Source organism: Sciurus carolinensis (genome assembly GCF_902686445.1).
Source record: "Sciurus carolinensis chromosome 14 unlocalized genomic scaffold, mSciCar1.2 SUPER_6_x, whole genome shotgun sequence".
NCBI classification, from domain to species: Eukaryota; Metazoa; Chordata; class Mammalia; order Rodentia; family Sciuridae; genus Sciurus; species Sciurus carolinensis.
In genome coordinates this window covers 7,583,198-7,727,376 of record NW_025920104.1, presented here as the reverse complement: position 1 = coordinate 7,727,376, position 144,179 = coordinate 7,583,198, and the positions used below count along the sequence as shown (strand labels likewise).

General features: G+C 39.7%; 1 protein-coding gene and 1 non-coding gene across 2 annotated transcripts; both read left to right on the top strand.

The window, feature by feature from the left end:
* Positions 1-50,317: 50,317 nt before the first annotated feature.
* Positions 50,318-101,259, top strand: LOC124973111 (mothers against decapentaplegic homolog 1-like). Its single transcript, XM_047537267.1, is given in 7 exon segments — positions 50,318-50,491; positions 50,493-50,721; positions 83,459-83,713; positions 87,348-87,449; positions 89,656-89,877; positions 98,727-98,983; positions 101,089-101,259. Coding segments are annotated over 7 exon segments (1,410 nt in total).
* Positions 86,664-86,793, top strand: LOC124973177 (small nucleolar RNA SNORA33). The gene has a single exon (XR_007106628.1). It is a non-coding gene; the product is annotated as a small nucleolar RNA SNORA33 (small nucleolar RNA).
* Positions 101,260-144,179: the final 42,920 nt, after the last annotated feature.

Below are 144,179 nucleotides of genomic sequence, written 5' to 3'. Positions count from 1 at the left end.
TGCTTGGAGACACAGAATCACAAAGTGCTCTTTCCATCCATGATATGCTGCTTATCCATCAAATTTCATGGTCCTATAGCAATAGTCTGAGGAAAGGGCACCCACATAAGCTGCTACTCAGACCAGCATGGTTGGTGTGTCCTGCAGACACCATGGAAGCCATGGCCTCCTAGGCATTGCTAGCATTGTGTAGATCAGAGCCATATCTTAGAGAAATACTCTAGTGTTTTTGGTAGAGCTTTGTTTGTGGTTCCATGTTTAGGAAATGTTTACTCATCTAATATTTCTTGACCGCTTTCTAAATTTTAGGAGATTTCTGAAGTATCTTGTTCTTACTTTGCCTGGAAGCATATTTTTTCCTTGATTTTATATTAGCACTATATTTACAAAAAGTTCTGCACATTATCATGATTTAAACAAGATTTAAATTCTTCTGACATTACTCAATAAAATATCTTTAAATAGAACAATTTATGATTAGCTAGAACATCAAAAATAACTTCACATGGATATATTAGTAATGACTATTTAAATGAAATTACATAACCAGCAAATTAGGTTTCTTAATAAAGCAATTTAAAAATTGTTATTTGTAATTTCATGGGAACTGTGCAAAGTTAACCTAGGAAAAAGTAAGTGTTGCAAATACAATTTGAAGAGAGGAGCTAATTACAAAATGATTCCAAATTAAACTAACTGAAGTTAAACAACAAGAAACAGGATGAGGGAAAAATCAAAGATGCTTTTGTGTACATTGTTAATCTAGATGTCTACCAAACCCACTTTGTCCAACATTTAATCATTAGAGTGTCGCGTCCCTCGCCCGCAAGAAAGCACGACACAGGAAACTTCCTTCAGCAGTTTAATCAGGACCTTATTATTAGATAACCATGGTTTCTCTTTTCTCTACCTCTACTAAGAAGTCACGGTCATATTTATATGAATTATAAGCCAATCAGGTTACAGAATATGCGGGGAGAGCAAGATTACAATATAATACAATCAGAGCAACTAAAGGGTGTGTGCAAGCACGAGTCACTTTTGTCCAATCAAAGCAGTTCCTTCTGGCCCTGGCTCAATGCCGGGGCCACTTTATCAGCTGCTGGCTTAGTGCCGGGGCCAGTTCTTTCGGCAGCGTCAGCCATATGTTGCAAACCAGGTTGCCCCGGCTTTGTGCCAGTCCTTGATGTTGCAGTCTATGTTGCCCCGGCTTAGTGCCAGGGTACAGTCTTTTCAGCCTTCAAGCCGGAGTGGGGTCCGCGGCCCCCGACAGCTCCCCCTTTCTTTTAATATAATAGAAAGCATACTTTAGCAATAACCGATCTACTCCTGTCACTTGGCCCATGCTCATAGGTGCTTTTACGTATGACAGTTGGCATAACCAGATATGGGCTTGTTTATTAAAAAAGTGCTTCAGACCCTAGCGGAAACCAGCGCCATCTTGTCATGGCGGCGTGGCGGCTTGCCACAGCGCTCCCCCTTTATTATATTAAAAACACAGGTGAAGGTAGAGGCCCTATCCTACTGTGCAAAAGTGGCAGATAGTGAACGTCAGTCCCAAAGTGGCGCCTTCTCTAGGCCTGACATCACCCAAGCCGATGCCTTTTTTCGTAGGGTGGGACGTGGACATCAAACCCACATGCAATAGAGCATGCCTTCCTTGAGGTTTAAAAATAAAACTCTCAAGTGCAGTGCTTTGCCTCGCATCCTGTGTCTATGAAGTCATAGCGGTATGGAAAACCATACTTGGGGGAGCTTATCCAGCTTGTGCAACCGCAAGGGCCTGAAATAGGAAAATCGCCCTACTTGCCAATGCCGTACAATACAGGGGCACCATAATGAACACAAGATACACAGTAACAGTTCATCTCCTCCAATATCATTGTTACAGTTCAAGATTAAGGGTGAAAGTTACAAGGCAATTAAAGCTTTAGTTACTGCAAGGAATCTGTAGTATGTAAATACACAATCCCCAAAGAAAAGTATAAAGTAATAACAGCAGTACCTTGCAGACACCTAGCGTAAATGACAATTCCAGCTTTAACAGAGATATACTAAAAATGCCACTTATTTTCGTGTCAGATTAGCCAACCACACAGAAGGTGACACCCCTTGCTCAATGGCCAACACAGTCTGAATTAACATTGCTTTTTCACGTGCTTGGCGTACTCTTAACTTGTAAATAAACCAAAAGCAAAGGCAGATGCCTGCAAAACAAATACAACCAAAGATTCCCACACCAACCCATTCTTTAAAATAACTAAAAGCAGAGGTAAGCCAGCTAGAGAACTGACTCAAAGTAACAGGTTTAACACGGGTGTCATTTAAAATCGCAATCTGCAATAATTGTTGATTCATCAACTTTTCAGCTTCTAAGGACCAATTGCCTGCAAGAAAGGTGGAAATCAAGTGGCTTTGATTCTTTGCTTCTTCATATCTTACTGGAGTTATACACATGTGTTTATGATTCCCGATGCAATCCAACTTGTGCAATGTTGAAAAGTTCATCCAACTGTACTTGTAGTAAATCTATCCTTTGATTCGGCCACCAAGATCCCTGATAGGATATGTCTGTTGACGCGGTCCTGGGATTCCTAGCACCTGTGCAGTTTGCTTGTATGACTTGATTAATGGTTTGCTGCTGTTTGAACTTGATTGGTCATGGCTAGAGCAGCGGTAGTGGCTGCAGCAGGCAGAGACAGCAATAGCAGTTATTATGGCTGCGGTAATGCCAAAGTCTCTCTTTTCCCTGAAGAGGTGCACCAACTGGAAAATTATCTGGATTGACCTCCACTGGGACAGGTACAAAGGTGGGTACCTTTACAATCACAGCAACAGATTCACTACCGTTCCAACACTCTGAAAGCAGGCAGGTAATATTATCATTAGAACAATTTAAAATCACTTCTGAACTGTTTGATAATAGAAATAGAAAAGGGGGGGCAGGCGGCGAACAATGTCTGTCAGCCGCAGAATTATCATGTGCATCCAAAGTTAAAAAATTAATGGTAAAAAGAGCCAAAGACAAACGCTCTTTAGGAGTACAGCTTGCTCCTATTCCCCCTTTTTGTCTTTGTAAAAGTTCTTTAACCGTTCTATGAGCTCTCTCCATGATTTCCTGATCTAGAGGGTTGTAAGGTAAGCCATGAGTCAGTTGCACTCCCATAGTGGAGCAGAAAGAGGTGAATTGTTGACCAGTGTACGCTGGCCCATTATCTGTCTTCAAGGAGCATGGAAGGCCCCAGGCGGCCCAAGCCTCTAGGCAATGGGAGATGACATGATGGCCTTTTTCTCCTGCCAAAGCAGAGGCATGCATAACTCCAGAAAAAGTATCTACTGAGACATGAACATATTTTAGGAAACCAAACTCTGTAATATGAGTTACATCCATTTGCCAAATCGTAAGAGGTCACAAGCCTCGGGGGTTAACATCAAAAGAAGGGAGATGATGAAATGGAACACGATGAGAACAATCTAAGACAATCTGTCTCGCTTTTGCTCGAGGAATAGAGAAGCGCTTATGAAGTGTTTGGGAGTTAACACGAAACTTATTATGAAAGTCTTGAGCACTGTTAAGAGAAGAAAGAAAACAAATTGTATGGGTAGCAGCATCTGCCCTTGTATTTCCTTTAACAATAGGTCCAGGGAGAGCCGTGTGAGCTCTTATATGTACAGGATAAAAGGGTGTAGAACGGTTTAAGATCAAATTTTGTAACTGAATAAATAAAGATGAAACCTTGTTGTTAGGATTGACGGCATCTACAGTTTCCAACACCTTAAGTGCTCCTTAGAGAAGTCCTCCTATTCCCTGGGTTCAGGCTGACTGACGGCAAAAGATCCAAATACTGGTGTATCTTGCCTTCTGTACTCCAATCTCTAAGTTTGATCTTAATCATCCAGCAAGTCAGTCTCACTAGTCATAAAGTAAGAGTACTGGGCTTTAACTTTAATGTCCATAACTTTACAGTTATTTACCCTTTTATCTAACTGGAGTCTGTATTAGTTTTGGAAGTTACCACTATTTGTTAGGTGATGGCTTATTATCACAAGTTACCTAGGTTGTGTGTTCTGGAAGCAGCTACTTCTGCAAAACATTAATAGGTAACAGTTTTATAAAATGAAATAAGTAAGAGTAAAAATATATTTTGCTTGTATAATAGCTATTTTGAATTTTGACTGAGAACCACATTATATTTCCTATTGGAGATCATAGTAATTTTACAACAAAAAAAAACCAATCTTTTGATTATAACTTTAAATAAGCTGAAGTCTGACTTATTTTGGAGCCACTTTAACATGTAGTAAGGTGGGAGGCAGAGCCTTATCTCAGGTAAGGCGTGGCTCTTTACAAATCTTAAGTGTTCTAATTTTGATGTTGATCTTTGTTCTTCTTAAATATCATTAAGTAGTCTACATATACTATTTCCTGAGTCTATATAAACTTTATAATTAACACAATTTAACATTGTATCTAAAACATGAATTAAAGAAAGGCTGAGAGAGTTTTTAACTCTCCTTTTGTGTGATAAAGTGGCAAAATACCTTTATGTTTCACAAAATTAACCTTTAAACAAGTCAGGCTCTAACTTTTATAAATACATTTATATTTGAAGTTCTTTATCTCAATGTAAAAAGTAACAAATTTTACACGTACCCCATTGATAGCAGGTCCTATAATAGAACATTAAATGATAGAAATAAATCCCTAATTAAAATTTACTCTTTATAAGTTTAAGATTACCATTACAGACAAGTTTAATCTGGAGAATAGCAGAGCTTAATAAATTCCTTGTTTTAAAACTTGTGTACCTGAAAAATATGAACACATCTCATATACAACTAGGAACCATTTACATAATTACCTTGACACTTTTTTATCTTACCAAATTCAGTTTCTTAAGAAAAATGTAGACTCTGTAACATAGTACAATACTCTAACAGTTGTTTAACCATAATTGTATACACCCCAATTTTTAAGACTAATTGTTCTAAAGAATAAAACTTAATAGACACAAAGTTAAGAGTAAATTAGTGTTTCTAAGAAATCCTTGCCATTTTACCATGTCATTTTACCATGTAGATTAAACTTTGGTGTATATCAGAACATTAGTATTTCACCTTAGGAAAAACCTTTAATAGCTTTAGCTGTCTCACATACACACAACCAACTCAGTTTCACACAAACATGTTGAAACTTGCCCTTTACTTACATAGACTTTCTTAGCACTTACTTAGACCCTCATGTATTTCATCACACAAGCACTTTCTTACCCAGAAACATTTTTTTTCCCTTTTACTAAATATATTTTCATACCCAGACCCTTTTATTTTCTCTTTCCTATCTGTTGACCCCTTTTTGTTCACATTCTGAAACAACTCTTATGAAATTTCTGAATTTAGATAAATTGCTCTATTTTAATAAGATTAAATATTTTGTTGTTTATAGTACTCTAATTGAAACACAGTTGAAACCTTTAGAACCCTTTGTATATAGAATTGTACTTGTTAAGACATAACTGTTAGTAACCTTGTTTCTAGTTTAGCGATGACACAAAGCAAGTTTAAACCCTTTTTATTTACCAACCTATGAAAACACCAATAATGTTTAAGTATGATACTCCATGGAATTAAAGAGTTAAGAGTACTTGATGTTATTTAACAATGAGCATTTTAATTTTGTAAATTAATCAGATGTCTCTACAAACACATTTAAGTAATCCCATATATGTTAACTCTAATTTACTTATTCTGTAAAAACCAAGAAAGCAGGCAGGTGTCCTGAACAGTATTTGCTGTCTCTTTCCTGTTGAAGAAAAGCCCTAGAAACAATTGATATTAGACATTGTTTAACATCAACATTTTATTAGTTTGACCACCTAGAGACTTGCAAGTTATGTTTAAAGACATTTCACTTTTATTAGTTTACTCAATTAAATTGAACCTTTTTTAAATCACGTGAATAAAAGTATTTGGATCCATTTTTAAATTTTAATTTTAGGAGCGCTCAGTTTTGATGTAGACAAGACATGACACCAGACAGCACGACATACAAATAACACAAAATCAAAGGCCTTGTAACTTTATAGGTGAATCTCCATTGTAATGTAACAGATGTTCAAAAACTTTAGTTGAATAAAAAATAGAACTGATCAAAAAGAGAAAAAAAAATCATTAACCTAGGTATGCAAGATCAAAATTATGAGCTCAAAAATACAGCATTAAAGAAAAACAAAACAAAACAAGAATCCTGGAAAATGAGTTAATTCTGTGTAGCAGTCCAGAAGTTTAAAACAGACACCCTTTTGTTTTCTTTTTTTATCTTCAGGTTACCCCCCTTTCCCGCTGAGACTGTTGCAGTTTACATTCCAATGCAGGCTTCAGCAAGGCCAGGCAGGGGGGAGGGAGGATCACCCAGGACTTTTTAACCCTTTTTCTTCCTGGTTGAGAAATCAGGTTAGGTTTGAATGTAGAAAATCACAAAACATTATTTCTTACTACTTTTGAGGAATGGAGCTGCTGAGATCTCTGCCTAGGGGGAGGACTGCTTCAAGGACATGGGTGTTCCCTCCCTAGGTGGCCATGGAGCTGCGTGGAAGGGATCAGGAGGGGGGCCTTTTTCTGTCTCTTGTGATAGTTTCTCTTGATCCAACAAGCCCTTATCTAAAAACCAAGGGGCTTTGTCTTCTACAGCTTTTAAAAACTTCCTCGCTGAGGAAACCTCTAAAGGTGCTCCATTAGCCTTTAATAAAGCCTTTAATAGCCCTTCCATGCGAAGGAAGGCAGCGGCTAAGCCTGCATTTGTTAATGGGCCACCTATTTCTCTACAAGCTTTCATCCATGCCTCTATGTCTTTGCTTTTAAATGGATTAATAGCATTTCTGCATTCTCTTGTACATTGTTTATATACTAATTGTTTAATTAAAGGCATAGCTACATTAGCATCCCCGAAGATCTTCCCTGCTGTATCTACCATTCTAGCCACGAAATCTGAAAATGCTTCTGTGGGGCCTTGGACAATTTTTGTTAAGTTACCTCGCACCTCTCCTTTATTAGGGAGTGCTTTCCAGGCAGCAATGCAGATCTTATTAATTTGTTCATAAACCTCTAATGGAAAGCCTGTTTGCTGATTGGCAAATCTACCCTGCCCCAGAAGCATATCCACATCCCAGGCAGGTTTGCCCATAGCTTGGTTGTGTGCAGCCTGTTCATTGGCCCCCTCTAACATGAAGGCTCTCCAGTCTAAATATTTACCTGGGGAAACACAAGCTTTCACTAAACTGGCCCACTCCGAGGGGGTCATGCAGAATCTATTGAGCCCCTCTATTTGGGCGATAGTAAAAGCAGCATCCACACCATAAGTGCGGACAGATTCTGCTATATTCTTTATCATTTTAAATTCTATGGGTTCCTGATGTCTTCCCCCATCATTGTCATGGAATACAGGACAGGCAAACCCCAGCTCTACATGGGCAGCCCTCCAAGCTGCAGAGTTAAAAGTTCTACCCGTGCTCGGAACCCCTCCCACATACGGGGGAGGATCATAGGCTAGAGCTGGCTTCTGTTCTTCCTCATAGTCCTTTTGTCTAAAATCTTTTTGCCTCTTAGTTCCCCCTTCTTTTATCTTTACCTTCCGTAAGTGCTGCGTTAGCTCTTTCACTTTCTCATCACCGTCTGATTCTGACTCCCCTGTATCTTCTGGTGTTCTAAGGGCTTTTAAATCTGGGTATAGTCTCCTCTTTGGAATAGCTCCATAAACCTGCTCTCCTGCACTATGTTTCACTCCTTTCTCCAATTGTCCCTGCTCCTGAAGGAAATCCAAATCTTTTCCCAACTTATCCCAGCTAGTAGGAATCAAGCTTCCGGAGACAGCAAACCATGGGGCTGCTTTATCAATTCTTACAAGGAATGTTTCTAAAGTACTGCGTTTAACCTTGAGCTCTTTAGAGCGCAACAAAAAATCTAAAGGCTGTACTAATGAACTAGATGGAGAATTGCCCATAATAAAAGCAGTGTTCAGAGCCAGCAGAATGAAAGCGAAAGCAAAATTATGTAAAGTAAATCCCTGCTCTCTCTTTGTCTACAGAGGAGCGTCAATCCCCGCTCTCTCTATGGAGCGTCCCACTTACCTGTGGGATTAATCCCCGCTCTCTCTATGTCTACAGAGGAGCGTCCCACTATATGTGGACCCCACTTACCTGTGGGGCTTACCGGTGCACCCCCTGACCGCTGAAGGTTCTGAATTCCCAGGTTTCGGCACCACTTGTCGCGTCCCTCGCCCGCAAGAAAGCACGACACAGGAAACTTCCTTCAGCAGTTTAATCAGGACCTTATTATTAGATAACCATGGTTTCTCTTTTCTCTACCTCTACTAAGAAGTCACGGTCATATTTATATGAATTATAAGCCAATCAGGTTACAGAATATGCGGGGAGAGCAAGATTACAATATAATACAATCAGAGCAACTAAAGGGCGTGTGCAAGCACGAGTCACTTTTGTCCAATCAAAGCAGTTCCTTCTGGCCCTGGCTCAATGCCGGGGCCACTTTATCAGCTGCTGGCTTAGTGCCGGGGCCAGTTCTTTCGGCAGCGTCAGCCATATGTTGCAAACCAGGTTGCCCCGGCTTTGTGCCAGTCCTTGATGTTGCAGTCTATGTTGCCCCGGCTTAGTGCCAGGGTACAGTCTTTTCAGCCTTCAAGCCGGAGTGGGGTCCGCGGCCCCCGACATTAGAGCATCAAGCAGATAATCTTATTATATGCAAATAATACTAATGCTGATTTAATAATGGATTCTGTTTCAAGACTGCCTTTGTAATCTCCATTTCTTCCTCTTTTTGTTTCATGAACTTATAAGTTGTTTCTATTGCACTGTTGGTGCTTAAATGCTATAACTTAAGTTCTTAAACCATAGAAATCTGGAAAGTACCTAGGATTTGTAAAACAATATTAGGTGAAATGCACAGAATCTGTTTTGAAAGTTAGCATTAGGAACTGAGGTATAGCTCAGTGTTAGATCACCTAGCATGCACGCAGACCTGGGTCCAATCCACATCACAAAAACATGTAAAATGATGAATCATGCAATGCAAATGCTACTAGCATGGCACTTGGCATAAAACTTGCCAAAGTCAGTAACATGGTCCTAAAAGGCAAAGACTAGTTTCAACATTATTTTCTGTAATTTCCTGTTTCAAATTTATTTTCCCCTCAGAATTTGTAAAACTTAATAGTAAAATTTTTAATCTTTGTAAGATTTGCATTATTTTCATAAAATTTGGGTGATGTTAGATTTTTGAATTTTTTGTTCAAATAAAATATTGCTCATTTTTAAAAGGCAAAATCTTCAAAATTATAGTATGTTTCACAAACCCTCAGATAAGCAAGTTTTATATTAAACATTAATAATTTCTTAAGCATGCAAATCAGTTATAAACATCAAGGATATATCACTGACCAGTAATTATATTTAAATTAATAAAATTTTACTTTAGATCCCAAAGTCACTGTTAAATGAAGAGACTTCCACAAGTCAAACAAAGTGATTTATTGTACAAGTTAAAAAAAAAGGATGATTCACAATCCAGGAACACAAGAGCACAAAATTAGGGACACAGGATCAGGCAGCACATAGTGACAGAACCCAGATGTTTCTGGCTGAATGTTACCTACCCCCAAAAAAACTGCCAGTCTTGACCAGTTGCAATAACTTTGTGGGTATGCAGAAGACCAGTCCCTAGGAAGGGATGGGCTGGGTCCACCTGACTACATCACACACCTCAGCTGCAAACAGATTGTCTGGTTGCTCAGATGTCTCAAGAGCTACAACCTTGGTACTCAGCTCCAGCACTGGGATGTGAGGGAAGTCAGCACCACTTTCTTTATTATAGGTCACCCTCCTCCTTTTGCTGAGTTTAAATGTTTAGATATTTATGTCTCTCAGGGGTTGAGGTTGCAGCTGGTCCTCCATATATGCCAATTCCACATACTCATATTCAAACAATCTTAGCTGCAAAACAGTTAGAAACAATTTCATCTGTACTATATAAATAGGTACATTTTCCTTGTTATTACTGCCTAACTTTTTATATAGTGTTTATGTTCTACTGGGTATTCTGTGGAATGTCCTGATGGTTTAGAACATGCAGGAGGGTGTGCATGCATTATATGCAAATGCTGTACCATTTGCTATGAATGACTTAAGCATCCCTGGGTTTTGATATCTATGGGGTTTCTGGAACCCATCCAGGCCAGAAGTTAAAAATTTCTGTTGATTTTGCCTGTGCAAAATTTAGGTGATCTCTGTCTGGCATTGTGTTGTCTCCAGCCACACACTGGATATGTAAGAAAGTCAGTCAAGGGAGCAGACATGGAATCCTCCCAATGTGCCTTGGAAAGCTAGGCATGGAGATGAGTGGGTGATGTTGTCAATGAGATTTATGCAAATGAGATATCCAGGGGTGTAAACTACTTTTGGGGGAAATATGGATGAATGAGAAAATGGGTGTAACTAGGGAAATATTTAGGGCCAGGAGTGGCTCTATTTATGTGTCTCTATATGTTTATGAATATTCATGTGTTTGTATTTTGAGAAATGAAGATATTGGCGCATATTCATTATTTGGTTGACAAAACTAATTCTAGTTAGGATCACAGGAAACCAAAAGTTACTGCTGCTGGGGAAATTCTTCAATTCTTTGTTTTTGAAGATACCTGGAATTTTTAAGAGCAGCATTGAGAAATATAAATATGAGAAAAGCATGTTTTAAAATACATATTTTCTGAAATTCATGGGACCTCAGTACTATAGGAAGGGGACCACACTTCCCTTGGCCTGTCCTCTTGAAGCTCATGGTCAAAGAAGCAGGCTTTCTTCTTTGTTCCATTCTCTCACTACCAACCCTGTCCAAACCACCATCTTCTCTTGTGACCACTGCAGTCACCTTCTTCCTGGTTCACCTGCTTTCCCTCTAAATCCTCCTCTAGCTCCCACTTTTCTAATGAGAAGCCAGGGAAAGTCATCCCACATCTGAACTTTGCCCCACTTGGATCCATAGTATGATTTTCTACTGCAATCAGAATAAAATGTGAAGTACTGGGGAAAGTAACAAATGGGATTTAACTCCTCAGCCTCTTTCCTATTGTCCTCATCTCAAAGGTCTCCTCAGAGATGCTTTCTGTAGCCATCTGGTCTAAAATAGATGCCCAGTTCCTACCATCCCTGTCACCTTACTCTGTCTTCACAGCTTCAAGAATCACATCTTATCTTGTTCCCCTGTGCTGTCTCCCCAATGAAAATATAATTTTCAATCTAATATGAAAGGTCCTATTTGCTACAATCATCTAGGTACCAAGAACTGTGCCCAGCACACTGTAGGTGCTCAATAAATACTGGCTAAATTAATATCCTTTCACTTGTCAATACCTTCTCTAGCTAGTGTTCCATGTTCTCAGTCCTATGGTTTTACAAGAAGTGCTCCCATTTAATAACCATGGTTTGTGGTGTACGGTGTCAACATAACTGCAGCAAATTTGAAATGGATAAAAATAGGTTTCTGCCAGGCATTCACAACATGCAAACTTAAGGGGAGTTTTATTAAGCAATGTGGAGCATCCCTTTGTTAACTGGGTAAGCAAACCTGATCACCTTGTCTCCAATGGACAAGTACAACATTAACTTTGCTTCTGAAAGACGAGCTAACTTAGAGGACACAGTGATGCAGAGTGGAAGAATCCTTCAGGAAAGCAGAAAGACATTCCCTTGAGTGTGATATGTCCTTTATGTTTTTTTTTTCTTTTTTTGTATGAGGAATTGAACCAAGGATTCTCTTGTATTTATTATGTCTTCCTTGCAAAGGGTATGGCTTTTCATTGGTTTTCTTTGCCATCATATCCCCTGAAACTAACAAGGCTTAATTGGTTCATTCATTCACTCCATTCCTTCATTCATCCAGCAAGGGTTTAATGAGGTTCTGTTAGATGCCAAGCAGTTTCATGCACTGAGGCTATAGCAATGAACATAACAGGCCATAAACTGAGCTTTCTTTGGGAGGTAGTTAGGTCATGCTAGAGTTTGAATTTGGAATATTCCCCAAAGACCTCAATGACTTAGCCCTATTGGGAGGTATAGGAAATTTTAAGAGGTGGGTTGTAGTGGGAGGCTTTATGTTGCTGCCCGCAGCAACAATCCCATGGAAATTTATCAGAGGTGGACTGGGAATGAACTACTTCTATTTCAGGGCTGCTTACTTGCTTGCTTTTAGAGGAAGAGAGGCTTTGCTTAAAGGAAGAGAGACTTTGCTTAATTTTAGAGATGCTACACTTTCAGAGAGGCTATGCTTTCAGAGGTCTACTGCTTCTTAGAGGTGGGTCACTTCTTGGAGGTGTGGGGTGAAGCATGCCTCATGCAACCTGTGTCCTGGTCCTGTGACCTGCAACCTGTGACCCAGAGGTGTGTTCTTAGTCCTGCATTCTGCAATCTACTCCCAGGTGAAGAGAATGTCTTATATACACTAAGGCAGCCAATCAGCTTAGGATTAAGTAGCACGATTGGAGCATGCACCATGGTATCAATCAAGAAAGAATGAGGAACATGTGTCAAACACTAGTGCAGAAGAGACATTAAACAATCAGGCAAAAGGTCATAAGAGATCACACCGTGTTAACACGAATTATGAGCAACCTCTTGGCCCAATGCCAGTTGCCATCTTAGAGCTGCTTAAACTTGTCTCTACATCTCCCCCTTTTTAGTTTTAAAAGAAAACTTTAATGGATGTGTGATAGCTATCACTACATCTGGATCGACTGTGCCTGTCTTAGGCGTCCACATGTCCTACTGACATTCTTACCCATCATCGGATAACCAAAAATCTTGATATTATCGTCTTGGCTCCTGTCTTAGGTTGATATATCAGCCACATGAGACTTTCTCATCTCTGACTACTAGTCGTCCATTTGAGACAACCAAGCCTGGGGAGAAGTTCCACTTTCTAATGTGACAAGTGCATTTTTTACAATAACCTTATCCCTTTGTTGGCGTAGGCACATCTTACACATGCAATAAAATGCCAGCACAAACAGACACATGAATAAATCTAAGTTTCCCAAAACTGGGGCCATGTGTAATGTCCATTTGTCATAAATGACCAGGCAAAAAGCCTTTTACCAACAAGAGGGACTAGAGAATGAGTTACACAGGTTGAAAACAAGCAGCTTGCTTTACTGAAGAAAAAATGAAAACTGAGTGGCCAAATCAGTTTTATGATTACCCTCATGTAAAGGATCAGGTAAGTTGGTATAAGCACTAATATGTCCAACAAACAAGGGCTCCCCACACTCCCACAAAAGCCCCTGCACCTGCGAAAACAATTTGAATGCTGGAGTATGAGGGGCCACAAGTCCAGCCAACTCCAATCTGGGAGTTGCCTGAGTGATGCAATCACTATCAGCAAAAAGATTCATCTGTTGCTCCTTAAACTCTACAAGGGCTATAACAGCTGCTTCCATTTCCACCAATTGAGCCAATTTTTGAGATGTATGATAGTATCTTGGTGAATAACTATTGCAGCAGTACCATTAGAAGAATCACTCAGGGCCTTAGGAATAGGTTGTTTTTTATGAGCAGAAAGGATTATAACGAGGAACCATCTGAATTTGTGATTCAACATTGTTCCCTTCTAAAGTTCCATACATTTATGGGCCCAATGATTTTGTAACATCTTGCCCTCAACATCAGTAACTAATCTGCACTTGTTAGCCCAGTGTTTTCTTTTTCTGCACTTTGGGCAAAGACCTGGGGCACGAGGTGTAACAGATTTTACTTTAGTCATCTCTTGTCTTTTGTTAGGGCATTGTCTCTTTGCCGCTGTATATATCTGTGCATACACTCCAGGATCATATTGATTTTGAATATCTATTGAAGTGTATTGGCCTTCTTCTATTAGCATACCAACATTTCTACCAGGAAACCTTGCTACTGCGTTTCTGCAAGCAGTTTCAACAGCTATTTCCTGCCACTGAGCTCTCCGATTCAGATATTGTCCTCCAGATAACACTGCTCTACATAGTTGTTTCCAATCAGTCATAACTGCCTCTTTAAAGTTTTTCTAATGGTTGATGGTATCTCGATTTTGGTCCTCAAATATGGGCAGGTTCCATGACTTTTGGGGTTCTTTATTAGATGTAGCTCTCCCCTACCTTTTTCCCTTGTTCTTAAGTTTTCTGAGTAATTGTTTTCTATTCCTCACTTTGTTCTCTTTCCCATTGTGGCACCTTGAGCAGCCTTTCCTCTATAAACCCTAGGCTTATTTCTGCTAGAGTTTGAATATATGATTGTGCAGTGATTTCCTTCACTGTCGTGTCTTTTGTGACCTTTAGTCATTTGGGTCTTTGAACAACCCTTTCTTCCTACTATCCCTTGCCCTTAAACCACTCTGGCCAGAGACTCCCATGAGGTTCCTACTTTCCCTCACCCTATTCCTGTGAGGTTCCTCAGTTTACCTGCTGTGCCAATTCCCGGAGGTGGACTTGGAATTTTCCCTCACTCTACTCCTGCGAGGTTTCTCAGTTTCCCCACTGTGCTGATTTCCCCGTACAGGCCACCATTTGTTGCCACCCACAGCAACAATCCCACAGGAATTTATCAGAGGTGGACTGGGCATGAACTACTTCTATTTCTGGGCTGCTTACTTGCTTGCTTTTAGAGGAAGAGAGGCTTTGCTTAGAGAAAGAGAGGCTTTGCTTAAAGAAAGAGAGACTTTGCTTAATTTTAGAAGTGTTACGCTTTCAGAGAGGCTATGCTTTCAGAGGTCTACCGCTTCTTAGAGGTGGGTCACTTCTTGGAGGTGCGGGTGCAGCATGCCTCATGCAGCCTGCATCCTGCATCCTGTGACCTGCAACCTGCAACCCAGAGGTGTGTTCTTAGTCCTGTGTTCTGTGATCTCCTCCCAAGTGACGAGAATGTCTTATATACACTAAGGCAACCAATCAGCTTAGGATTAAGTAGCATGATTGGAGCATGCGCCACAGTACCAATGAAGAAAGAATGAGGAACATGTGTCAAACACTAGTGCAGAAAAGACATTAACCAATCAGGCAAAAGGTGATAAGAGACCACGCCATGTTTACACTAATTATGCGCCACCTCTTGGCCCAATACCAGCCGCCATCTTAGAGCTGCTTAAACATGTCTCTATAGTTTTAGGTTATTGGTGGCATGCTTTCAAGGACATTGTGGGTTTTTAGTCTCTCTCTCTCTCTCTCTCTCTCTCTCTCTCTCTTTCTCTCTCTCTCTCTCCTCCCCTCCCCTACCTTCCTCACTTTCAACTCTCATGGAGTGAGCAGCTTTCTCCACCAGTGACTTTCTGCCATGATTTCTGCCTCACCAACAGGTTAAAAATGATAGGTCCAACTGACCATGGACAGAAACCTCTGAATCCATGAACCAAAATGAGTTTTTTCTTCATAAGGTGCTTGTCTCAGGTATTTGTTACTGTAATGGAAAACTAATCAGTACAGGTACTGGTACAAGAAACATATAACAAAATAGGAAGAGAGGATATAAAGTTCATGTGTAGGAGAAACCTTAGATGGTGGCCTTGCTGAGATTCCTATTAAAGACATGGAGGAGGAATGGAGTTAGTCATGTGAACCTCCTTCCAGGGAGGGAACAGTTAGTGAATAAGAATGGAGGTGGGAGTGTACCCATATTGCTACACAAGAATAAGGAGACCAGGATGACTCGAGGCAGGGAGAAAGAGGGAAAGTAGGAGACTAGGTTGGAGTGGTAAAGGAGGTTAGGGAGGGATGATCATGTAGAATCTCTACACATTGGGAGAACTTTATTATGAATAAAATGGGGAGCCAAAGAAGAATCTTTTATTACTTTAACATATAGTCCACATTCAGGTTTTTATAACTGTCTCAATAATGTCATTTTTAAAAGAATATCCAAATTTTTATTGTCACTTAAGGCAATAGCTTCCACAAGGGGTTAAATCAAATTTCACAGTGTGTATTATATAATAATTACCACTTGAGGCTACTAGGACTGCACTAAGAAAGACTATGTATAGATTTTAAAATTTTAACAGAGTTTTCAAGATGGCGGGCTAGAGGGCGGCTGCATTTCATGTTGCTCCAGGACTCAGGATTCAAAAGAGGAGATAGTGAGTGACTTGGGACCAAGTCAAAGCCGCCAGGTGTGTCTCTCCCATTGCGGAGGTGTCCCAGATGGGGCGGTAGCCCCAGAACACAGGGAACTTTGTGAAGTAGAGTTGCCCGGTGAGACACCCCTCCCCTCGCTGGAGCGGTAAACACAGACCGCTGGGAACTTTGCAGAGGAGGCTGCGCAGCACAACGCTTGGTTTCGGAGCAACCTGCCAGGGCTCCGGCGGCTGCCAGAGGAAGAGCTGGGCGGCGAGCTGTTTGGACTCAGCAACCTCCTGAACAACGGGGGGGGAGCTGTCCTGAGGAGGTGGAGGTGCGCAGTGAGTTGCTTGGTCTCCAAGCACCCACACAGAACACCAGGTGGCTGCCTGGAGGAAGAGGCAAGTGGCGGGTCACTGGGGCTCAGAATATATGAACAAGGCTCCAGGTGGCTGCTCAGAGGAGGGGTCACATAGCCAGGTGATTAGGTGCAAAGCACGGTCCGGTCCGGGGACCTAGGCGCCTTTTGTTGAAAGAGCTACACAGAGACAAGCTGAAGGGCAGAGTGAAGGTTCCAGGACTGCGGGAAGCTTCTCTGAGGAGGGGCAACCTAAGGAGACTCGTCTGCGAAGGGTGAGGCTCCCAGACCCAGGAGGTAGGTCCGGGACCCTGGGAATGTTGCCTGGGAAGGCTGCCCTGCCCAGGCAGTAGTTGTGGACTGAGGGGAACCTCTAGGAGGGGAACTGACCAGCGAGAACTCCCCACCGGGTGAGTATTCCCCGCTGGGTGAAGTTTTTCCACAAGGACTGTAAAACCAGAGACACAGGCCCAAACAGGCCTTACCTCAGCCCGCAGTCTAGTTCCCCTTTGGATGACCATTGGTCAACAAGTAGAGGCACCTCTGTCCACTAGCAGGGAATATACCCCACCTGAAGACCACCACCCCTAGAGAGGCAGCTTCCTTGGGGAGCACCACAGTGTCAACTTCCTCTAAGACTTCAGGCTACTGAAGGATAAGAGGGGATATGCCAGCAATCTTCAGGGACATTATAGGTCTATAGAGGAAATATGCCACATTTCAGCAGTCCACTGATACCTGAACAACATGAGAAAACAAGGGAAGAAAATGCCTCAAACAAATCTGGATGTTACATCAATAAAATCCAATGACAGCATGGCAGAAGAAATGTCAGAAAGGGAGTTCAGAATGTACATAATTAACATGATAAGGGAAGCAAACGATGAAATGAAAGAGCAAATGCAGGCATTGAATGAACACACAAATCGACAGTTAAAACAGCAAATACAGGAAGCAAAGACCATTTCAATAAAGAGTTAGAGATATTGAAAAAAAAACAAACAGAAATCCTTGAAATGAAGAAAACAATAAACCAAATTAAGAACTCCATAGAAAGCACAACCAATAGGATAGAACACCTGGAGGACAGAACTTCAGATATTGAAGACAAAATATTTACTCTTGAAAACAAAGTCAAACAAACAGAGAAGATGGTAAGAAATCATGAACAGAATCTCCAAGAACTATGGGATATCATGAAAAGGCCAAATTTGAGAATTATTGGGATTGAGGAAGGCTTAGAGAAACAAACCAAAGGAATGAACAATCTATTCAATGAGATAATTTCAGAAAATTTCCCAAATCTGAAGAATGAAATGGAAAATCAAGTCCAAGAGGCTTATAGGACACCAAATACACAAAATTACAACAGACCCACACCAAGGCACATTATTATGAAAATACCTAACATACAAAATAAAGACAGAATTTTAAAGGCTGTGAGAGAAAAGAACCAAATTACATTCAGGGGGAAACCAATACGGATATCAGCAGATTTTTCAATCCAGACCCTAAAAGCTAGAAGGGCCTGGAATAACATTTTTCAAGCCCTAAAGGAAAATGAATGCCAACCAAGAATCTTATACCCAGCAAAACTTACCTTCAGATTTGACGATGAAATAAAATCATTCCATGATAAACAAAAGCTAAAAGAATATACAAAAAGAAAGCCAGCATTACAGAACATTCTCAGCAAAATATTCCATGAGGAAGAGATGAAAAAAAAGAAGCAAATCAGCAAAGGGAGGAGCTATCCTAAAGGAATTCTCAAATAAAGAGGAACCAAGTCGTGTCAAAAATAAACAAATAAATGAATAAAATGAGTCAAATGACTGGGAATACAAATCATATCTCAATAATAACCCTGAATATTAATGGCCTGAATTCATTGATCAAAAGACATAGACTGGCAGATTGGATAAAAAAAAAAAGATCCAACAATATGTTGCCTGCAAGAGACTCATCTCATAGAAAGAGATAACCATAGACTAAAGGTGAAAGGATGGGAAAAAACATACCATGCACATGGACCCAGCAAAAAAGCTGGGGTATCCATCCTCATTTCAGAAGGGATAAAGTCAGAAGGGATAAAGAAGGACATTTCACACTGCTTAAGGGAAACATAAATCAGCAAGACATGACAATCATAAATATCTAAGCCCCAAACAGTGGCTCACCCATATATGTCAAAAAAATCCTTCTCAATCTCAGAAACCAAATAGACGATAATACAATAATACTAGGTGATTTTAACACGCCTCTCTCACCACTGGACAGATCTTCCAAACAAAAATTGAACAAAGAAACCATAGAACTCAATAACACAATCAATAATTTAGACTTAACAGACATTTATAGAATATACCATCCAACCAAGAGTGAATACACTTTCTTCTCAGCAGCACATGAATCCTTCTCTAAAATAGGCCATATATTATGCCACAAAGCTAATGTTAGCAAATACAAGAAGATAGAGACACTTTCTTGTATTTTATCAGATAATAATGGATTGAAATTAGAAATAAATGAAAGAGTAAAAAACAGAAATTACTCCAACACCTGGAGATTAAACAATATGCTATTATATGATGAAAGAATAACAGAAGATATTAGGAAGGAAATTAAAAAATTCTTAGAGGTAAACGAGAACAAAGAAACATCATATCAAAATCTCTGGGACATTATGAAAGCAGTACTTAGAGGAAAATTTATTTCATGGAGCGCATTCAATAAAAGAAGTAAAACTCAAAAAATAAATGACCTAACACTACAGCTCAAAGCCCTAGAAAAAGAAGAACAGACCAACACCAAAAGTAGTAGAAGACAGGAAATAGTTAAACTGAGAGCTGAAATCAATGAAATTGAAACAAAAGAAACAATACAAAAAATTGACAAAATAAATAGTTGGTTCTTCAAAAAAATAAACAAAATTGATAAACCTTTCAGCCACACTAACAAAGAGAAAATGAGAGAAAACCCAAATCACTAATTTTCGGAATGAACAAGGAAATATCACAACAGACATGACTGAAATACAAAACATACTTAGAAACTATTTTGAAAATCTATATTCCAACAAAATAGAAAATTTCGAAGACATCAACAGGTTTCTAGAGACATATGAATTGCCTAAACTGAACGAGGAGGACATACACAATTTAAATAGACCAATTTCAAGTAATGAAATAGAAGAAGTCATTAAAAGCCTAACAACAAAGAAAAGTCCAGGACCTGATGGGTTCTCAGTCGAGTTCTACAAAACCTTTAAAGAAGAGCTCATTCCAATACTTTTCAAAGTATTCCATGAAATAGAAGAGGAGGGAACTCTCCCAAACTCATTCTATGAAGCCAATATCACCCTGATACCGAAACCAGACAGAGACACATCGAGGAAAGAAAATTTTAGACCAATATCCTTAATAAACATTGACGCAAAAATTCTAAACAAAATTTTAGCAAATCGCATACAAAAACATATTAAAAAGATAGTGCACCATGATCAAGTGGGTTTCATCCCAGGGATGCAAGGTTGGTTCAACATCAGGAAATCAATACATGTAATTCACCATATTAACAGACTTAAAGTCAAGAATCACATGATTATTTCAATAAATGCAGAAAAAGCATTTGATAAAATACAGCACCCCTTCATGCTCAAAACACTAGAAAAAATAGGGATAGTGGGAACATTCCTTAACATTGTAAAGGCCATCTATGCTAAGCCCATGGCTAACATCATTCTAAATGGTGAAAAACTGAAAGCACTCCCCCTAAAACCTGGAACAAGGCAGGGATACCCTCTTTCACCACTTCTATTCAATATCGTCCTTGAAACTCTAGCCAGAGCAATTAGACAGACCAAAGAAATTAAAGGGATACGAATAGGAAAAGAAGAACTCAAACTATCCCTATTTGCTGATGATATGATTATATACTTAGAGGAACCAGGAAATTCCACCAGAAAAGTCTTAGAACTCATAAGTGAATTTAGTAAAGTAGTGGGATATAAGATCAATGCTCATAAATCTAATGCATTTTTATACATAAGCGATGAATCTTCAGAAAGAGAAGTTAGGAAAACTACCCCATTCACAATAGCCTCGAAAAAAATAAAATATTTGGGAATCAATCTCACAAAAGAGGTGAAAGACCTCTACAATGAGAACTACATAACACTAAAGAAAGAAATTAAAGAACACCTTAGAAGATGGAAAGATCTCCCATGTTCTTGGATAGGAAGAATTAATATTGTCAAAATGGCCATACTACCAAAAGTGCTATACAGATTCAATGCAATTCCAATTAAAATCCCAATGATGTACCTTACAGAAATAGAACAAGCAATCATGAAATTCATCTGGAAGAATAAGAAACCCAGAATTGCTAAAGCAATCCTTCGCAGGAAAAATGAAGCAGGGGGTATTGCAATACCAGAACTTCAACTCTACTACAAAGCAATAGTAACAAAAATGGCATGGTATTGGTACCAAAATAGACAGGTAGATCAATGGTACAGAATAGAGGACACAGAAACAAACCCAAATAAATATAATTTTCTCATACTAGACAAAGGGGCCAACAATATGCAATGGAGAAAAGATATCCTCTTCAACAAATGGTGCTGGAAAAATTGGAAATCCATATGCAACAGAATGAAACTAAACCCATATCTCTCACCGTGCACGAAACTAAACTCAAAATGGATTAAAGACCTCGGAATCAGACCAGAGACCCTGCATCTTATAGAAGAAAAAGTAGGTCCAGAGCTTCAACATGTTGGCTTAGGACCAGACTTCCTCAACAGGACTCCCATAGCACAAGAAATAAAAGCAAGAATCAACAACTGGGGTAGATTCAAACTAAAAAGCTTTTTCTCAGCAAAGGAAACTATCAGCAATGCGAATAATGAGCCTACAGAGTGGGAGAAAATCTTTGCCAATCATACTTCAGTTAGAGCATTAATCTCCAGAATCTATAAAGAACTCAAAAAACTCAACACCAAGACTACAAATAACCTAATCGAAATATGGTCTAAGGAAATGAACAGACACTTCACAGAAGAAGACCTACAAACAATCAACAAACATATGGAAAAATGTTCAACATGTCTAGTAATAAGAGAAATGCAAATCAAAACCACCCTAAGATTCCATCTCACCCCAATTAGAATGGCGATTATCAAGAATACAAGCAACAACAGGTGTTGGCGAGGATGTGGGGAGAAAGGTACACTCATACATTGCTGGTGGGGCTGCAAATTAGTGCAGCCACTCTGGAAAGCAGTGTGGAGACTCCTTAGAAAACTTGGAATGGAAACACCATTTGACCCAGCTATCCCACTCCTTGGCCTATACCCAAAGGACTTAAAATCAGCATATTACAGAGATACAGCCACATCAATGTTCATTGCTGCTCAATTCACCATAGCCAGATTGTGGAACCAACCTAGATGCCCTTCAGTTGATGAATGGATAAAGAAACTGTGGCATATATATACAATGGAATATTACTCAGCCATAAAGAATGATAAAATTATGGCATTTGTAGGCAAATGGATGAAATTGGAGAATATCATGCTAAGTGAGATAAGCCAATCTCAAAAAACCAAAGGAAGAATGATCTCGCTGATAAGTGGATGGTGATACATAATGGGGCATGGGAGGGGTTAGTTTTAGGGATAGAGTTAGGGTTAGGGAGGGGGCAAGTATGGGGGAAGGAAGGACTGTAAAGAGGGAAAAGAGGGATGGGAAGGGTGGGGGGAAGGGAAAAAATAACAATGAATCAACCAACATTACCCTATGTAAATTTATGATTACACAAATGGTATACCTTTACTCTATGTACAAACAGAGAAACAACATGTATCCCATTTGTTTACAATAAAAAAATAAAATAAAATAAAATAAAAAATAAAAATTTAACAGCTTTATAATGCCAATATATACCTTTACTCTCATCAGGATCCAATCAAGGATCATATACTGCATTTAGTTATATCTTCCTTTTTTCCTTTAACAGCTTTGTTGAGATAAAATTCTCATGCCATATAATCCACTCATTCCAGGCATAAAATTCAATAGGTATACATGCAAAGTTTTGCAACCACTACTGGAAACTGATTTTAGAATAATTTTGTCATCCTATAACCTTTGGCTATCACCCCCAGGTTGCTCAATTCCCAATTACTTTCTATTTCTGTAGATTTGTCTCCTCTAGATATTTTGAAAAATGAAGCATACAAAATATGGTCTTTTATGTCTACTTTCTTTCACTTGCAATAATTTAAAAGGTCATCCAAGTAACAATGTCAGTCCTTTGCTCCTTTTTCTGACAAAATAATGTTCCCTTGACTAGGTATATCTCTTTTTATTTACCAAAGGAGGGTTCTGAACAGGAGAGTGACCTAATCTCAGTGGCATTCTACAAGGCTAACTCCAGCTCTTTCTCTAAGAAGCAGAAAATGAGCAACTTTGATAAATGCTACTTTTAGAAAAAATAAGATGAGATCCAAGAATTGACCTGTAAGTGCTCAAATAGTTTAATAAATAAGGGATTTGAAATTTACTTAGCAGACATATTCTGATATATACCTTATAAATGACATTTTATGGGTTTTTTAAGATTTGTTGTTGCTTTGAATAATTAAATATGAAATATATAATAATTGATTAATAAGCAATAATTTTAGGTTGAATGCTTGATGCACACGGGTACAGGAATAATTGCAGAAACATTCATTTACCATGGTTTTTGATGTTAATGTTCCTGAAAATTATTCTTTTGGTTGATATGAAATGTACTCCTCAGAATAATCCTTCTCTAAACACAACTCAACATTATGGTAATTATTGAAGATTTCATTCTGGCTTTCAGAAACTAGCCATAAAAAAGTTGATTCTTGGACAAACATCTTTTCAATGTCTGCAAATTAGGTAGACATAAGTTTACTTTTGTTCTGAAGGCGTTTGTGACATCTAAAAGGTCGTAAAAATTGGACCAAACAACTAGAGTATGAAGAGTTACCTCCCTGTGTCTTCTGTCATTATTTGAAGCAACAGGGTCCTATTCAAACCATTGAATCCTGAGTTGGAAATGCATCTATGGACTCGGGGTTTGCAATAGTTAATAGTCTATCCAATTCTGGACACAAGCAACTTTTGGGGCTGCAAATCTTTGTGGGAAGAATGAGGGGAAATGAAAACTAGACATAAAAGGGGAGAGAGAAAATGTGATCTGCATTCAAAGAAGATCAGTGCTCAAGGTGGATGTGATGTATTAAGGACCATGTGAGAAATAAACACACAGCACAGCAAGCCTGATTTGCACATACTGCACCAAACCTGCTTCACCACGACCAGAGTCTCAGCTGGGAAAGCCAGAAAGCCAGTGTGCTTTTGCTACCCCTTGGAAGGAGCTGGCCTTGAGCATGGACCTGGGGACCGCCGCTCCCCTGCGCTGTCTGCCCATCGGACTGGGAATTTGGAGAGAATCCCTGGTCCCGCGACATGCACGCATGCGCGAGTGCGCACGTGTAGGAGCAGTGGGCAGCTCCGACCCCTAGGCTCCAGTGCTACCAGATCAATACAGGCTCTGGACCAGTGGGAGAAGGAAAGACTCAGCGGCTGACCCTGGGCCCAGGCGAGGGGAGGGACCCCACTCGCTTGACCACTCCTGTGTCTGCACCGGGCTCGCCGCCATGCTGGTAAAAGCAAAAGGACCTGAACCCTGCTTTCCCCTGCGTGCGACCCCACCCTCTGCTCTGTGGCGCCGTCTCTCCTCTGGCGGAGGCAGGCTGCATGGGAGGGGCGCTTCCCTATGAAGAGGCCTCCATGCTGCTCCAGGTACAGACCTGCCAGCTCGCCCTCCCTGTGCCCCGACTACGGCTCCCCACGCCACTTTGTCGGGTTGCAGCTCTCTGGTTCCAAGTCTCTCTTTCCCTTTCTGCAGCCCCACGGAGGCCCTTGCGCTCTCTGTTGCCCATTGGGTCCCACGCTGGTCCCTCGACCCTCGCGAGGGTGGGAGGACCTCCGCGGGCACTGCCCTTTCCGCTCCCGACAAGCGGTGCACCCAGGAGGGGGACACCTAGTGCCCTGGTCCCAGGCATCCTACAAGGGTTCCCTTCCGTGCCTACCGGCCTCTTTGGGGTCCATGTCGGGGAAAACTCGCACCGAAATTCTCTTTTGATTTATCCAAAGCGTTGACAGCGGCGTCTAATTCCCCCCTCTTCCGCTGACAACCCCCGGTGTCTCCTAGTCCTCTATTCCCTTCCCCTTTACCAGATTCCTTGGCCTCACTGCACCTGTGTACACGAGTTTCTTTACTCTTCACCCATCTTAGTTAGTGTTTCTTGTGTTCTTTCTGGAGGAAGGTGGGGCGGTGGGTGTGAGAGAACAATGGGGACCTGCTTTTCTGGTTGCTGAATGCCTGTGAGGCTTAAAGGGAGCACGTTTCCTTGATGTTCTTCAGGGAGGCAGCAGGAACAGATGCCAGCCAGATCTCAAAACTACTGTAGTGGAGGCCTTTCTTTTGAGACACGTGCAATTTTGTAAAATACTCCCTGAAGATAACCAGTGAGATGCCATCTCTGTAGAAAGCATCCTTTTAGTGAGTACTGACAGCCTGCCCTTTCTCTTTCCGTGGTTCCCCCCAAAGTATGGAATGATAGAAAAGGTGCATGATTCTTGTTCTGTTTTCCTGTTGCTGAAACTCTCAGTGACTGAATCACAGAATGCCCTTTTTTCTGAAAGAATATCTTTCGCTCAAATTGCCTGTGTTGGATAATGTACCCACACTTCAGGAACACTGGGAGAAAACTTTCTGGCCCAGGTTGATTTTACCTGTTGTTTATAACTGCAACCTAACATTGTATTGGTGGCAGGTGAGCTGTATTGGAACGAGTGTTTTTTAAAAAGAATCAAGGCAGATCCTGAGTTCACTGCCCAGCATTTTCAATGGGTGTAAATGTTTTTGCATCAGCGTTTCTCTGATGTAGGTGCCAGGCCTAAATATGATGTATTGATCAAAGAGTTTGTCCTCCACTCTCCTTCCCTCATTACCATTTACAGTTATTTGGTATTTGTGTGCAGGTGGTGTACCATTCAGTATAATATTGCAGTTCTTGAAAGTATAATATTGCAGGATCTTGAAAGGTGATTTTCTGGAGATGGTAATGCCAAAGTATCCAGAGGACCTAGACAGGATCAGATTTCTTCTGAGGTAGGGATTTGTCCTTGATTAGTTTTGACCCCTAGTACCATAGGTATGTAACCAAATACATTTTTCCTTTTGCATTTTCCTTTCCTTGCATAGCTGATGATCTTTGCGTTTTACAGAAATGACAGTTTTTAAGCAATTAACAATGTTAACCTCTTAGACCTCTTGAGACTTTAAGTAATTTTTTTCCTGCTAAGTTCAATAAAGAATTACAGGAAGTCTCATTTTTCAAGCAACATTTACTACATTTTTAGTTAAAAATAAAAATTCAGTTTGTAATTTTTATTTTTAACAATTCTGGGTTCAAGATAAAATTTAATAACTTGGTAGATTGGAAAAAGAATAAATGAATGTAATAGGAGGAGCATATTTAAGCTGCAGTAATCTACATAATTAAGGCCAAGTTGTGTGTAAAAGAACTCATTTGTGTAGTCTTACAAGGCTAATGGAGGCATCACTGAAGCTTTCTAAATAATGTAAGTTGTGTGTAATGTAGAGTCTACAGAGATGGCAGAGAAAGCATCATTACCAGTCTTTTCAATTTGCTTGAGATCTTAACTGATTTACAGCACTGAAATGGTACAAAGTGATATATCAGGATGACATAGGGTCAGCCTGTGAAGCTGTATGATGTCAGCCTATTAGTTCAGTCATCATAATTAAACCATATTAGAGGGGCAGCTAAGCAGGAGTCTGGCATTATCCTTCAAACATGGGTGCTACATTTATTTTGTTCATAATGGAAAGGCCAAGATAGCTAAGAACAGTAGTGTTTCTAAAGAAGGGAAAGTCTTACAGAACTATGAATTTCTGAGGGAAAAATTGAAGATAAATGCAGAGATGTTCAGTGTGCATTGATCAAGTAGCTTTTCACTTGATGGAATAGAAACAAGTGCTTTGGTGCTGACTCTTTGCAGATCTGGTCTGTGTATTGAATCATGCTTTACATGAGCTTGAATTTAACTTGACCTTAGGGACCTTCTATAATAACAAAGGACCAGATACTTCTTTATCTCTGATCCTTTCATTAGCACTGAGTTTGCACTGTATTGGTGCATGAGTTGACATGTTATTTCTCTAACTCATCAGTGACCAGATTTCCATTAAACACAAAGATATTTGCATTGAACATATGAGCAATTTAGGAAAAGAAGATCCTTGCTTTTGCTCAGATTTCTTAGGTTCCTTTTTTAATTTATGGATCATCTTTGGCCATGTAGTCTAGTAAAGTAGCCCCATGTCACATATGGTTATTTGTTTAAATGATTTAAAATTAAATTTAAATTTTTTCTCAGCACTGCCTATATTTTAAGGGCTCAGTAGCCACATGTGATGTGTGGATTCCATATTGAGCAGTGTGTATATAGGATATCTCCATCATTGTAGAAAGGTCTAGACAGTGCTTCCCAAGGACCTTCCCCTCTCTTCTCACTTGTATCTTCTACTAGTGAATTTGGGAGGTTGAAGGAGACAGACATATATTGGTTAATTTAAGTGCTCTAGTTAGAACACAGTTTGGAAGTGACATTTGAAGCTAGTGTATAAAATGATTTCTGTAGATCTTATTTGTCATTAATGTCATGGAGTCTAATTTGATTTATAGCATGGTGTAAGAGAAATAATTGCACATTTTTTACAGAAATTTTGCCATGTGCCATGCCAGGCATTATTTTTAATAGTTTTAAGCCTCAAAACTTCCCCTAAGAACTATTGTCACATTTTACAGATAAACTGAGGCCAGAGCAGTTGGTTGTCTTCCCTCAGGCTCATAACTAGTGAGTGATTATGATGTATCATCTTATCTGGGATCCAGATAAGGCAACATGACTCCAGACCCACAGCCTTAGCTGTGCTTTTGATTTGCATCTAGAGCACCCAGTTAGGCATTGTGTGGCGGTGCTTTACTATGTCAGTGTAGATATGACTTGTCTTTTTTTTACTTTTTAGGCCTCTAGACATATATTCCCTCTTGTTCTTTTTTGGGGCTGTCTTCTATTGTCCCCTTCTAAATGTTTAAAAGGGAAAAGTAATTTTAATATTTATCTAAGGAACACATAATTTGAAGAAAATCTGACATAGAAGTAACACATTTCAAAGCCTAGTTTTTTATTTCACCTTTTCTGTATAATTCCTGCTGCTTTTCTTGAGTTTTATTGTATAATCACAAGGTAATGGGTACTTATGAAGAGCGTTTTAGTAGTTCAGTTTATCTCATTGACATTACCCTGTTTTTCCTGAGAGGTTAAACATGCATCTTGAGGTAAGACTAGTTCATTGCAAATTCCTTGGGGATTTTTAGGGTAAATGTTTGCATATTCTTTTGTTTAATGTCTTACATTTCACTTGTTCTCAGCTTTTTGAATGGAGTAGTGGACCATTTAAGAAGCTGACAAAACCAAGAGTCCTGAATCTTCTCTTCCATCCTCCCATCCAAAAATGTCCATGTTCTGGTGAGTTTGTGTATATACTTAAGCAACCCCAGTGCATGATCCTTCAGGTGAAGTACATCCATGGGATTGTCTTGCCAGGCACTTTCATAAACACTGATGTTTGATGTTTAAAGTTGCTATAAAGGCTTTCTAATCCAGATGGCTCATGTTGAGATGAGCAGTGTGAGGCTGAGAGAAAATGACCTGCTTGTATAAAGTTACCCACGTGGTGTTTGCAAGCAGGAAAGCCAACCCCGGATCCTCCTACTGTTGTTGAGCATTATTATTATTATAATTATTATTATTTTCATGATAGTAGAGTATCTTTTGAAATATTGTACATATATAGAATAACTTGTTCCAGTTAGGATTCCATAATTGCAGTTGTGCATGATTTTGATTTGCATCTAAAACACCCAGACAGGCATTGTGTGGTTACCTTGGTGGTATGTTTATATATGAGGACAGGGTGTTCCTCTTGTTTGTTTTTTTCCTTCCACACTCCCTACATTTCTGAGGCTTCAGACTGAGCATGTCCAGTAGAGCTTGGGCAAAGGGAGGGGAAATGAGTTTTTATTTGGCATGATACTGAGAGTTTATACCTACTCTTTGAGCTAAATAGAAATAAAGTCTGACAGAGAGATATTTGTTTCTCTATGTTGAAATTGATATTTTTCTTTCATTCTAGAAATGGAAAAGAAAAACCCTATGTCTAATTTAATCAATGGGACCTTATTAGAAAATGGGTGTTCCAAGGTTGTACAAACTTCAGATTAAACCAGACAGTTCTGACATAGGGAGACATGGAACTCCTGCAGACTCCCCAAAGAAGATCACATTCTCCACCAAAAACTGAAGTTTGGGATCTTTAGAGAAGGGCTAGGGGGCACTAGGGAGAGAGTTGGAAATGTGTGAGAAGAAAAAAGATAATTTAATTGTAAAATGGTAGAGAAAATTGGTATGAAGTCATAAAGCAACTGTGAGGTAGAAGTGCTCTGGTACTTCTCTGTATGTGGCTTTAATTGTTGGTACAGTGATGGCTGGTTGTTCTTTGGAAACAGGGGCATTGCCTCTGGGTCTCAAACTGAAAGCTCTTGACTTTGTATCTGCCTTTTCTGCTGTTATCTGGTAGACAAATAGTCTGATGAGGTGATCTCTTATTTGATTTGAGGGATAAATACTTAAAGTCTTTTTAACACTTAAAACTTATAGCATCCTTTTAAAAGAAAATAAAGATAGTGCCAAATAGCATGTACTACTTCCCATCTAAGTTAAATTCTTCATTGATGTATGCATTAAGGTAATGTCAGTTTTATAGTAGTTAGTTTTACAGGCAAAAAAGTAACATTTACTTCTGTTGCTCACTGACTTGCAGAAATCAGCAGGCTCTAGAATATTCAATTGCATAAGAGACTTATATCTTTTGGATAGAAAGAGCAAAAGCTTTAGTAAATGGTACCTCAGAAGTCACTGGAAGTGCAGTATTGGAATAATTGAGCATCTCCGCCAGTTTTGTCATCAACCAAAAACTTCAGAGAAGAGTCTCTTGAAAATAAAACTTCCTACCCTCTTAAGGTCTGAGGAGTCTACCTGGTGTGATTCTCCCAAATCTCTTCTGCTTGATTGTTGGTGTTTGAAAAAGGAGTTTTATCATTTTAAAGAACCCAGGTCTGTGGTATAGTGGATTGGTTTCTTAACTTTTTTTTGGACAAGAGACCTGAATTTAAAGAAAGAGTACATATACATACAAGTATAAATTATGCATATGTGTGTTTTTGAGCTCAAGATGTAAATATTCAGTCATATTTGAGAAGTGGGATATAAGAGTCTGCCTATTGATTTGAAAATATATTTTATTTATGTATGTTTATATATATTTACATATTTATAAATATAAATATATTATTATATATTTTGAAAATATATTTTATACAAAAATTTTAAAGCTATATTTATAGTTTCTCCTAATTTTAGGGCTAGTTTATTATTGATACTTTTTTCTTACAATCTCAGATTTTTAGGATATATTTACTCATACTATTCATTCATTTTCCTGTCCTGGTCTATCTTTTGTGGTTTCTTTGTGATAAACTTATTTAAAGTTGAAGTATTTCAGTGCTTGTTTAGCTTTTGCCTTTCAATTTCAAACACCACAAATAAAGAACTAACTCTCTTTGAACTATTATAATTGGGCATTAAATTATTCATTTAGCTAAATGCAAAATCATTTGTTTAGAGCAAAGGAAAACATCATTTTTAATGAAGGAGGAATATTAAGTACACACATATTTGGTAATTTTGGTATGGTATTGTAATAAGTACATGTTCTTAATTTATTCAATGAATATTCATTCATTCTTAGAGGCACAATAATTTAAGACACAATAAATTTAAATGCAATAACATTTAAGAATTATAACAAGGTAATGTAGGAGTGAGCTGTGCTGCAGCTCATGAGAAGATTGCTGTGGTATGGAGGGACACATGGTCTTGCACAGGTAGGATGGAGACACTGCTTAGCACAGAGTGCTTGGGAGATCAACACGGGTGCTGAATAGGCTGGAGCAGCACTCTCTGATAGAAGCAGATGTTCTGTGTCTGTGCTAATAAAATATCTATGGCTACAGGTGGCTACCAAGCACTTAGAAAGTGGCCAGGACAACAGGGAGCTGTATTTTTTTGTCCTAACTTACTTCTGCTTCAGTAGCCATGATGTCTGTCATGGAGCAGCCCAGGTATGGTGACTGGTGAGCATCTCCACCTGACCTCTCTGGTTTTCCCAGTGGAACCCAGCAGGGTAAGGCAGAGGAGATGTTCAGAATGGATGGGTTGGGATGACAGTTTGAAGGCCTTGATGTGTTAGAATAGGAAGCACTTCGAAGTCACTGAAAGTGTTGGGCTTGCAGTTGGGATTAGAGCAGGTAGAACTTTGATACCAGGAGATTTATAAGAAAGCTATTGAATTATTTGTGTGGTATTAAATTTCTGGTGAAAGTAGAAGTGGAAAAATGCAGAGTTTTGCAGGAAAAATGGTAGAGACTGGTGATTGGCTATAGAATAACAAGAGAAGGTGGATCTTAAATTTCCAACCTTAGCAGGGGAGATATGGTTCTGTACGGAGAAAGACTTGTATAAATGATAAGTTGGGGTTGACTAGACATGTTGAACTTAAGGTGGGGTGACTGAGTGTTCTTCAGGTACATTGCAGGGGCATATCTGATTTTAGGGAAAAGTTCTGAGTTTTGTGTGGGTTCCCTTGGCAGCTGCCTCCTTCTTATTCTGAGGGGCCCATGAGTAAAGAAACAACCAGTGCTTTGACTGCTTTGGAGCCCAAAGAAGTTAGGAGAAGGAAGAGGCATGTGTGAAATAGACAAAAAAGAAAGAACTGTTAAGGTAGAGAGTCCAGAGAGAGGTGAAACCAGGAAGCTGTGGGAAGAAACTCCAGAGTAGGTCTAGAGAGGGAAGTTTGAGATTCAGCGTGAAGGAGTGAAGGTCACATGACCAAATGAATGCATTGACAAGTCTGCAAAAGCAGCAGAATGGGGGTCCAGGTTAGAGGAATTCACACTGCAGGGCTCATGCCAGCTACCACTGTCCCAGGAGGCAAGTAAGTTACTGTGTCAGGGTGGAGAGGTGAGGGAATCAGCAAACAGCAGTGGAGTTTAAGAATCTGGAGAAGTTCTGGAAGAACTGTTGTAGATAGTATTTCAGAGAGTTGAGAGAGGATTCAAGTTCTAAATAGGTGGATGAAAAGCCTGGGGTGAACAGAGGTAATCACTGCCTTCTAGTGTCACTCTGGCATGGTGGACCTGGGGATAGCAAACAGGCTCAGAGGTGGGACCCTAGAGTCAGTTTGCCAGGGCTTAAATCCAGACCCAGCACTTGCATTTGCAAAGATATAATTAGCTTTTGCTTCTCCCTTATCAGAAAGAAGAGAGATAATAATATCAGTCTCAGAATTGCTACAGAGATGAAATTATTCTTCCATGTTTCATCTAATTTGAAGTTGTGCTAATTGTGAGATATTATTTCCTATACCACTGAGAGGAAAAACTGTCAGTAAACACAAATGTATCACAAATTATAAATTTTCATGGCTTCAGTGGTGTTAAAATGTTAGAGGTGCAGCTCACAATCAGTGAAACTAAGAATATGTGAAAGACTAAGCATAGGTCTTGGCATATAATAAACATTCATATATGTTAACTATTTATAAAAATCACTGTTTTTTAGAGTCTAGAATTAAAATGTTAATGAGGGCAATATTGAGTTCATCTAGATAAGGTAGCCTAATGGATTAAGTGAATCACGGGAAGTTATGAAGTGGGTGTCCTGGTAATGAAATTGTGAGATATCAAGTTTGGGAATTTGTAGATAGAGCATTGTCCTGATAGTTCTAGATAAAGGTCTTAAAGAAAAGTATAGTAATTGAATCAAGAGAAGAAGCCCTTTAATGATTTAAAGAAGCTATTTAAAAATAATGGCTTTTTAAATAACTAAAATAAGTATTTTAATTTTTTATTGATTTTCTTACTGCATCCATTAGTGTTAATTTTTTCTTTATTACAGCAATACATGCTTAGTGAAGGAAAATTCTGGCATGAATTCTTACCATAGTGGGAGATGGAAATAGAGAGGTTGATTTCCATCAGTTTGGGGGCATTATTAGTAGCCAACTACAGAGTACTTCTCCCTGTGCTCCAAGGGAAGAAACCGTAAAGGAAAATTTTTATAGATTTGACAGCTTTCATATGACCAATCTCACAAACACGGCCTGAAATAGCAGATTGAAACCAGTTATTTTTCTTTGTAAGAAACTTTTAAAAATAATAGGAAATATTACTCTAATAGAAAAATATAGGAAAGGGATATGAACAAGTAATTTAAAAATAAATAAAATACAAATTAATAAACATTAAATGTTCTGTTGGGTTCTGCATAAGACTACTCACTGGCATTGGAATGATATCTTCTCTTTTATTTTGTTTTTCTGTATGGACTAGAAAGTGTCAATATGGGAATGCTAGACTTCCCTCATTGAAGAAAAGGTGAATCCTAAGACACTCTGGAATTACAAGGAGGGACAGGATGTATCTATATCTATACATATCTAACCATGTGTTTGTATCCATATGTATTCATACACACACACATTGTGTATGTAGTGTGTGCATGTATACACATTGGACTTACATAACTTCTGTAAAGCAGGCCTTTTCCATCCCATTTCTGTGATATTACCCTGCTTTCCTCATGACATGATTTTGGGCTTGGAATGTCCTTATTAGAATGTGAGGTATTTCTAACCCTTTCTGGGCTGTCAGTTATATGCATATTTTTCAATCAACTGGCATGATTGATGAGCATCAAAGACATTAGTCCTCCCTAGAGCATTTTAAAACAGGCCTCTTTCCCATCTACCTATATTGCAATATGAGATTTTTGTAGTGGCATTTACTGATTCATGTGAAGCACAGTGATATCTTGGAATATGGTTTGATTATTGAGATGGATTGGTTTATGAGGTACTAAAGTAAAGGGAAAAATTCTCCCATGTAGTAAAATCTCTTATAAAGTATGTTAGGCATCAGCATTTGATTTTCCAGATTTTTCCCTTATGGGTAACAGTTAGTGGTAATGGGTCTAAATGTCTTTTCACATGCTGCCCCTAAGGAAGAAGTCTGCTGGTGACTAGTAGGGTCCTTATTTACTGTCATATTGTCTTACTTCAGCATTAAGTGGGCTCTTAGCTCACTACTAGACAGAATCAGAATTTTTCTGCATCTTCAGCCTCACCACATCACCTTTCTTTTAATTAGTTGCAAATATTTCAAAGTTGTGGGGGGGGTGGATGGGAAGCTTGAAAAATCTCACCTACAGGTTCATCATTGACCAGCCACCCAACCATAAGTGTGTTCGGAATGATGAGTGACTGGGAGTGCAGGCCCTGAACTGGTGTGCACTGGTCCAACCTGTCACTCAAACTCTCTAAGCCAAGTTGGAGAGGGAGGGTAAATGCCAGGATCTTAATTTTATTATAGACAGTAGCTTTGTATGAAAGGGAGTAACAGTGCAGTAAATGTTGCAATAGGAATTTTACATTAAGCCCTTTTGAAACTCATGACAGCTGATGGTATATAGCTCACCATGTCCTTGGTTATAACTTAATGTTTTGCTTTTTGCCCATTACTGGCTTTGCAGTCTGGCATAATTAATAACAACCTCTTTATTTCCCCTGTAATCAAGTTTATGTACTCAGGACATTAGTTAGTTCAAGCATGAAGGAACATTTGATTGATTTTTTTTTCTGTTAACTGTACAGAATCAATTATCATTTAAATGATTGTCACAAAAAATGGTATAGCATTTATTTGCATTTAAATAGTGAAAAGTAGTCAAATGGTGTGGCCCAGATATTGCTCTGTATTCTAGGAAAATATTTAAAAAGAGCACATCCTGAGTGTGGGGTTTTGCTTTTGAAGCTAGCAATAACAATTCATCAAGTACTTCACATGTTAGTACCATCCATCATGGGGCCATGGTTGGAGGGGAGATGACAGTGCAATACTAATCTCTACTTTAAAGAAGCAATTTAACTGTGAAGAGATGAGAGCAATATAAAAAAGTTAAATGACAAGCCTTTGTTGTGATGTTACGTGGTCTTAGATTGAAGGTATTTCACTTCTAGGTGGGATGGGGCTCCCGATCAAGGGATTGGGAAAGAAGTTTGATGTAATTGGTAGAAATTTCTCTTCCTGCCTGCTTTTCTTACTTAGTTCATTCTCAGCAAGTTTTTCAGTGTCTGTATGTTTATACTTGTATTCATAGTGTATGGCATATACAGCTTGATAAAGTTGAGATACAGAGTGTAAATGTAGGATCTTGTGACTGAGGAACAGTACAAACCTGCTTGTCTAGTCTGGCTTCTGTTGGGACACCTTGATTCCAGCTATTGCTGTAACTCTGGACCGAGTCCCTTAGGGTATGGGCAGAGTCTTCTGATCCCAGTGTTGGTACCATGTGGAGCACAGTGCTGCCCACATCTGCATGCCAGAGCCTCGTGAACAGTTCCCCACCCTGAGGGGTCCCTCTTCCAGGGTTATATTGGGAAGCTTTTAAAAAGTCCCCCTGGGACTACACTACAGTAGTTGCTCATGGCTTGCATGTTTCCATTTTGATGTTTTTAAAAACATGCCCAGAAATGTACTCTGGTGCCTGAGAGTGCTGTGGGTATGAGCCATTCAGGTCTTCTTCTCACAGGAGCACTTGAGAGACAGAGGAGCCTGTCCTATGTGCTCAGTCATGCTGTTTAAGAGCCAGGCTGACTTTTGCTCCCTCTTTTCCTTTGAGAAGAGAGAACAGCTCTGTGTCTTTGACATGTTCCCCTTTTCCCCTGAAGCAGCCAGCACTTCTTTGATTCTGAGTCTAGAAGTGCAGCTACAAAAAGCTGCTGAGGTTACAGAGAGAAGAGAGGGAGAGTGTGGAATAGAGCCATTTGTCCAGCAAAGCTGAGGAAAGGTTCTGTCATACTGGGGGTGAGTGGGTAGGAGGAGGGGCCTCACTGCTGGCATCTGGTAGGTAGGAGCCTGTGAGGTTAGCTGGTCTCCTCATGATGCTGAAACCAACAGAGCTGGAGTGGAGGGTGGAGAAGGGGTTGGGAGGCAGGTGGATAGCTGACCGTGTGGTTGCCATAGCTTACATGTTCACTTTCTCTACCTGTGCTCCTTACTCCTTAACCCCGGTCCTCCCGAGTCCCAGGAACACTACAACTTACAACTCTACACCAGGCATCACAGTGGATACTGCAGTGTTTTACTTTATTGAAATGGGATATTTGATAAGTATTACCTGAAGGGAAAAATGAACCACTAATTTTTTGTATTATTTTGTTTGTTTTCCATAGAGGATCTTATAAATAATCCATGAGAATGTAAAGAAATTGAATTCCTTAAAAAGAGCTTAATTTCAACATTCCACAGACTCATCATAAGGAAAGGATATTAAGAGTTCAGCACAGGCATGAGCTGTTGATGTGAAGCCGAGGTCCAATTTCCTCTAGACGAATTACAACTTAAGTTTATTTTAAGCTCTTTAGATGGAAATAAATTTAATTTTGTCATTTCTGCCCTGGTAACATTCTTGGTTTTTACATGTTCTAGGAAAGTGGGAAGGTGTCATGAAGGAAAATGACAAAACAAAACAAAGACAAAAATGATTTGGGACATGAAGGAATAGAGGGATGAAAACAAAACTAGAAGTGAATCTTTGCTTGTGGGTCCTTCAGCTTTATCATCAGGAAAAGAGGTGGTTGCTAGGAAGGAGGGGTGGTGGGAGGGCCTAGGCACAATCCTTAGCATATCTGACCCTCACTTTTGTCATCTCTAAAGTAGTTCTCACAGGAGCCTCATCAGGATGGAGAAAGGTGATACAGGTCAAGTACCTGCATGGTGGTGATGGTGGAGAGGATGTGGGGATTTTCATTCTTTTTGAAGACTTTAGCTGTGTTCAAGATTGATAGGAACTGGCACTTACCCTGGTGATGTTTCCCATAGATTGATCGGCAAAATACTCTTTCCTTTCAAAATTAGTGGCAAGAGTGACAAAAGTGATTTCTCAAGCCAGAATTTTTCAGATACTCTCTAAAAAGGCCTATTTCTTGCTGATACTGTAAATTCCAAGAGGAGGATAGAGTGAATCACATGTTAAAGCTTTCATAATATGAGAAAACTCTCAGGGTTAGCTGTCATCCACTTACATGTTTAACAGAAGTTTTGAATCTCCAACAGGCAGTTCTGTCATATTTACTATCTTCTGTCTACATAGTAGCTTTATTATCATTCTAAGACAAATAGAAGTAGTTAAGAGATTTCTCAGTTAAATCATATTGCATTCCAAACAGCAATTGATTTTTGCTGAGGTTTCTTGGGAATATTCATTCCATTTTTCATATCCCATAGTGTGACTAGTTGACAGTTAATTGAACTCATTTAGATTTCCATTGCAAGGTGAGAAACATGAAGCTGGGGATGCATGGGATGCAATGGTAGCAAAGGAAATGGCCCAGGCTGTTGGCCATCATGCCTGAACATGTGTTCCTCCATAGATGAGCAGCCCAGTCATACTGCTGTGATCTTACAGGGCACCCTATTAGATGCTTCCCCATGCACCTCACACACACATTATTTCGGTGAGCATGGTAGTGGTAGGAACTGTATCATTCTTCTCTTCATTCTATACATCTTTATGTTGGTAGTAAACATTTAGATAATATTTTCAGTTATAGTTGGTGTCTTAGATGTCGAAGCCATACAAGAGGATAACTTGGATTCTCAGGACTTTGTAGAGCAGTGCATTGTTGTTTCAGTTCTGATTTGTAAGTCTGTCACTGTAGGGAAGTTATGGGATAGGAGTGGACTGAACTTGACATCGAAGGCACTAAAGGCCTAGATTTATGGTACAGGTCCACCTGGTTCTGTGGACAGTGCTTATCTATATCTGAAGGGTTAGTTCTCTAAAAGCAGAGGAGAACTTAACTTATTTTAGCTCTTAGCTCGAGGGAGCTCTTACTACTCAAGAAGAGGGCTGCTTTGGAGGTGTTCAAGTGAACAATTGTTAGTTCACTCCAATTTTTGGCAGGTTGGAAACCAGGTGTCACTGATTGTCACATAGGGTGATGTCTGGCTGATCTTAATGTCCCCTTCCTCCAGTGGTTATATAAATGTTGATTTCTAGACATTTTATTTTTCCAAGTGCTGATTTGTATATTAGAAAAGAATCATGATCAAATTACTCTTGAGGATATTTGAATAAAACAGAATGTTTTTTCTTAGAAATTTATGCATTAAGAATTTCAATGGACATTTGAATTTTTAACAGAAAGGGGGCCTGAATGGGGGAAACTTTCTTTTTTCTCTTTTGTTAAATGAAGTTTTTGATCATGTAGCTGAACTGCTTAATGAAAGAATACACTCCCATCCATTATCCCATGCACCCAGAATTGGGTCACATGTTCCACTGCTGGGTACAGGATGCAGTCCTGTGAGAATCCCAATTCTAGTCTATTATTCTATGACTGTGTGGTTTCTGTGAGTGTCAGGAATTTTAGGATGTCTCTGGAAAAAATCTTGGGAATCCTAATCTGTTTTGAGGATTTAGCTTTTGTTAGAATTACACAGCTGACTCAGTACCTAAGTGAAATCAAGCAGTAATGGAAGTTGCATTACAGGTCCCTTGGTATGTTTCCCTTTGACCCTTTTTGATGTTTTAATTTAAGTATCTTAGGAGGCAGGAATTAACTTCATCAGTCCTTGAACCCTGTCTACAATTGGATGCTAGTCTAGATCACATATACCTTTCCTCAGTGCTAATTAATATCACCATTGATCACTTTATGCGACTTACCTCCTACCTCTGAGGTGTTTTACATCTCTATGGCATCTAGTGAAGGCAGAAAGACTTTATGTTGTAAAAACACTGAACTACAATATTCAATAGTTGGCTCATTAGTACTGTGAAACCCCCTTGTTCATCTGCTGTAGGAGCTCAGTTCTTGCTTTGTATAGGTAGTTCTAAGATCATTCTATCTGTTTAAGAAGGTAGCTCCCTGAAATAAGCCTGGGCATATGTGTTTAATTGGTTTATTGAGTTAGTATGAAGTTGTCTTTTTTTCTTGAATAACTTATCCAGCTGTTAAACAGTTTCAAAGCAAATTAATTGGTAACATGTATTTTTGTGTCTTAATTCTTTTGATCTTTATGCCATGATATTTTACCCTTATTTAAGTCAGAGTAGTGAACCAAAGAACAAGTGAGGGGAAACGTGAGTCCCTTGCTTCAGTGACTGTAGGCCACTTATCTTTGGTCAGTTGCCTTTTTTTATAAGGTAGGAGTCTGGTTTTTGTTCTCTAGTCATATTTCAGATCCATGTTTTCTCTTACTGAATAATTATATCCTCAGTATTTAATGAACTCACTCATCCTGTCTAGTTGCCTGGTTTCCATACCAGTGCAAGAATCATAAAACAGCCTCTTGCTGAAGCTGATAGAGTGTTGGCAATTTTTTGCCTTCCTCTCCTCTCATCTTTATCTTAAAACTTCAACTGTCCCCTGTTATCTGTGGGTGGTTGGATCCAGGATTCCCAAGGATACCAAAATATGCATGCCTGAGTCGCTACATAAAATGGCCTAGAATTTGCATGTAACCCATGCTCCTATTTCCCTATGCTTTAAATCATCTCTGTAATACCTCAGTGAAAGTGCTATGCAAATAATTGTATTATTAGGGAACATATATATGTTGAACACATGTACAGATTTTCTTTCTTTTCTATCTTCTGTTGGTTGAATCCACAAGTACAAATCCCATAGGCATTGAGGGCCAACTGTACCTTCAGACACAAGCTACAATAATTGTCCTTTAAAACTTTCTGTGGGAAGCTGGGATCTGTAAGGTGTGGAGTGGCAGAGAGTGTATTGTTGTCACTCACACAGTTGGATAATTACATGCTTCTTTATTTGATGAGGCCATGGTGGAGAGAATGCCATGGCTAATTAGGTGTTCTTTAAATATGAAGCTGGGTACACAGCTCTTCGACGTATTTAAAAATTCCTTGTTTTTTTTTCTTCTTTTTAACAATAAGGAATACCATATCTAAGAAGGAGCAATATAAGAACATCTTCTAGGTATTAAAAGGATGTCTTCTAGCAGGCCTAATAGAAATCTTCCTCTTGGGTGAGACTGCATGGGAAAGGCTTCTGAATTAGAACCCAGCCTTAAGCTGCATCATTACTACTTCCAGAACTGGAGCACAGGGTAAGTCAACCTGACTTCTGAGTAGAGTGTATATGTGGCTTTAGTTCATGAATTGCTTTGTGTGTGTGTTTTATAATTACCAAATGTTGGCATAGAAGGACTTAAAAAAAGAATTATAATTTTTCACTAAATACTTGGTAAAGTTTAGAAAAATAGAATTGATCTTCCAGACTCAGCAGCCACTGTTATTTCAGTATATTTACATAGTTGTTCATGTCATTTATTCCATTTATATTTTGCTTATAGTTTTTTCTGAGTTATTTATTTTAATTTTTTGGTACTGGGTGTTGAACTCCATGGTTGCTTTACCACTGAGCTATACACCTAGTCCTTTTATTTTTGTTTATTTTTAGAGGGAGGGAAAGGTCTCACTTGATTGCTGAGGCTGACTTCAAACTTGTGATTCTTCTACCTCAGCCTCCAGTGTTGTGGAGGTTACAGGTGTGCACTCCCAAGCTTGACTACAAAGGACTTTTTTTGTTGTTTGTGTATGTATGGTTCTAGGGATGGAGGCCAGGGTCTCATACATGCCAGGCAAGCACTTCACCACTGAGTTATACCCCAAACCCTTTTCAAAATTATTATGTAGTTTTTGTGAACATAATTTTAAGGGCTCCATAGTATTCCATTGAGTGGATTCACATAGTTGACAGCTATTTTCTGATTGTTATAATTTCTCTTTTCTTCTGTTGTAAATCATTCTCTCATGAAAATCATTGTGAGAAACATTCTTCCCTTTTCACTTTATAATATTTCCTTAGAGTAAATTTCTTCTGGAACAAAGTTCCTTATATTTTTCAGGGCTGTGGGGGTTGGGAGCTGGTGGTTCTTTTCTGGATGGGTGCTTTCTTTTCCATCCATGTAAAGTGTTTGTATTGGACAAGAGGGAAGAAAATCTCTGTTTGCTTACTCATGTATTTATTTGGCACTTTAGACTGATATGGACACTTCACTCTTGACATAAACTAAGGCAGGAAGTATAAAAAGGGACAGAAAGTATTGGCTATCCTACCAAGGCCATAGTATCATGGACTCATTTGAGTCCATTATGCAAGGTAGGTTACATGTTTGATTTGTTTATAAAACATGCTTAAATCAAATAGGTCAAAAATCAGTCATCAGTCTATATTTTCTTTTGTCTAAGCCCATTTATATACAGGTTTATATGCAGGTTTGTGATCTTTTCACTTTAAATTTTGCAAATGGCATTCAGTTATTTACTGTCCAGTTGGTACCTCCAGTTTTGTGAGGTGAAAATTTTAATTTTTTTTATTTTCCTCCTTCTGTGGAGAAGTCTCCCTGTATTGAAGAATTACCTTACATGTCTTCCTGAAACAGATTGAATCACACTGGTACACTGATTTAAGACCTCAATTTGCCACAGGAGAGTTGCATCACAGACCCTTTCTGGTCATGTCTCTGTCCTGCATATTAGCTTTGTATCATCTCCACCCAGATTAAGCCTGTCATTATTATTACCAGTTTGCTGGAAGGTAGTGGGTTAGAAAGGGTGTTTAAAACCCCAGGTTCTAGAGTCAGGCAAAACGGATTCAGATATTGACTCTGCCACTTACAACTCTGTATGTAACTTTGAACCAGATATTTAACTTTTTAATATTTCACTTTATTTACCTATGAAATAGGGACAATAGCAACCTTTACTTCAGAGTTTATTGGTGAGGCCAAAGTAGTCAGTAGATGTGAGGTATGAAACCATGTGCATAGTGGAATGGGTGCTCACACTGTGAGTTCTGTAGTTTTTGCAAAATTCTGCTCATCCCTTAAGGCCTACCTGATATTTTCTCTTTGGAAAAACTTCCTAGAATTAATTGTTCTTTTCTGCACTGTAGTAGATTTGCCTTAGTCCATTTGGGCTGCTGTAACAAAATGCTGTAGACTGGGTGGCTCACAAACAACAGAACTTTACTTCTTTCAGTTCTTGAGGTGGAAATCTAATATCAAGGCTCTGGCAGAGTGGGTGTCTGGTGAGGAACCCTTCCTTCCTTTTAGGCAGAGGGCCTCTTCCCATTGCAACCTCACCATGTGGAAGAGCAGAGACATCTCTCTGGGGTCTTTTGTAAGGTCAGTCATCCCATCTAAGAGGACCCTTCTTTCATAACCTCAGCCCTCCTAGAGACCCCACCTCCAAGACTATCACCTCGGGAGTTAGAATTTCAGCATAGACATCATGGGGATGGGGGCACAAACACTCAGACCTCATTATTGTTTGTACTTTTTTACAGTGTTTATCACACTGTATCATGATGAGCAGCATACAAATGCACAGTACATGGACTTTTTGTTGTTGTTGTTGTTTCTGTGCCTGCAGTTGACCTTAGTACTAACAAGGTCTTCTGACCAATGGCCTAGAGATGGCTTGATAAAACATTTCAGTACAGTGCTTTGGAGCCAGCAGGCAAGTTAGCAGTTTGCTTTGTAGGAGTCAGCTGTTCACACACTGACTCTTCCACTGATTCATTAGTTAGCTCCTTTAGGATGTTGGATCTCTTTGTTTCTGTGTCTGGCAGGCACTTAACACAACTTTGTGATTCTCAATTAGAATACTTAAAACAGCAGACCTTATTGTAAACCTGTTTGTTTTACTGAAGATAATATTTGAACTCATTCTGTTTATTATGACAATATTGTTATTGTCCTCATAGCGGCTATTTGGTCTAGGATTGCATAGTGTCTGAATTGGGCACTGCTAATATTGATCTCCTCTTAAAGAAAGGGTTTTGGAAACCTATAGGGCCACTATAAGCCTATAGGGGGAAATCTGCAATACCCCAGATCTGCACTGCTAGAGGGGAAGATATATGAACATCATGAAAAAAACAAGGGAAGAAAATGATCCAAACAAATCTAGATTCTATAGTAATAGAATCCAATGACAGTATGTTAGAAGAAATGTCAGAAAAGGACTTCAGATTATATATGATTAAGATGATTCATGAAGCAAAGAATGAGCTAAGAGAGCAAATGCAGGCAATGAATGATAATACCAATAAGCTGGAAGAGCACCTGCAGGAAGCAAAAAATCATTTCAACAAAGAGATAGAGATTCTCAAAGAAAAAAAAATGGAAATCCTTGAAATGAAGGAGACAATAATCCAAATAAAAAACTCAATGGAAAGCATCACCAAAAGACTAGACCACTTGGAAGACAGAACCTCAGACAATGAAGACAAAATATTTAATCTTGAAAATAAAGTTGCCCAAACAAAGAAGATGATAAGAAATCATGAACAAAATCTCCAAGAACTCTGGGACATCAAGAAAAGACCAAATTTAAGAATTATTTGGATTGAGGAAGGCACAGAGATACAAACCAAAGGAATGAACAACCTATTCAATGAAATAATATCAGAAAATTTCCCAAACCTGAAGAATGAAATGGAAAATCAAATACAAGAGGCTTACAGAACACCAAATGCACAGAATCACAACAGATCCACACCAAGGCATGTTACAATGAAAATGCCTAACATTCAAAATAGAATACTTAAAACAAGGGACTGAAATAGTGGTTCTTATTACATCACCCCCAATATACTCCCCTCGTATAATAACAAACTACCAGAATTGGACATTGCCCTAATTTTGATAATTCACCCCCTCTATTTGAAAATCATTGGTTAAAAAGTAGCTTGGGGAGTAAATGATGAGGTACAGTACAGGAAGAAATATAGTTCCTCTATGAATTGTTACTGGTGTCTGAAGAGAAGTTGTCTTTCTGTTTTTTGTGCAAAACCAATCTATAGTAAAAAGTAAATTACCATACCAGTAGGTACACTCTGACCAAGTGTGACTTTTGATAGTAGCCTGATTTTTTCTCTTTCCTGTTAAAAGCAACAATACCAGACTCAGAATAATTCATAAATTTGGTAAAACTCTTTTCTTTAAAATAGAAAACTTGCCTCCTGTAACCTACCAAATAAAGTTGAGCCTTCACACTTTGCTTTCTTAGTTCTTTAGAGAGCTAATAGTTCATCAGACATTTATTGAGGTATACTTCCAAACTTCAAAGAAAGGGGAATTGTAAGAGTCCCTCAGTCACCTTTTGCAGTGAGGAAGGGATGTATAGATTGTCACCCTGTAACAGACACAGGGTTGCAAACCTACACAATTATGCAATTTACAGTTGTTCACAATCATCTTGTTAAATGTGGGACTCAGTAATGATTTCTGTCATTTCATTCCTGTTATTGGTAATCTGTGCCTCCTCTTTTATTGATTAGTCTTGCTAAGGATTTATCCAATTTTATTAGTGTTTTCAAAGGATGAACTTTGATTTTAACAGGGTTTTTTTTGTAGTCTACTTTAGAAGAATAGTTTCTGTTCTAATTTACTTGTTCTTTCTTTAGGGTTGATTTAGTATTCCTTCCCCCCCCCCTTGTGGAAGATACATAGAGTACTGAAATTTTTTCCCCTAATGTATGCACTTAGGCTGTAATTTCCCTCTAATAACAGCTCAATTCACATCCTACAATTTTTGATGTGTCATTTTTATACTCATTCTGTTAAAAATATTTTGTCTCCACTGTAATTTCTTCCTTGAATCATAGGTTAAAAAGTGTGGTTTTCAATGATAATATTTTTGTTGATTTCTTAAATTAAGATTAAAGGAGCCTGGTGTGGTGGTGCACACCTGTAATCCCAGTAATTTGGGAGCCTGAGGCAGGAGTTTTGTGAGTTCAAGACAAGCCTCAGCAACTTAGGGAGCCCCTAAGCATCTTAGTAAGACTCTGTCTATAAATAATATATTAAAAAGGATAGGGATGTTCCTCAGTGGTTAAGTGCCCCTGGGTTCAATTCCTGATACCAAAAAAAAAAGAAAAAATTAAAGAATCTTAGTAATTAAATGATTTTACTTCTTTGATGCATGTTGAGATTTGCTTGATATGTGGTCAACTTGGGTAAGTATTCCATGTGTATTTGAAAATATTTTGTATTCTACAATTGTGGGGTACAGTGATTGTTTTAGTCAACTTTATTATCACTGTGACCAAAAGACTTGACAAAAACAGTTTTAGAAGAGGAAAAGCTTATTTGGGGCTCAGGGTTTCAGAGACCTCAGTTCATAGATGGCTAATTCTATTGCTTTGGGCCCAAGGTGATGCAGAGCATCATGGTGGAAAGGTGTGAAGAAGGAAAGCAGCTCAGAACATGACATCCAGGAGGCAGAGAGGGATGACCTTGCTCACCAAGGACAGAATATACCTCAGAGGCACACCCCCAGTGACCCACCTTCCTCCAGCCTCAACCTCCCTACCAACACTTAACCACCAAATTAATGTCCATCAGTAGATTAATGCACTAATTGGGTCAAAGCTCTCATTACCCAGTCATTTCACCTCTAAACTTTCTTGCATTGTCTCACACATCAGTTTTTGTGGGGGACATCTGATATCTAAACCCTAACAGTGATCTGTGTACATGAAGTTGATCAAGTTTTCAATCTTGTATCTCTTCTATATGTATCAATTTTTGTTTGCTTGTTTTCTCAGTTAATATTTTAATCTCCCTCCTGGATTGTGGATTTGTTTGTCATTTTGAATCTTTCAGGTTTTGCTTTATGTTTATGGAGGCCATTATCACTTGCATATAAACTGGAGTTTGTATTGACTACATGGTTGGTCAACCCTTTACATATGAAATGTCATACCCTCCCCCTTTCAATCTTGGGTCAGAGGCCTTAAAGTTTTATTTTCTCTGAATGGATAACTGACTGCCAGCTTTTTGGTTAGAATATACATTGTGTAGCTTTTCCCGTCCTTTGGCTTTTAATCTTCCTATGTCCTTATGTTTAATCTCTGTATCTTGTAAGCACAGCACTGTGAAGTGGTGTTCCCCACCCAGCTCCACCTTTTAGTTGCTGTAGTTTAGTCTGTTTTGTAATTAAGTAATTATTGATACTTTGGGAATTGGACCTAAATCATATTATTTTCTATTTGTCATCTATTATTTTTTCCCTTTTTCTCTTACATGCTTGGATTATTATTATTGTTATTTATTTTGTTTTGGTACTGGGTATTTAACCCAGAGACACTTTGCCATTGAACCGTATCCTTAGCTCCCTCATTTTTATATATTTTTATTTTTTTAAATTTTTTCCTGGTTGATGGACCTTTATTTTGTTCATTTATTTATATGCAGCACTGAGAATTGAACCTAGTGCCTTTCACATTAGGCAAGTGCTCAACCACTGAGCCACAACTCCAGCCCTCTGTTCTTTTATTGTTTTTTTAGTTACACATGACAGTAGAATCCATTTTGACATAATTATACAAGCATGGAATGTATCTTATTCTAATTAGGGCACCATTCTTTTGGATGTAAACAGTGGTGAGATCCACTGTGGTGTATTCATATATGTACATAGTAAAGTTAGGTCAGATGCAGTCCACTGTCTTTCCTTCTCTATCCTCCCTCCCATTCCTTCATTCTCCCCTGCTTAAACTGTTCTGTTTTCTCCCCTCCTTGTTTTACATTAGCTTCTACGAATCAGCAAAAATACCGGGCCTTTGCTTTTTGGGACTGGCTTATTTGACTTAGCATGACAGTCTTTTGCACAGGGTCTGCAACAATGGAGGGGACCCACAGCTGATGCTTAGCAACTAAGGGGGACTCAATCAATGACTCACATGCCAAGATCTGAGGAGAAGCTTTATTTGGGAGAGGTGGAACACTTGTCACATAGGAAGCTGCTCTGTCTTTACTGCATATAACACTGTGTTTTATATGTTTGCAATTAAGTGAGCCACATTTCTTAAAGACTAAGCCTTGCATAAGCAGTTACTAGTCTATTTTGGGGCAGATTATATATTGGTAACAGAAGGTAAAACACAGCCATGTGAACGCAGAAGGTGACAGTTTCTCAGACCACAGAAGAGCTGTCTTACAGTCCATTTTGTTCAGAACACAGGAAAAGGATGATGGGACCCAAGTCCCCGAGTGGCCTGAAAGGTGCATGCCATGTTGGCCTCCTTCCAGGGGCAGGGCGGAACCCTAGTCCCCAAGTGGCCTGTTTGGCATGTCTGTCTCCTGAGAGAATGCCACATAGGCCTCCTTCCAGAAGGGGCCCACAATTTCTCCCAGATCCATTATCTGACAAGCATCATAAAGTCATTCTTCTTAATGACTGAGTTATACTCCATTGTGTGTGTGTGTGTGTGTGTGTGTGTATACAACAGATATACATATATCACATTTTCTTTATTCATCCATCTATTGTAGGGCACCTGGGTTGTCTCCATAGCTTACCTGTTATGAATTGAGCTGCTATAAAAATGAATATGGCTGCATCACTGTAGCATCCTGGCCTTTCTTATTTTTTATTTTGAGGTAGGGTCTAAGTTGCTTAGGGTCATGTTCAGTTCCTGAGACTGGCCTCTAATCTGTGATTCTCCCTCAGCCTCATGAGTTGCTGGAATTACAGGTTTGCACCAGCATATCCAGCAATCACAGTATTTTTAAAAATTCTGCTTTTGTTTCCACTGTTACCTTGTGTTTTAGTTTATTCTTTTAGTTGTTATATTATGAATGAATTCATAACTTTTAGTGGCAATAATAAATAATGCTTTACCATGGTATAGCTAATACAAGAAACTTATAGCACTGACTTTACTTAACATGCTTTGCTAATTCTACATATATTTAAATAAGACAAAATATTTATATTATTGTTGTGTGAAATCAGTATTCCTTTTAGACTTCACCTTTATTTACCCTTCTGGAGATTCTCATTATTTTCAGTAGTTCCTTACTTCTTTCTGAATTATTTTCCCTTCTGCCCAAAGAACTTCTGTGTTTCTTTTAGATGTAGTCTGCTGGAAGCCAGTTTTAAGTCACATACTATTTATTTACATTTGCCATGCTAAAGATGCCATTTCATTGTCTTGTTTCCATTGTTTCTGTTGAAATGATAGCTGTCAACCTTATTTGAAATATAATGTCTTTTTAAAGAGTTTTATCTTAGATTTTTAGGTATTTTACTGTGAGATGACACATTGAAACATATAGACTTGTATTTTTGTTTCATGCATCTATGACTGGAGTCTACTATCAATTTTGGAAAACCCTTTGAGTGCTAAAACCTTTTTAATGCATCTATTATGTCTCTTTATTTTCTTATTTTCCCTCTTAAACTCAAGACTTTTTTTTAATGATCTCTCAGATTACTAACTCTTTTTGTTTTTGGTAATTAACCTTAAGTCTTCCTGTTTAAAGTCTTCACTACTTATTTTTCAGTTCTAGAATTTTTAATTGATTTGTTTTTTAAGAATTGGAGTTTTCTGTTAAAATTCTCACTCTTCTTTTCCCTTGGCATATCAGTCAATAATTTTTGACATTTTCAAGTCTGTATTTGGAAGTTTCACTGTGAAATTTATTGGCCTTTCAGGTCAGTTTCTTTTCTGTTTTGTTTTGGTCATTCGTTCCTGCCTCCTGGATGCCTGGATAGCTTTTTGTTGATGCTGTACATTGTGAATAAAACCTTGTAGAGGCTGAGGATTATGTCTTCTCCCTCAGGATGGTGTATTGCATTTCTTTGTCTAGCTGTTAGAGGATGACATTCATCACCTTGACCCAATCAGGGATTAGGATCATTCTTGGCTTCTGATGATGTGCAGACTGCTCCTGTTCTGTTTTGGCTTTGCACTGAGCATTCACCTTCAGGAGACTCTGATAGAAGCCAGAGTATTCACCAAGACTCCTCTTTCTTGGTGGACACTCACCCACAGGTTTTTCTAATCTCAACATTACTGGGCTATTGGGGGCCCTGCTTAGTGTCTTAGCTTCTTTTTAGCTGCTTTCTGCTTCCCTGCTAGCTCTCTAACAGGCTTTGGCAAATGCCTGGAGAGGAAAAGAAGAGAAGATATTCAGTTCACTTCTTTGCTTATTCCTTCTCTCTAGGATCTTAGCTCTTTAAATTTTTTTTTTAATTTCTTAACTCTTTTAAAAATTTTCTTAGTTGCTCTGTGGTGCCTTTAAAAAGCTGGACATTATGTTTTCTGATTTGGTGATGTTTAGGAAAATGGTGAGTCTGGTACTAGCTGCTACCCTATCTTAGCCAAAGTGAGTCTCTTAACCTACCTCAACTCTTCTGTCTTCATCTGGAGCAGCTTAGATGGAAAGTTCAGTTCAATTTGACTGAAGACTTTGGCATAGCATGTCAGTGTGTGCTTCATTCTTTTTCATGGCAGTGCCGTTTCATGTCAATGTGAAAACAAGGATTAATTTCCTACATCACTTGCCCTATTGCCTGTAGACAGAGACTTGTTTACTGAAAACAGCCTAACAAGCTAAGTGTATGTAGCTTAAGAAATAAATCAGAGGTTTTAAGATTGATGTATTTTTACTGCTTTCTATTGAGTTCAGTTTTTACTGATTGAGGTATGTATATTTTTAGGAGTTACAAATGAATCTCAATAGAGGCATCACAGTATCAGTTGAAAATTTGGATTTATTTACACTAAGGTGTTATTTGTTTCTATCCCAATGCTTACATAAAAAAATGACATACTACTTTTAAATTGCCTTAGTTTACTCATCTGTAAAATGGAAGTGGTTCCATCACCTATGTCAAAGGATTGTTAAAAGGGTTAAATATTGATATAGTTCTGTGCTGGTATCTATACCTTAAACTGGGTGGTTTAAAATTTTTATTTTCTCTCATTTCTGGAGGCTGCAAAGTCCAGGATGGAGGGTCTGGACAGTCTTCTGGTGAGGGCTGTCTACCTGGCTTACAGATGGTTGCCTTCTTGCTCTTTGCTAACAAAGCCCTTCTGCAGTTCTTGGGCACAGGTGTTGGGGATCTCCTTCTTCCTCTTATAAGACCATCAATCCTGTTGGAGTACAGTGGCCAGCCTTATGACTTTATTTGACCCTAAATACTTCCTTAGAGACCCACATCCAGAGTTCCACCAGGGACTGGGGCTTTAGTATGTGAATTTCAGGGGAATGCCATTCAGTCCTTGGCAAACTGGGACAGATGCTCCATGACTTAGGGCAGGGCTCCATTCCAGTAAAACCATTGTGTAGTAGAAAAGTGGTGAAGTTGAATCACTGTAAGCCAGGAACCTTCTGTACATAAAAGTACTTAAAATAGTAACCTGTTACATAGTAATTAAATGAATTATGGTTGCATGACTCTAAACATCTCCCCCTAATTTTCTTTTCTAGTTACTGACTTTGGATTACATTTTAGAACAGCAGGAATAGTGATTTCTACCCATCAGGACTGCTAACTAAGAAGCTACAGAGAATCCTATGTAAATAAACTGTGATCTCCTTTGCTGCCCCTTTACATGGGGAGACCCCTATATTTCACTGCATCCAGGAGTGTATATCCAGCACCATCATTATGAGTGTGATGAGTTTGTTTTCCTTCACAAGTCCATCTGTGAAGAGACTTCTCGGGTGGAAACAGTGTGATGAAGAAGAAAAATGGCCAGAAAAGGCTGTTGCTGCATTGGTGAAAAAACTGAAGAAGAAGAAGAAGGAAGCCATGGAGGAGTTGGAGAAGGCCCTGAGCTGCCCCCGGGCAGCCCAGTCACTGTGTCACCATCCCCCACCCGCTGGATGGTAGACTGCAGGTCTACAACCGTAAGGCACTGCCTCACGTCATATACTGCCACGTGTGGTACTGGCCAGATCTTCAGAGCCACCATGAGCTGAAGCCCCTGGAGTGCTGCAAGTTTTCTTTTGGCTTCAAGCAGAAGGAAATCTGCATCAATCCCTACCATTATAAGTGCATAGAAAGCCCTGGTGAGTGTGTCTTTCTGTATTGATCACTTTATGTGCCAAGCAGCAGATACATGATCTTTGAAACAACAGAATTTCTGTCTTTGGTTGTAATTCCAAAGTGTCAGGCCAACTTGTGTGTGTGTGTTCGTGTGAGAGAAAGACAACATGAGCCCGTGTGTTAGTTCGCTGGCTCTCTCACTGTAACAAACACCTGAGATAATCAACTCATAAGGAGAGAAGGTCTGTTGGGCCACAATTTGAGGGTTTTCAGTTCATGATCATTTGGATCCTTGCTTTTCGGTCTGTGGCAAAGCAGCGCATAATGGCATGGCATGTGTGGCAGATCAAAGCTCCTCTCCAGTATGGAAGCTGGGGTTCCACTCTGCCCCTCAAGGCCATGCCCTCAAGGACTGGAAGACCTTCAGTAGGTCCACCTTATAAAGGTCTTTCCACCTGCCTATAATGCCACTCTGGGGAACAGCCTTTAACACGTGGCTTTGGGGTACATTCCCAATCCAAACCATAGCAGCCCATGACTGTTCCATACATTTTAACAGCTTAGAACTCCTTAATCAGCTCTGTTGGAAACAGGCTGTGGAAATCGTCACTGCAGTACCAGTACCACTAATTTTTAGTAAATGTTACATTTCTGGATTTATTTTTTGTTTCACTTTGTTTCTATACATTTCTGTAGATAAATCCAGCTTAAATATATCACAAGAGGAGAAAATTAGGAAGTAACATGCTGTTGCTTGGCATCGATGTACACGAGGGAAGTACATCATGGTGGCAGTTGGGACTTACTACTTTGTGAGAACAGCACTTATCATCTCTAGTGGTGGATATGAAGGAATTAGGCTATGACATCATTTGTTACTATTATAAGATATTCCTAGCTTTTATGTATATGTCCCTTATTGGAGGTAAAGAATATCCACTGATCTTCCATACCTGTGGATTCTGTATTCTTATGTAGAACCAGCTGATGATTGAAAATATTCAGAAAAAATACATCTCTCCTGAACACGTATAGATAATTTTATTTCCATTATTCTCTAAACAATAGAGTATAAGAACTGTCTACATAGCACTTGCATTGTATTAGGTTTTGTAAGTAATAAGAGATGATTTACAGTGTGTGGGAGGATCTATGTAAGTCATATGCAAATCCTACACCATTTTATATAAGGGATTTGAGCATCTACAGATTATAGAATCTGAGGCAAGCCCTGGCACCAGCCTCCCATGGATAGATGACTATGGTTTTTGTTTTTATTTTTTTTAATTTTTCAAATTTTACAGACCATATTTTTATTATTTGTACACAAATGGGGTACAAATTTTAATTTCTCTGGTTGTACACAATATAGGTTCACACCATTCAGGTAATCATACATATACAGAGGGTAACACTGTCTGTGTCTTTATACTATCTTTCCTTCTCCCACCCCCTACCCTACTCTCATTTTCCTCTACACAATCCAGTTTCTCCATTCTTCTCTTACCCCACATCCTACCCCAAACCCCATTATATATCATCATCCACTTATCAGAGAAAATATTTGGCCTTTGGTTTTGGGGGATTAGCTTATATAATTTAGCATGATATTCTCCAACTCCATCCATTTACCAGCAAATGCCATAATTTTATTCTTCTTTATGTCTGAGTAAAATTCCATTGTGTATATATACCACAGTTTCTTTTTTTTTAATTTATTTATATTGTAAACAAATGGGATACATCTTGTTTCTCTGTACATGAAGTAGAGGCATACCATTTGTGTAATCATACATTTGCCTAGGGTAATAGTTTTTGATTAATTCTGTTATTTTTCCTTTCCCCCCTCCCACCCCTCTTTTCCCTCTATACAGTCCCTCCTTCCTCCATTCTTGTCCCCCTCCCACCCCCCATTATGTGTCATAATCCGCTTATCAGCAAGATCATTCATCCTTTGGTTTTTTTGAGATTGGCTTATCTCACTTAGCATGATATTCTCCAATATCATCCATTTGCCTGCAAATGCCATAATTTTATTTTTCTTTATGACTAAGTAATATTCCATTATATATATATATATATATATATATATATATATATATATATATCAGTTTCTTTATCCATTCATCAATTGAAGGACATCTAGGTTGGTTTCACAATCTGGCTATTGTGAATTGAGCAGCTATGAACATTGATTTGGTTGTATCTCTGTAGTATGCTGATTTTAAGTCTTTGATACCAGTTTCTTTATCCATTCATCCACTGAAGGACATCTAGATTGGTTCCATGATCTAGCTATTGTGAATTGAGCTCCTATAAACATTGATGTGGCTGCATTACTGTAGTATGCTTATTTTTAGTACTGGATAACTGGGTCAAATGGTGGGTCCATTCCAGTTTTTCTGAGAAATTTCCATACTGCTTTCCAGAGTAGCTGCACCCATTCACAACTCCATGAGCATGGATGAGTGTGCCTTTTTCCTCACATCCACACAACACCTATCATTGCTTGTGTTCTTGGTAATAGCCATTCTAATTGGATTGAGATGAACTATTAGGGTGTTTTTGATTTGCATTTATCTAATTACTAGAGACTTTGGACACTTTTTCATATATTTGTTGCTCACTTGTATATCTTCTTCTGTCAAGTGTCTGCCCAGGTCTTTAGTCCATTTACTGATTGGGTTCTTTGTATTTTTGGTATAACACTTTCTAAGTTCTTTATAAATTTTTGAGATTAGCACCCTGTCTGAAGTGTATGTGGAAAAAGATTTCCTCTATTCACATTATTAATTGTTTCCTCTGCTTAGAAAAACTTTTTAGTTTGAATCCATCCCATTTATTGATTCTTGCTTTCATTTCTTGTGCTCTGGGGTTCTTGTTAAGGAAGTCTGTACCTAAGAAAACATGAAGATGATTTGGACCTACTTTTTCTTCTATTTGGTAAAGGGTCTCCAGTCTAATACCCAAGTCCTTGATCCATTTTGAGTTTAATCTTGTGCAGGGTGAGAGATGGGGTTTAATTTTCATTTTACTGCACAGGAATTTCTGCACTATTTGTTGAAGAGTTTATATTTTATTCATTGTAAGTTTTTGGCACCTTTATCTAGTATGAGATAATTGTATTTATGTTGGTTTGTCTCTGTGTCTTCTGTTCTGTATCACTGATCTGCTCATTTTTTTTGGTACCAATACCATGCTGTTTTTGTTACTATTGGTCTATAGTACATTTTAAGCTCAGGTATTGTGATACCTCCTGCATCACTCTTCCTGCTAAGGATTACTTTGCTTACTCCAGGTCTCTTATTTTTCCAGATGAATTTCATGATTGCTTTTTCTATTTCTATGAGGTATGTCATTGTGATTTTAATTGGAATTGCAATGAATCTGCATAGCACCTTTGGTAGTATGGCCATTTTGACAACATTAATTCTGCCTATTCAATAACATGGGAGATCTTTCCATCCTTTAAGGGTTTCTTTAATTTCTTTCTTTAGTGTTCTGTAATTTTTATTATAGAGTTCTCTCACCTCTTTTGTTAGATTGATTCCAAATTATTTCATTTTATTTAAGGCTATTGTGAATGGAGTAGTTTTCCTAATTTCTCTTTCAGAGGATTCATCACTTTTGAATAAAAATGCATTAGATTTATGCATGTCAATTTTATATCCTGTGACTTTGCTGAATTCATTAGTTCTAGAAGTTTCCTGGTGGGGTGTTTTTGATCCTCTAAATATAGAATCACATCATTGGCAAATAGTGATAGCTTGAGTTCTTCTTTTCCTATTTATATCCTTTTAATTTCTTTGGTCTGTCTCATTGCTCTGGCTAGTGCTTCAAGGACAATGTTGAATAGAAATGGTGAAACAGGACATCCCTGTTGTGTTCCAGTTTTTAGAGGGAATGCTTTCAGTTTTTCTCCATTTAGAATGATGTTGGCCATGGGCTTATCATACATAACCTTCACAATGTTGAGGTATATTCCTACTATCCTAATTTTTTCTAGTATTTTGTTCATGAATGAGTGCTGTATTCTGCTAAACACTTTTTTTGCAACTATTGAAATAATCATACAATTCTTAAATTTAATTCTACTGATGTAATGAATTACATTTATTGATTTCTGGTTGTTGATCCAACCTTGCATCCCTGAATGAATCATACTTGGTCATGGTGCATTATCTTCTTAGTATGTTTTCCTATGAGATTTGCCAGAATTTTGTTAAGGGTTTTTGCATCTATGTTCATCAGGGATATTGTTCTGAAGTTTTCTTTCCTTGATGGGTCTTTGTCTGGTTTTGGTATCAGGGAGATTCTAGCTTCATAGAATGAATTTGTAACAGTTCCCTTCTTTTCTATTCCATGGAATACTTTGAGGAATATTGATATTATTTCTTCTTTGAAGTTCTTGTAAAAATCAGCTGAGATTCCCTCTGGCCTCAGGCTTTTCTTGGTTCATAGGTTTTTGGTGACTGCTTCTATTGCATTACTTGAAATTGATCCATTTAAATTGTGTATCTCCTCCTGTTAGAATTTGGGAGGATCATTTGCCTCTAGAAATTTGTTGATGTCTTTGAGATTTTCTATTTTGTTGGAGTACAGATTTTCAAAATAGCTTCTAATTCTGTGACGCATTTCAGTGGTGTCTGTCATATTTCCTTTTTCATCTTGAATTTTAATAATTTGAGTTTTCTTTCCTCATTAGTTTGGCTAAGGATTTATATCAATTTTGTTTACTTTTTCAAAGAACTTACTTTTGGTTTTGCCAATTTTTTAAATTGTTTCTTTGTTTCAGTTTCATTGATTTCAGTTCTGATTTTAATTATTTCCTGTCTTGTACTACTTTTGGTGGTGGTGTTTTATTTTTCTAGGACTTTGAGATGTAATGTTAGGTCATTTATTGAATTTTATTCTTTTATTGAATGTGCTCCATGCAGTGAATATTCTGCTTAGTACTGGTTTCATAGTGTCCCAGAGTTTTTGATATGTTGTATGTTGTTCTTGTTTACCTCTAAGAATTTTTTTATCTCCTCCCTGATGTCTTCTGTTATCCATGCTTCATTCAGTAGCTCATTATTTAGTCTCCGGTTGTTTCATTTTATCACTGATTTCTAATTTCTTTCCATTATGATTTGATAGAATACAAGGTAGTATCTCCATTATTTTGCATTTAGTAAGGGCTGCTTTGTAGCATAATATATGGTCTGTTTTAGAGAAGGATCCATGTGCTGCTGAGAAGAAAGTGTTTTTGCTCATTGATGGATGGAATATTCTATATGTCTGCTAAGTCTAAATTATTGATTGTGTTATTGAGTTCTATGGTTTCTTTGTCCAGTCTTTGTTTGGAAGATATATCCAGTGGTGAGACCGATGTGTTAAAGTCACCTAGTATTATTGTGCTGTGATCTTTTTGGTTCCTGGAATTGAGAAGGATTTGTTTAGCATACACTGATATTCCATTGCTTGGGGCATAAATGTTTATGATTGTTATGTCTTGTAGGTTCATAGTTCCCTTAAACAGTAAGAAATGTCCTTCTTTATCCCTCTGACTAACTTTGGCTTGAAGTCTACCTTATCTAATACAAGGATAGACACCTTCACTTTTTTACTGATTCCATGTGCATGGTATGTTTTTCCCCATCCTTTTTCACCTTTTGTCTGCAGATGTCTTTTCCTCTGAGGTGAGTCTCTTGAAGGTGGCATATTATCAAGTCTTTTTTTTTCTCTAATCCAATCTGCCAGTCTATGTATTTTGATCATTCAGTTTAGGCCATTAATATGTAGGGTTATTATTGAGATATGATTTGTATTCCTGGTCATTTTGACTTATTTTTGGTTTTCAACTCAACTTGGTTTCTCCTTTGATTAGCTTTTCCTTTAGGGTAGTTACTCCTTTTGCTGACTGACATTGTTGTTCTTCATTTCCTCCTCTTAGAATATTTTGCTGAGAATGTTCTGAATGCAGGCTTTGTATTTGTAAATTCTTTTAACTTTTGTTTATCATGGAAGGATTTTATTTTTTCATCAAATCTGAAGTTTAGTTTTGCTGGGTAAAAGATACTTGGTTGGCATCCATGTTCTTTCAGACCTTGAGATATGTTGTTTCTGGGCCCTTCTAGCTTTTAGGGTCTTGACTGAACAATCTGCTGATATCTGTATTGGGTTTCCCCTCTACATAAACTGGTGCATTTCTCTTGCAGCCTTTAAAATTCTATCTTTATTTTGGATGTTAGGCATTTTTATTATAATGTGCCTTAGTGTGGATCTGTTGTAATTTTGTATATTTAGTGTTCTGTAAGCCTCTTGTATATGATTTTTCCTTTCATTCTTCAGGTTTGTTAAATGTTCTGATATTATTTCATTGAATAGGTTGCTAATTCCTTTGGTTTTTATTTTGTGCCTTCCTCAATTCCAAAAAATTGTTAAATTTGGAGTTTTCATGATATTCCATACTCCTTGGAGGTTTCGTTCATGATTTCTTTCCATTGTCTCTGTTTGGTCAACTTTATTTTCAAGATTAAATATTTTGTCTTCATTGTCTGAGGTTCTTTCTTCCAAGTGATCTAGTCTGTTGGTGTTGCTTTCTATTTTTTAATTTGGTTTATTGTTTCCTTCATTTCAAGTTTTTTTTTTTCAGAATACGTATCTCTTTGTTGAAATGATCTTTTGCTTTCTGCATTTGCATTTTTATCTGTTTATTGGAGCCTGCATTTGCTCTCTTACCATCGCACTTTCTTCATGTTTTTCATGTACCTTCCCCTCTAGCAGTTTGGGTCTTAGGTATTGCAGTTTCCCCCCTATAGGCTTACAGTGACCCTGCAATTTTCAATAACTCACCTGACAGTGAGCTTGTAGTTTCCAGCAGGTGTCTCAGGATGGGAGCTTTCCCACCTAAAGATGGTGGCTTATGCTTTGGGGATAATCCAAGGTGGTTGTCCCAGCTTCTGAATGCATTGGTAGATGGACGCAGAGTCTGTGTGTGGTGTGGGTGGGCCAGGGTCGTGAAGAAGTTCTGACTATCTTTTTAAATTATAGTTTTGCCCTCAAGTTAGAATCCTTGTTTTGGACAATTGGGTCAATTGAAAGAGATTTGATATTGAAGCATTTAAGTATCTCATTGTCAGATTGGGGCCAGTTTTGCTTATGGAATGGCTGTGAATAGCTAATGGTCAGGAAGGTTTCCTAATGGTGAATGTGTAGTAGAATCACAGGGTTCCCCTTCTAGAATTCCTGACCGTGGGATAGCTGGTAATCTGTTTTAACAAGTACTTCAGGTATTGCTGGCATAGTCATTGGATTGGTGTTTGGAAACTACTGAGCCAAATCATGTAATAACATGGTTTTCAAGTAAAAAGTATTCCAAAATATTGTTTTTATAAAAGGTATATAAAGAGTATTTAAAGACTAGGGAATAGCTTAGAAACTCCTTTGTATTCACCACCCTGTTTGATGACAGACTACACACAACTGAAACCCTTGTCCTTGTTCTCTGACCACTACTCTGAATTTGATATTTATCATTCTTGTGCATATTTTGTACTGTTATGATATATATATATAAATCCATGACAACATATACTATTATGTTGTATGCTTTAGAATGCTATATAATATTAGCATTTCCTTTTGCAACAACTTATTACATTCATTCAACATTATATTTTTGTGATTCTAAATGATCCATTTTAGGATTATCTTGTCTAATTCTATGAAGAACCCTCTGAGTATTTATTGAAATTTCATTGATACCATCTGGGGAGGATTGACATAACTATGCTCTGGAGCATATTATTTAATATTCTTTAAGTTTTCTTCACATCTTCTCATAGATGTATTTCTAGGTGGCCATTTTTATCATATCTTTGGAAATTGCATTGTTACAGTTGTTCCATACTAAGAAAGTAGTTGCTTTTTTCCAAACAACCTTGCCAAATTCTCCCTATTAGTTCAAATGTAGACATTCTTTACTGCTCATTATGCCAGATATGCTGGAATTTTTTTTTTAAATCACAAAGATTAACATATAATCACATGGTCATCTTTAGTTAGGAGTTAAAATGGAGCTATGAGTTTGAAAGAATAAAAAGCAGGGTCTAAGTAAGATGTGCAAATATTTAGGGCAGTGGTGCTTTGATTCCTACAGTGACTTTCCAGGCTACAGAGGGAAGATTTTAGACATGAAATTGCAAGGAAACTGAGACTCTCATAGATTAAGTGACCTGTGTGTCAGACATGTGGAAAGGAGAGCTGTTTTGACCTGAAAAGTATTCTGAAGACAGGATCCACTACTGCAAAGCACTGGGTGTGTGCCCTACCCACTATCTGGTCCCAGCCTCTAGCTTCCAGTGAGCACTATAGGAGGTGGTTGCCTCCCTCCTGCTGGTCACCCTTAGGTTCCCGTGCTGTAGGATACTCCCCCGTCTTGCTGAACCTCTGCACAGTGTGTCCTGCCTTCCCTCCCAGCTTCATTTCTTGCTCATCATGTCTGTGTACCATGTGCTCTGTGGGGACACCTGGTGCTCTTTCCTCTGCCTTCATACCTCCCTCCTCCCTTTCCATTCAGCTCACTCTGTCCTTGGCATCTCACCTTAATGGATGTCTGTTTCTTGGGCAGCCTCTTAATACCTTCTCTGCAGCCCAAATAGGTCATGCCTGTGTCACAGCAGCCTGAGTTTCCTCCTAGTGCTCTGCACTTTGCACTGGGATCACCCTTGGCTTCTCTGTAAGACAGTGATTAAAGCCTCATGAGGGCAGAGGCCATGAGTACATCTCCATTTTCAGTGACTTGCATTGTTCAATAGATGTTTTCTGTAAAATGAAAATGCTGGTTCTGACTTGTGTTTATGGTCATTTGCCCATCTTTCTAGAGATGAATTTACAGTTCCTCCTCTATATTGTCTTACCATCCACTGCTCTTCTTTGGTCATTTCAGTGCTGATGAAGATTAAAAGTAAAACTGATACTGAGATGATTTTGTTACTCTTAGTAATTTACATAGTATAATAAAAGGTCTGATAAGGAGGAGGTGGGAAACTTACTAAAATAGGCATTTTGTGACTCCGTAAAAGTCATTTCAGTTTCTCTTTACCTAAAAGTTTTGGGAGTCATGCATAAAACAGTTCTAGAAAACTTTTTGAGACTGAGACTTAGAGCTATTTAATTTGAACATATCAAGATTTTACTTTGTCATATTAGTCCCTGGTATGAAACTTGGAACAGATGGCTTTTTTCCCAGAGGCTGCTGTAAAGTAGCCTCTGTACCTTGTTAGAAGCCAGACTAGATCTACCCCTTCCTCTCATGGAGCAACCCTGGGTATTTTTTTTTTAAACAGGAAAAAGGGAGTATGGCATTCTAAGCTGCAAATGCACTACTGTACAATGAAATTACTTGAAAACCTATTTTGAACAGGAGTATAGCAGTTTAAGCATAATATACTTAGCTTATTAGTCTCTCAAACTTGTTTTCTGGAGAGTTCCCAGCAGCTCTTCAGAAAAACCCAACAGAAATCTTGAGTATCTAGAAGGTTTAGAGTAGTAATTCTCAAATTGTGGTCTGCTTACTGATGGCAGTAGCTTCATCTCAGAATGTGTTAAAAATGCAAATTTTTAAATCAATAAATAATAATTATATACCTTTTTATACAATGTGATGTTTCCACACATGTGTACATTGTGGAAAAATCAAGCCCTAATTAACATTTCCATCACTTCTCATCATTGTCACTTTTTGTAGTGAGATTTAAAATCTACTTTATTATTGATTTTGAAATATACAATATTAACTGTGGTTTCTATGCTGTACAGGAGATCACAGAACTGTTCTTTCTGTCTGAGGGAAACTGTCTTCTTCATCTGTCCCCTCTTCAGCCTCTGGTACCCTCTGCTGCTTTCTCTTACTTTCAACTTTCTGAAATTCCACAGGTGGATCATGCAGTACAGTCATGCTTCGCTGTGACTATGATGTCTCCTGCCTGAGTGTCAGATCCAGCTGCCTGGGTGAGGTTGTCGAGTACTGAAAAGAGATACTATAGGATTGGTCATGCAGCATTTTGAATTTTGTGTGTTTGGAGACAAATATAAAATTGACTTATTCTTTCCAGATTTTTTCTTCTGCCAGTATTCATTAAGATTAGTGTGCTGATGATATAAGGCATCTTCATGTGGGTAGGAAAGTAGGGGAGAAAGACAAACATGGTTTTTTAATTTGTCTCAAATGCAAGTTTTTCCATTGTTCTTTTGGGTATCTTTTGCCCTCAGTTTCTTTGACCAAAAATTATTTTATTGATTTAAGCAATTGTAGTTTTTCCTCAACTTATGCTATTTATTTTGTTACAAATAAAATAGTGTAAAATAATCATGTGGGGAAACTGAGTTATGGAAACACTTTGAATAGATTCATGGCTATTAGTAACAATGGTGGAGCGTGAGGAGTGGGGTGCTGGAAAAGTGCCTCTTTGACCATCACTGACAAATACATCTTTGGAAAAGTAGAAAATGTTAGGCATTTTGTTTATTGTGTGTGTGGACACTTGGAGGACACAGTATACTCCAGGAGCATCTGAAGACCCTGACCCTGCTGTGGTGTGGCAGGTGGATATTCTCCTGGGCTTTAACTAGCTTTGGGAACCAAAGCTACTTATTAGTGGTTGAATTAAATGGAGGTTTTCTTTTTCTTTAAAAAAGTAAATATCAGTGGTGGTTAAGTCAGTCATCTGACTGTTGTATTGAAAAGATCATTCTTTTGCTATCTGCTGCTACTAAAGTGCCTTAATGCAGACCTCCTAGCATTGGCCTTTTTTAATGTTTTCCACATGGTTCTTGACCATTGTCATTTGTACTTTGAACTTAATCAACTCAAAACACTGTGCTAAACTTGAGATTAACATTCTGTGATTTCAGTTTCCATCTTTACTGTAACACCCTGGAGTTGGCTTGCAGGTGCCTTTCTTTTTAACATGATAGCTGCCAGCTGTTTAAATTTATGATACACATGAGAGCCTCCTCACCTGTTGACTGAAAGCAGGTTTTGATTTTGAATACTTCAGTCACCCTGTAATTCATGACTTAGTAAATTTAATCTTGAAGACAAAGTCTTAAAATTATAGAAATGGAGAGCAGATTGGTTGTTGCTGTGGTAGGAGAAGGAAATGGGTGTGACTGAAAGGGATGGGCTGAGGGAGGTCTTCTTTATTTCAGTGACACTATTCATATTGTAGTGTAAAGGTGAGCTGAGTTTCTCCCTTCTCATGACTGCATGTGAGTCTGGTCATCTCAATTTTAAAAAATGGCATTACATGAAAAGGCAGCTAGTTCAACTCACAGCTCAGCCACCTGGGCTTTTCCTTTGACAGGTTGTACCTTTATGTTGGTGCAATGGCAGAACACATTTAGCAAAACTACTTCTAATTTTTGATTTTGATATTTTCCTTTGCTGGTGATGTGCAGTAGGATACACTCCTGGTGCTGAGCAGAGCATTGAGCCTCAGCTCCCAGTCGGCCACATGGTCATGGGGGAGACACTCTAACACTCTGCAGGGTCTGTGTTGCTCAGCTAGGATGTTAGGTTAGGTTAGGATATAAAATGCATTTCCACACCCATGGGTTGATGGGATCAGTGTGCATTTGGAGGGTAGAGAAAATGTTGACTTTTACATAAAGCTTGAGTGCTGGCTGCTCAGGGTCTGATGATTGATATTATAAATGAGATTGCAACCTGTGTTCATTAAAAGTATTTTGAAAATTTGTGATTAATTAGCACCATTAACTGTAAAAATTAAAATGAGGTATGTGTTTACATATATCACAATTTCTCTTTATTCAGACATTCATACCACACAGATGACTCCTCAGGAACTGTGCCTGCTTAAGGAAGCCTGGCATGTGTCTCTAGCAGTGTGCTTAGTTGAATAACAGAGGTTTGGACAAAGGTGCACCTCACTTACAAGCCTAAGGGCACCAACAAAACTCTATTCTCACACAGTTGGACTTATGTGTTCCAGCCTATATGGTGGTGTTCATGTGCATATATTTTGCTGTACCAAGGATTTAAATCAGTTTATATGTAGAGATAGAAGGTAGGAAAGTGTTATTAATAAAGTAGATCAAGGAAAACAAACAAAAATAAAAATATTAACTAAGGAAAATGGGAAGATTTTGGCTCCTTACAGTTTCCGGGCTATTGATAGATTCCTATGTGCAGTTGACCCTCTGCATTGACTGCTGATTGAAAAAAAAATTTAAAACAATAGCTGTGTCTGCCCTGACTGTACACTATGGTTGGGATGCTGACTGACCCTAAAGACCCATGTGTTAAAGACTGGGTCCCCATGTCACTCTTCTTGAGAGGTGCTAGCGCTTTTAAGAGGTGGGCCTAGTGGGATGAGTTCAGGTCATTCAGGACATTCCCCTTCCATGCCATTGAAGGAGATCTGGTATGGCTCTCTCCTCACTCACTCTGACCCCTGGCTCCTCATGTGGGCTCTTTCCTTCCCTGCACTTCTGCCTCAACAAAGATCTGATGGGCCTACCAACCAGGGACTGTAACTCCAGAGGAAATCCACAGCCCAAAATAAACCTTTCCTTTTGTAAGTTAATTGTCTCCCATATTTTGTTCATAGGTGCTTGTAGGGCTGAACACACCAGCCAGCTAACAACAATTAAAGATTAAAAATATGACTGAGGAAAAAGCTATTTTGAAAATCATAGAAAAATATTCTTTGGAATACATGAAAGAAGTTGTGTGTATACTGATTGCAATTATATGAAAATAGTTTTTTCTTTCAATAAGTAACCTGGCTTGGAGCTGTGACCCACGCCTGTAATCCCAGGTACTTAGGAGGCAGAAGTCAGAGGATCAAAAGTTCAATACCAGCCTAGGCAGCTTAACAAGATGCTATCTGAAAACAAAGGCCGGGTTTACCCCACTGGTGGGGCAGCCCTGGTTCAACCCCAATACCAATCATCACCACCAACACCACCACCACCATCATCATCACCTAGCTAACTTATCCATGACTGGGTTTGGGAGAAATAGTATTTGGGACTTTTTAAGTTATGTGTTTTGGCTTATTAACCTCACATGTGAATTTCAATAGTGATTTATTCAATTTGATTTATTTGCAGGTTTGGGGAGGTTTTATGTGTGGCTGGGGGATGCAGAGAGGTCACAGGTGACTTGCCTCATGTGGGTAGTGTCCTGTTCCCCCTTATTCTTTAAATAAAGAAAAGATGACTTGGGACCATGCCTGTCTTAGGTTGTCCATGGCAAATTAAATCCTTACCCATCATTGGAATTCTGACCTCCAGGCGTCAGAACCCTGTCTTAGGTTGGTATGCATTTCCATGGATCTTACCTGTCTTTGACTACTGGTCCAGCATGCTTAGCCATACTTGGGGGGATGTGCCTGTCTCAATGGCTGTCAAAGTCTGTACTATAGCCTGTTGATGACATCGGGCATCTTGGTGAGCTCTGATTTGGCTGTGTATAACATAGGCTATCCCTAAGCAGATAATAACCAGAACAGCCACTGTTCCAGCCCACTGTTTTGTCAATCCCAGGGCTTTAGATAACAAAGAGAACATTTTGGATACCGATGCAACTTGAACCCTGGTGGCATTGACTAAGCATTTCAGCTCGTAGTTGACTGGTTAAATTATCAAACGCAGATGACCAATTACCAGTAAGGTAGACAGAGAGAATTTTTAGATAACATAGCCACAGAGCTAAGGTTACTATAAGCAATAGGGGTGACACCCACTGCTCTTAAAGGATAAACACATCCCAGTCCCAAAAGTTCTTGCAAGATATCCACGTGTTCTTGTAGTAAGTCCACTCTTTGATTTACAAGGAGTATGCCTGCTGTTAGATGTTGGTTTAGGGTCTCTTTAGTCTGTAAGGCTGCAGCTGTATTTTCGGCCAAGTGATTTTTGTTGCTGTCTGTATGGTTGTGTCAATGCTGCGGTTGCAATGGCAGTGATCACAGCTGCTGTGATGCCAAAATCTCTTCTGTTTCTTGATAATAGCACTGGCAGTACTGTATCTGTAACAAAGACTGGGACTGGTAGGAAGGTAGGAATACGCATTAAGACTGCCAGCGGGAACCTAGAAGCATTCCAACATTGAGAGAGATAGCATAAATCTGAAGTACAATTGAGAGAAGCGGTTGTTTCGTTAGTTCAGAAACATAAAAGGGGGAAACACACAAACTGGGGTAGGTGGAAAGGTACATAATTGAACTGTTCCTCCTAAGAGACTGAAAAGAGGTTGTAAGTTAGTTCATGGGGGGAAAGGCTACAAGCATCATGGTCATCAGGAGTATGTTCAGCATCTTCATTTTGTTGGTCTGAGTTACTTGTTGGTAGCATTGGCACTGGTCGAGTTAGTCACTCAGGAACCCAGATAGGCAATGTTTTGTCCTGAGGAAACACACAAACCGAGCCACGGCTCCAGTAAAGCACCGGGTCCGGGCCGTTCCATTGTCCTGTAAGAACATCCTTCCATTTTAACATCACTCTATCATGTTGTTTATGATTGCCATGTCTCTCAGCAGCAGAGCGACCCTCATTATCCAGAGTTAAAAAATTTAAATTAAAGAGGCAAAGAGAAAGTTTATCTTTAGGGGAACTGAAGGTCTCCCCCATTCCCCCTTTTTGTTTATAAAGAGTCCTTGTGGGTTATAAGGTATACCTGTGGTTAGAGTTATTTCAAATTTAGTGAGAAATTGGTTCTTACCAAATTTAGTTTTTAAAGAAAAATTTAGACTTTATAACGTAGTACAATACTCTAACAGTTGCTTAACCATAATTGTATAAACCCCTATTTTTAAGACTAATTGTTCTAAAGAATAAAACTTAATACACACAAGTTAAGAGTAAATTAGTGTTTCTAAGAAATCCTTGTTATTTTACCATGTCATTTTACCATATAGATTAAACTTTGATTTATATTAGAACATTAGTATTTCACCTTAGGAAAAACCTTAAATAGCTTTAAATGTTTCACATACATACAATCAATTTAGTTACATGCAAACTTGTTGAAACTTGCCCTTTACTTACATAGACTTTCTTAGCACTTACTTAGACCCTCATTTATTTCATCACACAAGCACTTTCTTACCCAGAAACATTTCCTTTTCCCTTTATTAAATATATTTCCATACCCAGAACCTTTATTTCCTCTTTCCTATTTGTTGACCCCTTTTTGTTCACATTCTGAAACAACTCTTATGAAATTTCTGAATTTAGATAAATTACTCTATTTTAACAAGATTAAATATTTTGTTATTTATAGTACTCTAATTGAAACACAGTTGAAACTTTTAGAACCCTTTGTGTATAGAATTGTACCTGTTAGGACATAACTCTTAGTATCCTTGTTTTTAGTTTAGTGATGACACAAAACAATTTTCTGTACAAACACATTTGAGTAATCCCATGCATGTCAATTCTAATTCACTTATTTTCTTAAAAAAAAACAAGATATTAGACAAGTGTCCTGAACAGTATTTGCCAGCTTTTTCTTGTTGGAGGAAAGTCCTAGAAAAATTGATGTTAGACATTTTATAAACATCAACATTATATTAGTTTGACCACCTAGAGACTTGCAAGTTATTTTCAAGACATTTTACTTCTATTAGTTTACCCAATTTAAGTCGAACCTTTTTAAATCATGTGAATTAAAAGTATTTGGATCCATTTTTAAATTTTAATTTTAGGAGCACTCAGTTTTGATACAGACAAAACATGACATCAGACAGCACAACATACACATAACACAAAATCAAAGGCCTTGAAACTTTATAGGTGAATCTCCAAAGCAATGTAACAGAAGTTCAAAAACTCTAGTTGAGTAAAAAAAAAATAGAACTGATTAAAAAAGTCATGAGCTCAAAAAAAAAAGTAGAATTCAAAAAAAACAAGAGTCCTTGAAAAATGAAGCGGCCGTTAAGTACTTTAGTAAAGCACCATAAAATTTACTTTTGCTGGAGTTCAGGTAAGACTTTTGCTCTCTCTCTTTATTTATTTATTTTATTTATTTATTTATTTTTATCCTTGGGTTTGAGACCGGTCTCCTACTGAGCCTTCAGGCTTTCTCTATTTACATTTCAATGTAAGCCTTGACTGAGATTTGGATCTGAAAGGGGTAAAATGTTCCAGCAGAAACTTGATGCCTAGGGCATTTTAATCCTTAATCCTGGTTAGTAATCAATTCAGGTTTGGATGCAGAAAATTGTGAAACAATTATCTCCCAATATTTGTGGGGACTGGGGCTACTCTATTATACTCCTTACTAGGACATGCCACTGATGGTTGGGCTGGTTTGTTTACTATGTGGCTAAATCAGCTTATGAGGGGCTATGGGTCCAACCAATTCCAATTTGGGAATTGCCCGAGTGATGCAATCAATATAAGCAAAAAGATCTGTTACTCCTTAAACTCTACAAGGGCTATGACAGCTGCTTCCATTTTGTGAGCTTTGAGTTGAAGAGTTCTGTGCCCTGTTTCTTAAATGATTTGATAACATCTTTCCCTCAACAGTAACCAATTTGCACTCGTTAGCCCAATGTTTTTCTTTTCTGCGCCTTGGGCAAAGACCTGAGGCATGAGGTGTAACAGATTTTACTATAGTTATCTCTTATCTTTTGTTAGGGCATTATCTCTTTGCTGCTGATTTTGTGCATCTATTGAAGCGTATTGGCCTTCTCCTATTAACATCTCAACATTTCTATCAGGAAACCTTGCTACTATGTTTCTGCAAGCAGTTTCAACAGCTATTTCTTTGCCACTGAGCTCTCCAATTAGACATTGTCCTCCAGATAACACTGCTCTGCATAGCTGTTTCCAATCAGTCTTAACTGTCTCTTTAAAGTTTTTCTAATGGTTGATGGTATCTCTATTTTGGTCCTCAAATACAGGCAGGTTCTACAAATTTTGAAGCTCTTTATATTAGGTTTAGCTTTATACTACCTTTTCCCCTAGTTCTTAAGTTTTCACTACCACTTGGTTATTTCTTTGGGGGTTCTTTGTATTAGATTTAGCTCTCCTTTTCCCCTTGTTCTCAAACTTTCCGAGCAATTGTTTCCTAGGTCACTACCACTCAATCCTTCCTCATTTTGTTCTCCTTAAGAGCTCTTTTCTGTTGCTATTAGATCCTCTCCAAGATGTTCCCACTGTGGAATATTTAATAATCATCTAAAAACCAAGGAGCTACCTTCTCTATTGTATCTAAGAATGTTCTAGCAGTTTTGGTTTTAAAGGTGTGCCATTGGCCTTAAGCAGTTCCCATAAGGGTTGTTGCATACGAACTTTTGATATTTCAGACCCCATCTTGTACAATGTAAGCCGCGTTCCGCGTGCTTATCTAGTCCTTGAACTGCCTTTCGCTTAGTCCAGGGTGTAGCCGCCTTTCGCGTGCTACCAAGGCTGCCTTTCACTTGTTTATTTTTGACCTTTTTATAACCGGTTTAACTTGTTAAAATTTTAGAATATTTTACCTTGTTTTCTTACTTATCCTTGTAAAATTTTCATTCCCGGGTTTCGGCACCACTTGTGATCGCCCACCGCCCGAGGGGACAATCACAACACATACGCTCTTGAGCATAGGAACCAAAAAGTCCAAAAAGCCTTTTATTCCACAAGTCTCAGACTTATATTGAGAACATCAGCCTATCAGAGAGTAGACTACCAGGAAAGTCAACCTATCAAGGAACAGCCTCCAGGCAGATACCAGGATTGCCTCGTGTACAACAGCCAATCAGAGTTACTTCCTAAAACTTGTTTACGAGGGCAGCTATGTTTGGCAAGCTGCCAGGTGCCATCTTAGAGATCAGGCCACAGTGCGGCTCTGGGACCCTCAGAGCCTGCCCCTGACACTTTCCTCCCCATCTCAAATACTCCTGAATTCACTAGTATAATCAACTCTTCACTTTCAAATATTCTGTACTAATATATTTAGCAAAGAGCATATACCTAACATCATTCTGACAGCAGTATGGTCAGCATACAATTTTAGAAATCAGACCAAATTTAGAGATCAGGCCACAGTGCAGCTCTGGGGCCCTCAGAGCCCACCCCTGACATCCTGTGTCTTTGATGGACCCTTGTCAAAGGGAAAGGCATAGATGGGATATTGTCTTATGTAATGATCTCAGGACGCTTGTCTTGGTTTTATTTTCAGCCTCCTTGGTACTGGGTTTTGAAAGTCTCGGAGAAAAGACTGGAGATTTCTTTCCCCAAAATGTATGTTCTACCCTATTGACATTTTTCACTTTAGAATAAAAATATTCCCTTCAAAGAGTCAGAATCATGACTAATAATCATAAATTAGCCAGATCAGCAGAACTTTGCCCAGATTTGGGGAAAAATGAAATTTGTTTGGGAAAGAGATGGGGAAGTAAAAAGAAGATATTCATTTTTAAAAGCACAACTGGGGGACTTGAACTGTTATGAGAGATCCCATGAGCACTTTGTTAAACATCTAGGTGAATTTAAAGAATCCCCAGTTTGGTGATTTGCCAGCCAGGCTGGGATTTAGTACAGTTGTTAGATCCTGGTATCAACTAGTTTGAAAATCCACAGGCTTGCCTTCTCTCACTTGGCGTGATCCAGAGTCCATGGCTTGGAAGCTCTTCCCTGTATTTGGAAGGTAGACTGAGAACCCTGGCTGCTTGCCCATTTCTCCCTCATAATCTTGGTTGACCTCCTGGGATCCTTAGCCTGAAGCCAGACTGCAAAGCTCCAGTGCAGTTATGAGGTCATCAAACTGCTATGGGCCAGAAGTAACCATATCTTCATCCATAAAAGAGTCTGGAAATGTGTTCCCTGGACTAAATAAAAAGATTTAGGTCAAAGAAGGACTGGCAGGTTTTCCTCCAGTTTTTAAATGGTTCATTTATGCTCTGGAATCTGAGCAAAGTTACTGGATGAAAGCTCACATTTATTTTCTGCCCACAGCAGTGCCTCAGGCTAGGGCAGCTCTGCAGGAGATGCTACAATTCTTAGTTCACTCTCAAGGGAACCCACCCATGTCTTAGGAGGTTACAGCCTGGTGCCTGTAGTCAATAATACCTTCACTGATTACTGTCTGCCCACCTCTCTGGAGATGCACTTGGAATAAGGCAAAAGAAGAGTACATCTTTATGAGGGGTGTTTGGGCAACTTCTTGCAAATTAAAAATAAATGTACATGGATGTATGTGTATACATACATATGTACATGTAGGTGTGTGTGTGGATGGTATAGTGGGTATATATATATGTGTGTATATATATTCATATATATGTGTGGGTATAAACACACACATACACCCACACACACAGTGAAACTGGCCTTGTATAGTTTTTTCTCTATATTTCTCTATCAACATAAAGGATATATGTCCTGTCTCTCTCACTCCATATTTATATCATGTATATATGTGCGTGCCTGTATATACACACACATATATATGCAGACATACATCCATAAACACATGTCCTGTTTCAATCTCATCATTGATACGTGTGTGTGTGGGTGTGTGTATACTAATTCCTTCTTGAAACACCAAGTGACTGAAACAGGTCATATATGTAGACAGCCAGTTGTAGCAGTCAGTGATGTTTTTTTTATGTGAGCACCTGGAATTTTCCCCAGTGGATGGTGGTATACTGGAGAGATTTTTAATTTAAGATAGTCAAGTTAGAAAATGGCTGGGGATAAATGCTTTTGGATTGTCAACCCTGTGGCTATGAACTAGGAAAAAGGACAGCTAATTTTAAAATGTATTAAGAGGCAGATGATGGGTGTGTCCTAGAGGCCAGCTTGAAGGAGAGGTCCCTGGCCAAATCTGTGATGGTTTGATCAGCAGAATAATTAAGGACAGAGTAGATCACTAGTAGTAACTGGAACAGGAATCCAAGGACCCTGATGATGTAAATCAGTGGGGGAGCTTGTGTGTGGTAGAGGGCTGATTACCAACTGTGAATGTGGAATAAAGTTCTTGAAGAAATTCAGGACATATGAGGATAGTAAAAGGAGATATTTATTTCCCTGTAGAAGTAGGGTGTTTCAACTCTCCAATCGTTTTTTTTTCTTTTTTTTTTATTATTGTAAACAAACGGGATACATGTTGTTTCTCTGTCTGTACATGGCGTAAAGGCATACCATTTGTGTAATCATAAATGTACATAGGGCAATGTTGTTTGATTCATTCTGCCATATTATCCCTTCCCCCCCACCCTTCTGACCCCTCCCCTCCCTCTATACAGTCCTTCCTTCCTCCATTCCTGCCCCCCTCCCTAAACCCAACTCCAACCCCAACACTAACGCATCCCACCCCCCATCATCTGTCATCATTCACTTATTAGTGATATCATTCTTCCTTTGGTTTTTTGAGATTGGCTTATATCACTTAGCATGATATTCTCCAGTTTCATCCATTTGCCTGCAAATGCCATAATTTTATCATTCTTTATCGCTGAGTAATATTTCATTGTATATATATATATATACCACAGTTTCTTTATCCATTCATCAATTGAAGGACATCTAGGTTGGTTCCACAATCTGGCTATTGTGAACTGAGCAGCTATGAACATTGATGTGGCTGTATCTCTGTAATATGCTGATTTTAAGTCCTTTGGGTATAGGCCAAGGAGTGTGATAGCTGGGTCAAATGGTGGTTCCATTCCAAGTTTTCTAAGGAATCTCCACACTGCTTTCCAGAGTGGCTGCACTAATTTGCAGCCCCACCAGCAATGTAAGAGTGTACCTTTCTCCCCACATCCTCGCCAACACCTGATGTTGCTTGTTTTCTTGATAATCACCATTCTAATTGGGGTGAGATGGAATCTTAGGGTGGTTTTGATTTGCATTTCTCTTATTACTAGAGATGTTGAACATTTTTCCATATGTTTGTTGATTGCTTGTAGATCTTCTTTTGTGAAGTGTCTATTCATTTCCTTAGCCCATTTGTCGATTGGATTATTTGCATCCTTGGTGTAGAGTTTTTTGAGTTCTTTATAGATTTTGGAGATTAGTGCTCTATCTGAAGTATGATTGGCAAAGATTTTCTCCCACTCTGTAGGCTCCTTCTTTGCATTGCTGATAGTTTCCTTTGCTGAGAGAAAACTTTTTAGTTTGAATCTATCCCAGTTATTAATTCTTGCTTTTATTTCTTGTGCTATGGGAGTCCTGTTGAGGAAGTCTGGCCCTAAGCCGACATGTTGAAGCTCTGGACCTACTTTTTCTTCTATAAGATGCAAGGTCTCTGGTCTGATTCTGAGGTCCTTAATCCATTTTGAGTTTAGTTTCGTACATGGTGAGAGATATGGATTTAGTTTCATTCTGATGCATATGGATTTCCAATTCTCCCAGCACCATTTGTTGAAGAGGCTATCTTTTCTCCATTGCATATTTTTGGCCCCTTTGTCTAGTATGAGAAAATTCTATTTATTTGGGTTTGTGTCCGTGTCCTCTATTCTGTACCATTGATCCACCTTTCTATTTTGGTACCAATACCATGCCATTTTTGTTACTATTGCTTTGTAGTAGAGTTGAAGATCTGGTATTGCGATACCCCCTGCTTCACTCTTTCTGCCAAGGATTGCTTTAGCTATTCTGGGCTTTTTATTCTTCCAGATGAATTTCATAATCTCTTGCTCTATTTCTGTAAGGTACATCATTGGGATTTTAATTGGAATTGCATTGAATCTGTATAGCACTTTTGGTAGTATGGTCATTTTGACAATATTAATTCTTCCTATCCAAGAACATGGGAGATCTTTCCATCTTCTAAGGTTTTCTTTAATTTCTTTCTTTAGTGTTCTGTAGTTCTCATTGTAGAGGTCTTTCACCTCTTTTGTGAGATTGATTCCCAAGTATTTTATTTTTTTCGAGGCTATTGTGAATGGGGTAGTTTTCCTAATTATTCTTTGCGAAGATTCATCACTTATGTATAAAAATGCCTTCGATTTATGTGCATTGATCTTATATCCCGCTACTTTACTGAATTCACTTGTGAGATCTAAAAGTTTTCTGGTGGAATTTCCTGGTTCCTCTAAGTATACAATCATATCATCAGCAAATAGGGATAGTTTGAGTTCTTCTTTTCCAATTTGTATCCCTTTAATTTCTTTGGTCTGTCTAATTGCTCCTGCTAGAGTTTCAAGGACGATATTGAATAGAAGTGGTGAAAGAGGGTATCCCTGCCTTCTTCCAGTTTTTAGAGGGAATGCTTTCAGTTTTTCACCATTTAGAATGATATTAGCCATGGGTTTAGCGTAGATGGCCTTTACAATGTTAAGGAATGTTCCCATTTTCCCTATTTTTTCTAGGGTTTTGAGCATGAAGGGGTGCTGTATTTTATCAAATGCTTTTTCTTCATCTATCAAAATAATCATGTGATTCTTGACTTTAAGTCTATTGATATGGTGAATAACATTTATTGATTTCCTGATGTTGAACCAACCTTGAATCCCTGGGATGAAACCCACTTGATCATGGTGCACTATCTTTTTAATATGCTTTTGTATGTGATTTGCTAAAATTTTGTTGAGAATTTTTGCGTCGATGTTCATTAAGGATATTGGTCTGAAATTTTCTTTCCTCGATGTGTCTCTGTCTGGTTTAGGAATCAGGGTAATATTGGCTTCATAGAATGAGTTTGGGAGAGTTCCCTCCTCTTCTATTTTCTGGAATCCTTTGAGAAGTATTGGAATGAGCTCTTCTTTAAAAGTTTTGTAGAACTCGGCTGAGAACCCATCTGGTCCTGGACTTTTCTTTGTTGGAAGGCTTTTGATGACTTCTTCTATTTCATTACTTGAAATTGGTCTATTTAAATTTTGTATGTCCTCCTCGTTCAGTTTAGGCAATTCATATGTCTCTAGAAACCTGTTGATGTCTTCGAAATTTTCTATTTTGTTGGAGTATAGATTTTCAAAATAGCTTCTAATTATGTTTTGTATTTCAGTCATGTCTGTTGTGATATTTCCTTGTTCATTCCGAATTTTAGTGATTTCTCTTGTCTTCTCTTTGTTAGTGTGGCTAAAGGTTTATCAATTTTGTTTATTTTTTCGAAGAACCAACTATTTATTTTGTCAATTTGTTGTATTGTTTCTTTCGTTTCAATTTCATTGATTTCAGCTCTCAGTTTAATTATTTCCTATCTTCTACTACTTTTGGTGTTGGTCTGTTCTTCTTTTTCTAGGGCTTTGAGCTGTAGTGTTAGGTCATTTATTTTTTGAGTTTTACTTCTTTTATTAAATGCGCTCCATGAAATAAATCTTCCTCTAAGTACTGCTTTCATAGTGTCCCAGAGATTTTGATATGATGTTTCTTTGTTCTCGTTTACCTCTAAGAATTTTTTAATTTCCTTCCTAATATCTTCTGTTATCCATTCATCATATAATAGCATATTGTTTAATCTCCAGGTGTTGGAGTAATTTCTGTTTTTTACTCTTTCATTAATTTCTAACTTCAATCCATTATGATCTGATAGAATACAAGGTAGTGTCTCTATCTTCTTGTATTTGCTGACATTAGCTTTGTGGCACAATATATGGTCTACTTTAGAGAAGGATCCATGTGCTGCTGAGAAGAAAGTGTATTCGCTCTTGGTTGGATGGTATATTCTATAAATGTCTGTTAAGTCTAAATTATTGATTGTGTTATTGAGATCTATGGTTTCTTTGTTCAATTTTTGTTTGGAAGATCTGTCCAGTGGTGAAAGAGGCGTGTTAAAATCACCTAGTGTTATTGTGTTATGGTCTATTTGGTTTCTAAAATTGAGAAGGATTTGTTTAACATACATGGATGAGCCACTGTTTGGGGCATAGATGTTTATGATTTTTATATCTTGCTGATTTATGCTTCCCTTAAGCAGTATGAAATGTCCTCCTTTATCCCTTCTGACTAACTTTGGCTTGAAGTCCACATTATCTGAAATGAGGATGGATACTCCAGCTTTTTTGCTGAGTCCATGTGCATGGTGTGTTTTTCCCCATCCTTTCACCTTTAGTCTATGGGTATCTCTTTCTATGAGGTGAGTCTCTTGCAGGCAATATATTGTTGGATCTTTCTTTTTAATCCAATCTGCCAGTCTATGTCTTTTGATTGATGAATTCAGGCCATTAACATTCAGGGTTATTATTGAGATATGATTTGTATTCCCAGTCATTTGGTTCATATTTAAAATTTTTGACACATCTTGGTTCCTCCTTTATTTGACAGTTCCTTTAGGATAATTCCTCCCTTTGCTGATTTGCTTCTTTGTTTTTTATTTCTTCCTCATGAAATATTTTGCTGAGAATGTTCTCTAATGCTGGCTTTCTTTTTGTAAATTCTTTTAGCTTTTGTTTATCATGGAATGATTTTATTTCATCGTCAAATTTGAAGGTAAGTTTTGCTGGGTATAAGATTCTTGGTTGGCATCCATTTTCTTTCAGGGCCTGAAAAATGTTCCAGGCCCTTCTAGCTTTTAGGGTCTGGATTGAAAAATCTGCTGATATCCGTATTGGCTTCTCCCTGAATGTAATTTGGTTCTTTTCTCTCACAGCCTTTAAAATTCTGTCTTTATTTTGTATGTTAGGTATTTTCATTATAATGTGCCTTGGTGTGGGTCTGTTGTAATTTTGTGTATTTGGAGTCCTATAAGCCTCTTGGACTTGATTTTCCATTTCATTCTTCAGATTTGGGAAATTTTCTGGTATTATTTCTTCAAATAGATTGTTCATTCCTTTGGTTTGTTTCTCTAAGCCTTCCTCAATCCCAATAATTCTCAAATTTGGCCTTTTCATGATATCCCATAGTTCTTGGAGATTCTGTTCATGATTTCTCACCATCTTCTCTGTTTGTTCAACTTTTTTTTCGAGGTTAAATATTTTGTCTTCAATATCTGAAGTTCTGTCTTCCAGGTGTTCTATCCTATTCGTTATGCTTTCTATGGAGTTCTTAATTTGGTTTATTGTTTCCTTCAAGGATTTCTGTTTGTTTTTTTTTTCAATATCTCTAACTCTTTATTGAAATGATCTTTTGCTTCCTGAATTTGCTCTGTTAACTGTCCATTGGTGCGATCGTTCAATGCCTGCATTTGCTCTTTCATCTCATCGTTTGCTTCCCTAATTATTTTAATTATGTACATTCTGAACTCCCTTTCTGTCATTTCTTCTGCCATGCTGTCGTTGGATTTTATTGATGTAACATCTAGATTTGTTTGGGGCATTTTCTTCCCTTGTTTTCTCATATTGTTCAGGAATCAGTGGGTCATTAATATATTGCAGATTTCCTCTATCAACTTATAATGTCCCTGAAGATTGCTAGTATATCCCCTCTTATCCTTCAGTAGCCTGAAGTCTTGGAGGAGGTTGATAATGCAGAGCTCCATGAAGAAGCTGCCTCTCTAGGGGTGGTGACCCTCAGGTGGCATATATTCCCTGCTAGTGGGCAGAGGTGTCTCCACTTGTTTACCAATGGTCATCCAATGGGGAACTAGGCTGTGGGCTGAGGCAAGGCCTGTTTGTGCCTGTGTCTCTGGTTTTACCGTCCCTGTGGAAAACCTCCCCCGGCCGGGAAGACTCACTCGTTGGGGACGTCTCGCTGGTCAGTTGCCCTCCTAGAGGTTCCCCTCAATCTACAACTACTGCCTGGGCTGGGCTGTCTTCCTCTGCAATGATCCCAGGGGCCCGGACCTATGTCCTGGGCCTGGGAGCCTCACCCTCCACAGGTGAGTCTCCTTAGGCTGCCTCTCCCAGAGAATCTGCCTGCAGCCCTGGAAACTTCACTCCGCCCCTAGGCGTGTCTCTGTGCGGCTCTTCCAGCTAGAAGCCACCTAGCTCCTGGGACCCTGCTCTGCACCAATTGCCTGGCTATGCAGCCCCTTCTCTGAGCCGCCACCTGGAGCCCCGTACAATAGCTCCGAGACCCAGAGACCCGCCACACACCTCCTCCTCCGGACAGCCACCCAGTTTCCGATGCAGTCACCAGGAGTCCAAGCAACTCACTTCAGGTCTCCTCCTCCTGCCATCCACCCGTAGCCCTAGGCAGTCACTCCAAGTCCAAGTGACCCGCCCTGTTCCTCCTCCTCCTCCTTGGGGTAGCCCCCGGGTGTTCAGGAACAGTGGCTCTGAAACCAGGTGACCCTCCACGCTCCTCCTCCAGGCAGGCCACCGGTGTTCAGGAGCGGTCGCTTTTAGTCCAATCAACTCACCACTCGCCTCCTTCTCTGGCAACTGCCTGTGGCTCTGATGCAGTCACTCCTAGACCAAGCGTCCCACCTCTCTCCTCCTCTAGGCAGGCCACCGGTGTTCTGGAGCAATCGTTCTGAGTTCAAACAGCTTGCCACGCAGCTCCTCCTCTGGCAACTGCCTGTGGCTCTGATGCAGTCACTCCTAGACCAAGCAACCCACCGGGCTTCTCCTCTTCCTCCGGGCAACCCCCCCCCAGTGTTCAGAAGCGGTCGTTCTGCGTCCACACAGCTCGCCACTCAGCTCCTCCTCAGGCAGCCGCCCGGAGCCCCAGTGGTTGCTCCGATTCCAAGCGCTGTGCTGAGCCGCCTCCTCTAAGATGATCCCAGTTGTCCGTGTTTACCGCTCCAGTGGGGGAAGGGCGTCTCACCGAGCAACTCTACTTCACAAAGTTCCCTGCGTTCCAGGGCTACTGCCCCATCCGGGACGCCTCCCCAATGGGAGATACTCACCCGGCGGCTTTGAGTTGGTCCCAAGTCTCTCACTATCTCCTCTTTTGAATCTTGCGTCCTGGAGCAACGTGAAATGCAGCCGCCCTCTAGTCCGCCATCTTGGCCCACCCCGCGGAGTTATTGTCAAAGATATTTTACTTTTATTAGTTTACACTATTTGAATTGAACCTTTTTAAATCACGTGAATTAAAAGTATCTGGATCCATTTTTAAATTTTAATTTTAGGAGCGCTCAATTTTGATACAGACAAAAAATGACATCACACAGCATGACATACAAATAACACAAAATCAAAGGCCTTGTAACCTTATAGCTGAATCTCCATTGCAATGTAACAGATGTTCAAAACTCTAGTTGAATAAAAAATAGAACCAATCAAAAAGTCATGAGCTAAAAAAAACATAGATTTCAAAAAAAAACAAGAGTCCTGGAAAAATGATATGGCCGTTAATTACTTTAGTAAAGCACCATAAAATTTACTTTTGCTGGAGTTTAGGTAAGACTCTTTTTAAGTTTTTTTTCCTTGGGTTTGAGACTGGGTCTCCTACTGAGCCTTCAGGCTTCCTCTATTTACATTTCAATGTAAGCCTTGACTGAGATCCGGAAGCATCTAACAGGTTTTAGCAGAAGCTTTGTGCCTAGGGCATTTTAGCCATCTCTATCAGGACAGGCTTGGATGTCAAAGAAAATTATGAGACCTTATTTTCCATTACTTTTGAGAATGAAGCTACTATGCTAAACTCCTCACTGAGATGTGCCATTAGTTATTGAGCTGCCTATAGCTGCATATATGGGATTTATTTTCCCCTCAGTGACAAACAGGTTAAATCTTGCTTCACAGTTACATTGAGGACAGGAGCTTGAAGTAAGGCCTCTTTTTGATATTCCTGGGGCAGAATATTGTCCTATGGTGGCTATTTCCTGTAGTATTGAACCTATTGATGACATAACTAAGCTTTTTGAGATCTTTTAATTCCTATTAGCTAAAAAGTTTAGGAGTTCTTCAATGGTCTTTTGATATTCCTCCTGAGTGGAGGCACATAAAGGATGTCATTTACTTACTGGAGAACAATCACAGTTGTTTTATCTCTGAATTTTGTTAAGTCCTTAGCTAAGGTTTGTCCAGAACAGGTGAGGGTCATCTAAATCCTGAGGCTACACTGTCTAGGTTAGTTTAGATACAATATCAGATTCCTCAAAAGCAAACAGAAATTGCTATTCAGAGTCTAGCATAAACAGGAAAACCTTTTAAATCGAACTTAATAAACCAATCAGCAGTTGGAAATCCAAGATAAAAGTGTATGGATTAAGAACTACAGGGTGGGGTAAATTACTGCTTCATTGTTCTAAGGTTTTGGACTAGGCAGTTTGCTTTTTAACTCCTAAAGTGGGTGAATCGCATGGGTTGCAAGGCATTAAAAGTTTCTATCAGTTTGAATGATCTTTAATAAGCCCTTTTTCTTGTCTTTATGCTCCCTTTACTTTCTTTTTGATGTCTATTAAAAAATGGAAGATGCAAGCTGGAGAAGATCATCTGAGGATTGATCAAGGTCATATGCCAATTTTTGTAATTTTCTCTAAATATTTGGGATTGACTAAATGATAAATTTGTACCTTAAAAGTAGGTGACCCTTTATGGATTCAGGATTCAGGGTAGTGTATATTCTTATTGCTTTCCTAAGTCTCTCCATGAAAATAGCAGGACTTTCCTGAAGGCCACATAATAGTTTTTTAGGCATCCTACTCATTGTTTGAATCCCCAGTTAGGATGGTTTCTGGGAACTGCCTGTGCTCTCGATGGTTAATAGCATAATTTTCCAGGTGAAGTCAAATACGTGGCATAAGTTTTGAAACATCTCAATATTAGGATGTTCTAAAAACCTCCCTAAATTTATTTTTGTCTGTCTTAAGTTGGGAGGGTCCCCTTGATCTTCCTCCCTTAATAGGAGATTCCTCAAGGCTTTCTCCTCTCATGGTAGAGTTTATTGATGTCAAACATGGTAATATATGAAAGGCACTTTACTTGATCATTTGCAATTTAGCAGTATGCAGGCTAGTGGTGAACCTGGCAATACTGTTGAGAGAGAAGCTCCCTTCTGAGTAAGAAGTATTAAGGACATCTCCCTAATGTTGAGCTTCCTTATGGTCAAGAAAAACCCATCTCTCACTACCTGTCTTTGCCAAAGTTATTTCTGGCCTTCTTTGACAAAGTGCCAGGGTCCTAGTTTGCCCTGTGCTAGAGACCCTGGGAGGATTCAGACTTAAGGGCATTACTGCTTTCCTCCCTGCCACTATAATCTCCTGATTATGAAAATGATGACAAAAGTAAAAAAGTGTGCCTTTTGCCTATCTTTTTGCCCTGTAGACTAAAGGAATCTCTGGAGGGTGAGGGGACATCTGTTGGTTGTTAGGCGTATAATGCCCTTTGCTTGGAGGGTCTCATGGGAGGGGTTTTTAAATGCCTCCCCTCTTGCAGCTTAAAGAGAACACCATGAGCACATATAAGCACAGGAACAGTAATGGGGAGACTCTAGTGTCTAGACTAGTGAAGGCTAACTATAGGAACAAAGGGAACCTGGGCATTTTCATACTAATCATCCCAGGCCTTAATCCTACAGCTTGAATTCCTAATGTCTGACCGGCAAGGGAAGGGGAGCATCCAGGAGGGAGTGGATGTGCAGGAGTGTTGTGCACTGTAGGGCCCATATGGAGGCAAAGGTAATTGGTGCTTTCCCTCAGTGCCATTCATCTACTGATCACCCTGGATACCCTTCAGGGCGGTTGGGAGGGAGAGTCCAGAGAAGGAACCTTTGGGGTCCACATGAGAGTAGCCCGGGCTGAGAACCCCACAGTTTTGCCAACCCTTCCTCTGCCTACATGCATCCTGGGCAGATCAGGACTAGGGACACGGTGTTCTGGTGGCAATTGCGCTCCAGGCCTGGACAGAAATGTAGGTAAAGTCTTCGGCAGAGTCCAACATGCCTACACAGCAGGTGATTGGAAACTTGCCTGGGCCAGGAAACCTCTCACCTGAGTCTTAAGAATTGTGGCTGCACTAACTGCATGTAAGTAGCCAATGGGTGCCCATTTTTTCCTCCAAAATTAAAGAGACAGAAAGATGCACCTCAAAGAGATGTGTGGTGCATGGAGAGAGAAGATTACTTACCTTGGCGTAAACCTCCAAATCTGATACCGCCATTTAAAGGTGACAAGTTCTGCTCCTTCTAATGTTGAAGATTGAGCACTAGAGAAGCACACAAAGGCAAGCATATTAAGCAGTTTTTATTTAAAGGTAATAATACAGACTTCTCCCGGCAGGAAAAAGGAGGCCATTGCTGATGTTCGAAAGTTCCAAGAAAGTGAGCGCACCCTACATCTTTTATAGGTTAAAGTCTCTTTTGTTCTCCAGTTCTCTTCCCCCTTATCTCTCCTTCCTGCATACATGACTAGGCCTGGTTTTGCATAAAGTGAGAAGCCATGTGCAGGGAGAAGGCCAAGGTGATTCAGGCAGATAAGGGCCCAGTGGGCATTAATTAGCAGCTCCATGCTTGCAGTCCTTGATAAAGGCAGGCAAATTTGGTAATCAATGGACTCCAGAGATCCTTGACATTCCATTCTTCCAGGTACAATCTCCAACTTCCAGAGGCAGATGGCTTCATGGCTTCATTTCCTCGATTTGACCCAATCCCCTATTTCTACACTAACTACCTGTTCTTAATTCTGGCTTCATTAGTAGCTTCATTATAATTACTTCAAACAGGAAACAATTAATTGGCTGAAGATAATATTGTATCATAAAATAAATTTCAATACATATATGTTAGAAAATGGAGCACAACCTTAGATGGATCTCACAGGCAAAGAATCCAGTGGAGAGTTGTGTGTTCTGTTTATGTGAAGATCTGTGCATCTCACTATAAATATCTAGTAATTCAGTATTCAGAGTTTATTAAAGGTACCCCCACCAACAATGACAAAATCATCTAACAATCAGAGGTGAGGACCTGGGAGTGAAGTTTAGTGGCCTAGCATGTGCTTATCACTTGCAAGGCCCTGGGTCCAATCCCCAGTACCTCACCAAAAGAAAGCAGGTGAGGGGAAAAGTTACTTTCCTTGTCAAGTTCATCTGCAGTGTGCAGCTTTCCTGTCCTTTGTGGCTCACTTCCCAGGTCATCTTCAAAAGCTGATTGAGTTCATCTGTGGCTGAGCAGATCACCACACATCAGGTTACTGCAGGAGCAGAAATACATTCTCCTTTGCTGTAGCAAAGGTTAATTCTTTATCCCTGGCTGCCTTGCCTGCAGGCAGTAGGAACAGGAAGTTCTCAAATACTCCTCAGCAAAATAAGAGCTGCTAAAATAGTCTGCCAGGGGTGTCCTCTGAAAGGTGGAGGAGATGGAGATTGACTCAGGTTGCCACCTGTTTCTGCATTTGTGGAAGGTGGTTTAGGGGGTTAGGGTGACTTGGAGTGAAAATCGTAAAAAACTGTAGCTAGGTATTAATGTAACTTAAAGTTATTGGACTTTTTCACAGCTTGTAAGGTTTCTATTGGCACTTCAGAAGTCTTTTTCCGTAATTTTTTTGACAAGATAAAGTAGTTTGCACTTCAGGTGATATTGAAAAGTAGAAGGAGAAAAGAATCAGTTTTTTAATGGCTTGGTTTGGGCAGATTGAATCACAGTGCTGAAAAAAAAATTAAAAAATATGCTCAAAAGCTTTATTTCTGAATGGCCAGATAATAGGGAAATCAAAAAAATCTGCTACAGGATTATATAGGAATGTAAGATACAGTATGAGAAATTTAATACTTAATATTTTCAGCTCATAAATATGTGATAATGTAAGTATTAAGAGCTTATTTTCCCCCAAAACAATATAAATCATGAGATTCCCTGGAAACTCCTCAGAAGTCAACCTGATTCCTAATGCCACAAAATATTATTTCTTTAAGGAAATGCTTTGAGATTTAACTACCAAAAATAATAGATTTTAAATCTTATCTCTTTGCTCCTGAAGTTTGAAAATAATTTTTCTCCTCTCCACTGAGGCTACAAGAGCAGGAGGGCTTTCAAAGGCCTTTGCATTAGGAGAAACTGTCTGGTGACCCTGGTGGGAAACTTGGGGTTGAGCCTGGTCAGGGCTCTGCCCTTCTAAGTGAAGTGGACTTAACAGTGGTTACATATTCTTATTTGTGCTTGATTTTTTATCATTGCCCTACCCTTCTCTTCTAGAATGATTATATTGATGGTGGCTTTGCGAGAAGGTTTCTAGAATTTGATGAGCATGCTGATTTTCAGCTCCTCATGTTCCTAGTGTTATATGGAGCTTTTAGGAGGGACAGTAGTTGCTTTTGCTTCTCTCAGATGCCTGCCTTTTGGACCTTCATGTCTTGAGTTTTTAGTTAGCAGAATGTATTTTTCATCCTGTATCCTCCTTGGCCTATTAGTGGGTGCCAAGGATTGTTGGCAAATTCACTAAGTGCCTCAGAAAAGGTGTTCATGGAGGGCTGCCACTGGGACAGGACAGTGTGTGTTCTGCCCCACAGAGCATCACCCCTGTGTGATCAACACCTTCACCAGCCTCTGGATGTTTTCTTGCTCATTGTGTCTACTTCTTCAGCTTTATTTACTCTGCTTTTCATTTTAAAGCAAATTTGCATGTCATTTAAAACATTCATGGTGAATAATTCATATCATTCAATAAACACTAAAATCTTATCAGCTGCACTGTGAAGTGGACTTAACAGTGATTACATATTCTTATTTGTGCTTGATTTTTTTAGTGGGTGGAAAAATTAAGAATGAGAACCTTAACAATTTTTAACATAAAATAATGTATTTTTCAAATTTTCCTTGGGCATTTTGTCCATGCTGCATATCTCAGGCATGTCATCTGTGGGTCTAAAGAGACTGTATTTGTTCCTAAGCATAAAATGACTTTTCATTTGAATGGTGCTTTTGAGTTGGCAGCAGGGCTGGGTTCAGATCATTTGTTGTCACTTACAGATAATGTTACAGCTTTCTAGTGAAGGGCTTATGGATCTTTGCCATTCTTATTTTTATTTATCTTCTTTTCCTCTCCATTTCCAGTTCTTTCTCTAGTGCTGGTTCCGAAACACAGTGAATACAGTCCTCAGCACAGCCTCCTATTTCAGTTCTGGAACTTGGGACAGGAGGAGCCTCACATACCACTCAATGCCACCTTTCCAGAATCTTTCCAGCAGCCTACCAGTCACCCATTTCTGCATTCTTCCAACACTAGTTACCCGGATTCTCCTGGAAGCAGCAGCAGCACCTATCATTCTCCAGCCAGCTCAGACCCAGGCAGCCTTTATCAGATGCCAGGTAGGATGGAGTGTCCCCAGGGAGATGGGTCACCTGAAAGGGAAGAGACCTCACCCAGCATATGGGTCCAAGCTTGAGTGCTTCCCATGCCACTCACAGAGGAAGGAGACTGCAGGCAAGGAAGCAAATGTCTTGCTTCATTTGTCAGGCAAAGATGCTCAAATAAACTGTTTTTCACTTGTTTGAAAATAAGTTTGGAAACAGCTGCATCCTTCTGTGATGGCATTATTACACTCTTTGTTATTGATTTAAAGAAAAAGAGAAATAGTGCATTACACATATTGCCATTATGAAAAAGAGCCTTGATTAACTTTGTTTCATATGTGGAAAAAAACCTGTTGCCAGTTCCACCACAGATAAGATATTCCCTAAGGGATCACACACCCCCATTTAATTAAATTCATTTAAGTGGTGATGTAATCCCAAGAAACATACTTTTGCAACAAAGGAACTACAGTGGAAGTGCAGGAACCATCTGCTTGTTTAACTTAGCACAGGCAAAAAACAATTATTTTCCTCTTAGACAATAACTGATGGTGTAATGGTTATCAAAATAAATGATAAATGAGGACATTGTATTTTTTCAAATTATAAATTAATAAACAAGAATCTCAGAAAATAAATAGTACCAAATTTCTTGACAGTAGACCTCAAGGAGAATCAAAGATGGACTTGAAGTTCATTAACATTTTGGAAAGGGAAAATGGGTAAACATGTTTTTAGGCCACTTAGAGTGTTTTTAAATAAATTTAAATTCAGCATCAGTCCTGGACCTTTAAAAATTGAAAAGCAAATTAGTGGGTGGCACATACCCAGAATTCCAGCTACTTTGGAGTCTGAGAGGAGAATCACAATTTCAAAACCAATCTCTATAATTTAGCAAAATAAAAAGATCTGGGGATGTAGCTTCATGGTAAAGTGCCGCTACTTTCAATCCCCAATACTGAAGAAAAAGGAAAATGTTTAATTCTTTATATTGCTTCCATTTTATGTAGTTGTTACACCCCTATTTTTAATATATAAAAAATATATAAATAAATATGTTATTTATATATAAATTATATATAGCTTACTTATATAAATACATGTAAAGTTTTATATATGTATTATTTATATATATATATATACATATATATATATTTATTTTAGTTGTAGGTTGACAGAATACCTTCATTTTATTTTTTTTAATTGTAAACAAATGGGATACATGTTGTTTCTCTGTTTGTACATGGCGTAAAAGCATACCATTTGTGTAATCATACATTTACATAGGGTAATGTTGTTTGATTCATTCTGTTATTTTTTCCCTTCCCCCCACCCCTCCCACCCCTCTTTTCCCTCTATGCAGCCCTTCCTTCCTCCATTCTTGCCACCCTCCCTAACCCTAACTCTAACCCTAACACTAACCCCTCCCACCCCCCATTATGTGTCATCATCCACTTATTAGCGATATCATTCGTCCTTTGGTTTTCTGAGATTGGCTTATCTCACTTAGCATGATATTCTCCAATTTCATCCATTTGCCTGCAAATGCCATATTTTATCATTCTTCATTTTATTTTTATGTGGTGCTGAGGATGGAACCCAGGGCTTCACATGTGTAAGGTGAGCGCTCTACCACTGAGCCACAACTCCAGCCCTTGTTACTCCCCTATTTTTTAAACCTGTTTGTTTTGCATTGTGGTTTTTCAATCCCAAATTGTTGGGGTGAAGGTGGTATATTAGTTTAAAGATCAAAGTACTACCATCTGGTGATTCCCTGTCCACATCACTCCCTTCCAAACCTGTTGGATTTGGTGGGCAGGTTGGTGGTAAGAAGATACATTTCAGAGAACTTTAAAGCAGTGGCAACTGGGGTGAGCCTGAAAGAAAAACCTGAAGATTATTGTCTGAATTTATACTTTGTCCTTGGCTTTCAGGGATAAGACACAGGTCAAGTAGAGGAAATACAGAAAAAAGAAAGGAGGAATCCTAGACCACCAGCTGTAGTGAGCTTCTCCCTCTTAGCCAGGCTGAGGCTGTAGGTGACCAATGAAATGGTCCCCAACTTGACAATGGAAATTCATGGGATTCATGCTCAGAGGAGGCTGCCTTGACTCCTGGCTTGAGGTAAAACAGTCAGCCACAGAGCTGCAGGGAAGAAGCTAAATGTAAAGCAAAAGGAGAAATGGGAAAGGCATCCAGATGCAACCCCTGTAATCCTCTCTTGGGACACTGAATCACTGCTTTTCAGCCACTGGATGGTCGAGGCATTTAGCTGGTTGAGCTGGAGCATCAGTTAGCATCCCTGAGAACTTCGGGAGGAGCAGTGATGGTTATTCCTATTAAACAGTTGCCCAAGGACTTCTCCCAGCATGTGTGATTCCCTCAGGTCAAAGTTTATTCACAAGGCTCTGTCATGGTGCTAGGTGGTGGGCTCTCCAGAGCCAGTGACCACAAAGGGTTGTTGGTGGGAAGCCACAGTGCCCTTTATTTTACAATAAGGAAACACCAGACATGGACTAGTATTGTTGTTTCAGAAATCACATTTTTGCCCTGGTTTGCCAACTAGTGGTGAGCTCTTCAGGAGAGTACATACATAGATTCTGAAACAGAAGATTTTAGAATCAAAACTGTGAATCTGATTTATTTCCAATTATTTTATTAGGGATTTTAAAACTAGTGCTTATTTAAATAGTAGGGAGAAGGTAATCCTAAGAGGTTGCTCAAAGTGATGGAAAATTAACAGTTTTAAATCCTTAGACTTTAATAAAACTTGGCTGGCAAATTTCTAAAAGCCCATAAGTTTAATGCAAGAGATTCCTAAGCCTCCCTCCTCAATCTTTCTCTTGTTGCTTTTAGATGTTTTCCATCCAGCAGTTGAAACTGAAATACATGGGTCATCTTCAGGCAGACAGTATGGGAGTAGGCTGAAGTGCCATTATAATTGTTTTTTAAAATGGCATGGTCCAAGCCATCTGGTGACTCTGCTTACCTGGATGTGTTTCTGCAGAAGTTTAGAAAATGCTGCCAGTACTAATGCCATGTTGTGAGCCTTAAGGACACGGAAGTCACTAAGGTTCCCAGAAATGGCTGCAGCAGATATTAGTGATGGAAAGCATATTCCATAAGACTTTTAATTATTAAGACTTCTGGGGGCTATGGCAGAATGCTTGACTAGCATGTGACAGGTACTGGGTTTATTCTTGGCACCACATGAAAATACATAAAGTAAAGGTATCATGTTCACCTACAACTAAAAAATATTTCTAAAAGACTTCTATATAATTAGTGCTAAAAACTTGGGTGAAACTTCCAAATGTTAACAAGAAACTGCATTTAATGTTGAATCACATATGATGAATGAATGAAGAAATGAAGGAATGTATGAATGAATGAATCAATGAATGATGTGGTCCTGGATGGGCTGAAAATTCCTATTATAGGCATGTAGTGGTTGCTTCTCCTCCTACTGAACTGTCATTAAAAGTGGAGGAGTTTCTCAGATGCACATAATCTTTTGAAATTTTATATCAAGACTGGTGTCTGTAGTATCTAGTCTTTTGATGTGAAGGTTAATTGGCAAGTTGAAGTCTTAGTCTTGGCACAGAAGAAAACATGTGCTTAATCATGTAATTTCTTTGAAACTTTGTAGCTGATTCTTTTCCACCTGCTTACTTGCCTCACAAGGACCCTGGGACCCCAATGGACACAAATATGATAGCACCTTCACTGTGTTCAGAAATCAACAGAAGAGGTAAACTGAGTTGCTGCTTACTCCCCTTGTAGAACCTAAAGTTGATATGTCCAAACATTGATTTCTCTCACAAATTTTATTAATCTTTAAAAAGATAACTGTGGGGCTGGGGAGATAGCTCAGTTGGTAGAGTGCTTGCCTTGCAAGTACAAGGTCCTGAGTTCAATCCCCAGCACTGCAAAAAATAAAAATAAAAAAAAAATAAATAACTGCTAGAGATAGATAGAGCACAGGGATAGAAGCCTGATGGAAAGCATTCTGTGGATAACACATGTGCCTCTTATTTAAAGAGTGGAAGAGTAGACACTGTTTAACTAATGGAGGCATGAGTGTGGCTGTTCACTCATCTCTTCTGCTCTCCAGTTCATCATTTAGAACTGGTGGTGAAAGGATGCTTTTACATGGACAGAGGGGAGCTGAGCCACAATGGGCACAGCACCAGCAAAGTGGAGTTCCACAGTTGGTGTTGAAAATGGAGAGTTCACCTAATTGACCTTCCAAAAGGTTTCTTTTGTGGTTAGAACCTAAATTCATAAACCCCATCTGTTTTCTAGACCTTATTTATGACTCACTGAAACCGAAACCAATAGCATTTGCAACTTTCTTGCTGAATTTGTTAACTTTATTATCAAAAGAAATTGAGGCACATGTTTTTCCTCTTCTCACCTTGAAAAACTTAAGTGGAACTAGACATTTCTTTCCTTCCTTGGTGAAGGGTGAGTGTCTACTTCCAGTTCTGTATTATTCATGGCAGTTACTGAAGGAATGGTGCCATCCTTTTTCCAGGATGACAGTGGCAAGCTGAGTAGGCTTAAGAGAGCAGAGCTCAGGTAAATAAGTGTGGGAGGACCCAGAGCATCTGTCAGAAGCCACAGCCACACTGCTGGATAGAAAGAACTCTTCCCCAGGGGCCTCTCCTGAAGGGCTTCATTGGCACACCCACACACTCCCACAGGCACAGGTTGTTCAATCTGTGTAACATTTATGTAAATTTAAGTTAAAGTGCAACTTGATTTCTAGATTTTAATTGAAGTCAAAATGTAACTGATTGCTTATTTCATTAGCACTTTTTAATTAAAATAGAAGATGCCTGAGACTTTGTCAGAGTGGCATGTATTTTTTAAGCACTTAAAGTTAGATGATATGTATGTAATACTATGATGACAGCTGTGTGTTGCTGTACATTTGTCCAGACCCATACAAGGAACAATACCTACAGTGAACTCCAAGAGCTAGGGATGTAGCTAAATGGTAGAGTGCTTGTCAAGATCGCTCAAGGCTCTGATTTCCATCTCCAGTACCACACACACCTCATATAAATATTAACTCTGGGGTTTGAGTGATAATTGTCTGTCAATGTAGATTCATAGGTTATAACAAATATCCCCCTCAGTGGGGGCCATGGATAGCATATGGAATATCTCTGGACCTTGTATTAAATTTTTCTGTAAACTTTATATGTGCAATGTAATAAATTGGGATGTACAACTTTTAAGCAGTAAATTTTTTGATCATTTTCTTACTGATTCTGTGTTTTATGATACCTGATCCTCTCTAGGACATTTTATCAAACATATAAGTCAACAAATAAAAACTCTGATTTGTTAATCACAAACCTCACATGGGTTTGGAATTTGGAGAAGAGGATGAAAGGAGAGAATGGACACAGTAGTGCACACTAATAGGATCCTGTGGACTCTGTCCTCATTGTGACTAATTTCAGGAAGTAGACACAGATTTAAGAATGCTCTTTTAAGAATTTTAAACTTTAAAAATTTTCCTCTATGGAGTAAGTCTACAATAAGCTAATATTTTCACAAGGAAGGGATGTTGGCCTTTTCTTGTTGGCCTCTTTGGTGGGTTTCCTGGAGCAGAAGTCAGCAGACTTTTGCCCAAATCCCACTGAATCTGCTCCTGTTTGTAAATAAAACTTTACTGCATGTTAAAAAGCAAGTAACTTATTATTAGTATTCAGCAAATGCTGTTGCTAGTCTTTCTTTCTGGTGGCAATTGAAGTAAATTGTTTCCCTTTTAAAGGAGAATGTCTCATTTAGTAAGAAGTATCTGCTTTAGCCCTCAAAGAAAACCTGCTTACGGTATGTGCACAGTCATTCTTCCATGATCCAGAGCCAGTTTTCTGATGCAGTTTCAGTTTTTGAGAGCTCAAGGTACAAACTTCAGTTGATGGAACTTTTCTATTTTACAGATGTTCAGGCAGTTGCTTATGAGGAACCAAAACACTGGTGTTCCATTGTCTACTATGAGCTCAACAGTTATGTGGGTGAAGCATTCTATGCCTCTTCCACAAGTGTGTTGGTGGATGGTTTCACTGATCCTTCCCACAGTGAGAACCGTTTCTGCCTTGGGCAGCTCTCCAGTGTTAAATGGAATTCCACTGTTGAAAAGACCAGGCAGCACATTGGAAAAGGTGTCTTCACTTGAACCCTTCAGATGTATACCTTTCCTATCACAGTTATCCCAGAGGAGAATTGGTCATTTGTTCTGGTATCAAATACCAGATCATATTCAGTTGCTGCAATTTGAAAATATTCCTAAAATTTTATGATCTGGAAGTTCTTCCATTTAAAGACGATGTGGTCTCCTGACTGCCATTTTGTTGATGTGAATTAGCCAAAATCATGACTTGCTATTTCAGGGCACTAGGCTATCTTGTTTTGCTATAGAATAAAATATCTTTTTAGTATATTCAATTATTTAGTGGTGATATGAGTGAGACACTTCTGTAACTTTTACACATTTGATAAGATTAAGTGAATGACTGAATGTGCAGCTATTAGGGGGCCCTGGTTTTCACTGTAGAATGAGGGACACCCACAGAAACATGAAGGAGGGTGAGAGATGACCCATGAACTAGGTGGTGGCATCAGTATGTATCATAACCTTAATAATACATACATGGAAATGCACACATGTTTATGTTCTCATTCATATGGAAATTATGGATACATGTCTACACACATGTGGTTTCTGATATATGTGGCTGGAAGGGTCAAGAAACAGATATCAAGTAGCATCAGTACATCTCTGACCCTGACTATAACCTCCAGTGCCATTTTCCAGAAAACTGGGGCTCCTTGGAGAAATGGCCACTCCCAGCCAGATGTGATGAGCCTAAAGCATCTCATTATAGCAGAAACTAAAGAATGCTTGTGGGGCAAGTCACAGGAGCCAACTTGAAGAGGCTTCTACCCACACAGCTCTCCATGCTAGCACAAAGTACAGTTATCCCTTGTCGTATCTTGTTCAGGATCCTCGAGGGTACTAAAACCCATGGGTACTCAATTCTCTTGGTTTACTGTTTGTTTATAACATGCACAGTCCTCCTGTATACTTTAATTCAAATGAAGCTTAATGCTGTGTAAGTAGATAGTATGCTGGGCTGCTCAAGAAATCATGAGAAGAAAGGAAAGTCTGTACATGTTCAGTATAGGCAGATTAAAAAAAAGTCCTATCTGTGAATTCAGAACCTACAGATATCTAGGGCAAATATAATGAGATGCACTAGTGAATTTTAAAACACTCAAAAACAATACCGACATGTGTCCTTGACAATAATAAATAGATGAGGTAGTGACTTAGAAGTCTGGTTGGTGTAGAGTTAGAGCTAGAGTTGGAGAAACAGCAGTTGGCAAGCATCCTAGTGTGAGTCAAGCAAGAATCCTCAATGAAGGCTTAAATGTAAAGGGAAATTTTTATGAGAATTAGGATATTTGCATGGTCTTCCAAAGTCTCCCCACAAACTTCCAACTAGTCTCAAAGACACTAGAAGGCAGTGATTGCTCAGTGGAAAAACTGAGTAATTTGTGTTTGTAATTACATAATTGATCCCCCATCTTGGCTGGGGGATCAAAATTGTCATCAGCAGTAAAGACAAGAAATACAACATACCTCCAGGTGTGATTCCATGACAAGGCCATAGCATTAGGCAGGGCCAGCTGATAAGGCAAACCTGGGCTCTTCTGCAGGAACATCAGGGAAACCCACAGTGATGAGCACTCTATATTTAAAAGAGTAAGGAGAATAAAGTCTTATTCTCCCAAAATATTTATGGAAAACAAACAACAAGAAAATTGTAGAAATGTTCTGAATTAAAAGTACTTAAAAGACATGACAGCTGTATATAATACCTATTAGTAGACATGATTCTGTACTGAACAGGTGAAATTATTATAAATGACAGTATTGAGAACAGCAGACAAAACTGAAATAAGAAGGGTAGGTGAAAGTATCATATCAATGTTAAATTCACTGGCATTGCTAACAATTATGTGAAACTGCCTTGCATGGCAAGTACATATTTAAGTACTTCAGGGTAAAGGACCATGATGCAATATTTCAGAAAGACAGTATGCACATAGAGGATACCTGCCATCTCTCCATCTGTAGCTGAAGCAATCCTGTGTCAGTGTGTTGTGGGGAGGGAGGTGCTGACGATAAAGGAAAGGGAGCAGAGTGTCACAATGGATTAGTCTGGGTGATGGTTATATACAGTTGCTTTATTTTGTTCTTTGATATTTTTCAGACTTTTCTATAAATTTGAAATTGTTTTCACAGCTAAAGGTTTAAAAAGAATGATCTGTGAAATTTAAAACAGTGGACCAAATAGAAGGATTATTTAATGGGTATTTAAAAGGCATTTACATTCCAGAGGCAGGAGAACCAAGAAATCCTTAAATAGGAACTGATACGTATTTCCATAAAATGATTAAAATGGGGGGAAAATCCCTAAAGACTTTTAATTATGAAATGCTAAAAATTAGGTTTATAACATACATAGTTAACTTGGTATGGTCTGTAAACCATGTGATTATTTTTAAACACATTCTGCATTTTGGATGGAAGGACTTACTTTTCATTAAATTCTAAGGTGACTATTCCCCCAAAGTAGTAAAAAGCCATTACAATTTCCTCTTAGAAAATTAGGAAGAAAATAAGAATTCTGGGAATGCCATTACTTAAAGTTGTTCCAGAAGACCTGAGTAGTGTGCTCAGAATTTCAGATGCTGGAAGTCAGCCAAGATTATCATGACTTGCAGATGATATGATTTATTTAGATAACATTTATGAGATAAATTCTTGAAGTGAAATTAGTAGGCCAAAAACTCTTGATATGTTTTGTCAAATAATTTACAGAAAGCCTGTATTAATTCACAGTCCTTCCAAAAGCACACTAGGCTTCTCCCTCACCTGTGCCTATATCAAGGATGAGCACTGTGTCTGTTCACAGGAAACTGTATACCTAGAAGCCCTTGGAGAACCTATTTTTTTTAATTGTTAGAGTACCTTAATCTGGCAATATCTCATTAAAATGTATAAAGGAGGGGAAAGTCCCAGTCCTACTAGCAACAGAAAAATATAAATTTTTTGAAAATAATGTAAACTATACTGAGTATTATATAAAGATAGTAAAGCTTTACCAAGAGAGAAAGAAAATTCAAATAAACAGGCAGTCTGTGTTTCTTAAATGGAAGGCTTAATATTGTGAAAGCATTTTTGGGTATTTGCTTTCTCTACCTTAATTTGTAGTTTAAAGCAAATTAAACTACAATGTGATGTTTTGTGAGATTTGAATAATGTGTTTTGAGTATTACCTGGAAGAATAAAAAATGAGAGTAGGTAGCTAAAATATTTAATGGAAAATAAAGAAATTTTTGACATCGGGGTTAGTAAAATGTTACAAAACAACAAGTGAATCATAAAAAAACAGGAGAATAAACTGTATAAAAAATTTAATATTGTTGAGAAGCATATCAAATCAAGAGAATCTTCTGACAGTTCTCAGTAACACAGTCAGCTGTTGGGAAGTGGAGGATCCTGACCCTGTACCATATATGCAAATGGATTACTGAGTATTTTTCAAAGGCAAATAATTAAAAGGAGAGAAGAAAATGTATTTGCTCAAAGAGGTAAATTTTTTTTTCCAAGCAACATAGTAGATTTGAAAAGTATTCCAAACTTCCTTAGGGTAAAAAATATATTATGAACCAAATTAAAATACAAAAAATTAACAGGGAAATAAGATTAAATTATTAATTTTCTACCTCTATTTGCACAGCTCTTCAAAAAATAATAAGAAAGCTAGAACAATGGTAGGATAAATAGGTAAGAACATGGGCAGTAAGTTTAGGGGAGAAGCGCAGCAGGCCACATATGCAGTCTCCCACAGATTAAAACAGCTACACCATGTTTCAGCAATCCATTAGAAAACTTTTGTTTTTGTTGAAGCTCAGATTTAGTTCTGCCTTGGTCAAACAAGGAAGGCACTTACACACCACTGGTTGGGGTGCAAATTGATCCAAGCATTCTGGAAAATCATTTGGCAAAGTGAGTCAAAGCCTTTGAGCCGGTACTTTAACATCCAGGAATCTCTAATAAGAATATTATTACAAATTGTCCAGAGACATTCATCATGGAATTGTTACAGCAGCAGAAAATCAGCATAAACACAATGGTCTGCTTATGAGAGAAATGTAAAATAAATGGTTAGATCCATATCCATGCATAAACATTTGCAAAGAAAACTTAATGATACCCAGAACTGAATATGGTGTTTTAGACTATTAATCATTTTCTCTGTGTCACTAATGGAGTAACATTTTCTGTTTCTTTATATTTTTTATTACTTTCTAAATTTTATAAGATGAAATTTATCATTTTTCTTATTGGGAATGAATGTCTTTCTCTTAAATTTCTACTGCATCAGGTGAAAGATAGGTTTCTACCTCAGCAGCAGTTTGTTACAGACATCTTCTGCCTTGAGTGTACATGTAAACCCAACACTTAGTATTTCAGATGGGACCATCACAGTACAGTGTGTAAGCCACACAGCTACCTGAAAGATGACTCATTTAAAGTCACACAAACTGTGACTGCTGGAGGGCACGTGTAATCTCCCTTAATGGCATGAGACTTTGTCAGGGGGGCTTTCCCCTCTCTTTCTTCTTTTAAAGACTGCATTGTGTCAATTTCCTACACTTCTAGTGTTCTGGGCCTCACAGGAAGAATTTTGCAGTAGGTGATAGTTTGGTGAGATATTTTATACAGCATGCCACTTTTTAGTTTAAAAAATTTACTATCCCTTCATGTCAGTTCTCAGCAGAGTTTCTGCTACCTCTAGTTTTCTACATCTACTTTTCTTGGTCTTCCTTCTCTATATTCTGCTGCAAAATAAATGGAAGAGACATAGAAGTTACTACCACAAAGCCCAAGTGTTATTGTACAATATTTTTAGAGTGAGAATACATGTTCGGCCATAGCTAAGTAGGTCATTAATGACTTATCAAAATTAACTGTGTATATAAAAATGCCTTAGATTTATGTGCATTGATCTTATATCCCACTACTTTACTGAATTCACTTATGAGATCTAAAAGTTTTCTGGTGGAATTTCCTGGTTCCTCTAAGTATACCATCATATCATCAGCAAATAGGGATAGTTTGAGTTCTTCTTTTCCTATTCGTATCCCTTTAATTTCTTTGGTCTGTCTAATTGCTCTGGCTAGAGTTTCAAGGACGATATTGAATAGAAGTGGTGAAAGAGGGTATCCCTGCCTTCTTCCAGTTTTTAGAGGGAATGCTTTCAGTTTTTCACCATTTAGAATGATATTAGCCATGGGTTTAGCATAGATGGCCTTTACAATATTAAGGAATGTTCCCACTATCCCTATTTTTTCTAGTGTTTTGAGCATGAAGGGGTGCTGTATTTTATCAAATGCTTTTTCTGCATCTATCGAAATAATCATGTGATTCTTGACTTTAAGTCTATTGATATGGTGAATGACATTTATTGATTTCCTGATGTTGAACCAACCTTGCATCCATGGGATGAAACCCACTTGATCATGGTGCTCTATCTTTTTAATATGTTTTTGTATGCAATTTGCTAAAATTTTGTTGAGAATTTTTGTGTCGATGTTCATTAAGGATATTGGTCTGAAATTTTCTTTCCTCGATGTGTCTCTGTCTGGTTTAGGAATCAGGGTAATATTGGCTTCATAGAATGAGTTTGGGAGAGTTCCCTCCTCTTCTATTTTCTGGAATCCTTTGAGAAGTATTGGAATGAGTTCTTCTTTAAAGGTTTTGTAGAACTCGGTTGAGAACCCATCTGGTCCTGGACTTTTCTTTGTTGGAAGGCTTTTGATGACTTCTTCTATTTCATTACTTGAAATTGGTCTATTTAAATTTTGTATGTCCTCCTCGTTCAGTTTAGGCAATTCATATGTCTCTAGAAACCTGTTGATGTCTTCGAAATTTTCTATTTTGTTGGAGTATAGATTTTCAAAATAGCTTCTAATTATGTTTTGTATTTCAGTCGTGTCTGTTGTGATATTTCCTTGTTCATTCCGAATTTTAGTGATTTGGGTTTTCTCTCGTCTTCTCTTTGTTAGTGTGGCTAAAGGTTTATCAATTTTGTTTATTTTTTCAAAGAACCAACTATTTATTTTGTCAATTTTTTGTATTGTTTCTTTCATTTCAATTTCATTGATTTCAGCTCTCAGTTTATTTCCTGTCTTCTACTACTTTTGGTGTTGGTCTGTTCTTCTTTTTCTAGGGCTTTGAGCTGTAGTGTTAGGTCATTTATTTTTTGAGTTTTACTTCTTTTATTAAATGCGCTCCATGAAATAAATCTTCCTCTAAGTACTGCTTTCATAGTGTCCCAGAGATTTTGATATGATGTTTCTTTGTTCTTGTTTACCTCTAAGAATTTTTTAATTTCCTTCCTAATATCTTCTGTTATCCATTCATCATATAGTAACATATTGTTTAATCTCCAGGTGTTGGAGTAGTTTCTGTTTTTTACTCTTTCATTAATTTCTAACTTCAATCCATTATGATCTGATAGAATACAAGGTAGTGTCTCTATCTTCTTGTATTTGCTGACATTAGCTTTGTGGCATAATATATGGTCTATTTTAGAGAAGGATCCATGTGCTGCTGAGAAGAAAGTGTATTCGCTCTTGGTTGGATGGTGAAAGACCTCTACAATGAGAACTACAGAACACTAAAGAAAGAAATTCAAGAAAACCTTAGAAGATGGAAATATCTCCCATGTTCTTGGATAGGAAGAATTAATATTGTCAAAATGGCCATACTACCAAAAGTGCTATACAGATTCAATGCAATTCCAATTAAAATCCCAATGATGTACCTTACAGAAATAGAGCAAGCAATTATGAAATTCATCTGGAAGAATAAAAAACCCAGAATAGCTAAAGCAATCCTTGGCAGAAAGAGTGAAGCAGGGGGTATCGCAATACCAGATCTTCAACTCTACTACAAAGCAATAGTAACAAAAACGGCATGGTATTGGTACCAAAATAGAAAGGTGGATCAATGGTACAGAATAGAGGACATGGACACAAACCCAAATAAATACAATTTTCTCATACTAGACAAAGGGGCCAAAAATAGGCAATGGAGAAAAGATAGCCTCTTCAACAAATGGTGCTGGGAGAATTGGATATCCATATGCAACAGAATGAAACTAAACCCATATCTCTCACCATGCACGAAACTAAACTCAAAATGGATTAAGGATCTCGGAATCAGACCAGAGACCTTGCATCTTATAGAAAAAAAAGTAGGTCCAGAGCTTCAACATGTCGGCTTAGGACCAGACTTTCTCAACAGGACTCCCATAGCACAAGAAATAAAAGCAAGAATTAATAACTGGGATAGATTCAAACTAAAAAGCTTTCTCTCAGCAAAGGAAACTATCAGCAATGCAAATAAAGAGCCTACAGAGTGGGAGAAAATCTTTGCCAATCATACTTCAGATAGAGCGCTAATCTCCAGAATCTATAAAGTACTCAAAAAACTCTATACCAAGAATGTAAATAATCCAACTGACAAATGGGCTAAGGAAATGAATAGACACTTCACAGAAGAAGATCTACAAGCAATCAACAAACATATGGAAAAATGTTCAACATCTCTAGTAATAAGAGAAATGCAAATCAAAACCACCCTAAGATTCCATCTCACCCCAATTAGAATGGCAATTATCAAGAATACAAGCAACATCAGGTGTTGGCGAGGATGTGGGGAGAAAGGTACACTCTTACATTGCTGGTGGGGCTGCAAATTAGTGTAGCCATTCTGGAAAGCAGTGTGGAGATTCCTTAGAAAACTTGGAATGGAAACACCATTTGACCCAGCTATCCCACTCCTTGGCCTATACCCAAAGGACTTAAAATCAGCATATTACAGAGATACTGCCACATCAATGTTCATAGCTGCTCAGTTCACAATAGCCAGATTGTGGAACCAACCTAGATGTCCTTCAATTGATGAATGGATAAAGAAACTGTGGTATATATATACAATGGAATATTACTCAGCCATAAAGAACGATAAAATTATGGCATTTGCAGGCAAATGGATGAAACTGGAGAATATCATGCTAAGTGAGATAAGCCAATCTCAAAAAACCAAAGGAAGAATGATATCACTAATAAGTGGATGATAACACATAATGGGGGGTGGGAAGGGTTAGTGTTGGGGTTGGAGTTGGGTTTAGGGAGGGGGGCAGGAATGGAGGAAGGAAGGACTGTATAGATGGAGGGGAAGGGTGGGAGGGGAGGGGGGGAAGGGAAAAAATGGCAGAATGAATCAAACAACATTACCCTATGTAAATTTATGATTACACAATGGTATGCCTTTACGCCATGTACAGACAGAGAAACAACATGTATCCCATTTGTTTACAATAAAAAAAATAATTACTTTCAATAAAACTCTTACACAAGTTAAAAAATAAATAAATAAATAAATAAATAAATAAATAAATAAAACTGTGTATAGTGGCACCTGCCTGTTACCCAGTGACTATGGAGCCTGAATCATGAAGGCTGCAAGTTCAAGGACAGCTTCAGCAACTTAGCAAGGCCCTATGCCACTTACCAAGACCCTGTCTCAAAATTTGAAAAGTGTGTGAGGGGGGTGTGGAGGATGTGGTTCAGTGATAAGGCATACTTGAATTCAACCCCAGTACCCCCTGAAATAACCCAAAATGATATTTTTATACTTTGTGATATTTTTATACTTGTCCTTTTACCTTATAGAAACCTCTTTGATGTTCTTGACATGTGGATATTGTATTAACTAAGATTTTGTCAGTTATGCAGGACTTAGTGAGTATCTGCTTATGCTGCCAAAGTTGAAATCCACATAAATGTATACTTTTATGTTCAGGTTGCACAGGTGCCTTTCAGCTGTAAAAAGATGACAGTAACTAAATGGTCTGTCTTCCCACAGGAGTGCATCTTTACTATGTTGGAGGGGAGGTGTATGCTGAATGCCTCAATGACAGTAGTATCTTCATGCAAATTCGGAACTGCAACTACCATCATGGATTTCACCCCACAACTGTCTGCAAGATTCCTAGTGTGTGCAGCTGGAAAATTTTTAACAACGAAGAATTTGCTCAGTTGTTGACACAGTCTGTGAACCATGGTTTCAAGAACATTTATGAGCTCACAAAAGTATGTCTTCTATGCATGAACTTTGTGAAGGTGAGTGAGCTCCGATGGCCTAGGTTTGGTTTAGTGCATTTTGGTGTGCATTGTTGGAGTACATCATGATGTCTATGTCCTCCCTCTTGATACATGTCAGTAATAGCAGACTTACTGATCTAGGGATTTTTAAACATTAACCAGAATGTGAATTTCTAAGAATATATTATTGGGACATAGGAGCACTTGTGTTAAAAGTCAAAAACAGTAACCTTTAATAGCCTCTTCCTTAGGCAGATAGCACTATTTAGCTACTGTAATACCATTAGAATATATTATGTGTTTAATCATGTAATTTAAATGTTTGTCCTATAAGAGCAATTGAGTAAATATATCCACCCTTTCTTTTTAGTACTTTTATGATTATTCTAGTAATTTTATGTTTGTAACACTTGTTACTTTTAGTTCAATGATAAATGCATTATCTTTTTATAAAGATAAAAGTTCATCACAGTGAAAATTATTTTTGATTAGTCAGGTTTTTGTTGTTGTTTTAGTGGTTCTAGTATATCTTGTACTTTTCATATAGTTCAAAATTTATTAAGGCCCTTGATCAAAGATAGGTACCTTAGCTGTAAGTGTGTATTGTATGTTTGAGGAGAAGATTAAAGACATACTTGTAGTAACTGGTTGCTCTGCTGCCTCATCTTCTGCCTCTGAGAAATGAAAGTTTTTACAATGCCACTGAACTGAAAAAAAAAATTAATTTCTGAATGGGTTTCATGAGTACATGACATTCTAGAAACTGACTTGTCTCTGAATTCTCAAAGATAAATGTCCATCCCATATGCCTCTTAGAAACAAAACTAATTATTTTCACCTTAAACTCTCCCATATCTGAAAAATCCAGATCCCTTCAGTTGAGTGCATATTTATAGAGCTTCTGTGTTGCACCAATGACTGTGCTGGGTACTTTCTCTGCCCTCTCAGAACCTGACATCTGATGGAGACAAACCAACACATTACATTTAGTAGTATTTTGATGTAGGTTCAAGTTCATGCATCTGTGTACACATAGCAGATAGAGTTCACATTATTAATACTGCTCCCAAAAGTCCTCAGACTCAGCTGTACTTCATTAAACTACAGAAGTAGGCAGGTAGCATAGGAGAACCCAGCCTTCTCTGGTACACCTCAGGAAACGGGTATATCAGAACTTTAAGCCCTATTGTCCACAAATGCCAACATGTTTTTGAGCTCTGAAGTGGCAGTATTGCTTTTCTCTTTATCTTATATGGACTTTAGGGCCCTGATTCAGTGAATTTGAAGCTGTCTGGCAAGCTGCCTTCTTATACAAATGAATAATTTTGTTTAGTGACTAGGTGTCAGTCACAACTTTTGGGATACTTACATGCACTCCTGCCCCTTAGAGACTGAAAGATCAAGAAGTCTGTGTTGATAGGTGAACCATAAGTGGCTGAACAGGGAAGAAATGGCATCAGTGTCTGAGGAAGTCTTTTCCTTATTTTATTGATGATAAAGTGAGAATTTAATAATAGCCATGGTCACTGGGTGCAGTGATGAATGCCTGTAATCCTAGCAACTCAGGAAGCTGAGGCAGGAGGACTGAGAGTTCAAATCCAGCCTCAGCAAAAGTGAGGTGCTAAGCAACTCAGTGAGACACTTTCTCTAAATAAAATACATAAAAAGGCTGGGGATGTGGCTCCATGGTTGGGTGTCCCTGAGTTCAATCTCCAGTACAACCCACCACCCAAAAAAACTATTACCTTACTCTCAGAATGGAATGGGAAATGAAAATGAAAGTTAAAAAGTATCTTTATAAGACAACTTTATAATGTCTTTTAATTATTTCCTGTCTTCTACTACTTTTGGTGGTGTTATGTTCTTCTTTTTCTAGAGCTTTTATAATGTCTTTTAAAACTTTCATTCCAGTGATTCATAATCTGGAATTCATGGATGAACTTCAGTTGAACAGCACTATCTATTGCAGTTCACCTGCCAGACAGTGTGTGTGTGTGTGTGTGTGTGTGTGTGTGTGTGTGTGTGTATGCGCATTCTTCTTGTGGGAATGATCTGTCGCTTCAGTCAGTCCCTGATTAGGTGAACTCCTTTTACTTAATAAGTTGAACACTGAGTTAATCAAGCTAAATGACCCTGCTGTGTTTTTTCTAGGGCTGGGTGCAGAATACCAGTGCCAAGATGTCACTAGCATCCCCTGCTGGATTGAGATACATCTGCATGGTCCCCTTCAGTGGCTAGATCATGTTCTCACCCAGATGGGTTCACCTCATAGTTCTATTTCATCAGTGTCTTAAGTGGCCCAAGGCTTCTACTTCTGAAAACAATTGAGCCTTGCATGTACTCAAAGGATGGCCCCGATGGAGAGCTGACAAAGAGCCTCGATAATACTTGACCTCTGTGACCAACTGTTGGATTTAATAATTCAAAAACCCTTGATGACATACTGTTGATATCAAGAACCTCTCCACTTTACATTGTAACATTCTCTTGTAAAATAACTAAAATACAGACTTGTAGCAGGACTCTGCATAGTTAAGGATGAGATGGCCAAGCCAGGGACAGATTATGTATCAGAAAAGAGTGATCCTTAGAGGACTTTTGTGTTTGGTGCCTTAGGGTTTATTTGGCAGAAATTTAGGGCTACTGGTTGGTCTTTCTGAAGTGTGTTTTTATCAGGGTTAGAGCCAATGTTGAATCTTCTTTCATGGATTTTCATAATTTTAGAATTATTTGTTTATTTATGGTTTTTGTTTGTTTTTAAGTAAAGATAAATATGATATACATGGTAATCTTTCTAAAATTGTATGCTGACCATACTGCTGTCAGAATGATGTTAGGTATATGCTCTTTGCTAAATATATTTGTACAGAATATTTGAAAGTGAAGAGTTGATTATACTAGTGAATTCAGGAGTATTTGAGATGGGGAGGAAAGGGGAAATGACAATGCAAATGTAGAATATACTGTAAAATTCAGTTTGTTGTCTTAAAGAAAAAAACTGATGTCTGAATTTGGCTGTTTTAATTTTTTTTAGAGATTTTTTTTTCTTTCTGCATTTCATCCTTTCCCCAGAAAGCATAATGCAGCTGGTTAATCCACATAACTGTGAGAGGAAATGAATAATTCCTGCTTTTCTGAAATTGACAGCCTATGTATTTAAATACAAGTTATGTTGAGTGTTTGAATTTAACAAGCAGTTTTATGGAGTTTACAATACAGAAATAGGCTTTCATTTTCAAACAAATTGTCAAACCTAGTAACTGTTAAATATTTGGAGAATTTTAAAGAATATCACTGTTTAAATCCATTTCAAACTTTTTAAATTTTTTGTACTATGGTTTTATTTTCTTCTGTTATATTTTTTAATTCACTTATGCTCTCATATATTGAGTACATTTGTTCTAAAACTAGTGCATTTTCTCTAATGGAAATTTTAAATAAACCTTCCATTATTCCTTACTTTGATTAAAAATCAAAGTGATTTCCTTTCATTACATATTAGATTTTAGGGTAATAGTTGCTATTCTTTTGAAAGGTTTTTTTTTTCTTCCTCAGATATCTCTGCCAATTAAATCAAACCAGCAAAGTTACTCATAAAGAGGAATCATGTAAAGAGCAAAGATCCTTGAAGTCAGAAAAGACAAGACAGGTAGAAATCAAAAATTGAGATAAAACTAGCAGAATCTAAATGTACACATCTCTCAATGTGCAGAAAACCAGAAGGAACAGTTATTGGTTGGTGCCATTCTATCAATAGAAGGAACAAATTTCCAATCTCAGATGAAGCTAATGGTGAGAAGGCTGTTATGGGGGTGGGTAAGGTGCTGAGAACTCACAGCAACAAGAGGAAACTACCACTTTTTCAGTTCTTATATGCTTGGGATTATTACAACCTCCTCCCAATGGAAAAAGAATAATTTTGTCCATGAGGGACACAGATTTGAGACTTACATTCTTTTCTGGCCAGGTAGATGCACTCTTTCTTCTTCAAATTTTCTTTCTTTCCAGGAGATGGACCAGACCTAAAATTGTAAGGTTCTTTCACTTTCCATTTTAAAGCCAGCTTGAAAGAAAAAATTGCACCCTCCCCATCCCTGAAAATGCAACATCCCACACTGTGACAAAACAAAAGTTTTTACTTACTGTTGCCTCCCAAATCATCACAGTACAGCAGGAGGAAGCCCTGGCATGAAGACCTGGGTTTCAACAAGCTCATGCCCATCTTTGCCTAGCCACGTCTGTGGAGTTTTTCCTCATTCATTAAGCAGAGATAATGTAGTCATGTCCTTATCACAAAATTGAGGTGAGGATCATTTAGATAAAAATATGTATAAAAATATCTTAGAAATATAACGACCAGGCAGGCATACTGGTTACACACCTGTAATCGCAGTATCTTGGGAGACTGAGGCAGAAGGATCAAAAGTTGAAAGCCAGCTTGGGCAACTTAGTGAGATTCTATCTGAAAATAAAGTTAAGTAAAAAGGACTGAGGATGTAACTCAGTGATAGAGTACCACTGGTTCAATCCCCTGGCACCAAAAGAAATAATAATAATTGGAGAGCCCTACAACTACAACCTTAATCTGTTCTTTAATAGAATTTGACCTCCAGCAATTTTCTCATTCTTTCTGCACCTGTTTCCTCAGATGTGAAAAGGAGGAAAAAGCCTGTGTAATGGAGATTGCATTCATCAATACAAAGCAATTAGAATCCCTCAGCAAATGATTAAATCTGGCTGGGGCGGCTGGGGTTGTGGCTCCATGGTAGAGCACTTGCCTGGCATGTGTGAGGCACTGGGTTAGATTCTCAGCACCACATAAATGAATAAAAAAGGCTCTACTGACATCTAAAGAAATACTTAAAAAGTAGAAATATCTGACTGGAAAGAACACAAGGGAGCTTGGTTCTACAGGCATTTGTTGAAGGCCCCTGTACCTTTAAAGTATTTGATGAACACAGTGGGAAATCTTGTCCTCGAGGAGCTTATGAAAGGAAAAAAACAAGGTATTGCTGGGTGTCTACTGGGCTGCAGGCAGGAGCAAGTGGTTGCTAAGCACTGTCTCTCATGCTCACAAGAACACATGAGATACTACTCTGACCTCCTCTCCTATTAATCAACTTTATATTACTGCAACAAATATTGAGATGATCAGCTTATAAAGAGGAAATGTGCCTTTTGACTCACAGTTTTGGTGGTTGCATTCCAGGATCAGGCAGACCCTCTACATTGGGGCCCCTGGTGAGGGGAAAGAACTTATGTGTGTGGTGCAGAAAAACCACTCAATTTGTGGCCAGGCAGCAAAGAAGAAGGGGAAGTAATAGGTGTCCAACTGTCCCCTTCCAGTGCACACTACCACCAGTGACATACACTCATAAGGCCCCACCTCTAAGATCCCACCCACCCTAAAAGCACCACCTGGGTACCACAGCTTCCATCACAACAGAACTTCAGGGGGACAGTTATGATCCAAACTGTAACCATACCTGTTTTTTTTTAAACAAACCCAGAAGGTGAATAACTTGTCCAAACTTATTGTGTGGGAATTAGAATATCAGTAGGAATTAACTTTTAAATCCAGGGTTAATTTTATATCCTACATTTATTAATATGCAGCCATAGAAAATTACAAAATAAGACAGAATAAAGAACAAAGAAGAAGTAGTCCTGACTTGGGAGAGTGGAGATCAGTAAAGTTTTACAGAGAAAGTCATCATCACTGATCTTTGAAGGATGGGAAGCATTTTGATAATGGGAGATATTTCTGGGCAGAAGATGGATCTGAGTAAAAGTGTTTCCTTTTTCTCAGACAGTATTTTGTTTGCTATTGTCTGTTATGTCTCAGTATATGCACCCCAATTTCTAAAAACTGGTCTCCAATCTGAAATTTATCATACCACGTAGTATGATGTCCCCTCTATGTGTGGTCAAAGCAGGAGCTGGCTTTTTGAAAATTGGGATTGAAAATGAGGAAGAAAGTTTCGTATCTGCATGGCTGAAATATAATAAAATGTGGGAAGTGTCCCCTGCCACCACTTTTTTTATGTCTGGACAGAAGGAAGAAGGGAAAGGAGTCTTAGGGCAACCAGTTTCCTAGGTCTAGGGTTTAAAAAGCACTCCCACATGTCTGTTTTTACTATGCATACACACCAGAATCTTTATTGATAATCTCCTGTTGCTTAATGTAGTTTGATTTAGGTTTTTGATGTCGGTAAGCAAATGAGTTTTAAATAATAAAGTATGAAAATATTTGACTTTTTTCAGGATAGGTTCTTTTTACTTTTAACTAAAACAATACTTGTTCCCTAAAAATTTTTAAAGTACCAGATTAACAAAAAGAAAACACTAAAAGTTGTCTGCCTATCCCATAGATAAATTGATTTATCCTTAAACTGAGTGATTATGATGACCTGGCACAAGGTTAGTGTGTTGGGGGAAATGCAGATGTACAAGTTTCTATCATCTCATTAGCACAGAGATGGTGATTGCTCCGTTCATTAAATCCCAATCCTGTGATCCTCCATGACAAAAGGAGAAAAAAGGGAACAATTCCTCCATCCTGCAGTCAGGCAGTCTGCACTCTGATGGGAAATAGGCAAGAGAATGAAGTCACAGTGCCATGATAACCAGGGCCACCAAGGGTGCACAACACAGTCGAGAAGAGCAACTGACCAAAGAGCTCACTGGGTATTGTGCAGGCCAAGGATTTGTAGGAGAAATGTCTACCAGGCAGAAAATGCAAAAACCCAACCAGGAGACCTGGGTACAGTTGATTAATGAGTGTAGCTGGAATGTAGGGCAGTGGGGAAGGAGCCAGGTTGTTGGGGATCTTAGGTATGTTATACTAAGGAATGGAATTTTTTATTTTCCCCTATGATTTTAGCTCCTAGATGATTGAGACTAAACCAGCCAGGGACCAGGAGAGAACCTGTAGTGAAGCCATCACAGAAGAAGCAGGAGGGATCTCACAGAGCAAGAGTCATTGCAGAAGCCAAGGGAAAAGTTTCAAATGGAAGTTTTCATCAGCAGCATGACCAGCACAGGACAAAGAAGAATGAGAATCTAGAAAAGGCTTCAACTTAATAACTAGGAATAATTTAAGGACCTTTAAAATTTTTGAGGGATTTCCCAAAGGCAAATGGCAAGGGTTTGAAAGTCTGGACTGAAATAAATGGAAGTAGAGTGATTTGATGTAGAAGTTTATTGGTGAGAAGAAGATGGAGGATACTCTGTGGTGACTTGCAGAAATGTGTGAAGAAGGAAAGCTGTGTTCAAATCAGGAACTGTGAACACCCCTGTAGCCCACTGGTAACAAGCCAAAACACGTCCCAGCATCTGTGAATGCAGCTGAGATCAGGTGATGGGCATTGAAGTGGATTCAATGCCCAGAGTTATATAGGCTGGAACTGGGGATCAGACAAAAGGAAAATGTGGTCAAGTCCCTAGTGTTGAGGATGGACAAGGTAGTCCTAGGGAAATTCTGTCAGACAAATGCCCACCACTACAATGGTTGCCCATTGTCCAGGCTAAGAGTCAAAGTAGGGTCTCCAAGGCAGAAGGGATGAGAGCAAAGGGCACATTCACTGTGAGCAGCCACAGCTGTCCGCTGATATTTTCCCTCAGAGACATCTGGGAATGCAAGAACCTCAAAGATAATCAACTGCATGCCAAACCTTCACAAGGGTTGCTTATATGTAGCAGAATTGTGAAAGTCACTGGAGGAGAGAAAACTCTAGGAACCAAGAGGACAGCTCAGAGAGGTAGAGTATTGATGTTTATCTCTGCACCACTAGATGGTGCCAGGCACTTGGTGAAGAATGAATGAATGATATGGTGTAGTCTGGTGGATACTGAAGCCGTTGAGGTCAATACAGAAACCACTGTGAAGGTTTTGGGAGAATCGAGGTAAGGGAGGGACAGCACCAGAGTAGTGAAGAGACAAAAATTAAGCCACCCAAAAATCCAGAAGAACTTGGGTCTGAAAAGGAAGATGAATGGGAAAGAAAGCCAGGGAGAGTAAGTAACTGTCATCAATTCACATGGGGGTTGGACAGAGGACAATGGGAAATTCCTTCATTGTTCTTCTATCATCTGTGTCTTTTAAAAATTCCCTATACCCCAGGATTTGGAAGGATTTCTGAAGAATTTCTATTTCAGTTAAGTGAGGCTGTAATACTGTTAAATGAAAGGAAGTCAAGAGAAAGGGAGCAGGTGTGCGGAGAGAAAATAAGCTGGATGAAGCACACTGATGAAGAATTTCCAGGGTGGGGCTGGGGCTAGGGCTTAGTGGTGGAGCACTCGCCTGGCATGTGTGAGGCACTGGGTTTGATCGTCAGCACCACATAAAAATAACTAATTAAGGGTATTGTGTCCATCTACAATTTAAAAAAGAAAAAAAAATAGTATTCCAGGCTGTCGAGACTGGGGTGAAGGATGTAGCTCAGTGGTAGAGAGCTCACATGAGCCCTGGGTTTCCTCCCAGCACCTCACAACAAAACAAACTAAAAGCTCTCATTAGTTGCTTCCCCAGATATATTAGCATATCCATAATAATGCCCCGAATAAAGACACACTGAGCAAGAAGGATGAATGGGAGACAGTAAGAGCTTCTGGGAATAGAGCAGGAGAGACAGATGGTGAAAGCAGACGAGATCTTTGGCTCATTAGCTCTGGGGTGCAGGGACAGACCCCTGATCCTCCAAAGCTCATTGAGTTTCTAGCAGTTGCTGAAAGAACCATAAATCTCTGAAAAGCCAGTTCCTGGGACCATGGACTTGGAATATTTGGTGTTTCTTGGGTGGTATAATATCAGTAGACTCCCTTAGAACCATAGATATTTCCTAAAATATTCTTTAATTTATCGCCTGCATTTTCTTCTACTAGCAGGATTTAGGAAACAAGTAATTTGCCAAGTGCCTTGCAAATGTACCACATTGGGGTCACATTACCACACTCTGTCACCCAGCACAGAAGAGGGACTGCCCACCACAAGGGCAATGGGCTCCTTTGTTGCATTTACATCTTTTTTTCTTCTGGGACAAATGGGATTGTATGAACTGTAGGCATTTTTCTACAAAGATTATTTTTTACTGAGTCTGATAAATGTGTATCAAGTAGAGTTTTGTAATTCTTGAGTCACTTTGAAGGCTGCAGTTGCAAAAGGCAATCTGTGGCCTACAGTTTCCAAGACCTGGAACTGAAAAATATCTTTGGAGATCTGAAAGCTCAGTGTCAGCAACAGAATACAAAAGGCCATGATCCATTCTGTCTAAATGTCATATGATAAATAAAGACAGGGACCTGTTACATTTAAAAACTTGGGAGTGATGTTTTTAAGGAACACTTTGTGAAAAGCTGACAATCAGTAAAACAAGAAAAAAGAAAGAAAGAAAGAAAGAAAGAAAGAAAGAAAGAAAGAAAGAAAGAAAGAAAGAAAGAAAGAAGGAAGGAAGGAAGGAAAGAAAGAAAAAAGAGATGGAGAGAGAAAAATAGGGGGAGGGAGGGAAAAAAAGAAAATAAAGGAAAAGAAAAAGAAAAAAAACCTTGCTGGATGTGGTGGTATATGCCTGTGATCCCGAGTGGCTCAGGAGGCTAAGACAGGCAGATCTCTAGTTCAAAACCAGCCTCAGCAGAGGTGAGAAGCTAAGCAACTCAGTGAGATAAATAAAATACAAAAAAGGGCTGGGGATGTGGCTTAGCAGTGGAGTACCACTGAGTTCAATGCCCCGTACAAAAAGAGAGAAAAAAAACAAAAACCTTGATCCAAAAGATAAAGTGCCATCACTCTCTTTATTCCCATAGACTAAGTTTCAAAAATGGAAAAGAAAGGGAATCAAAAAGAAAAAAAAAAGTTACATTGGCACTTCTTATTCTAGAGCTAGCCATGATGAGGACATTTCATCTTTCCCTTGGTCTTGGGTCAGATAGAGACTGAAGAATATGTGCCTACACCTGGCTTCCACCCCAGCCCATGGATTTCTAATTATGTTGCAGATGTGACAATTCAGAGCAGGCACTTCAATTACACACACTAGCTTTTCAATTCCAGTACTACCACTTTCTAGCAGTGTCAGGGGGCAGACAGGTTTCTGCTGGGGTTCAGATAAGTCTGACCCATTTAAGCAAGTTGGCAGTGGGAGGCATGTGTGGAAACCAAAACCGACTGGCTCAAGGGAAGCCTAGGCTGCAGTGAGCAACCAGGCAGTGAGGGGTGGGGCACAGATTCCTCCTGGGGTGCAGGAAGCAAGATACAGCTGAGCAAGCAGGTAGTATGTGAAGTCTGTGGAAACCTGCAGGAGGCAGGATATACTGACTCCCAGGGAGCAAACTGGCAGTGTGAATGTTGTGTGTACACATTTGTAGTATGGGTAAGATGGATCCAGCTGAGCAAGCAGGCAGTGTTAAGATCCAGCAGCAACCTACTCTGGTGCAGTGAAGACAGACACACAGCATGCAATCTGGAAGTGTGAGAGGAATGGGGAAACCTGGTAGAGTTGGAGGATGAATGACCAAATTGATCAGGCATACAGAGGCAAGAAGTGGCATATACCCACTGGGATTATGAGAAGAAAATCTGAGGATAAGTAAGCAGGCAGTGTGTGGGGTGTCCCAACACCTGCTGGCATCCAGGAACGACTATACCTGCTGTGTGGGGGGTTTGAAAAACTTCTAGGTGGAGTAGAAGACTGATCCAGAGTTGACTTATCAGGCATTTTGACAGGTTAGTGGAATCCTAACATGCTGAAGGAAAGATTGACCTGGCTGAGCCAGCAGGCAGTTTTTGGAGATTGTGGCAACCTCCTGAGGTGTGGGGAAACTGGTGCAGCTGATCAAGTGGCAGTGAGATGGACTTGCAGACAACTGCTGAAGTGCCAGAACCACTGACACAGTGAGGAAACATGCAATTTGAGGGGCATGGGAAAACATGCAGGTGTGCAGGAAATACTGACCTTGGTGAACAAACAGGCACTGAGAGGGACCTGGGTGAATCTTCTCAGGTGTTCAGAAAGGGGCCCCTAACAAGCTAGAAATTAGTGTGAGGGGTGTGGGGACACCTGCTGGGGTGGAGTGGAAACTGACCCACAGTGAGCAAGAAGGCAGTGTTAGGGGCATGAGAAAACCTGCTGGAGTGCAGGGATGACTGACTCAGCTGAGCAAGTGGGCTGTGTGAGTGGCCAGTGGAAATAAGCTAGTGTTCAAGGATTGGTGACTCTCAGTTAGCAGACAGTGTGAGAATCCTGGGGCAACCTGTTTGTGAGTAGGGAAGACTGACCCAGGGGGACAAGAAGGAAGATAGCACTGGGTGTGGAAACTTGCTGGAGTGAAGGAAAAGGGACCATAGTGAGCAACCCAGCAATGTGAGGGGCATGCAGATTCCTGCTGGGGTGTGGGGAAGAATGATTCCACTTTGCAGAGTCATTGTGAGGGTCCTTTGGATATGTACAGGGGTGTAGTGAAGATCAGCCCACAGTGAGTAAGCAGGCAGTCAGAAGGTCATGTAGATATTTGTTGGGGTTCTGTGAAGACAAATGAGCAAGGAGTAATGTTTAGGGGCATGGGAAAAATGCTGAGACAGATGAAATACTCACCTTAGTCATCAACTGGGTGATGTGAGTGGCTGTGGAAATCAGCTAGGATACTTGGAAGTCTGAACCAAATTGAGTAAGCAGGCAGTGTTAGGGTCTGTGGTAAGCTACTGTGGTGCAGAAAATACTGACCAAAATTAGTAAGCAGTGTGATGGACTTGCAGAAACCTACTGAGGTGCAGGCAAGACTAACACAAAGAGAGCACACACACAATTTGTTAGACATGTGACAATCTGCTGGGTAGTAGAGAATGCTGAACCAACTGAAAAAGGAGGAAATGTGGGGACATATGGGCATGTGAATGGGTGCAAGGAAGACATATTTGACCAAGGAGGCACTGTGAGTTGTCACTGGAAACCTATTGGGGTGCAGAGAAAACTGACCCAGTTGAGCAAGTAGGCAGTGTGTGGGGTCTGTGAACACCTACCTGGGTGCAATGAAAACTGACCCACATTGAGCAATCAGGCAGTGTGAAGGGCTTGTGGAAACCTTAGTAGGGAAAACTGAGCAGGCTGAACCTGCAGGCATTTTTCCTAAGCTGTGACACATTGCTGGGATGCAAGGAAGACTGACACAGCCCAATAAGCAGGCATTGTGATGGCCATGTGTACAACTGCTGAGGTGCAGGGAAGACTGACCCAGGTGTACAAGAGGGCTGGAGATACATGCTTGGGTGCTGAAAAACTGACCCACCATGTTTAAGCAAGTAGTCTGAGTCACAAGAGAACATTTGATGGGAGCTGGGAATTGGGAGCATGAAGGAATGCTTTGGTTTGTGGGGAAATGCTGTGGTGCTGGGAAAATTTGACAAAGTTGAGCAAGCTTGCACTGTGAATGGCTGATGGAAATCAGCTGATGTGCAAGGAAGACTGATCCAGAGTAAGCAAGCAGGCATTGTTTGGAACCTGTGACAATCTGCTTGTGTGAAAGGAACCTGTGACAATCTGCTTGTGTGAAAGGAAGTCTGACCCAGCTGAACAAGAATGCAGTGTGAGGGGAAGGCCAGTTTCTGCTGGGGATAAGGTAAGACTGACCCATTTGAGCAAGATGGCCCTGTGAGGGATATGTGGAAACCTTTGAGGCAAAGGGAAGATTGACCCAGAGTGAGCACTGAGAAGCAGTTTAGAGTGGTGTAGATTCCTGCTGGGGTGCAAGTAATGATATAGCTGAGCAAACAGGTAGTATTTAAGTTCTGTGGAAAACTGCAGGAGGCATGGAATACTGACTGTCAGGGAGCAAGCTGGCAGTGGGAATGGTGTGTGTACCCCTTTGGGGGTTCAGGCAAGATGAACCCAGCTGAGCAAGCAGGCAATTTTAGGATCCAGTGGCAACCTTCTGAGGTGTTGTGAAGATGAACCCACAGTGTCAAGCTAGCAGTGTGAGAGGCATGGGGAAACATGGAAGTGTTGGAGAATAACTGACCAATTAGAGCGAGCTTACAGTGTCAAGGACTGGTATATACCTGCTGGGATGCAGTGAAGGGAGACCAAGTGTAAGTAAGTCAGCAGTGTGGGGCATGTGCCAACAGGGTTCCAGGGAAGACTGAACTGGATGAGCAAGCAGTGAGTGTGGGGGGGTCTGAAAAACTGCTGGGTGGATTGGAAGACTGACCCAATGTGATCAAGTTGGCAGGGTGATGTGTGTATACTTGCTAGGGTACAGGTAAGTCTGACACAGTTGAGCAAGTAGGCAGTATGAGGGCCCTGAAGAAACCTGCTGGGGTACGTGGAAGACTGACCCACCATGAGTAAGTTGGATGTGTTAGGGGTTGTAGACACATTTTGGGGTTCAGGAAAGACTGACTCAGATGAGCAAGCAGGAATTTTCAAGGGTTGTGGCAATCTGCTTGGTTGCAGGAACCACTAAGCCACATTAAGTTGTCAGTTTGTGGGTTTGCAGATGCTTCTGGGGTACAGGGAAGACTAATTCCACTGAGCAAGCAGAAAGTGTCAGGGGTCTGTGGGAAGCTGCTGGGGTTTCAGGGAAGAATGAAGCACAATGAGCAATCAGGCAGTGTGAAGGGTATCAAGATTCTGGCTGTAGTTCAGGGAAGAATGACCCAACTGAGCAACTTCACAGTATGAGGGTCCTTTGGAAACATGCAGGGGTGCACCAAACCTGGCTCACTATGAGAAAGCGGGCAGTGCAATGGATGTGCTGAAACCTATTTAGGTGCTGAGAAAGAGGCAATGGGAGGGGTTGCAGATTTCTGCAGGGGTATAGGGAAGGCTGACTGAGCTGAGCAAACATACAGTGTTGGGTCCTGTGGACTCAACTACTCAATTTGGGGAGCAGGGAAACCTTGCCCTCAGTGAGAAAATAGATAGTATGATCAACCTTGGAAACATGCTGAAGTGCAGGGACAACTGACCAATCTGCAAGCAGGTAATGTTAGGGGGCTGAGTTTGAAGGAATAATAATGCACAGTTAGAAACCGATAATGTTAAGGGGATTGTGGAAAGTGTGGGGTATACAAAAATTGAACCAACTAAGCAAGCTCTGGAAAACTGCAAGAGGCAGGGAAAACTGACCCCTGAGAGCATGCTGCTACTGTGAGTGGTGTGCACAAACCAGTGCAATACTGATGCAACTCAGAAAGAAGACAGTGCGGGGGTCTGTGGAAAGCTGCTGGGAAGGCACTGAAGACTGACACATGGTGAGTTGTCAGGCAGCGTGAAGGGCTGTGTACAACTGCTGGAGTGTAGGGAAGACTGAACAACAGTGAGTACTCTGAAAGTGTGAGGGGCCTGTGTTCACCTGCTGGGGTCCAAGGAAAACTGACCAGCACTGAGTACTCAAGAAGCATAAGGGGTTTATGTGTAACTTATGGACTGCATGAAGACTGACCCACAGTAGTCAGGAAGCAAGAGGGCTCTTTTTTATTCTTTTTTTCTTTTTTTTTATTGTAAACAAATGGGATACATGTAAGAGGGCTCTTTTTACATGCTGGACTGCAGGGAAGACTGACAAACAATGAGAAGTCATGCAGCATGAGGGACCTGTGTATACCTGTTGGCGTGCAGGGAAGACTGACCCACAGTGAGTTGTCAGGCAGTTTGAGGGGTCTGAGTACACCTGCTGTGTGAGAGGAACACTGACCCAGAGTGGGTAGTCAGGAAGTGTGAGGGACCTGTGTACACCTGTAGGGATGCATGGAAGACTGACCCACAACAAGTAGTCAGGTAGTGGGAAGAGTTTGTGTATACCTGTTGGGGTGCAGGGAAGGCATACCCACAATGAGTAGTAGGGCACTGTGTGGGACCTGTGTACACCTGCAGTTGGGCCCAGAAGACAGACTGATAGTAAGCAAGCAGGAAGCATGAGGGGACTGTGAACACCTGCTGGGGTGCACAGAGGACTCATGCACACTGAGTAGTCAGGCAGCATGAGAGGCCTGTGTACACCTGCAAAGTTGCAGGAAAGATGGACCCACAGTGAGTAGTTATACATCATGAGGGGCCAGTGTACATCTGCTGTACACTGTACATCTGCTGTACAGTGTAGTACTACTTACTACATCTTACAGTAGTAAGATGTACAGTGTACATCTGCTGGGCTGCAGGAAATTGAGTAGTCAAACAGGGATGCAGGGAAGAATGGCCAATGATGAATATTCAGGCAGCATAATAGGCTTCTGTACACTACCTGGTGTCCAGGGTAGACTGACCAATGGTGGGTAATCAGGCAGTGTGAGCGGCCTGTATATACCTGCTGGAGTTCAGGAAATTGTGACCCAAAGTGAGTAGTCAGGCAGTGTGATGGGTCTGTGTAAACCTGCTGGGGTGCAGGGAAAACTGACCCACAGTGAGTAGTTAGGCAGCATGAGGGGCCTCTGTATACCTATTTGTGTGCAAGGAAGACTAACCCACAGAGAATATTCAGGTAGTATGTGAGGCCTGTGTATAACTGCTGGGGTTCAGGGAAGACTGACCCACAATGAGTAGTCAGGCAGCAAGAGGCACTTTTGTACACCTGCTGGGTTGCCTGTAACATTGACCCACAATTAGTAGTCAAGCAGCGTGAGGGGCCTCTGTACACCTGCAGGGTTGCAGGGAAGAGTGACCTACTGTGAGTAGTTCAGCAGTGTGAATGGCCTGTGTATACCTGCTGGAGTGCAGGGAACACTGTACTCAGTGAAACACAGTGAGTATTCAGTCAGCACAAGGTGCTTTTGTATACCTGCTGGGTTACCTGAAAGACATACCCTCAGTGAGTAGTCAGGCTGTGTGAGGGGCTTGTGTACACCAGCTGGGGTAGCTGGGGTGACCAGAAGTCTGACCCTCAGTGAGTATTAAGGCTTTGTGAATAAATAATAAATTTTTAAAAGGCTTTGTGAGGGGCCTGTGTACACCTGCTAATCTGTAGGGAACTCTGACCCACAGTTAGTAAGCAGGAAGCTCAGGCCTGTGCATACCTGCTGGGGTACAGGAAAGACCACATTGATTAGTCAAGAAGTGCTGGGGCCTATAATTTCTGCTGGTGTTCAAGGAAGATTGACCCACAGTGAGTAGTCAGGAAATGTGAGGGGCCTGTGTAAACCTTCTCAGGTTAAGGGAAGACTGACCTACAGTGAGTAGTCAGGCAGTGTGAAGGGTCTGTGTACACCAGCTGAGGTGCAGGGAAGACTGACCCAGAGTGGGTTCAGGCAGTGTGAGATGCCTGTGTACACCTGCAAGGGTAGGTGGAAGACTGTTAGAGAGTTTGTTGACATGCATTCTGAGGGGCTTGTGTATACTGGCTGGGGTGCAGGAAAGACTGACCCACAGTGAATAGTCAGGCAGCAATCAGTACATGTGTGTGCCTGCTGGGGTGCTGGGAAAATTGACACACAGTGAGGAGTAAGGCAGCAAGGCACACAAGAATGTATACAGAGGATCCTCATTCTGCCTCACGACTCCCTGTGGACCAGTCTTCTCTGTACCTCTGCAGGTGTACACACACCCTTCACACTGCCTACTAGCTCACTGTGGATCAATCTTCCCTGCACCCCAGAAGTTTACACATACCCCTCTTGCTGCCTGACTACTCACTGTGTGTTAGTCTTCTGTGCACCCCAGAAAGTGTACACAGTCCCCTCACACTGCCAGAGTACTCAATGTGGGCCAATCTTCCATGCAGCACAACAGGTGTACACAGGCTTCTCATACTGCCTGACTACTCAATTTGTGTCAGTATTCCCTGTACCCCAGCAGGTGTACACAGGTCCCTTTTGCTGCCTGACTACACACAGTGGTACAGTCTTCCATGCACCCTAGCAGGTGTACACAGGACCCTCTTGCTACCTGATGACTCACTGTGGGTCAGTCTTCCCTGTAACCCAACATGTATACAAAGGCCCCCACACTGCCTGACTCCTAACTCTGTGTCAGTCTTCCCTGTACACAAGAAGGTAAACACAATACTCTCATTCTGCCTCTCTATTCCTGATGGGTCAGTCTTCACTGTACCCCTCGGGTGTACACAGGACCATCACACTGCCTACTTGCTTACTGTGCTTGTTTTCCTTGCACCCCAACAGGTGTACATAGGCATCTCTTACTGCCTGACTACTCACTGTGGGTCAGTGTTCCCTGCACCCCAGCAGGTGTACACAGGCCCCTCACATTGCCTGACTACTCATTGTGGGTCTGTCTTCCCTGAACACCAGCATGTGTACAAAGACCCCGTTTGCTGCCTGACTATTCAATATGGGTCAATTTTCCCTGCACCCCAGCAGGTGTACAAAGGCCCTCCACACTGCCAGTCTCATCACTGTGGGTCAGCCTTCCCTGGACCCCAGAAGGTGTACACAGACCCCTTACACTCCTGGCACTTACTCTGGGTCATTCTTCCCTTCACCCCAGTGGATGTATATGGGCCCCACACAGTGCCTCACTATTCACTGTGGGTCAGTGTTTTCTGCACCCAAGCAGGTGCTTCCTCACTCTTCACATTGTGGTCACTCTTTCCTTCCCTCCTTCAGATATATACAGGTCCCTCACACTGCCTGATTACTATCTGTGGGTCTATCTTCCATGCACCCCAGAAAGTATACACAGGCCCCTCACACTGCGTTGACTACTCACTGTTGGTATGTCTTTCAGGTAACCCAGCAGGTGTACACAAGCCCCTCTTCCTGCCTGAATACTCACTGTGTGTCAGTCTTCCCTGCACCCCAGCAGGTATACACAGGCCCCTGATACTTCCTCCTTGCTCATCTCTGGGTCAGTTTTCCTTGCACCCCAACACATATACACAGGCCACTCACACTGCCTTACTACTCACTCTGAGTAAGCCTTCCCTGCACTCTAACAGGGGTATACAGGCCCTTCACACTGCCAGAGTACTCACTGTGGGTCAATCTTCCCTGTATAGCAAGAGGTGTACACATGTCCTTAACACTGCTTGGCTACTCACTGTGGATCAGTCATCTGTACACCTTAGCAGGTGTACACAGGCCACTCACACTGCCTGACTATTCACTGTGGGTCAGTCTTCTCTACACCCTAGCAGGTATACACAGGCTCTCCTGCTTCCTGACTATTCACTGTGGGTCAGTCTTCCCTGTACCACAGCAGATGTACACAGTTCCCACTTGCTCTCTGACTATTCACTGTTGTTCATCTTCCCTGAAGTCCAGCAGGTGTACAAAGGCCCCTACACAGTCTGACTACTCACTGTGAGGCAGTCATCTCTCCAAACCAGTTTATGAACACAGGCCCACTGACCCACAGTGAGTATTCAGGCAGTGTGAGGGGCCTGTGTATACGTGCTGGGGTACAAGGAAGTCTGAACCAGAGTGAGTAAGTAGGAAGCATCAGGGGCCTGTGTACACCTGCTAGGATGCTCAGAGTAGTGACCCAATGTGAGGAATCATGCAACATGAGAGGCCTATATATGCCTGCTGGGGTGCAGGGATGACTGACCCACATTGAGCAAGTAGGCAGCATGTGGGCCTGTGGCAACCTGCTTGTGTGCAGGAAAGAGTGACTCAGATGCAAAATGCAATATATTGGGCATGCAAATTTACCTGTTGGATTCAAGGAAGGCTGATCCCATTGAGTAGTCAGACAGTGTAAGAAGTTGTGGAAGCCAGTTGATGTAATGGAAAGACATACCCAGAGTGAGCAACCAGGCAGTGTGTGAGTGCACAGACTCCTGATGCAATACTGGGAAGACTGATCCTCTGTGAGCAAGCAGGTAGTGTGAGGGTCTGTGGAAACATGTTTGGGTGCAGGGAATACTGACTCAATTGAGGAAGAAGGCCATGGGTTGGGCTTGAGGAAATCTGCTTCAGTTCAGAGAAGATTGGCCCACAGTGTGCAAGTATGCAATTTGATGGGCATGGGAAGCATGCACAGGTGCAGTAAACACTAACCCAGCTGAGCAAGCAGGCAGTGAGAGGGGCCTGTGGAAAGTTCGGGTACAGGGAAGAGTGACCCACAGTGAGCATGCAGGCAGTGTGAGCATGCAGGCAGTGTGAGCATACAGGCAGTGTGAGCATACAGGCAGTGTGAGAGGTGTGGGAACATATTTTCAGGCTCAGGGAAGACAGACTACTGAGAAAGCAGGCAGTTTGAGGGGACTGTGGAAACCTGGGGCACAGGGACGACTGACCCTCAGTGAGCACACAGGCAGTGTGAGAGGCCTGTGGAAAACTATAGGGGTGTAGGAAGACTGATTCAGCTGAGCCAGCAGGCTGTGTGTGGAGCTCGAGACAAACTACTGGGGTGCAGGCCAGACTGACACAACTGAACATTAAGGCAATGTGAGGGGATTCCAGACATCTTCTGTGGTGCAGGGAAGACTGAACCACATTCAGCAGGATGGCAGTGGGAGAGTGGTGTGGACACCATTTCGAGTGTAGTGAAGACTAACCCATGTGAGTTTTAGGGACTGGTGGCAATAGACTGAGGTTCAGGGAAGATTGACCCAGTGAGAAAGCAGGCAGTGAGTGGTGTGCAGACTTTTCCTGGTGTCAAGGGATGAATGACCCATCTGAGTAAATAGACAGTGAGGGGCCTGTGGAATCTTGCTGGAGTGCAGGGAAGACTGACCCAGAGTGAGCAGGATGACAGTGTGAGGGATGTGCTAAAATATATTGAGGTTCTTGGAAGAATGACCCACATTGAGCATATAGGAAGTGGGAGCAGGGTGTAGATTCTTTCTGGGGTGCAGGGAAGACTGACCCATCTAAGCAAGTAATCAGTGTGAGGGGCATGTGGAATCTGTTGGAGTTTAGGGAAGACTGACCCAGCTTAATAAGCAGGTGGTGTATGCTGCTTTGGAATCTTGCTGGAGTACAGGGAACACTACCCCACAGTGATTGAGGAGGCAATGTATGGGGCATGGGAAAATCTGCTGGAGTGCAGGAATGACTGATCCAGCTGTGCAAGCACACATTGTGATGGGGTTGTGGATATATGCCAGGGTGCAGGAAGACTGACCCACAGTGGGTAAATAGGCTGTTTGAGGGGCTTGTGTACATCTTCTGGGATGCGGTGAAGATGGACCACAGTTAGCAAGCAGGAATATTTAGGGGTGTGGGGAAAATGTTTGGATGCAGGAAATAATAACCCAGCTCAGCAAATGGGCAGTGTGATTTGCCTTGAGGAAATCAGCTAGTATGCAAAGAAGAATAACCCACAGTGAGCAAACAGGCAGTGTGAGGAGTCTGTGCTAACCTGTGTGTGTGCAGGGAAGACTGAACCACAGTGAGCCAGCAGGCAGTGTGAGGGGCCTTTGAAAAACAGCTGGTGTGCAGGGAAGGCTGACCCATAGTAAGCAAGTTGGCAGTGTGACTGACTTGCCCAAACCTAATGAGGTGTAGTGAAGATGGATCCACAGTGAGCAACAGGCAGTGTTGGGAATATGTCAAATCCTACTAAGATGCAAGGAAGACTGACCCACAGTGAGCAAGCAGGCAGTGTATGGGTTCTGTGGAAACATGATGTGGTTCAGGGAAGATTGACCCAGCTGAGCAATCACGCATTAGGAGGGGCTTGTGGAAACATGCTGTGTTACTCTGAAGACTCACGCACAGTGTACAAATATGCAGTGAGGGACCTGCTGAAAAATTCTGACATTTCAGGGAAAATTGAACTACAGTGAGAAACCAGGCAGTATGAGAGGCATACACATTCTGCTGGGTTGCAGGGAATACTCACCAAGTTGTGCAAGTAGGCAGAGTGAGGAGTATGTAGAAAACTACTAAGGTGCAGGGAAGTATGGGACACAGTGAGCAAGCAGGCAGTGTGAGTGGTTTTTTGGAAACCTACTGGGGTGTAGGAAAGATGACTCAGCTGAGCCATCAGGCAATTTGTGGAGCTTTCAGAAAACTGCTGGGGTTCAGGGAAGAGTGACAGAGCTGGATAAGCAGGCAGTGTGAGGGACTTGAGAATGTTGACCCACAGTGAGAATTCTAGCAGAGTTTGGGCTTGTTGAAATCTGCTGGAGTGCATGTAATACTCACCCACAGTGAAAAAGCAGGCAGTACTAAGGCTGTGTGTACACCTTCTGGGTTGCAGGGAAGACTGGCCCACAGTGAGCACACAGGCATTATAAGGGGTGTGACGATACCTGGTGTTATACAGGCAAGAATGACCCACAGGGATCAAGCAGGCAGTGTAAGGGTTGTTTGGATTTATTTTAGCATGCAGAGAAGACTGACCCAGGTGAGCAAGGAGGCAGTTTTAGGGGCCAGTGACAATAACCTGAATTGCAGGGAAGGTTGACCCACATGAGCAACCAGGCAGTGTGAAGGATGTGCCAAAACATACTTAGATGCTGGGAAGACTGAGCCACGGTGAACATGTAGGCATTGTGATTGGGGTGCAGATTCCTTCTGGAGTGCTGGCAGGATTGACCAAGATAAGCAAGCAAGTTGTGTGAGGGGCCTGTGGAAACCTGCTGGGGTGTAGAGAAGATTGACCTGCTTGAACAGGCAGTCACTGTGAGGGGAGATTAGACACCTTATGGGGTTCAGGGAAGATGTGTGTTAGGTGTGCACAGGAAGGATTGACTACACAGCTAAGAATCCACAAGGTATGTGAAAGCTTGTGGCCAGCAGTTTTCAGGAGCATCTAGGTGAGGACCACAAAGGAGGGATGGGTTTCACTACAGAGAATCCTCAGGGGTGTGTGATGGATATGTGATTTGTAGCTTCTGGGAGATTGTGTGTGAGGGCCACCAAGGAAGGATGGGCTGTAGTACCCAGAATCATCATTGTGCTTAATGAGCATGTGGCCTGATGCCCCAAGGATCATCTTGTGAACACTGAACAGGAAGGATAGACTGCAATACCAGAATCCAGAGGATGCCTGTTAAGTCTGTGACCTGAAACTCCGAGGATCTTCTGTGTGAGGCTGTAAGGGTGGGATGGATTGCACTACCCATAATCCTCGGGGTTTGTGGAGGGCATGGGGCATGAAACTCCTGAGATCCTCTGAGTGCCATACAGGATGAATGGATTACACTGGTAGAATTCTGTGGGGTAAAAGGTAAAAATGTAGCATGCAATTCCTGGGAGCCTCTGGATGATGATTGCATGGGAAAGATTGGTTACACTACCCACAATTCTCAGAGGTGCCTTATAAGCAGGTGACATGCAACTCTCTTAAGTCTCTATATGTGGTCACAAAAGTAGAATGGGCTTCACTATCCAGAATTTTCAGGGGTAAGCATGTGGACAGTAGTTGTCAGGAGCCTCGGTCTGAGGGTTGCACAAGAAGGTTGAACTGTACTACCCAGAATCTTGAGAAGTGTGTAGTGAGCATGTGACCTGCAGCTACATGGAGCCTCTGGGTAAGGGCTGTACAGGAAGGATGACCTGCATTACCCAGAATCCATAGAGGTGTGTGGTGAACATGTGGACTGAAGACCCCAGGATACTCTGGGTCAGGGTCACACAGGAGGGATGGGTTATATTACACAGGATCCATGGGGGTATATGGTAAGCATGTGGCCTGCAGCTCTCAGGAACCAGTGTATGATTACTTTGCTGAATCCAGTATGTGTGGTGAAACTGTTGCCTGAAGCTCCTAGAAGCCTCTGGGTTAGGACCACACATGTACTTTTGATTACACAGCTAGAATCCTCAGGTGTATATGGTGAGCATAAGGCATTCAGTTCACAATGGCATTTGGGTGAAGGTTACAAAGGAAAGACGTGTTGTACTACCCAGAATCCTCAGGTGCCTTATAAGGATGTGGCCAGCTATTCCCTGGAGCCTTTGTGTAGGACAGCATAAGAGAGATAGGTTGAGCTACCCAGAATTCCAAGGGTGCATGGTTAGCATGTTGCCAACAGCTCCCATGAGCTTATGGTTGAGGGCTGCAAAAGAAGAATGGGCTTCACTACCCAGAATCCTCAGGGTGTCACATGAGCATGTGGCCATCAGCTTCCAGGAACCTGTGTGCTTGTTTGTACTGCACAGATAGAATGGGTTATGTTGCCCAGAATCCCAGGGTGCCTTGTGTGATTGTGGTTTACTGCTCCCAGGAACCTCTCAGTAAAAGTCTCAAAGGAAAAATAAGTTACACTACTTAGAATACTTAGGGGCGGGTGCTGGGCATGTGTCATATAGCTCTCTGGAGCCTATGGGTGAGGACTGCACTGCAAGATTTGTTTTCTCTACTTAGAATCCTCATGGTTGTGTGTTTTGCATATGGAATGCAGCTTCTAGGATTCTATGCATGAGGGTCACATGGGAGGGATGGTTTACACTGCTATATTCCTCAGGCTAATATGCTGAGCATGAGACATGCAGCTCCTAGGAGCCTATGGGTGAGAGTTGCATAGGAAGTATGGGCTGTACTACTCAGAATCATGTGGTGCTTTATGGGCATGTGACCTACAGCTCCCAGGAGTGAGTGTGTATGTGTGTGTTTGTGTGTATGTGTGAGGACTGTGCAGAAAATACGGATTACACTGTCCAAACTCCACAGGGTACCCCATTACTCTGTGACCTACAGATCTCACTAGCCTCAGGGTGTGATCTGGACAGGAGGGATAGGCTACACTATCCAGAATTCTCAGGTGTGTTGTGTGTGCATTTGGCAAGGAGATACTAGGAGCATCTGGGTGATTCCTGCAAAAGAAGAATTGGGTAAACTACCCATAAACCCCAGGTGCCTGATGAGAATATGGCCTATAGCTACCAGAGCCTCTGATTGAGAGGGTCACTGGAAATATTGACTACATTACCTTGAATTCTCAGTGTGCCTGGTGAGCACGTGGCCTGAAGCTCCCTGGAGTCTCTGCATGAGGGCACCAAAGAAAGATTAAGTTACATTATCCAAAACCTCAGCATTGTGTGGTGGGAATGGTACCTGTAGCTGCCTGGAATCTCTGGGTGAGGGCTGCAAGGAGGAAAGGTTATACTACCCACAATTCTCAGGAGCATGTGGTGGGCATGTGGTGTGTAGCTTCCAGGAATTGGTGTGTGAGGATTCTAAAGGTGCCTGGTGAGCATGTGACCTGTAGTTCCCAGGAGGTTCTGGGTAAGGGCTTCAGAGGAAGGATATGATGCACAACTGAGAATCCTCAAGGGTGTCTGGTGGGTATGTGGCATGCGGCCCACTATCTGTACAGTGGGCATACTTGTGCTATCTTACTTCACAGAAACATTATCATTGTGGAGACAGAATGAAAACCACAGATTACTGAGCTGTTATTTCTGCTGTAATTTCTAAATCCTCTTCAGAGACTTTCTCTTATGCATCACGGTGGCATCCTATTAAGTAACATCTGCCTTATTCCCTATTTATGAGAAAGGCATGAGACACTTAAAAAGGATAACCAATAGCTAGTAACAAAGCTTAAAGTAAGACTCCAAGTGAGATTGTGCTAAATTGTATGAAGGCCTTATTTTTTATTTTCTACTAGGATGCTCTGGGCGGGGGATGTACATCAAGGGTACCATGTTGCCTAGCATGAGTGAGGACCTGGACTTTACCCCCAGAACAAAGCCCTGCCCCACCTTCAGTCCCTCCAACAGGTGATTGATGTTTGGGAACTAAGACCTAAGAAAGATTATACTTCCTGGGGAAAAGTAAATATTTGTTTGAAAAGTGGAAGAAATATGTGACATGTAGCATTTCCAATTTGATTATTAATTTTTAAATTTTGAGATAGTGTTGTATTTTTTCATGAAAAGTCCTTTCATTTTCATAGAACTACTCTGATTTATGCCTACATCTACAGTCACAGAGAGGTAGTGACATTGGTGATGCAGATGAAATGTGACACTAACCTCTGCAGTGACAGTGACAACAGCACAGCTCTTATTAAGGTAGATAGCAGCCAAAAGTGGATTTGAAAACGATTCCTAGAAAAAAGATGCCTTTTTTGTTCATTAAAATATGTCATGTTGGTGAAACCTGTGGCATGCTAAACTTGAATGCCTGGAACTAACAATTCTTTGGTGCAACTGACAGGCTGCACAATTCCAGGAGGAGGAATGTGCCATGATTTTGCTAAAATTTGTTGCAGATTCAAATGTGATGGATGCCAGTGTCAACACTGCTCTGCACTATGCTGTCTACAGTGAGAACATATGCACAACAGCAAACCCGCTAATGCACAAGGCAGTCATGGACACAAAAAGCAAAGTATATTTAGAACACCTTTATTTATAATTACTTGATATGCACTTCTTTTAAAGTGATACATACAGGGGCAATTTAAATATTCATACTTTAAAAGAAGTACAGGAAGTTACAGATTTCTTTTAGGTAGTTAAAGTAAATATTTGTTAACAGAAGAGAAATATTAGATGTCAAATTTTTTAAAAAATACGATTATAAACCATTTTTTTCCAATAAGATTAAAAAATGCATGACAGGATCATTACCTTGGAAAGAAGCTTCAGTTGTGCAAGTGTGCATTTGAGAGTGTGTGTGTGGTTGTGTTTCTAGGAATGCAACACAGGGATAATCTACCAGTGCCCACATGACCAGTCATTTTTTTTTTCAGAGTTTGTTATTTTTTATGTTATTATTCTTTTATGGCTTTTTGTTTTTGTTCTTTGTACTGATACATGAGAGTAAAATATATTTCCACATATCATACATACTGGAGAGCAGTCATATTTTAACTTTACTTGAGACAACGTCTTGAAAACAAGCTCAGACTGGTTTGATAGATGTTATATTCCAACCTAAAGCTACTCAGTAGGTGGTACTTCAGAAGTGTGCCCTTATACACATGCTGTAATTGGGTTTGACCTTCAATGCAAACAAAAGAGACTTTGATAAGCAAGTGGAATTTCATGACAAGTTCTATATATGTGACTTATCTCTCAATGTTAAGGCTCAATTAGGGAAAAAAGGCAAGTGAAAGAAATCAGAAATATATAGACCCATACGATAGTCATGTAATTGAGAAAATGGACAAATAAAAGTCTGTTTGACTTTTGAAAACCATTTGTTTGGTTTGTGTATAAACAGGTTCTTTTCACATTTGGGGAAAATAAGAATTCCTTGTTTGTGAATGAACCAGAGTTGCAAACATGTACAGGGATTCAGTTTAGGAGAACTCAGATGTTAGGTTGAGAAAGTGCTAAGGGATGAATAGATAATTCACAGTCAAATTATTCATTTCTTGTAGAGGGAGCCACCTCTATGAGACCAAACACTTTTCTGAAATATGTAATGCTTTGCTGGGAGGTGAGAGAGATTTTCATTTTTATTTTTGATAGGATGAAACATAATTATATTTTTACTGGACTAGTCACCATCACTCCCCAACGTGGGAAAATTTGGGGGGGGATTTATTGTACATGACTATCTTACACTTTCTTCCTCTTGAGCCAATCCTCAAATGATTAAGGAAAATTGCATGGGAACAGAGTTGGTACTGAAGTGGATGATGCATGTATACCTGTCATTTTCTGCCCTAAAATTGTGCATAAGTGTCCTGAGGCTAGTTTTGAAAACTTACAAGTATCACTCACACTGAAGACCTAGATTCAGTAAAAATAATAAGACTGGGATATTTACTTTTAAATGTATTTCACAGAGATTCAGAGAGAACTACTTGATAGGAACTACTAAATACATTTACATCATGTATGAATTCCAGCTATCCAAAGCTAATGAACTCTCTACAGGAGTGGGAGATTGGTCAGGAACTCCTTTCAAACCTCTTCATCCCAGTACTGGTAATCTAACTTTCCCCCCTTTCACCAGTTCTGTGATTCATAATTTGAAGGAATGTTTTAGGCATTATCTATTGACTTACAAAATAGCATCCTTTTCCTTCCAACCATTAATCATGTACTGCCATTCAGATGATCCATAGAAATGGGTTTATGGATCCTCTTTTAATAAAGAGAGAATGATGCTTTAAGTATTTCATGCCTCCTTGTTGTCTTCAAGGTCATTTTGACAACTGATGCTTTTGCATGCAGTGTTTCTCCATTAGAATTGCAGCAGATCATGAACCCAAGTTCAGTGTGAGTTTTATAGTAGACTCTCTCAGACGGCCTGTTGAGCTCTTGGAAACTTGGCATGACCAACATGGCAGTATTGAACACTGCAAACTGTGAAATGAGAACACAGATGTGGATACTTTTAATTCATTTTCAGCAGTTCTTGGGAAAATTATTCATTAACAGGTGGGGGATTTTTTTTACATGTGGAGTATAAATTAATAGTTGAGGGAAAACTCTCGAATGAGGTATTCACAATGCTTCTTAGGATATTTTTGAGCGTGATATTTATGGTGACATAAGATATGAAAACAGACTTTTTAGACTGCCACAATGTGACTGTGATCACAGTCCATTGATAAAAACACACAGTAAATCTACTCTCATCCATATACCATGTCTATGGAGCAACCATGGCCTGTGCTTATATATAGCTTCCCACTGAATTGCATGAACATGAAAATTGAGGAATGTCATGCAGAATGTGGCTATTAAACCCATTGAAAGAATTGAATCTGTTCTTCTTTGGGCCCATAGTCCTCTCTTGTGAGAGTCATAGAGTGAGGTCCTTTGTTTGAGGACTATGAGTTTTCCACTTTGCTAATAATTCACATAGGTGTCTCATGAGATAAGCCCTTTGACTCAAGAAGTAATAGTTTATAACTCCTGTTTGACAATGTGATTTTTAAGAATTTTGGTATCTTTAAAATTGCTTATATCAAGGGCTGGGGAGCTAGCTAAGTTGGTAAAGTGCTTGCCTTGCAAACACAGGGTGCTGGGTTCGATCCCCAGCACTGCAAAAAAAAAAAAATTGCTTATATCAGGACAGAACTTGGGCCCAAATCTTTACCACATCGGCCTAGGACCTGACTTCCTTAACAAAATACCTAAATTGCAAGAAGTAAAAAAAAAATTGACAAATGGGATGGATTCAAACTAAAATGCTGCTTCTCAGCAAAGGAAACAACGAATAACAAGAAAGAATCTACAGATTGGGAGAAAAGTCATTACCACGTGCACACTGGATAAAGCACTAATTTCCAAGATAAAGAACTCAAAAAACTTAACACCAAAAAAAAAATCAAATAACCCAATCAATAAATGGGTGAAGTTACTGAACAGACATTTCACAGAAGAAATACAATCAGTCATATATATAAAAACAATGCTCATCATCTCTAGCAATTAGAGAAATGCAAATCAAAACTACTCTAAGACTTCATTTCATTCCAGTCCTAATGGCAATATCAGCGATAAAACAAAAATAAATGCTGGCTAGGATGTAGGGGAAAAGGTACACTCATACATTGCTGGTGAACATGAAAATTATTGCAAAAATTATGGAAAGCAATATGGAGATTCCTGAGAGAAGCTGGAATAGAACGATTTGACCCAATTATCCCACTCCTCAGTTTATACCCAAAGAACTTAAAATAAGCATACTACAGTGATGCAGCAACATCAATATTTGTAGCAGCTCAATTCACAATAGCTAAACTATGAAACCAATGTTGATGTTCTTAGGCAGATGAAAGGATAAAGAAAATGTGGCATATATACACAATGGAATATTACTCTGCCTTAAAGAAGAATGAAATAATGGCATTTGTTGGTAAATGGATGAAGCTGGAGAATATCATACTAAATGAAATAAGCCAATCCCAAAAAACCAAAGGCCAAATGTTTTCTCTGATATACCAGTGCTAATTCACATTAAGTGAGGGTTAGGAATTAACAGAGGTACTCTGAATTAGGCAGAGGGTAGTGAAGGGAGGGGATGGGTTATAGGGGTAGAAATATTAGTAGAATGAATTGGACATTATTACACATGTATATAGTATAATGTCCAATGTCATGACTACATGACCACTGTGATTCTACATCATGTACAACAAGAAGAATGAGAAGTTACATACCATGTATATGGTGTTAAAGAGCATTCTGTCATGTATAAAAAATTAGAATAAAAAATAGGTTATTTTATTTAATAAGAATACAGTTCATAGATTTTATTACTTTTTGAAATTAACTTTTTAGTATCCAAGTTGGCATTTTATATGGTTTCTTCTCACAAAGCATGTGTCTATATTGCAATGTGATGGAATATAAGCCTTACAGCAGAATTATAGTTATAACTGGATAGGTTATTAATATTGTCAACTACATGGTGTCTTTTCAGCATTTTCTCTAAAGTGTCAAGTGATTTAGGGCCTTTCATGATAAAAATGTTCCATATAGATCAGAATTAATTTCTATTGATAAAAAGTAATATTTCTGATTTGTACTTGTAAAATAATAATGTGGAAATTAAAATGGAATCTGGAAGAAATGATTTAAAAGTTGAATGTGCATAAGTGTCCCTGAGTTACTTTTGTAAGTAGGCATGTAATTTTATACTGAGGTTTAGAGCAGTTAATTTGGAAATCCTTCCTCTGATAATAGGAGAAATTCTACAGATCATTTACTATAAGTAATCAAAATTCATCTGTCCTTTTAAATTCAGGATGCATTTTGTAATGTGATCCATTTGGGGCAGGAGTGCCTGACAGTAGATTCTGATCCTGACAACACAAGTAATAGTGTCGTGTTAATTTCTTCCCTAACCTTTGTGAAAATCCATTATAACTGAAGAGCTCCCTGAAATTAGAGCTCCTTGAAACTCTGATTCCTAAAATATTAGTGACTGCCACCAAAGAGAATTTCCCAGTAGGTATTAAGAAAATTTAAAGATATTCTTTCAATACTGGATAAACAATGCACAGTTTTGTAATGTTTCAGAAACCGATGATCAAGAAATGTTTCTGTTTGAGGATGGTACTTCTGGAATAGTAAAACACCTGAGAAGATGGAAAGAGAAATCCTGCTATGAAGATGAGTATTGAACTCATTCTTTAAATTGGAATACTTTAAATACTACTGCTTTAGGTTTCTTGTCTCTTTGAGTCAAAGGTATAGCCCTTGCCTTCAGGCAGCTCTTGGTTAAGGTGTGGAACAATCCCTTTATCCCATAGTGCCAGGATGAATTTAAGTTTCTTGGAGTTGCTCTTTGTTTGGAGATAATTGTCTAGAGATCTGGAGTCCATGTTGCAGGGGAGGGCCATCTCAAAGGGAAGGAGCAGCACTTGTTAATATGCAGAGGTCTAAGAAGGAGCAGCTACTATGCATTTACTGTATTTTAATTTCATTTTAAAAGGGTCATTAATACAATTTTCAGTTGAGTTGTGAAATATACAAATGGGTGAATCTAACGTGCTTGTTTTCTTACAGGAGAGTCTCACACCACTCATACCACTTGAAGGGAAAACAGCAGATGGCAGAATTTATATAGACCAGGGAGTAATTATACATACAGTTGGTCAGGGAAGGTACAGACCTTTACTTTTCCCTGCTTCTTTTGACCTCACTGATGGTGTAAAGAGGTAAGAATCCCATAAGTCAGAAATAGTCGATTGATGGGAAGAAATTGATTACTTTATAATGTTTAAGACATAGTACAGTCTTTCAAAATAAAACATCCACTAACAATTACTAGGGTGGGAAACACAAAGACAGCATATAACAGGATTCTTATTTCCTTACAGTGAAGAATGATGTTTTGCTCTCTATCATCAGATTTTGTTGGTCCTGTGCTCTTCTTTTATCTGGCTCCTAGGTCTGCTCCTCATGTAATGTTACATCAGCTATTCAATCAACAAACATTCATTAAGCATCTGATGTGTGCAATGCCCACAGTAGTTGCTAGATCCAGATATCATGAGGAATAATGATGTTCCTGCCTTCAAGAAACTGACACTCTAAGGGGATTGCTGAGATATTAGGAAGTCAAAGGCAGACAGGTGATTGCAAATAAAAAATTTTAAGTGGGGTTAATGGATCTAAGAGCATCCACTGATGTACAGCTTGGTGAACAGAGACAGACCCTGTGAGGAGGTGTCAAAAGAAAATCAGGTCATGTCCTGTGGCCATCAGAAGAGTATCCCATTCAGACACTAGCTCCTGTAAAACTTCTGCTATATTAGATTTACCAAGGGGTCCCTGAAAAGAGTTTTTCCACTCTTTGTCAAGAGCCAGACAGTAAATACCCCAGCTTTTGAGGACTATAGCCCTTTGTTGTAATTGCTCAAATAAGTCCTTGTCATTCAAAACAAGCATTGGCAATACCTAACTGACCAGATATAGATGTGCTCCAATAATGCCTGGTAAATGAATGTTAAATTAGAATTTTCATATATTTTCACTTTCATGAAGTAGTATACTTATTTTGATTATTCCTAGTACAAGAACTTTACCTGAAATGCCTGAAAATACCAGTAGTAGTATTTGGCCTAAAGTCTGTAGTGTGTATACTACTGTTTGCAGAGGTTTGGCAGGGTGGCTGGTGAGGGGACAGGGGAAAGCAGTTGGATACTGGATCAGAGAGAGAGAAACAAAGGTCTACCACTCACCTTGGGAGTGGCCACAGGACATGACCTGATTTTCTTTTGACACCTCCTCACAGGGTCTGTCTCTGTTCACCAAGCTGTACATCAGTGGATGCTCTTAGATCTATTAACCCCACTTAAAATTTTTTATTTGCAATCACCTGTCTGCCTTTGACTTCCTAATATCTCAGCAATCCCCTTAGAGTGTCAGTTTCTTGAAGGCAGGAACATCATTATTCCTCAGCCGAATTCCAACATCACCTGGAAATGCCTGTCTGCATTTTTAGAACCAATGGAGATTCTGGATAGCAGAGGTCGCCCAGGGAGTCTTCCATGACTTGAGCTATGTCTGAGCAAGCAGCTGAATCTTAATTCTAGGTCCATTCTGAAGGATACAGTATGACTGTAAGTGAATTCCTTTTCTTCTCTTGGCTTTTGCTTTCTCATCAACACTGGGACACTGAGGAAAAGTGATCTCCAGAAACCTTCTTGGCTCTCAAAAGTTGTCATTTGTCTTTCCACATTTCCCTCCAGCTCTGTGAACTTCAGCAGCATAGACTACAACCCAACACTCCCAGGATGCTGCTAATCTGAGCTGAGTTCACAGTCAGAAAATATTTTATCTGGATCTTTCCTGCTTGCTGGATACTAAGGATATGCAGGGCAGAGGATCTGGGCTGTGTCTGTAAGTAAACTCCCAGACTCTATGTTCCTGTGGGATACCCAAATGCTTCTGCCACTTCTGCTGCTGCTACTGAAAACCTTCCTTGACCTGCTTTTAATTCCCCAGCTCTCCCAGCTCTGTCAGTGAAGCTTAAACCTAAGGGGGACATGTGGGAGGCCATATAGAGGAGAGGAGAATGTGAAAGTTCACTGAGCTCATCTACCATCTATCTCCTTCCTTCTTGCCTCGTCCTCTCCATCTCCCAACCCCTCTTAAGTTGCAGCTGAAATGGGCAGTGGCTCCTGGGCAGAACTGACACCATGGTCTGTTGCTAGGGCAGTAAGGTATCTTTTGAAGCAGATCTAGTTGGGAGGTCTTTCATTCTGTTCTGTATGGACTCTGTTCCTCTTCATATGGGAACATTTGGCTGCATGAGTCCATTCCCATGGTCACTCCCTAAAGGGGAGGAAGGCAGTAAAGCTCTCCACTGACCTTGAAGGAACATCTAGAGAAGGCTGACTTCTTGGTAGGTTTGACTCATTCATGGGAATTCAGAGCCATTCACCTTTCCCAACTCTTTGGGTATTTGGCCAGTACTTTGGGGGATGCAGAATACTTGTGGGTATCACTACATCATGCATGTTGTTAGAATGGAGCTACTTTTGTTTTAACTTGTATTTATGGAGCCCCACTTGGAATAAGATTTTGGAGTCTCACACATGGAGTGGACACTCTGTGCATGACTTTCCATTCAGTACCTGAAAAGCTGCCCCAGGACTCTCCAGCAACATGATTATGTGTTGGTGTTTCCCCAGATCTGGTCATGCATTTTCTTTTATTTCTCTCTTGCTTATCATTTTTGCTTTTGTGCTTGCTTCCATATCATTACTTAAAGAAACACTATCTTGAATAAGGAAATGCCTATAGTTTATCAAATCCAACATTTGAAATTTAGCCGCTGCATACATACATACATCAGGCTTTAATGTTACACTGTCAGTCATTTGTCAGTTTCTTCAGGTACTCAACATCTTAAGAATTCATTTTCCCTCTTTTATGCAATAGGTGATCAATGGGGAGAAAAGCTTTTCATGCACTTCCTTACTTTTATGGCCCCTCTCACACCACCTCTGAGGCAGGCTGGATCAAAATGATGGAATAAATGTGAAGAAAAGATTGTCAGTCTCTGCCTTTGAATTCACATCATAGTGGGCTAGAAATTTTTAATGAGCTTTAATATTCAGCAAACTTCAGTTCATGTTGACTGACGGTGCCTCGAGTCTCTTCTTCCTCTCTGCTCAGCACATGAACCCCCGAAATGAAACTCCATGTCATATTTCATTATGTCACAATGAAAGCCTCATCATTTACTTAGAGTTTAAAAAATATATAACCTTAGTGAGACCCCATCACATAAAAAGCAACAACACTGAATGAGGTTGCTTTTAAAAGTAAATACTCAGTTTGAATACTTTTTAACTGTTTGAATGCAACCAAGTTTTTATTATGCCATGTTATCAGAGGGAGGTACATACCGACTTCTTAAAATTATCTACTTGTGGGCAGCTCACATTGAAGAAAAGTAAAAGCAACTGTTAAGTAACTTTGAAAAATGGACTCAAAACTATGAATTATGAGAGTAATCATAACTTCATTATTATTATTTTCAAGCAGCAGGAAATTTGACAAAAGGGATAAGCAGGAATGAGGGATAAAAATGTTTCCTGAAGTAATTCACTACCTGATATTAATATGAAGGGAACACTCACCTAACTAAGGTTTACATTGGATAATAGTGTGGCTTATGATTTTTATTGTTCTAAACCACTCTCATGACCAAAATAATTTTTCTTGTTTTCCAAACTGAATACTTTAGAAGTTTTGAAATATTTGCCTGACTCTGATCATTGTGCCTAACGTAAAGACAGCTATGATACTACTGGCAAAATGAAAGACAGAATAATGACCAGTGTTAAAAACAAAGTTAAACCTGATATTACTTCACAGGTACCCCCAAATCTATATTGTGACTATGTTGCTGGTAATTTTATGATTAATGTAAATCCCATTCAACTCAGGAAAGTACAAAAAGGTCTGAAACCTGCTAGTCTTTTGTTGGACAGTAACAAAAAAATGACAACATGCCAGCCATGGTATAATACACCTATAATTCCAGTGGCTCAGGCATTTGAGGCAGGAGTATCACAAGTTTGAGGCCAGACTGAGAAACATAGGAAATCCCAGTAGTGACCTCTTGGGCCTTGCGCTCAATGACTGACGGGGCCTTGGGTCCTCCTCCTCCCCTGCCATTACTATCAACAAGCAGGAACCCAGGATGCAACTCCAAGTAGATGGGCACAGTATCAACTTCCTCCTAGATACAGGGGCCACCTTTTCAGTCTTGAGGGAGTTTTGGGGACTCATGCTGCCTTCATCCTCTCCTATTGTTGGGGTAGGAGAGAAAATCATACTTCCATTAAAAACACCTCCTCTAACCTGCTCTATAGACAGTTTCCCTTTTTCCCTTTCTTTCCTTGTAATGCCCCAATGTCCAGTACCACTTCTCGGTAGGGATATCCTCTCACTCCTCAAGGCTACAATTTCTATAAAGCCTCCATCATCCCCCACACTACATTTTTTAATAGCTCTCTTAGCTGATGATTTCACAATCACTTTCTGCTCCAATTGCGTAGGTCCTACCGAAGACCACCCTAAACACAAGCACTTCCCTATCCCCACTTCCCTTGTAAACCCCATTGTCTGGGACATCTGTAACCCTTCTATAGTCATCTGTCCCCCTATTAAGATCCAACTCAAAGACCCCATTCATTTTTCTAATCAATCCCAATATCCCACCACCTCGCTAATTGGCCTCCAGCCCATCATACGGGACCTCCTAAAAAAGGGATACTTATGACCCACTCACTCTTCTTTCAATGCCCCTATCCTAGCAATTAAAAAACCTAATGGTTCTCACCACTTAGTGCAAGACCTTCACCTCATCAACTCTTCCATTATCCCCATCCACCCCCTAGTTCCTAACCCCTACACCCTTCTCTCCAAAATCCCTGCTACATCCACTCATTTCTCAGTAATAGATCTCAAGGATGTTTCTTTTCGATTCCCTTTGCACCTGAATCCCAAGACATTTTTGCTTTCACCTGAGCAGACCCAGAAACCAGACACTCTCAACAGCTTACATGGACAGTCCTTCCCCAGGGTTTTAGAGATAGTCCCCATTTCTTTGGACAAGTCCTGGCAACAGATCTAAAGGACTTCCACTCAACTTGCCCTGACTCCACTCTCCTTCTATATGTAGAGGACTTCCTCCTCTGCAGCCCCTCCATGGAAATCTCAAAGCATGACATATCCCTACTCAACTTTCTGGCCTGCAAGGGTTACCGCGCCTCCCCTCAAAAGGCCCAACTGTCCTATCCCACCGTCACTTATCTCAGGTTCTCCATCTCTTACAGAAGGAAGGCCATCACTACTGACAGGAAACATTTCATTAGCTCCCTTCCCATTCCCAAACTAAAGCTGAAATCTTATCCTTCCTGGGCTTAGCAGAATATTTTAGGGCATGGATTCCCAATTATTCCCTCCTAGCAAGGCCTTTATACGACATGGCAAAGGGCCCTCAAAATGAGTCGTTACCCTCCACTCCCAACCAGCCTTTCCACATATTAAAAAGGGCACTCCTCCAGGCCCCAGCCCTCCACCTGCTGGACCTAAAATACCTTTTCTTCTCTATGTTCATGAAAAGGGAGGCCAAAGTTTAGGAGTCCTTGTAAAAACTATGGGCCAACTTTTGCCCCAGCAGCCTATCTCTCCAGGCAGTTGGACCCTACTGTTAGAGGATGGGCTCCCTGCCTACGCACTTTGGCAGTCAGCCATGATCTTCAAAAGGAAGCTCATAAACTCACCTTTGGGTCTCCCCTCACGATTTTTCATCACATCACTTGAAAGACCTCCTGACCTACAAAGGGTTGCAATCTCTCCCTGCTTCCAGGATTCTTTCTCTACTGGTATTCTTACAGAACCCCACAATATCTTTGAAACCCTGTCCCCCTTTAAATCCCACCTCCTTACTCCCTATTACAACTAACTTGCCAGAGCCCCCAGTTTGTAACTGTACTGAAGCTCTGGAGGCTTTTCTGCCCTGCCCCACAACGATCTCTGAGGGGACTTTGTTTTGTCCTGACTTCACATGGTTTTCTGATGGCAGTTCCTTTATGCAGGATGTAGTCAGAGTGGCAGGATATGCCATTGTCTCCCTCTCCTCTATAATCGAAGCAAAACCCCTTCCACCAAACACCACTGTGTTTAACACCACTGTTGGTTAATAGGCCGAACACATAGCAGGTACCAGGGCTTGTGAACTAGCTACAGAAAAAAACTTATCTCTTTACAGTAATTCCAAATACGTTTTTCATATTCTGTTGTCCCATGCTGCCATATGGAAAGAAAAGGGACTCCTAACAACCAAGGGCACCTCTGTCACTAACTCAAAACTCATTTCTAACCTAATGGAAGCCTCAAAGTTACCATCTAAACTTGGTATCACACACTGTAAAGCTCACCAAACTGACTCCTCCCCTATCACGGTGGGCAATTCCAAATCTCGTCAAGCTGCACAATCGGCTGTCCTCCAAACTTCCAATCCCTCTCCAATACTCACACTCACTTCTCCAGAGAATATGTCTGAACAAGATCATCAACATCTTTTCCATTTTCTCCATTCCTTGTTTCACTCTAGCCCCCAAAGGCTTGAAACCTTTCTTCAATCTTTTTTCACCCTCTCTGGGGATGTTAAAGCCCTCTTACAGCGCATCTCCTCAACATGCACATTTGTCAATGAACCAATTCTAACACACCCCTACAGCCTAAACCCTTCCCTTCCCATCAGGCTCGAGGGCACATCCCTGCAGCTGACTGGCAAATTGACTTCACTAATATGCCCAGTGTTAAACACATACTAGTACTACTAGTACTGGTGGGTACCTTCTCCAGATGGGTCGGGGCTTTTCCTACATCCAACAAAAGGGACTCTACCATCGCTAACATCCTAATGACTCAAATTATCCCTCAATTTGGGATGCCCACCTCCATTCAATCTGACAATGGCCCAGAATTTGTTTCCCAAGTCACTCAGGCTCTCACTCACGCCCTATCTTTCCCATGGTATTTTCATTGCCCCTATCAGCCACAGGCCTCAGGGAAGGTTGAAAGAAAAAATAGATCCCTTAAGGCTATCCTCACTAAATTAGCTATGAAATTAAGTTTAGACTGGGTTAAATTACTCCCTTTGGCCCTTTTACACTTGCGAGTCTTGCCCAAGAAACCCTCACTACTCTCCCCATTCGAGGTCATGTATGGTTGCCCTCTCATTCCCCCTGGACTCTCACCCAAGCCTTGGCCTATTTATGACAAATATGCCTTACCCCTTCTTTTCCACCTTCAAACTGAACTATGGAAACACCAGGACTGGCTCCTTCCTGATCCGTCTCTCTCAAAACCCTTTTCCTTTGACACCTGGGCAATCTGTCTATTACTGTCCTCCAGAGGAAAGAAACCCTTTACAACCAAAATGGGAAGGACCTGTAGAAGTCATCTAATGTACTCCAACAGCTGCGAAACTAGCACTCCCCCACAACCAACTTACCCCATGGATTCATATTTCTAGGCTCAAACCAGCCTCGTGCCCCGCCTATCCAAAAGAAGCTCATCAGGAAACTCCTCCTCACAAAGCTCATCCCAAATTCTCCTGTTCTCCCTCCCCTCAAAACCCTATAAAACTATGTTTTTCTCGCATCTCACTCCTCAAACCCATACCCGAAAATACTCAAACCATACATGAAAATGTTCAACTCCAGACTGTTGCTCCACCTCCTCCTCCTAGTCCTCCCAAGTCTCCCCTCACATGCCACAACTTTTGTCTGGACATTCAAAATCAGAGAGACCTACACCAAACATAGCACCAAAACTACTCATCTACTTCCCACCTCTGCATCCTGTCCAACAATAGTATGTTCAGCTACAATAACCCTTATGTTCACACCATCAACAAGGTCTTCTTCAGTCAGCCCCTCCTCTCTCCCTACCTCTGCTTCATATATGACAAGACTAAAGATTACTGTCACTGGTGGCCTAATGTTTCTGGGTGTTGTCCATATTGGTCATGCAACATTCACTACCTGGGACACCCCACCCATAGGCATCATCACAACTCTGCCTCCAACAATCTCCAGAAACAGGACAATGGCTCAATTTCACTCACTATCAAAGACCCCTGGGACCCATGCCGGGCAACCAGAGAGACGGCCTCCATTTATTACGGAACTTGGTCTAAACCTCACGGGACCCTTCACATCTCTCGTGAACTCACACCTGTAGGGTCACAAATCTCTCAAGTTGCTTCAGATATACAACACTCAGAAAAGGTTCTTATCCAGCCCTTAAAAAATACATCCTCACCTTCTGGTCTTACCTATTCTTAGCTACACCTTATCCAAGATACAGCTAGATTTCTAAATCTCACCTCCGTTGATCCTAAAAATTGCTTCTTATGTGCATCCTTGCAATGACCCCTCCTGGCCACAGTCCCCCTGAACTCCTTTAACTACTCATTCCTAACCTCTGCAAAACCAATGACACCATCCATGCTGTCCCCTTATGGAAACCTGAACCAGATCACTTCATTCATTGCCTTCTTATATCCTCACACTCAATATATCCTTCAGCTATACTTTGCCATGCTTATACCACTATTACAAGCGCTGTATATACCCACCCTAGACATTTCTTCTGGTGAAACAACACTGTCATTAACCAGCTCCAAGTCAATTCCACTTCTCCCTGTGTCCTTATCACACTGGTGCCTCAGTTGACCCTCTACAGCTCCTCTGAGCTTCAATATTTTTTCCTTCCTTCCCCATGGCAGAAACTAGCTGCCTTCCTACCAATACTCGTGGGAATATCACTAACCTTTTTTATCACTGGAGCTGCTCTTTCAGGAGGAACCCTCGGTCACTCTCTGTGGGCCACAGAAGATCTGAACACCAAACTTGAAGGTGCCCTCACTTCAACAGCCGAATCCCTAGCCTCCTTACAAAAACAGGTGACCTCTTTGGCCCAGGTAACACTGCAAAACTGCAGGGCCATAGATCTTCTTACAGCTGAAAAAGGAGGTACTTGTTTATTTCTCAGAGAAGAATGTTGTTATTACATAAATGAATCTGGGGTGGTAGAACAGAACATTATTAAATTACAGAATTTAGCTGTGGGGCTTCGAGGACATATTTCCAGTTCCCTTCTTTCATCTTGACTCCAGTCCTCCTTCCTTGCATGGGTACTCCCAATCCTGGGTCCAATACTCATTTTTCTCATCTGTCTCTTTTTACCCTGCTTGTTAAAGTTCCTTCAACATCAACTTCAGACTATTTCTAACCAAACTTTCAACGAGCTTCTTCTCAGGTACTATCAACCACTGGCTACAGATGACATCCCCACATCCCCCTGAGGACATCTTACCACCACCTGTTAAGGAAAAACTACTCAGCTCATGGAACTCTTTCCTCACGTTCCTTCACCAGAATGCTTGGCTCATTCCACCCGAGGCCGCTACAAGGGACATTCACCAACCTCATCCCCCAAGAAACCTTCCCTTTTCGACCTTGTTATGGGGTCTCCTGACCATATTTCTCCCAAAACCCTCTACCCCTACCCAGACTTCGCTCCCATCCAGCAGGAAGTAACCAGATTGAGTGACACCCCATTCCAAAACATAAAAAAAAGGGAGAAATATAAGGTCACCGCTCTTATTTTTCCCATTCGGCACTTGACCGACATTCTCCCACCAGCATGTACTTGCACCCAATCGGTGCTTGACACCCCGCCCAGACCCCTAGCAACAAGGCTCACCCAGTCAACTCTCACCCCGTTTCATGCCCCAACCAATCAGCCTCTTCCCAGCCCTATATAAGTGTGTACATTTTTAAAATAAAACAGAACTGCTCCAGCATTTGGCTTTGGCTCATATCTCTGTGTGATTCCTTTCAACTATGCTTCTCCAGTTCTCTTGTGAATCAGCATAAATAAATTTTGCAGAGTTATCTATCAAAAGTAAGAACAATTCTTTATTGCCATGATTAGGAGTTCTGTTTTCTGGAAGACACACATTCCTATGACTAAGTTGTGATTATATTCAAAATGATCAGTAACATAAACCAACAGTACAGCTAATCCATTAACTACAAAAAATGTCCAATTTTAGTACTATTCAATATGATACAAGTAAAAGAATATAGCTTTGAAGAAAATGGTGTCTTTTTGAACAAATATTTAAAGGGTAAGCAGTGGTATTGTTTAAAAAGAAACATGCCAGTTTCCATACATTCCAAACCTTTTTTCTTGAAGTGTATTGACCTGAATTTAGGAAGCATTCATAATCTGGAGTAGCTGGGATTGGAGGATTGTATATGTGCATCAATTCACTGCACTGAAATGAGATGTTTTTGTTTTGTTTTGTATCAGGAATTCCTTACTTCTGAGCTTTAACCTCAGCACTTTTGCTTTTTCTTAAATTTTGAGACAGGATCTCACTAAGTTGCTTAGGCCCACAAAGTTGCTGAGGTTGACCTCAAACTTGCAATCCTCCATACTTCTTCTAGAGTCTTTGTAATTATAGTCACATGCCATTGTGTCTGGCAAAAAGAAGCTTTTTAATGATTATTACACTAAAATATCTTCTATGCTAAACTAAGTTACTTATAGATCTCAAAATTTCAAAATATTCCACCTAAATCCATGTTTTCTTCCCCCTACATGGATGGATATTTAGCCCAGGTCTTTGACCACACTAGGCAAGTGCTCTATGGCTGAACTCTATCCCCAGTACCCAACATGAATTTTCTATTTTACTATCTACACTGTAGATTTTTCCTAAAATACAGATCCAAGAACTATTTATCATTGGGAAGTTCCTTATTCACAGTTTTAACTATACTTTTAGTTAACAATATATTTATTTTGCTTGCTATATTCAAATCAGTATTGCTAATATTTTAGTTATTGCTCATTTAATTTGGCTATGAATCAAAAATTTGTTAAAAATACAAAGTATTTACACTCACCAAAGTCATTTTCTCTAAAATAATTTGTGTAAATCATATGTGGTACTCATTTCTTAATATTTTATTTTTCATGTTACATTAAACTAGGTTTGGTCTGAGGACACCTCTACACTTGAGTCTGTGGTCTGTGAACTAGGTTAGTATTCATGCTATCTGAAAGCCTAGTGCAGAGGACACTCCCATACATCAGAGTTTCGACAATGGCAGTGTTTGCCATCGATTGTGAAGTCCAAGGTGTGGGACTCTGTGGCATGGGAAGCAGTTTAGAGCCTCACTACTCCTATTCTGTAATGCTGCCCTGCCACATTGGAGGCCTGAGTTCTTTGAAGCTCTTGAAATACTGGAGCTGTCAAGTTAAGTAGAACATTTCTCTTTCCTCACTTAAGTAAACTCTGCTACATTTAACACATCTAAAGGGGTTTCCTTTAACCATTAAGAATGGGATAGAACCTAACACTCCATTAGCTGTCATGTAATTATGAATCTGTGATATTCATGTTTAAACCTATTCACATCTTGAATAAATCTAAAATAAATTGGTGTTTCTCATTAGTGTTTGTGAAGTAGAGTGTCTTTTGAGATATTTCTTATAAAACTTATTAGAACAAAAATTAAAATACAAATATAATTGTTGGCATACATACATACATACATAAAATATAAATTCCAGAGAAATAAAATTTTCATGATGATACAACCCAAATTATACCTCAGATATAAATCATGTTGTTGGCTGTTATCAATCTACTCATCCATCCATCCGTTTATCCCAGGACAAGAACAAAAACATCATATTAAAAAGTTTGCATACTTAAGAAAACATAAGAATAACTGGGCACAGTGGCACACAACTATAATCCTAACAACTTAGGAGGGTAAGGATGATTGGAAGTTTGATGATAGCCTGAAAAACTTAGCAAGATCCTGTCCCAGTTTTTTTAAGGGCTGGGAATGTAACACAGTGGTGGAGCACTTGCCTAGCATGCATAAGGCCCTGGGTTCAGTCCCCAGTAACACACACGCACATGTGTGCACACACACACATGAAATATGGGAGAAAAAAAGAAAAAAATCAAATTCTAAAACATGCATAAAACAATAAGAGTTTCAACACAGATAAAGAAAAATACCTAGAATTAAATGGAATGAGAAAAATCCATAAGTAGTTGTTTATTTCAACACTCTTATCAGAATTAAGAACTCTTGATAAAACATGTAAGTAAAAAATCAGGAAAGATCTACAAGGCAAATGAGACAGTCTAATGGCTTGACCCACTAATAATTTTAGAAAGCTCCATACAATAGTAGGATGCACATTCTTCAAGTGGAAATAGTACCTTTGCCAAATTACATTGCATTCTGGGCCATATCACATATCTATATAAATCTAAAGGAAGTGAAGCCCTATGAAGTATATTCACTGATTCACAATGCATTTAGGTAGAAATAACAAAGATATCTGAAAAATTCTAAGTATTTGAAAATAAAAAAAAATTCTAATTAATGTGGTTCAAAGAATCATGGGAAATAGAAAATATTTTGAACTGCATGAAAATGAAAAACATTTTGAAACTTGTAAGGTGCAGATGAAGAAGTAATTAGAGGGGAAAATTATAGCATTACATCCATGTTAAAATGGAAGTACATTCTAAAATCAAACACCTAGTCTTTCCCTTAAAAGTTAACATGCCTCACACAGTGGTGCATGCCTATAGTCCCAGTCACTCTGGAGGCTGAAGTAGGAGGATTAAAAATTCAAGGCCAGTCTTGGAAACTTAAGGAGATTATATCCAAAAGGACCTGGGCAGGTAACTTTGTAGTGAAGTGCCTCTGGGTTCAATCCCCAGTACAAAAGAACAAAAATGAACAGACAAAAAACAAACAACAAATAAAACACAAGAATGAAATCGCTTTCCTATATACCAGCAATGAACAACTGGAATATGAAATTAAAATCACAAATTCATTTATATTCTCACCAGAAAGAAAGAGGAAAGGAGAGAAAAACATTAAGGCAGAAATCTAAAGAACAATATGTACAAAATCTGTGTGAGGAAAGTGGTAAAACTCTGATGAAGAAAATCAAAGTTTATTTAAATAAATGTTGAAATACTCTAGGTTCTCAGATATGAGAACACAATATTGTTAAGATGTCAATTTTCTACAACTTGATGTACAGATTCAATGTAATCCCAATTAACATCTAACAAATTATTTTGTGGATACTACAAACTGATTCTAAGTTTATATGGGAGCTGGAGGTGTCCTTAATGGTGAAGTTCTTACCTAGTATGTACAATCCCTATGTTTAAACCCTAGCACCACAAAACCAAAAACAAATGCATATGAAAAGATAAATCAGAAATGCTAACAATACTGAAGAAGAAGAGCAGAGAAGGAGAAATTAAACTACCTAATTTTAAGACTGTGAAGTTATAGAAATCAAGACAGCATTTTATTAGTGTACGAATAGACATACGGACCAGTAGAACAGAATACAGAGCTCAGAAATAGCCCATACATATAGACTCAACTGAACTTTGCCAAAGGAGTAAAGAAAATCCAATGTAGAAAATATCTGATTTTTCAATGGTGCTGGAAGAATTAGGCATTTATATGCAGAAATAACACTGAAACAGGATCTTGAATGAGAGAAAATATGAAAAGGTACAAACTAAACAATTCACATATTTAAAAAAGAAAAAAAAGTCAACTGGGGTTGTGACTCAGTGGTGCAGCACTTGTCTAGCATGTGTGAGGCTCTGAGTTCAATCCTCAGCACCATATAAAATGATAAAATAAAGGTATTGTGTCCACCTACTGTTAAAACAAAATATTTTAAAAAATAAAAAAATGATAAGTTGGACTTTATAAAAAATTCAAAGGAAATAAATATTAAATTTTTATTTTGCTCCATGCAAGACACTATTATGAGAATGAAAAGACAAGTCGTAATGAAAGCAAATATCTGCAAAATACATAATGGTAATGATCTGAAAAGTCAAAGTGCCAGGAAGTAGGAAAAGACATTTTCAAAACACAAAAATATACTAAAGAATTAGGATCCAGGATGGACAAAAGAATTTCTACACGTCAATAAGACAAAAAAAAAAAATCAAATGGAGGCATGGGCATACGAAACAAACAAACAAAATTCCTAGGAAAGAAAACATAAAGAGCCAGTACATTTATGAAAAATATCCAGGCTCATTTATCATAAGGATATGCAATTGAAGGTCAGAATAATGTCCTGCATAGAGTAGCAAAAAATGTCAAAAATATAGAGCAATAAGAATTTCACATACTCTAGTACTATAAAACATTGTGGTTTCTTGGGGGAAACAATTTGACACTTCCTGTATGTGAGAACCTTCATATCCTATCACCTAGAAATTCTACTCCTAGATGGATTCTCTTGTCCTGTATGCAAAAGACATACCTAAGAATGCTCATTAAAGCACTGTTTATTATAGCAAAATATTGAAAAAGATCTTAATGCTATTAAGAGAATAGGTATTTACATTGTGTTCTAGTAACAAAATCTAATACTATAAAATGGTTAAAAATTGATAGAGATTCCCATTACATGATAGAGTTCAAATACTAATAAAACGAAGAGTAAGTTTCAGAAGAATAATTAAAACATGATATGCTTCTCTAAAGTAAGAAATGTGTGAAATGATCCTGATACCCTGCCTGAGTCAGGTTTGCAGCCAAGAGTGGAGAGAGAGGATGTCACTGGGGACATGGCTACTTCACTTACATTTGTGCTTCTCTAATCCTCAAGAGGAGCAGTGGCCATGGTCAGATTTGTGGAATTGTACATTTTTATATATCCATTGTTTAATAAATTGAAGCAATGGCCTTCAATGTATATATTGACTATTAGAACCCTATAAAAGTGCTTCCAACAGTTTCTGTAAAGTACATTCATGCATTAATTGCAGGGTTCTCTTCTTCCAGTGATGGAATGAGCTTGTGTGAGACCTGCTATTAGCACAAG